At 41.2% G+C, this 143,489-nt stretch overlaps 3 protein-coding genes and 1 long non-coding RNA gene across 9 annotated transcripts in view; 2 read left to right on the top strand and 2 right to left on the bottom strand.

Annotated features, from left to right (window-relative positions):
• Positions 1-8,360, bottom strand: part of LOC125880983 (myosin phosphatase Rho interacting protein) — a 164,615-nt gene extending 156,255 nt beyond the window's left edge. For 2 of the 6 annotated variants that reach the window (XM_049563858.1, XM_049563857.1), the window contains exon 1: positions 7,379-8,360. In XM_049563858.1, coding sequence (XP_049419815.1) covers positions 7,379-7,501 — 123 coding nt within the window. In that variant the 5' untranslated portion in view covers positions 7,502-8,360. Of the gene's footprint in view, positions 1-633; positions 985-7,378 lie in introns of all 6 variants that reach the window. The other 4 variants (XM_049563859.1, XM_049563856.1, XM_049563861.1 and 1 more) reach the window with 4 other exon arrangements.
• Positions 8,361-11,045: 2,685 nt separating this feature from the next.
• Positions 11,046-11,956, bottom strand: LOC125881034 (uncharacterized). Its single transcript, XR_007448187.1, has 3 exons — positions 11,926-11,956; positions 11,771-11,831; positions 11,046-11,693 (listed from the first exon to the last, which is right to left on the bottom strand). It is a non-coding gene; the product is annotated as an uncharacterized LOC125881034 (long non-coding RNA).
• Positions 11,957-28,727: 16,771 nt separating this feature from the next.
• dhrs7cb (dehydrogenase/reductase (SDR family) member 7Cb) lies at positions 28,728-130,266 on the top strand. The gene is made up of 7 exons (XM_049563930.1): positions 28,728-28,900; positions 30,963-31,119; positions 36,623-36,735; positions 99,483-99,693; positions 99,812-99,904; positions 128,684-128,842; positions 128,989-130,266. The coding sequence occupies exons 2-7, from the start codon at positions 30,966-30,968 to the stop codon at positions 129,195-129,197; spliced, it is 939 nt and encodes a 312-aa protein (XP_049419887.1). The 5' UTR covers positions 28,728-28,900; positions 30,963-30,965; the 3' UTR covers positions 129,198-130,266.
• Positions 44,351-56,216, top strand: LOC125880996 (E3 SUMO-protein ligase ZBED1-like). The gene is made up of 3 exons (XM_049563893.1): positions 44,351-48,076; positions 49,181-49,803; positions 50,018-56,216. The coding sequence occupies exons 1-3, from the start codon at positions 47,074-47,076 to the stop codon at positions 50,396-50,398; spliced, it is 2,007 nt and encodes a 668-aa protein (XP_049419850.1). The 5' UTR covers positions 44,351-47,073; the 3' UTR covers positions 50,399-56,216.
• Positions 130,267-143,489: the final 13,223 nt, after the last annotated feature.

Genomic DNA, 143,489 nt, shown 5'->3' with positions numbered 1-143,489 from the left:
GCCGATTCACAATCAAACTCCGAGTACAGCCACACATTTTGACAGATAAACGCAGGTCTGATTGCTGCCTGTCGGCTAAGCGCTCGAGCTAGCGGCAGTTAGCTGCTCAGATCAGGCACCACAGATAGACATGTTGAAACTTTTGTGAATATGGACATGCTGCACAATGTTAGCTCTGTTAGACTCTCCACAATTTATCTGTTAATTTCACGTGAGACTAGCAGTGTGACTTTCTCTGCGCCGCAAAGCAAAAGCATTTCAAGCGTTTGCTTAGCCGGTTAGCCGAGACCTACAGCAAAAGGGAGAAATAGGTCCTCCGCAAAGCCGATTCACAATCAAACTCCGAGGGCAGCCACACATTTTGACAGATAAATGCAGATCTTACTTTCACCCCAGGTCTGACTGTTGCATGTCTGCTAATCGCTCAAGCTAGCAGCAGTAGCTGCTTAGCTAGGCGGCAATATGGACATGCTACACATCTTAGCTCCAGATACTCCAGAGGTCTACAGCTCAGCACTGGGTGTACAGCCTAACGTTAGCTCCTACAGCCATGTACTCCACACTTCAACACACGGTAGCAGCTTCCTTGTTTGGTTTTACACAACAAATTCACAACTCATAGAGCATACTTACAGGTTGAGATCCCGAATCTTCAGGTTTGTCCAACAAAGGGAAAATCCAGAAGTGAAGTGTTGCCAGTTTGTGAAGCAGTCCTCAGGAAAATACAGGGAACACAAATTCCAGGTTGTATTGTGGAGGAATTGTATCAAAAATAAACTCCAACCACGTCCTCTTTGTTCCTTTGTCCTTTGGCAGTCCAAACCAGGGCCATTTCTGGTCACAATGAAGAAAGCAGCATCTCCTAGACATGGCGTCTCCTCAGGTTCAAACTCTGCACTCTCTCTCTTCCGCCTCAGCTTGAAGTAGGTGTGTTTGGGGGTGCGGCTCAGGCGGGCACTGTGTGCCATGAACGCTATTAGGTAACTAGTCACAGAAGTAGAAGTGAGAACAGCTGGAAATTCAAAACGAGCTGTTTCAGCGCAGGTCACGTGATGTGTGTCTGTGGGGAGAGAGAGCTCCCTGTAGCCTGGACTTTTTTTTTTTTTAACTTAGCAGACCTTATAGAGGCAGAAAAATGCTATATAACACAATAATAAGAGGGAAAACCCCAAAAAGCATAATAGGTGTCCTTTAAAACTTACTGGTGGTCATGTGATCTGCAGGCAGTGACTCCTCAGTGGCAGAGAGAGGAGCAGAGGACAGGAGGACTGATACTAACTGATGTCTGTGTTCTTTATTCTTTCTAAAATTCACTCAATATTGTGATGTCAGGAAAAAACACTTGAATGAAAGCTCATAATAATAAGCTCTAAATCCAAAACAACGCCTGACAAAGCATTGTGAAATAGATGTGTCAAAACGTTAAACTAGCTCCAACATTTTAACATTAAAAGAAAAAGAAGAATGTCCAAATCCCAAAACTGAAACCCAATTACCTACCCAACGAATGAATATATTAATAGTCGATACTTGGGTTCAGCAACCATTCACCTGTCTGTCAGACAACCATTAAAAAGCTCCATTTTCAGAGGAGAAAAGGTTGGATAGTATGGAGCAAAGGCCAAAACTGAGAGAACATATTTGTGTTTTCATATTTGTCTTCATTAATGTGGACATGGTCATAGTTGTAACTGCAACTCAGAAGCACAGGTTCATCCTAGCAGGGGTGTCACTGACCAGGATGTAGGTGACAAAAACCACCACACCAAGGGAGGAGACCCATGTGAGTCATTCCATTATCACAACAATGATTGTCAACATGAGAGGCCCTTACAGAACCACTGTATTAGGCTGGGCCACAGTCATATGAGCAACAGTACATTTGTTATGAAGGGATAGTGTCTATTGCTGAGTGATGAAAGCAGATGAGCAAACTGAAAACAGACTGCAGTAGGGCTGTAGTCTCCTGGTCGACTAGTCTATTATTTGGTCGCTATGCTCTCATCCGACCAAATTCTCATTAGTCGAATAATCGCTGTGTTACTTTCATAAGGAGAAAAGTGCTACATCAATAGCTTTCCAGGATTAATCCATTATTTCCTGTGACAGGAGGACAGGCTAAGTTACCTGTGAAAATGGGGGTGTTGTTGACAGAAAGTTGGACTCGACCACCCTACGCTCAGCATCACGGTGACGCAGACCACCTGTCAGTTTCTGTGTACCAACACCAATCCCTCAGTGGAAACGAAGCTTGTATTTACTTGTACTTCACAGATAGAAACAATGAATTGTAAAGACAGTAAGGCCTCCACTAAAATAGCATTTTAAGTCGTGTGTGTGATTTATCCTTCAGGGATTTATACTTCAGGATTTATCCTGGCTTCATATAAGCAGAGAAAATCTCCGCTCGTTACTAGGCTAATTTATACAGTGTAAAATGCCATAGGCTGGTGCTAATAACGTTAGCATGTTGTATTTGCTCGGAAAACGTGTTTAGTATAAGACAGTTGTTTTGTCGGTGAATGTTGTGAGTTGTAATGGAGCCAAATTATGTACCGTTACCTTTGTTACATGTTGCTGTTGTCCCTGGTTTTATATGAGAAGAGGAAAAGATCGCTAGACGCTAGGCTAATTTATACAATGTAAAACGCCATAGACTTGTGCTATTAACGTTAGCATGTTTTATTGGTGGGGGAAATGTGTCCAGATAAAGACAAGTGCTTGTCTGTCAGTTCTGCGATTTATAGTAGGGATGCACCGAATATTCGGTAACCGAATATATTCGTCCGAATATTGCAAAAGACACACATTCGGTATTTGGTGGAATAAGTGAAAAGCAAGGCCGAATAATAGCGGCGTGTTTTGATAACGCAATCAAATAGCATGCAGTGACGGACGGAGTAAAATGTCGCCAGTGTGGTGATATTTTACTCAGTCCGTCACCGCACTGGCATTTGTGACTAAAAATAGTTTTGTGCAAGCAAAATAAATCATTCAGCACGCTGTGCGAGCACAGATTTCAACCAGCAGCAGAAACGAAAGGCGAATCCCGCCGGTTGTGGGTTGAACGGGGGTCACAGACACAGACAGGAATGTATTCCTGTCAAATACGGCGGCCATAGTACTCCGCAGTGCAAGATAACAGCTTACTGGCGACGGAGAAGTCCGGCTCCAATAATGTCTTGGCGTCTTCTTGGCGTCATGACTGGCCAAAAGTACTTGGACAGCTCAGCTGTGGCAGCACACAGGTATGTGACATGTCAGAGGAGAAACGAGCTGTTCACATTTCTCTCTTTGTGGCAGGTAATGGTCCACAAACCTCAGCGCATTTTAGGGACTGTTCTTTACTTATGAAGGGACTGTTCTTTACTTGTCAGAGGAGGAGGGTGGCTGGTTGATTTTTATTGTATTTATTTTATTTTGATCCTCCCTATGTCAATCACTTATTGATGCTGCTTTTGAAGTATGAATAAGTCAGTAAGTAATTTATTCCATTGAAGTATCATTGATGTATTATAGAAAAGTGAAATATCTTTTTATAAATGACAAAAGGCACATCTGCCTCATTTTCGCTGTGGTTTCGTGATACTACTCAGAACCATAATACTTTCACTGGTATCGTACCATGGGTCCCAATTTTGGTACCATGACAACACTAATCTGGAGGTGGTTCATCTGCAAAAACTTATGAAAAACTAAACAACGGTAATCGGTATTCGGCCAAGAGTTTAATTTTATTCGGCTTCAGCCACAAATTTTCATTTCGGAGCATCCCTAATTTATAGTGAAGCTAATTTGTGTACTTGTGTTTGAAATTGTCTCTATTGAGCCATATTTAATGTGTGTTTTGAATCAACTATATAAATTAAGTTTGATTTGAACTAAACTTTACAGCACTTAACACAGTCCTCCACCGCCGACTAGTGTTTTGGAGGTGTAACTGCAGAGTGACACAGACACCACCTCAGAAGTAAAAATAACGTGCAGATTTTTTTCCCCACGACTAATCGATTAGTTGAAGATTATGTGCGACTTTAGACGACCAAGATTTTCTTTGGTTGACTACATCCCTAGACTGCAGTCAGTTACTGCGCGGGAACATTTAGTTCATGTTAAAGCTATAGGCTTTGTAAAGGTTGACTCCACCTTTAATCCTTAAAACCAGCAGCAGCCGCTGGGAAACTCTACTCTAATTTCCCAACCCCACACTTCCTTTCTCTCCTTGTGTCTCCTGCCCTCTCTCCTTAAGGTCCATCACATCCCTGCCTGTACTCCTCAGTCTCCCACATAAATGTAAACTTTGGCCTGCCTGCATCCTTCATCACTGCCCTGCCTCCCACCACCTCTCCCAAATAGCACTACTACTTTTCTCCAACAGGGTGCGCCCGCCAAGCCTGATGAACACCGCAACTCTCTAGGGACAAACAATTCATGTGACCACGAGGAAACTTTGACAAGACACTTGGAACTCAAGGGGAAATAAAAACTCTTTTTGGACCAAGTTGACTGAAATAAAAGAATGCACTCGGGCTTCAGCAGCAGCCCCTCCCCCTGCCCACCTTTTATTCTTGCAGTGTTGAACAAAAGCCCGTTTTACACTGCCAGATCTTCTGCGAAGGTTGGGCCATTTTGCAGGCAAGCTGCAAGTGTTTAGACCCACAGAGCCAGATTGGCGAGTTGATCCAAGGTGCCCAATTTTCTGCCGCGTAGAGGTAAACATATTGGCGGAACCTTTTTGATTTAAAAAGGAACAAGGCACCCTTCCGCCACGGGAGGGGCTGTTGATGACCTGTGGGAGGAGCTGTTGATGGTGCCACACATACGACCGACTGGCGGTGGACTAACAGGAAACAGCTGATAGCAGGAATGAGCAGCTAGTAGCAAGAGAGAAACGCAAACCTGAAAGACACTGTAAAGATGAGCAACTGGGGAGACAAGGAATTGCGCGCCCTCCTTGCCCTCGCAAACAAAGAGGCCATTAACCGCCAAATGATGGGAATAGTGAAGGATGGGCCAAGTTATGAGAGAATCGCCGAGGGACTGACCAGTCGTGGCTTCCCTCGGAGCAAAGTGCAAGTATTATATGTATTGTACCTCATTGTTTACATCTGTTACACGCTGAGCTGCACATTTTGTTACTTGCTCACGCCCCCCATTGCCCCGAAAAAGGCACATTCTGTATGAAAAAATGGAGGCAGGCAGCATTTCGCTGCACTCCCCGATTTTGTTTTTATACTGCCAATGCTGAATGAAGACTGATTGGGCTTTCCTGCAAATTTGTACAATAAAAAGGGCTAAACAGATTGTTTAAAGACAATACTATCCTTCAGACATTCAGCTCTCTTTGTTTGCAAATTTGCATAACTTTTCCACATGGGCTACCTGTTTCAAAGATGCTTTCTGAGCTGCAGCTCCCTTTAACTTCTGAATGACTTGCATTTAATTTAGTGCTGAAAGTCACCCATTTATGGTGTTATCACAGCATTACACAGCTTGAGAGGAGTTTTCCTTTCACTGGGTTATTGAGTTTATCTCCCCTAAGACAGCCCATACCACTTTCTGAACAATGGGAACATTTTACAAAGCCTAAGCCTTACCTTGGGCCTACTGAACAAGGCTCAGAAGTTTAACACTGTTTATGTGGTGTTGAATAACACAGCTTTAGGCGAGTAAAGGCCTGGTGTGCAGCCCTAACTGGTTCAAGTACTGTCCAGACAGAGTTCTTACTAAACCTGCTTGAGCAACGGAGCTCCTCGCTGTGCAGCAAGCCTGTGCCCCCACACACTCAGTGAGTTGCAGAAGAAGAGGATGCTGACGTTGCTGTTTGGCTCTTAAGCCATGTTCAAGGGCCCATCTGGGCCTCATGTCTGGGATCAATTACAGGTTACAACAGAGACCGATGATCCAAGAGAGAAAAAACATGCTTATAATATGATCTCCACAGCTGAATGGAGCTTCACGTTATCTTTGGTCCACTCATCCTTGGTGTTCTTCAATCAGGTCCCCATTAGCTTCCAAATAGTGGTCACAAGTCTGCCTGGGTTACACACTGAAAACAAGCATACTGCCCATATATAACAGCCGAGGATTACACAATCAATCACAGAAATCCAGTCACTTTTGAACACTCTGGTTCAGTCAGATGGAAAGAGACCGACATAAGAAGGAAGTGAAGGAACCATAGATGTGTTGTGCTCTAGCCAAAATAATCTGCCAAACTTTCCCTACACCTGAGCTGTAATGGAACTGGTGCCTTTCATGTACCCCAAGAAAGGCTGCACCATATACAAGGCCTTTTTAAACAGGAATTGTGCAAATTTGCAGGAAAGCCCAATCAGTCTTTTTTCAGCATTGGCAGTATACAAAATCAGGGAGTGCGGCAAAATGCCGCTTACCTACTTTTGTTTATACAGAATGCACCTTTTTCGGGGCAATGGGAGGCGTGAGCAAGAAACAAAATGTGTAGCTCCGCATGTGACGCAAACAGTGTCATTCCTTCAGCGATTCTCTCATAAGTCGGCCCTTTCTTCACCGTTCCCGTCATCTGACAGTTAATGGCCTCTTTGTTTGCGAGGGCAAGGAGGGTGCGCAATTCCTTGTCTCCCCAGTTGCTCATCTTTACGGTGTCTGTCAGGTTTGCGTTTCCCTCTTGCTACTAGCTGCTGGCTAATTCCTGCTATCAGCTGTTTCCTGTTTATCCACCGCCAGTGGGTCGCACATGCAGCGTCATCAACAGCCCCTCCCGTTGCAGAAGGCCACCTCGGCCTGTTTAAACAAAAAGGATTCCGCCAATATGACTACCCTATGAAGCGGAAAATTAGGCACCTCGAATCAACTCGCCAATCCGGCTCTGTGTGTCTAAATGCTCGCAGCTTGCCGGCAAAACTGAACATTCGCGGAAAATCTGGCAGTGTAAAAGGGGCTACAGACGACTGTCTCATCAGTGAACACCCTGCTGGTCATTACAACTCAAGTTTGGTTCAGAGAGGTCCTGTCAACCGTTTAAATGTAAAACAGTAGATGTTGAAGCAAGCAGGGTTTTCAAGCTACAAGGACATAACTGACGGTCAACATTCTCATGAGCTTGACAGACTGGTCCCATTGTTCCAGCATGTTCCCATTTTTCACTTTCCAAGTTTGGCAGCAACAAAAGTTGGTGAAAACGTTTATCTTAATTGGCAGACAATGCAAGGAACTTTAAATTATTAAATGCAATGAGAAATCTAAATGTAATAGATTTAGATAGTATTGACAGGGTTGGAAATAAGCACCAGCCACCAGCCAAATGTTGGTAAAATATGCAAGTGGCTGCTATATTTGCTTCACTCACTAGTTATTAAAAAAACCGATGTTATTATTCGTAACATCAATTTCTCACCTGGGTCAAGTCCTGGTCCGTCAACAGATGCAACTCCCGTGGTTTGAAGCAGTTTTGACATTTACTTTTATTGAAGAAATTCGCCTGAAACTTCCTACAGGGGGTTTCCTTTGCGGCAGACATTATATTTCGCCTCTTTGTTAACTCCCTGGATTTATGTTCCTGGATTACTTAGATACTTTTTGCACGTCTCTTTTATCCCAATTTCGAAAAAGCTCCAGCACTGCACTGCATTTCCAAATAAAAGACCAGCCTGTAGTTCAATTGTTCGGGGACAAGGCTCAAATCAAACGCTTCTGTTGTCGGTTTAGTTGTATTCCGTGGCTGCTTCCCAATAAAAGATGACCTGCCATCAAGCCAGTCTTGTCATCGCTCAGTCAGTGACACATGCTTTTGGGTACATGGCCTGCAACCACAAAGCGCAGTCTCGAGAAAGGTGGCTAATATCCTGTTAGCTTGGCACTGGATTTCAAGATCAATAACGTGATGGCGAACGCCATAAAAACATTTGCAGTTATTGCCTTCAAGCTCCGAGGTGATATTGTCCATTAAGTAATAACAGACTCCCATGTGAAGGTCCCAAACCAACAGAAAGATTGAAGTCAATCAGCAGGCTACCTTTCCAGTCGCAGCAGTCATTCTATGCGAAGTTCATTCGGTGCTCCTTTGCTAGGCTATGGTTAGCCCGGTTAGCTAACTCGCATATAGGCTAGCTAATGAAAACCCCTGCCGTCAGTGGCCGGCGTCTTCAACTTGACTTTTAAAAAAGACACAGTCCGAATATCCAAACGGTTCCGATGTTTTTCTCCCGGGTCGAGATGCTGCATACAGGGGAAGCACCTCTTGGTCAGTCACAGGGGGCAGAACGGGTATATTGGATTTGGTTCCATGACAAGCCTAGTTAGCACCAAGAGGTTTATTTTCTTCTCTCCCAACGGAGCGAGGAGGGGGAGGAGAAAGGAGGGCACACACACAAGCTCCTGGAATTCTGTGGAGTCTCGCGATGACTGTCACTGTCGCCGCCCACAGAGAGAGCGCTGATATCGTGTGTTTCTCAAAGTCAATAGCCGTTTCTCAATACACAAGTCCAGCAGTTTTGACTTGTGGACTTGGCAAGTTCGGACTTGGCAAGTCCGCGCGAGAGTCCGGACTTCCCAAGAACGGGAGGACGGGAGTACACTCATTTCTGCTTTCGAAACAGCAGCGAACTTGATGATGTCACCACCTCCGCTCGCCTTGGCTGTTGTACTGTGTTGTATACATGCATTTAGAATAAAACAATATAAACACAGCCCAGCCTGCGTCTTTTCATAGACATTATAAGAAATTAATGTGTATGTTTTTAACGTTTCAACATATATAACTGCCATACAAAAACATATAAATAGCCAAAATAGTTTAATAAAATGTCTTATCCATCACTGCATTTGTCTCATCATTATGCTTTCTGTCTACATTTTTATGGAGACTTGACAGTTTACTTGGTACACCTAGAAAAAACAAAAGCAGTTTAATATTGTATTAAGTCTAACATTTTATTGAAGCGTTGAGTTGTAGATTGTGGTGCTGTTGAACTGTACTGGATTATACTGACAGCAGTTTCTCATTTAGTCTATCCTCACCAATATAAATGGGATCAAACAGGTCAGATGTTAAGAGGAAAATTTTATTCAGGCACACTTCAGACATCAGGTATACAATTCATATCAGATAATCAATATTTAAAATGCTGTTGAATAAATATTACATAAATACAATTAATCTTTAAATACAATAAATTAATTACAATAAATTTTTAAATTAAAATCATTATTGAATGGTAAAAACACATAAATAAGCAAAAGAATACATACAAAGAGCAATTACATTAACAATGTTACAACATTTAATAATATAATAATATATCTTATATACTGAGACTGAATATTGCCCATTAGACATTCCCCAAACGAATTACATTTCATACTTAACCACTCCAGAGATATCAGTGACGAATTTAAAAGGACTACCCGAGAGAGGCTGCTCTCGGTGGGGCAGCCTGAGCACTCATACACATATGTTTATTATCTATGAGCGCTGACACCGCTGTCATCGAGCGGACCTCACATTCAAGTGGGCTCTGTATTAATAGCCTACATCGACCACAGGTTTGAAGTTTAAACTACGCATGAAAACACTAAGTTCCATGACAACACAACAGTAACATATCGGTAATTATGGCTTACAATTGTGCGCCTTTCCCTCACTTGCCATTTCTGAAGATTGTTGCGAAGTGCATGGCTGTCTGAAGTCCACACAAGTCTGCTCCGATGCATCCCCGGTAAAAGGGGCATGGCGAGAACACATCTGGGCATTTGGACTGAACTTGGCTAGATGTGAACTTTGGCTGCGGTCGGAAAGTCCCTCCTATCGTGTATTCCTAATCACTATTCCTTGACCTCAGTGGGAAACGTCATGAGGTCAAGGAAAGATGAGTAGAGCCGTTTCTCAATATGCGTTCTTGAGCGGACTTGTGACATGTCATCAGTCACAGCCCAAGTACTGTTCCAATTCAAAGTTCACATCTAGCCAAGTGCAGTCCAAATGCCCGGATATGTTCTCGCCACGCCCCTTTTACCGGTATACCTGATGTCTGAAGTGTGGCTGAATAAAATTTTCCTCTTAACATCTGACCTGTTTGATCCATTTATATTGGTGAGGGCAGATTAAATGAGAAACTGCTGTAGGTATAATCCAGTACAGTTCAACAGCACCACAATCTACAACTCAACACTTCAGTAAAATGTTAGACTTAATAGGCCTACAATATTAAACTGCTTTTGTTTTTTCTAGGTGTACCAAGTAAACTGTCAAGTCTCCATAAAAATGTAGACAGAAAGCATAATGATTAGACAAATGTACTTAAGTACAGTAACTATTTACTCAAGTAGCTACTGTACTTAAGTACAAATTTGATGTACTTGTACTTTGGGTATTTCCATTTTGTGCTACTTTATACAAAGGGAAATACTGTACATTCTACTCAAGCTACATTTATTTGATAGCTATAGTTACTTTTAAGATACTTTGTTTTATGTGTTTTAAGTTTCATATTTACAAGTTGATGTGCGTTGTTATACACTGAACAAAAATAAATGCACACTTATTTTTGCTCCCATTTTTCATGAGCTGAACTCAAAGATCTAAAACATTTTCTATAAATAGACAAAAGACCATTTCCCTCAAATATTGTTCACAAATCTATCTAAATCTGTTAGTGAGCACTTCTCCTTTGCCGAGATAATCCATCCCACCTCACAGGTGTGGCATATCAAGATGCTGATTAGACAGCATGATTATTGCACAGGTGTGCCTTAGGCTGGCCACAACAAAAGGCCACTCTGAAACGTGCAGTTTTGCTTTATTGGGGGGGGGGGGGTCAGAAAACCAGTCAGTATCTCATGTGACCACCATTTGCCTCACGCAATGCAACACATCTCCTTCGCACAGAGTTGAACAGGTTGTTGATTGTGGTCTGTGGAATGTTTTACCCAGTTCTAAGCAATAAGGCAAACACAGGTTCAAGTACTACAAGACAGACATGGCTCAAAAGCAAATCAAGATTTATTAAGAATTGTATAAGCAAATAAAATACTATTAAACTGGAAGTGTCTGTAGAGGGAAAAGAAAGAATTAGTAATGGGCAATGAAGGCAAGTCAAAGTTATGGAAGGATGTATGAAAATTTATTACAATTTATTCTCTTAACAATAACTTTTGTTTAATTAATGAAAACACTTCTAGAGTAGATGATTAAAACTATCAAAACGGAGAGAGGGGAGTGAGTGGAAGCCAGCAAGGGGGAAGCAAACTACCAAAGGAAGTGTCCTAGGAGTGCACTTACCCACCACTCATGAACTCACAGCAAACACACGGCAAACAGGTGCAGACTATCGTGTCCCAGTGCCCTTATCACTACAACAGAAAGGTGCTGGGAACCACCCAGGGTGCCTAGCCTCCACCGCTAGCAAACAACCACTGCACTGTAAGGAAAAAAAGAAAATGTTACCCAAGAAACAGCTAAAACTGTATTAAACCAGTTGGTTCAGGCTAAAAAGGCAATTTTAATCATTTCAATAGAATGTCATAATTCAAAAGTAATGGCTGACTCAAAGTAAACTAAAGATGAGCAACCTGGAACAAAACCGAACCTAAAACCAAACCAAAGCTAACAAAACAGACAAAACACTCATTTAAAACAAAACAGCAGCTGATCGTGTCTGAGCAGGTACTACAATTACCCTGATGTCCTCCAGTCAGTTTGGAACAATTCACCACTACAAAAGAAGCAAATACAATGTTAACACATTTTGTGGTTTGTGGAAGTTAGACATTGTTTAAAAAGTTAACAAACCTCAAATCAATTTCAGTGGACACCAAGACGACCAGGCCATCCGTGCAAAACAGGCAGTAAACTATTTAACACAAACACAATGTAGCTTCTGTTAAAATAAAGGTCACTACTCAAAGTAAAACAGGCTAAAATGACCTCCAGGCCACATTACTCACCTCAGAGACATAACCATTTGGCAGCCGGCAGGCACAGACAAGGAGAAAGGCAGCCTTCATGCCACAGGTGTCTTAAATAGGCTCTGCCAATTTAGGGGCGTTAGGAAAGGGGAGGAGTTGACCTACTTTTTGGAGAGGCTGCAGTCTACAGCCTCTGACTCAGATTCTGTCTGCTACACTTGCAACATGGGGCCGTGCATTATCATGCTGCAACATGAGGTGATAGTCATGGATGAATGGCACAACAATGGGCCTCAGGATCTCATCACGGTATCTCTGTGCGTTCAAAATGCCATCAATAAAATGCACCTGTGTTCATTGTCCATAACATACGCCTGCCCATACCATAACCCCACCGCCACCATGGGCCACTCGATCCACAACGTTGACATTAGCAAACCACTCACCCACACGATGCCACACACGCTGTCTGCCATCTGCCCTGAACAGTGAAAACCGGGATTCATCCGTGAAGAGAACACCTCTCCAACGTGCTAGATGCCATCGAATGTGAGCATTTGCCCACTCAAGGCAGTTACGACGATGAACTGCAGTCAGGTCGAGACCCCGATGAGGACGACGAGCATGCAGATGAGCTTCCCTGAGACGGTTTCTGACAGTTTGTGCAGAAATTCTTTGGTTATGCAAACCGATTGTTGCAGCAGCTGTCTGGGTGGCTGGTCTCAGACGATCTTGGAGGTGAACATGCTGGATGTGGAGGTCCTGGGCTGGTGTGGTTACATGTGGTCTGCGGTTGTGAGGCCGGTTGGATGTACTGCCAAATTGTCTGGAATGCCTTTGGAGATGGCTTATGGTAGAGAAATGAACATTCAATTCACGGGCAACAGCTCTGGTGGACATTCCTGCAGTCAGCATGCCAATTGCACGCTCCCTCAAAACTTGCGACATCTGTGGCATTGTGCTGTGTGATAAAACTGAACATTTTAGAGTGGCCTTTTATTGTGGCCAGCCTAAGACACACCTGTACAATAATCATGCTATCTAATCAGCATTTTGATATGCCACACCTGTGAGGTGGGATGGATTATCTCGGCAAAGGAGAAGTGCTCACTGACACAGATTTAGACGCCGTTTACACGTTGCTGGCTATTTTCATAAACGGACATTTCACCGTCTCCATTTTCAAAAAGATCTTCGTTTACTCTTACCCGTGTATATATACACAAGAGCATGCCAAACCTGTAGGCAGCAGTGTAACGAGAAGCTCATGCCTTCCATGTATCCATTGTCACCACAGCAACATAGGTCGCACTTTTTACACAGGCGCAAGTTCCGGCGCATACTGTGACGTGGGCTGCCTATAACTCCGTTTATCTCCGTTTACCTCAGTTTACATGCAAACACGCAACCGGAGTTTTCCAAAATCTCCACTCTGGCTGGAGTTTTTAGAAAGACTCGTTTTCAGAGAAGAAATCTCCGTTTGCGTGTAAACGAAGGGCACAAACGAAGGAAGATGTCTCCGTTTATCAAAATCACCGTGTACATGTAAACGGCCTCCTAGAAAGATTTGTGAACAATATTGGAGGGAAATGGTCTTTTGTGTGTATAGAAAATATTTTAGAACTTTGAGTTCAGCTCATGAAAAATGGGAGCAAAAACAAAAGTGTTGCGTTTATATTTTTGTTCAGTGTACATTAGACTAGTACACCAGTGAAAGGTGTTAAAATTTAGTTCTACCATGACAACATTTAAATACTGCTTACATGTAGCCTACGTTGATCAATTAATAGGCTACTCAATACATATTCATGTATATGATGATAACAACACTTGAAATTGGGTCATTCTGCATAATGAGTACTTTTAACTTTTCATTCATTCATTTCATTCGTCTCATTATGTCTCATCCTCATCCTCCGCCTCATTTTCCGCTGTCTCTCTCGGATCTGCCTCCTCAGCTGGGCAGCCTCCTCCTCAACCTGCAGGTACAGAAATCCTGCTGCAATAACTGCACCAAGACGCCTTCTCAGATCCATGTCCGTTATCAATTTTTGATTTCCATCTCGCCAATGCTCAATAATAACCACCAACTCTCCACAAACTTCCCCCCGCACCTGACTTTTGATTATTATCAGAGGCCAGGTGCGGGAATTGGATAGGCTATAGATTAAATATGATCAAGCTGCGGGGAAAAGGTTTTATAAGACATTTTATTAAACTATTTTGGCTATTTATATGTTTTTGTATGGCAGTTAGCCTATATATGTTGAAACGTTAAAAACATATACACATTAATTTCTTACAATGGCTATGAAAAGACGCAGGGCTGGGCTGTGTTTACATTGTTTTATTCTAAATGCATGTATACAACACAGTACAACAGCCAAGGCGAGCGGAGGTGGTGACATCAAGTTTGCTGCTGTTCCAAAAGCAGAAATGAGTGTACTCCCGTCCTCCCGTTCTTGGGAAGTCCGGACTCTCGCACGGACTTGTCAAGTCAGAACTTGCCAAGTCCACAAGTCCGAACTGCTGAACTTGTGTATTGAGAAACGGCTTAGGAGAATTCATAAGGAGTTAGGAAAAGAGAACCGCAGACCTGACAGAATCTGACCGCACTTACGCTGGGCTACGTCATCATGCGACGGCAGATGTCAATGACGTAAGTCGACCGTGGTCAAACTACAGTTTACCGAAGATGGACTACAAAAAGCGCATCTCAGATACTCCGCCCCGTGCCTACTTACCATGTTGCTTCATGCAGGCTATATAAATGTGGACAGCACAGTGAAAAATATGACTTAATTACCAACGTCTGAATTGAATTAAAAAAGATAGATAGGCAGTCACAAAACTGAAATGCTGAAAATGGTTGCTCACATTCACCCTCCTGAATCGTGATTATTTATGACAAATGTTCGAGTGTATGCAAGAGAGGCAGATATGTTAGGCTTACAAATCTACTACTGTACATATCATTCTTAAGTTGCAAACATGTTGAATTAAAAACATCATCTAAATAAAAACGTTTCATATCCCTTTTTCTTGAAAGACAAACTTCTGTGTTAATATGCCAATCAATCATCATTTGTCATTTGCTTACAATAGTTTAAAAACGACCACAAAACTCAGTAAACACCTTGAAATGTTGACATGATTGTGCCTTGAAGTTATTATGGTTGATACAGACTGTGGATATGTAATGTGGCAGTTGATTCCCCAAAGATATCAGGCTACTGTCAGGCTATCAGGTACTTCAATGCACATCATGCAAGGGCCCGGGTTGTCAACGAGAGGGCCTTTGGAATGATGAAGGCAAAGTGGAGAAGCATCATCTTTAAGGCCCTGGAGGTGGATCACTATGGAGTTAGATTTGTCTCATTAATACCTGTAAATGCACAGAGAGTAATCTACAAATATTTCTTGATCTGCACACGTTTCATAATTATGTGTGTGAACAGATCGACAATCTGTGTGTAAATGTGTAATCTGTAAATATAAAACACATTCCACAAATACAAAAAATATCTGTGAATACATTAAATTAATTTGCAAATAAATGAAAAGCATTTGTGAATATCTTCCTAACATTTACAACTTTCGAACAGGCATTTGTGACCTCAGTTTTTATTTGTGAACTGAAAAAAACATTTGTGGATCTCAGTTCTATGCATGTGGATTTGCTTTTTACACACACGGATTTTTGAGACAAACTTTCCGCCAGTCCGAACAAAAATGCACTCGTATCAGTCAGCCATCTTCGGATAGCAAGTGATCACCCAGCTGATGATGTCATTTCCGCATGTGAAAGTATGAGCATGCAGTCTTTCTATGAGCCGTTTTTTTTAATAATAATCAGCGTTTAGTAACGTGCATTCATTGTTTTATGTTAATGTCATGCAGTGAGTATTAGTGTGTGTTTATTTGTTCTATGTAGGCTATCTGGCACACACTTTTGTATACATTTCTGTTTGAGTATGAAAGGCACGGTGGCTTGGCTGCTTCTTCAGTTGGCAGTTAACTCATCCTTTATATTATATATATATATATATATATAATATATATATATATATATATATATATATATATTATATTATACTAACCCTAACCCTAACCCATTTATTCTTTCGAGTAGGATTAAAGTCACAAAGTGCTTCACATCTTATTATTAGTGTACTCTTTATTTGATGACACAGTTTCTCTAGATGGCATTGCTCTGGCCTCTACCACTACCGTAAGAAACCTCGGAGTAACATTTGATCAAGATTTGTCTTTTAATTCTCATTTAAAACAAACCTCATGGACCGCATTTTTTCATCTGCATAATATTGCAAAAATTAGGCCTATCCTGACCCAAAAAGATGCAGAAAAATTGGTCCACGCTTTTGTTACCTCAAGGCTGGATTACTGTAACTCTCTATTATCAGGTAGCTCTAGTAAGTCCTTAAAAACTCTCCAGCTAATTCAGAATGCAGCAGCACGTGTACTAACAGGAACTAAGAAACATATATTTCTCCTGTTTTAGCTTCTCTGCACTGGCTCCCTGTAAAATCCACAATTGAATTTAAAATCCTACTGGTAACTTAGAAAGCTCTAAAAGGTCAAGCTCCGTCCTATCTTAGAGAGCTCATAGGGCCATATTATCCTACCAGAACACTGCGCTCTGAGAACGCAGGGTTACTCGTGGTCCCTAAAGTCTCCAAAAGTAGATCAGGAGCCAGAGCCTTCAGCTATCAGGCTCCTCTTCTGTGGAATCATCTTCCTGTTACGGTCGGGAGGCAGACACCGTCTCCACATTTAAGACTAGACTTAAGACTTTCCTCTTTGATAAATCTTATAGTTAGGGCTGGCTCAGGCTTGCCTTGTACCAGCCCCTAGTTAGGCTGACTTAGGCCTAGTCTGCCGGAGGACCCCCTATAATACACTGGGCACCTTCTCTCCTTCCCTCTCTCGTATCCTATCTTGCATCTTGCATCTTGCTTACTTGGCAATTCTGGATGTCACTAACTCGGCTTCTTCGCCGGAGCCTTTGTGCTCCACTGTCTCTCAGGTTAACTCATATTGCAGCGGTGCCTGGATAGCGTGACGTGTGTGGTTGTGCTGCTGCCATGGTCCTGCCAGATGCCTCCTGCTGCTGCTGTCATCATTAGTCATACTTCTACTGTTATTATACACATATGATTATTGTCACATATGTATACTGTCAGATATTAATGTATACTTGCAACATATTGTACCACAGTAGCCAGAACTATAATTATAATATTATTAACTTCATTGATGTTGTTATAAGCTACCATCTGTCCTGCGTCTCTCTCTCTCTTGCTCTCTCTCTCTCTTTCTGTCTCATTGTGTCATACGGATTAGTGTTAATTTATTATGCTGATCTGTTCTGTACGACAGAGCCCTAAGGACAGAGGGATGTCATATGCTGTAAAGCCCTGTGAGGCAAATTGTGATTTGTGATATTGGGCTTTATAAATAAAATTGATTGATTGATTGAATTGATTGATTGATTGACATTTACACACAGATCTGTTCACACACATAATTATGAAATGTGTGCAGATCAAGAAATATTTGTAGATCACCCTCTGTTTACAGGTATTAATGAGACAACTCTAACTCCATACATCACACCTTTGCCCCCAAGGTGGTCGCAGTGTGTGCTGTCCTCCACAATACCTGCATCACTGCTGGGGATGTCCTGGAGCCAGCTGAAGAGGAGGATCCTGTGCCACCACCACAGCCTGTGCAGGATGATGAGCATGGAGGCCAACACCTAAAAGACAGGCTGGCAGCGCAAGTGTCGGCCCCAGATCAGTGTCCCTCACAACTGCGTGAACATGACTACTCTATTTTGTGAATAGCCATTTGGCGTTTGTGTTTACATTTCTCATTTTGTGAAAAAAATGGCTTTTGTGTTTACATTTACATTTTTTTAATAAATGGCTTTTGTGTTTACATTTACATTTTGTTATCTGTCAATAATTTAATACATTGTCTTAACATTTTGGTTTGCACACTAACAGATAGGAACCTGCCTTTTTTCACACAGTGTTTGTCATATTATAGTCGATCTTTCTGTGATTTTATCAGGTACACCTGTGCAAACCAATACAACTCTGCCATAGTCTATTTTTTTCCTATATTTTCCATATTTTGATCACCAGCTTGAGGAGTATACATACATCGAACTCATATCCCCACATATCAAATTTCTTCACAGGGAATAAATCAAATAAAATAAAGTTGATATTAAGAGGATACAACATGAAAACTGAAGTCTCTCCAAATCAGTATACACTATGACCTAATTCATAGGTATTAAGATCATGCCGAGTATTTAAACCAGAATTTAACTCATCTATTCTTAAGCTTAGCTATACATTTTCAGTTCTGACATTGTCAGAAAGTGATAATTATACTTTGTTTACAACTGGGGTCACAGTGGGTGGTGGTGGTGTACTGGAGTGTGTGGGGGGGGGCAAAACATTAGGAACAGAGTGGGTAAAATATTTAACACAGCCTGTTTTAACACAACAGGACTCAACAGGCATGTCTTTCAGAGCTGCTAGGAACCTCTCATTTTGTTCATAGAGAGCCTGATCTTTTGCGTCATCTTTGAGGGCCTGCTCCCTGCAGGAAGGCCAATACACCCCCACTCCTCTTTGGCCTCTTGGTTGGTGGCTGGGAGCAGGTGGATGTGGATGGTGGTGGTGGAGACGCCTCCTCCTCCTCTTCACTGTCCGTCTCAGGGGGAAGGGAGGCTGGCAAGGCCTCTGTACAGACAGGGGATGAGGCTCCAGCAGCAGCCTGGCCATGGTGTGGCATTGAGCATGAGACAACAAGGGTGGGAGGCTGAATGGATGGCCTCCCCCCAAGTGCCTCATGCATGTCACTGAACCATGGCCAGGTAGCTGCTGTTGCCTTAACCCTGTCTGTGCCTGTGCCTGTGGGTGGGTTTTTCAGCTCCTGTTAACATGATTAACACAATGTTAGTGAAAGGGCAGTTGGGGCAGAACGTATAGTGACCAATAATGGAATAATCTAACTGTTACTGGCCATTAAAGCATTAAAGATTCCCTTATTAGCCCCACAACAGAGATGTCAAGGATGCTTACAGCCAGAGCCAAACCTCCCCTCAGCAACTCTGACCACAACGCAATCCATCTGCTACCAGCATATCGGTCAGTTTTTAAGTCCAGCACACCAGAAATCCGAACTGTAAAGGTGTGGTCCAACGACAAAACTGAGGAATTGAAAGGATGTTTCCTCTCTACGGACTGGGACATCTTTTTCAAGGATGCTGACATTGACAGTGCTACAGAATCCATAACTGCCTGTATCTCCTTTTGTGTCGACTCCACCATACCACAGAAGACTGTTAAGATATACCCAAACAATAAACCTTACATCACAAGAGGCATTAAGGAGTGTATTAACAGGAAAAAATCTGCCTTCAAACTAAGCAACACAGAAGGAGTCAGAACAGCTCAAAAAGACCTTAATCAACAAATGAGAGCAGCTAGGCTGCAGCATAAGGAGCGGGCAGAACAGGATCTGTCCATGCATAACTCTAAGAAATTGTGGGACTCAATCAGAGGAATGACAAACATGGAGGCAAAAAGGAAGCCTCTGTTTGCCCACAATGAAATTTTAAAGGCAAATGTACAGAACAATTTTTATGTGCGTTTTGAATCTGACAATATCAGGGACTGCTGTGTTGTTTTAGAAAATGTAACTTGTAATGTGAAGGACAGGATTTTTATAGATCCATATGCTGTAACCAAGGTTTTTAAAGCCATGCACTTGAAAAAAGCAACAGGGCCAGATAATATGTCCACCTTCCTTTTAAAGACATTTACAGAGGAACTGACTCCTGCATGGCACCAGCTGTTTCAGCTCTCCATCGATACACAGGCTGTACCTGAGATCTGGAAAAAATCCATTATAATTCCAGTCCTGAAAAAGGCATGTCCTCTGGAGGACAATGATTACAGGCCTGTCGCACTTACCTCTAATGTTTTTAAATCCTTGGAAAGGCTCATTTTAAATGCACTTTGTGCAGAGGTTGAGCCAGTGCTAGATAAATATCAGTTTGCATATACAAAAAAATGTAGTACTAGTGATGCCATATCAACTATAATGCACCTTACACTGAAGCACCTTGAAAAGCCAGGTGCATATGCCAGACTGCTCCTTATTGATTTTAGCTCCGCTTTTAATTCGATTCAGCCACACATTCTCCTCAGGAAACTTGCTCAGTTGAATGTAAACACCTTTTTAATCAGGTGGTATTACTCTTTCCTCACTAAGAGGCCACAGCAGGTTAAATTTAATTCCACTCTATCAGATACAGCAATAAGCAGCACTGGTGCCCCCCAGGGGTGTGTCATTTCACCATTCTTGTTTGTCCTGTATACAAATGACTGTGTTAGTTCTGAGCCAAATCAATATGTTGTGAAGTTTTCTGATGATACTGCCATTCTTAGTCTGCTCACTAAGACCTCCAACTTATCCATCCACAGAGATGCTGTTAATAGGTTTGTGGACTGGTGCGATGACCATAAATTACACATTAACACCTGTAAGACTGTGGAAATGCTGTTTGACCCAAAATCAACTGGTGATCAAAGCCCTGTGACCATAATAATGTTAATCAGGTGACTTCTTTCAAGTACCTAGGCACTCATATTGATAGTGACCTGAGCTGGCGGACACAGGTAGCCACTGTCAGTACCAGAATTCATCACCGCCTCCACTTTCTGCGTAGACTTCGGTTGTTCAGTGTCTGCAAAAACATAATGCTAATTTTCTACAGAGCAACAATAGAGTCCATTTTATGGTACGGTATCACCAGCTGGTTTGGGAACCTAAATGTCAAATCAAAAACTCGGTTTCTCAACCTGGTCAGAGTAGCGGGTAAGATTATGGGTCACCCCCCCCCTTAACCCTCAGGAACTGTTCAATCAGGCAGTCATCACTCAGGCAAAAAACATTCTATGTAACAGTTCTCATGTTTTGTTCAACGAATACTCACTAATGCACTCACGGAGAAGGTGCAGGGTTCCCTTATGTAAACACAACCGGTAGAAACATTCCTTTGTCCCGTTGTCAGTCAAGCTCATTAATGAGCAAATGTAAGGAGGTATTGTGTATTGTGTATTGTATACAGTGTATTAGCACTGTATTGTACTATTTTCCATGTATGATGTATTAGCACCTTAATGTGTACTATTTGTTGTGTATGGTGTATTAGCACCTTTATGTGTACTAGCACCTTGATGTTAACCAGCACTTTAATATGTACCAGCACTCTAATGTGTACCAGCACTTTCATTTCAACTAGTAGGCATGGCAAATTGCACAGCTCAGATGAGCAAATATATTTTTGCACATTGGTCCCTATCTGGTCACCAGTATGTTTTTAATGCTGAATGTTTCACTGTCTTTTACGTATTTTTGTCTGTATTTTTCTTGCTGTTTATGCAGCAGTACCCTGTCTCTAAACCAAATTTCTCCCAAGGGAGAAGTAAATGAAATAAAATAATAGAAATAAATGAACTTTGACTTTGACTTTGATGTCAGTTGTTGTGGCAGTAATGAACAATAAATGAATATGGAAACAGTGAGAAATAGTAAGAGGTAGAAATGTAAAGAATATGGGCTTACAATATAGCTAAGAAATGTGAACAAAATACTATACAAAATGTACAAGCAATGCAATTTATTGTGCAACATAATACCCACAGACACTGGCCCACCACAGTTCCCAGCCACCTGATTTGCTTTACCTTGTATTTTGTCTTTAAATTATCCCATTTTTTTGCCGCCTGCACAGGTGACACCTGCCCCTCCAACCCTATTTCTTTCACCACCTGCCTGTAGGTCAGGATTAGCTTAATTTGCCACCATTCATTAGGTTATATCAACATTTTGACCCACAAGTATGACTACTTACTCCCAGCCGGCTTTGGCTACATTCCTCCTCCCACTTAAGAGGTGCACAAGCTGGACACGTGCCCGTATAAGAGCAGAGATGTCAGCATCTGTGACTGAAGAAAAATTAATTAATGATATTGCTAAAAGCTGGCGATTCAACAACGCTGAAACAGTGACATGATTAATGCACACTGAGCATATCTTACACCACAATATTAACTTGAATTGGGTAATGGTACAACAATAGCGTGACGTTTATAGTTCGCATGGGTTTAACATATTGTTTGGAACATATAACGTTACGCATATTATCAAGTTATGGCATGAGATGGGCAAAGCTTCATGTAACGGTGACTTACATGGTGATCTCTGTGACTTTTCAGCCATGTTGAGCCAGTTGTTCATTTTCTTTCTTCTTCCTCTTCTCCTTCTTCTTTGGGTTTATTCGTCTGCCACCGTGAACGGTCGGTCGCTTTAAATATTGCTCCCGCAAAGCATTGTGGGATTAAATTATCTCCTTTCCTATCGCTTAGGAAGGTCCGATGTATCCTATGCTAAAGGAGAGCTGAAAGGAAGTATTGAACCTCCTTTCCTTAGTGTTTAGAGAATTCGAACAGCTCTTATCATGGCGGCCACTAAAATACTTCCAGGCCATTTCACTCAGCTAGGAACCTTCCTAAGCAAAAAAGACTTTCCGACCGCAGCCTTTGAATTGGAACAGTACTTGGGCTGTGACTGATGACGTGTCACAAGTCCGCACAAAAACGCATATTGAGAAACAGCTAAAAGATCTTTCCTTGGCAGGATGGAACTAAATGATTGTGTAAATGTTTTTGTGGTATTCTTTTCCTTATCTTTCTATATATTTTGGTCTGTGTTAAAAAACAACATTGCATAGATTAGTTTTAACGGCTAGTTCCAAGTTGAAGTCCAATGTGCTCCAGGCCCTAAGGATTTTTGATGTGTCATGTGAGTTTTTCTCTCCTTGTGACACACCAGAAAAGCAGCCTCTTTAACCTCTTGATTTACAAGTTAAGCGCTGTCTGTATGCATGTCATGAAGTGTGTGTTACATCCTCGGGAACAGTACAGTAGCTACTACATTTTTCTTAATATTGTTAATGAAAGGGGCATCGGTGGCTTAGTGGTAGAGCAGGCGCCCCATGTACAAGGCTGTTGCCGCAGCGGCCTGGGTTCGAATCCAGCCTGTGGCCCTTTGCTGCATGTCATCCCCCTTCTCTCTCTCCCCCCTTCACACTTACCTATCCTGTCCATTAAAGGCAAAATGCCCAAAAATATATTGTTAATGAAATAACATGACAACACAGTGCAGGATAACAGTTGTAATTGTGACAAATACAACAACATGGTCACATCAAAAAAGACAGTTGAACATTCTTTAACAGATTGCTCATAAGGTAAGACAAGCAACAGAATTGCTATTTATTATGAACATCATTAAAGACTTGCACCAAGACTACTGTATGTTTACTTGAGGAATGTGTTTGCACAAAAACACGTTTTGGCCTAAAACTTAATTGTCATTGAAGACAGCCAAATGTTACTTCATAAGTGACTTAACAAAAAAGCATTGTCAAATAGTTCAAAAACAAAACTAAAAAGAAGAAAAAATAAAAACATTTTTGCATAGACCTTGATAGACAGACAGATTCTTTACTCAAAAGTGCCAACTAACAATGGTCAAATGAACATGGTTGCCGTTCTTGATCTTCACTACTGTGATGCTATTATGTCATATGGTATTATTCTTAACAAATGACCTGGTAACAACAAGAAATGTGTCATTTTAATGTACCTGTTCAACTATTTCAATATTATGTAAGGTTTTACAAATGGACACATGGTCACTGACATCAGGAAAAGAAGATTTTCTATCAAAATTGTGTATGAATCATAAACACACACATACTCTCTTGATTGAGTTAGATTATGTCCATTACCCACACACTGGAGTTCAACACCTTGTTCATTTCATAGCTGAAGTCAGGGTAGCTATCATAATGGATTGACAGCTCCAGCACACAGCCACATGTATGGGCCACAGGTCTTTTCTGGAAACCTTGAATCTGGGTGAAGTTAACAATGATTTTCTTCCCCAAGAACAGATCTGAACCTGTGCAGAACCTGAGGAACAAACACAGATGCTGCATCTCAGAATTCCTCAAGTATGCAGTGAGGTACTTTTAAATTGTCCTGGTGGACATCCATTGCCTCTGGGAAGGTGAGGGACTTCAAAACCTTTCTCAGAGTTGGTTGCAGTGTTTCGTACACTGTGCTGAGATCCTGAAGATAGTGCCTGGCCATGCTGAGTATTTTTGCCCATTGCTCGATCACATAGGCTGGCTCTTGGACAAGCGTTTTGTGGGCAAGCTCTTCGAGGGTTTCATTGACATTGCTGGCTGTTGGTATCCTTCTGCCGCTGTGGTTATCAAGGATTTCAATCAATTCTTCCTGATCACCATGATTCAAATACTGCACGCTCAGATTCAGGCATGTATTTAAGGAAGTTCTCCACTAAATCACTCTTCACATATCCCAAAGTAGCTTGCTCTAGTATGACAGGTGCTATCTTCACAGGAAGATATTTCTCTCTCTCCCATCCAAAAGCAATTATTCAACCAACACTCTCCCACTGCTGCTGTCCAAAATCATGTCTTAGGAAAGGTACTTTAAAAGTATTTCCCACTGTGCACTGGTCGTAAAATTCAGTCCAGAATTCTGAGAGACAGTCTGTCACAACTCCACCATCATCATATGCCTTTTCAGGTTTTCCATCTGGCAGTACAAGCTGGATTTTAATGTCGGCCTCTTTAAGTCCATCATCACTGAAATGAGCAATGAGCTCTGGCAATACCTGTCCTCTGTGAACAACCAATATTTTCTTCACTCTCTCACTAGATGGCATGGCTTGTGGTGAAATAGGCAATGTATCATCCAAAATCTATGGTTCATTTTCAGAAAAGCTTCCTACAAAAACAATGTTGCGGCTCTCAAAAACATCCTCCCTGCCCTCCTCTGTGGCATACACTGCAAACTCAAAATTGTCATCTTGCATTACTTCCAACAAATAGCACTTCAGGGCTGACTGTTTCAAATGTAGCTGATGATGGGGGTAGCAACATTAACGAGTGAAGTGGAGGACTGAGCACTCTCCTCCTTTTCCAAAGATGAAGCCAAACCTGGGCTGTGACTGTGTGGTCTGTCATTGTTTTTGTTTTTTGTGTGGTCTGATAAAACCTGAGAAGAGGAAGTTTTGTGTCCTGGTACACTTGTCGAACTGTCATCACCTCATCAAGTGTAATCTCTTGATAATTTTTGATATCTAACTAAAAATCTGTTAAGGACCCCAGACTATTTCTCCCATTTGGAAAGAACAGGTCAGGTCAGCGTCCTGTATCACATCCCTTTTCTGACCATCCTTTGAAATTTCAAATTTTCTAGCTCCCCCTCCTCGCTTGGCTCTCACTTGCTTGAAAGCCTCTTTTTCATCATCATAGTGCATCCATCCTATTTCTATTTTTCTCATTGTCTTCACAGCATTTTTTTCTGACTTGGCTTGGACAATTTGTTTTTCAAGCGCTTGTACAGCTTTGATTTGCGAGTGTTGCACTGGCTGTTTTCCTTCCTCCACAAAATACAAACACTGCAAGGCGATCCCAATAAGATGACAAATAAGTCTTCAAGTCTTCATCTGTCATCAGCAATATGAAAATGCAATTGTTTAAAAAACATCGATCCTGATTAGATGACCTAATCATTAGGCTACTGATAACATTTAGGTATGCTGAGTTTCAGGAAACAGCAAGAAAGCCGATAGTCAGGAAATGACCATGAAAAGTGGGCCTACAGTTGTTTGAATGAAATATTGTGCTTTTACTTTACTTTACCTTACTTTACTTGTGCTTTTCTCTCACTCAGCGCTCCATCTATGCTGTGAATGATTCATTTAAAACTTTTATGTTTTATCTAAATCACGTTATTTCAAAAAATCTCATTATTCAGCAGTGGACACATTGGAAAGTGTTAATTATAAGGTTTCTGTCAATATTTTTTTCACGCTTGGATGATAAAAACTCATGGAGACATTAGTCCGAATAAATTACATACTAATCTAATGGTGCGTTCGTTTTGTACTCGGAGGTCGGAAATTCCCAGTTCCCAGTTGGAAGTTTAAACTCGAACGCACCCCGAGGTTGGGTTCTCGGAAACTTGGAGCAACCGCATCAACCCTGACTTATGAATTCAAGATGGCTGTTGGTCACATACATAGTGAGTAAACCATAGAGTAAACACTCTGCTGAAGTACTGTTTATAGCAATTTTATCTTATTTGTTTTACATTAGGTCAGCCTCATCTGCGGCTTTCATCAGTTGGAGTGCATGATGGTTTTGAAGCTGTCTATACTCCGAAAGTGCAAGGGAAACAAAGGCTTTCTTGTGGGTGTCCATGTTTTTTTCTGACTTGTCCATCGTCGTCAACTAGAACGCAAAAACTGTTGTCAACTTGGAGGTGACGTCATTCCCACTTCCGACTTCTGACCTCCGAGTACAAAACGAACGCAGCATAAATCCTGCCAAGCTCCACTGCCGCAGGTTTCATTGACAAGGCCCTGCCTTTACTTCCAGCAAATTGTTTACTGTGCAAAGCATTGTGGGGATTTTATACCCGTGGAGGATCCACACATGCATCCTTCGAAACTTGGAAGGATCCTTCACATTGGAACAGTCCTTCGGCGGGGATCGATGATGTGACGTCCTTCAAATTCGGCCGTTTGAGGATCCTTCCTTGACACTGAGAAACACCTATTGAGCTCGTAAGTTGCACGTTTCTGTTTCCGGTACATGGGACCTTAAAAATCGATTTCTCATAATGTATTTCAATGGATAGATGAAAATTATTTTCTGGTCCCGTTTGAATTGTGCCATGAATTTCACATATGTTGTTTGTGAATTTTTAATGTATTTTTTCGTGCAAAGAAGGCTACAATTTAGCGGGAAGAAGTCTGATACTGTTAGGTTTTGTGTGAGAGCGCTTTTTGGACTACAGCTCTTCGCTGCTCTGGACACGTATGATATATGTTACCACTTGCACTCGGAACATGGCTGTGTCTCTGGTACACTTCACCGCCTTCTTCCAAGGAGATGACAAAAGCCTTAAGTGTGGCAAAAACCACTACAAGTCTGGACATGTGGAAAGTTTCAGCTATGCCAGTGGGGAGATGGTCGGCGTTGTCCACGCCAGTAGACGAGAGCAGCGTTACAAGGTTTTGGTGAGTATAATGAGAAGTGGGGGGAAAGTGTGATGACGTGATGTCACATAGGCGACATGTAGTCTTTCTCATTACGTTGTTTCCACAGCCTTTAACTGAAAAATCATACAATAAACTGTCAAACTCTTAACATGAAAAAATATTATTTAGACCCACACAAAACATTTGTGTAATCCAAGGCATTTAATGACTGGGACCAGAAAATAATAATTTTCTCTCCATTGACTCTCATTCATATTTTCCGAGCCTAGAGGTCCGATGGGGGTCTACCGGAAGGGGCGTGATTTATGAGCTCTATTGAGCTTTTGTGAGGCTTGATTAGATAACCTCAGGAACTGTTCTTTACTTGTCAGAGGAGGGGAGTGGCTGGGGTGTGACTTCTGGTTTTTTGACCCTTCCCCAACCTAAAAATATTTTCACTTCAGCCACCCTGAGTGACTGGTGGAAAATACCTCCACCATAAATTTGTCATTATATTTTTAAAACTTACCCTTTGATATTTGAAAGTGAAAAGTTAAGGAAACTATTTAATTTTGGCCAGACTTTAAATGAGACATAAAATGAAGTAATTTTGATGAAATTTTACTATCTTCAAGCACAGATTTGGATATGTTTTTTTTGTACAATAGTCGCACAGCATATGTCCAAGGACATTATATAATATATATAATCTTTATATGATTATATTATTTTTGGCATTTTCTAACGAAAACATGTCTTCTGGGAGGTATGTTTAAAAAAAAAAAAAATCTGTGGTAAAATTAATGCAAAATGCTTGACTACAAATCAGTAGAAGGCTGCCTACGGTTCCTAAGTGCTGACAGGATGAGGAAACGGTCTTGGGGTGCCGTCTTCTTGGACGCTCACTTTGCGGCCTGTCTCTGACATCCCCTGTTATATGGAACTTGGCCTTCAGTTTGCAGATAGTACTAGGGCTCACTCCAAATAATGCTGCAACTTGGTTTTGCGGAACACCAGCTTGAAGTTGCCCTATCGGATGTTGCACGCCGATTCTTGGAGCAGACACCAACTGACCACTGACACAGGGCCCATGCTCACAGGTGCCAGAAGCTCAAAACAAGAGTCAATAGCAGAAAAAAAAAAAAAAGCTGTTTGGCATTGGCGGAGAAGATGCTCTCTCTACTCAGCTCTGCTGCTCATCCCACAAATGCATGTTCATTACAAATGTTGTACCATTTAAAAGGGATATAAACAGGCTTTCCAACGGTATTAGATATATTGCCAGAAAGCATTGTTACACCAAAGAAATAATCTACCAAACACAAATTTCCTCACTTTTTGTGCTTAGTTTAGTTAGTCACCCAAATAAAAGTCAAAGTAATCTTAAAGCTGTATGCTGACTTTGGAAAGTGCCTTGATCAAGTTATTATTTTTTATGAATGAAAGAGTCATTTATCAGTTGGAAAACCATACTAACTGAAACAGCAGTTCAAGGCAAACACTTACCCCTGACACAACTGAAACTTTGACTTGTAATCCATCCCTTCATCTTGGCGACAAGGGAGCATGATTCAGATACCACATGCAGTATGTGTGTATTAATGGCTGACTGAAGCAGAGGTTATTATAAGCAGCAGGTTCCAGTGGACAGCAGCAGGACAGACAGAAAGACAGACAGAGACAGACAGACAGAGAGACAGACAGAGGAGCAGGGCTGTGTGAATGGACAAGAGATAGAGAGGGAGAAGGGCCTCTGGTACCTGACTAAATCTGGAAAAAACAACAGCCAGACCTGCTGAAGGATTAGCTGCCTGTTCATGCTGTAAGTGAACCAATAATAACACAGGTTACAGGTGTGTTATCGCCATTTTGGCGGGGGGGAGGGGGCGGGTGTTGGATCGTTGCATGGTTGCTATATCTGTGCAGTCACAAGCTGACTAGCTGACTAACCCGCTGAGATCCAATCATGTAACCATATAAATATGGGGCTGAGCTGGGAAACAGGTCTCTAGGGTAATCAGAAATGCTAGTTTTAATGTGGATTAGGGCTATCTTAATGTGTTTGCCCAACTAATGCATGGCCATTTAGGTTATCCATTACTTCAGTTGCCCCTCTTAGGGTATCCTATGACAATATCCTGGTGGTGACATAGTGCAAGGGATTCTGTGGCAGCAGTATGGCCAGAATATTTTTAGCCGTTGTCCTCAAACTCCCTTTACATGGTAAGTGTCTTAGTAAGGCCACCAAAAATAGTTTCCTTAAGGGGCTTAAAACATTTAGAGCAGAAATCTAGAGTTTATAACAGTTAAAGCAATACATGGACACAGCATAGATCTGATATATTGGTCTACAAGTTGGCTATCTTTAGAGATAAAGAGTGCCCCAGGAATGAGTCTGCTGTTTGTTGTTTTTGCACATACAATCACTTGCACTAGATATGCTCTCTTTTATCCACTGCTCATTTTTATTTACTGCTCATTATTATCCACTTCTCATTATTATTATTATTATTATTATTATTTATCGCCGTTTCTTGTATTTTTGTACTTTATTTTGCATGCCTAGTTTTTAAGTTTAAATTTTGAAGTTTTTAATCTGTCTATTTCTCCTTGACTGCTGTAACACTGGAATTTCTCAATTGTGGGATCAATAAAGGTGTATCTTATCTTATGTTATTTTATCTTAAAACCCAGAAATGAGTTTGCATTTTAGCACTCCAGGTTCCCTCATCTCAAAGTCAATGTTTTTTTTAATGAGTTTAGATATCTATATATCTATACATACATATATCTATGTATAGATATACAGATATATATTTTTCATTCTTCATTTTTCTTTTTATTTTTTAAATATTTTTACTTTATTTATATATTTATTTTTACTCTATATTGGATATAATACTCCCATACCCTCTATTTTTCATCCAAACACACACACACACACACACACACACACACACACACACACGCTTTCATGTGTCTTAAAAAAGGCGGTTGCTAACAAGTGGCTAAATGAGACAACAGAACGTCATCACGCTGATCACAGCTGTAAAGCCATGTTGTGGTTGTTATAACCTTTGTTTAACGTTAGCTTTTTACCTCTGGTGATTGCATTTAGGCTTCACAAATCATAATAGAGGGGTTCATTTAAATTAAACTCATTGTTCCGAAATCATCATGATGCCCTGTGGTTAAGGTCTGGTTAGGTTTAGGCACAAAAACCACTTGGTTAGGGTCAGGAAAAGATCATGGTGTGGGTTAAAATGAAAAAGAAAGTGACAAACACATAAGCCGTGAGCCTGCTCCGCCTCAAGCCGGTCACGGCGCACCATACGCCCGCCGTGAGCTGTTCAGCACCGCGGACAGTCGGACTAATGGGATGTCTAACCAATGGGCTGTCGAACCAATGACATGGACCCCATGAAAACAACAGCTAAAAAATCATCCATTATTGGTTCCCATGACTGCATCAATACCAAACATAAAGGAGTAAAGACAGAGTAAAGTAGTAAAGACAAGAATTTAGCGAATGCATTCTAAGCTCTCAGATAAGTGAGATGTGCTCTGCATGTACTTTTTGTCATTGACACTGTGTTAGTTTACACCACAAATGAGCCATACGTTAGGAGACCTAAAACCTGATCCAAGCTGTACAGTCAGCACAGACTGCTGACTCCGCTAATGTAGTTCATTAGGTCTGCAGGTGTTTGACAGCCTTTATTGTGTGAATGATGTTGTGTGTATTTTATTGTAGTCTATCTTGTGATTGTTTCTGACCAATGTAAAATGTCTTTGAGTATCTTGAAAAGCACTCTATATATAAAATGTATAAAAATGTGTTATCAGCTGTTGCCTGCACTGATCCTGTGCCCTCTCCTCTACAGAGCATGGCCCTGCCCTCTGTGATGGTGTTGCCCCTGCTGATTATCGTAGCAGCGGGAGTGTACTACATCTACAATGAGGTCATGCAGTTCATGTCCAAGTCCTTGGTGCGGAACAAAGTGGTGGTGATCACTGATGCTGTGTCTGGGGTGGGAACTGGTAACCTTACTTTTATTACTATGGAAGTTTGGTTTTCACTCTGTCAGCAAGATATATCAAAGGTGAATTCCATGAAAATTCCTAAGACTTCCTTTCCTTTCCTAAGAGGAACAATTATTCTGATCGGTCATGGCTAGATGGTAATCTGGGTTTGCGAGACTCTCATGAGCCACTTCAAAATATTACTGTCTGGCTGTTTAAGGGTTAAAGCCCTAAACACATACAGCGAGCAGCAGCAGACCCACCATCCGACACCAGCACACCATGAGGACAGAAACAGAGGGCTCAGCTGAGACAAAGCACCTGCCACAGCAAGCAAACAGGCCATCTGCGGTCATTTTGACTTGACCAGTTGACGTCACTACAAGCCGATTGGCTGTTGAAACAGGTGACATATGCTTTACGTTCTCAAACCGGCCACCAACGATTTGACCAGCTGAGTTGTAGGTGACACCATCAGCCAACTTGAGTCAAGCTCAGACCAGCCAGTTCACATCGCTACAATGTTTCTCTGCAAGGTTCGAAAATGGTTTTGTCTTGTTGTGAATCTTTAATCTGAACTGGGCTTTAGAGTGTGATAACACTGTGGTTAAGGTGTGGTTACATTTAGGCACAAAAGACACTTGGTTAGGGTTGGGGAACAGTGAAGATTTGGGTTAAAATAATGATTTGAAACATGGAACATGAAATCTCGCAGGAGTTCATGTGAAATTAGGTTTACTTGTGCTTAATTGTGTGATTTGATGATTATGGTATTAAAGCCACAACCACGAACAGTAATGGAGACCACCTCAGTTTAAAATATGTTGCTTTGAACTGCATTGCATTTATAGCAAATAGTACACTGCCTGTTCCAGACATGTCTGTTTGAAACAGCCGACAGCTTATTCTGCAGTGTTGTTGCTTGTAGCTTTCTTGAGAGCTGCTCATACAAACAACTTCACTCTCGGCACTGTGCTACCTCGGGTCGTGAGCAATACACCTGGGCCCCAAACAGCTATAGATTTATCATGATGTTTAGATGTGAAAAATATTGAAATATGTTGCTATTCTGACTCATTTTACAGAGAAATGAGGCTAGGCTGCACAATATGTGAACAAAAAAAATTCATAATGTGAGTATTTTGACCTATTGTGATTTGAGTTTCAACTTTAGTTAGAATAATAATTTTCATTTTAACTGAAAAAAATATAAAAATTATGATTTTGGGATTTTTGCTGGGGTCTGTATCAAACAAGCATGTTCTCTTACATCTGAAATGTTATTTATAGGCTGGCATCTCTGTGGCACCACGATGATTTATTTATTGTTGTGACACTTTGCTCTCTCAAAAATTTTCAGCTCCTGTGATTGGGATATTGCACTTGGCGATATTGCAATTTTGATAATATTTCGACTAATTGTAATATATAATGTATGATATATATATATATATATATATATATATATATATATATATATATATCTATATATATATGTAAACACACACACAAACAATATAAATATATAAATATATATATATATATATATATATATATACAGTACAGGCCAAAAGTTTGGACACACCTTCTCATTCAATGCGTTTTCTTTATTTTCATGACTATTTACATTGTAGATTCTCACTGAAGGCATCAAAACTATGAATGAACACATGTGGAGTTATGTACTTAACAAAAAGGTGAAATAACTGAAAACATGTTTTATATTCTAGTTTCTTCAAAATAGCCACCCTTTGCTCTGATTACTGCTTTGCACACTCTTGGCATTCTCTCGATGAGCTTCAAGAGGTAGTCACCTGAAATGGTTTCCACTTCACAGGTGTGTTTATCAGGTTAATTAGTGGAATTTCTTGCTTTATCAATGGGGTTGGGACCATCAGTTGTGTTGTGCAGAAGTCAGGTTAATACACAGCCGACAGCCCTATTGGACAACTGTTAAAATTCATATTATGGCAAGAACCAATCAGCTAACTAAAGAAAACGAGTGGAAAATTGCAAAAACTTTAAATGTGTCCCCAAGTGGAGTCGCAAAACCATCAAGCGCTACAACGTAAACTGGCACGCATGAGGACTGACCCAGGAAAGGAAGACCAAGAGTCACCTCTGCTTCTGAGGATAAGTTCATCCGAGTCACCAGCCTCAGAAATCACAAGTTAACAGCAGTTCAGATCAGAGAGCAGATGAATGCCACACAGAGTTCTAGCAGCAGACCCATCTCTAGAACAACTGTTAAGAGGAGACTGCGCGAATCAGGCCTTCATGGTCAAATAGCTGCTAGGAAACCACTGCTAAGGAGAGGCAACAAGCAGAAGAGATTTGTTTGGGCCAAGAAACACAAGGAATGGACATTAGACCAGTGGAAATCTGTGCTTTGGTCTGATGAGTCCAAATTTGAGATCTTTGGTTCCAACCGCCGTGTCTTTGTGAGACGCAGAAAAGGTGAACGGATGGATTCCACATGCCTGGTTCCCACTGTGAAGCATGGAGGAGGAGGTGTGATGGTGTGTGGGTGTTTTGCTGGTGACACTGTTGGGGATTTATTCAAAATTGAAGGCACACTGAACCAGCATGGCTACCACAGCATCCTGCAGCGACATGCCATCCCATCCGGTTTGCGTTTAGTTGGACGATCATTTATTTTTCAACAGGACAATGACCCCAAACACACCTCCAGGCTGTGTAAGGGCTATTTGACCAAGAAGGAGAGTGATGGAGTGCTGCGGCAGATGACCTGGCCTCCACAGTCACCGGACCTGAACCCAATCCAGATGGTTTGGGGTGAGCTGGACCGCAGAGTGAAGGCAAAGGGGCCAACAAGTGCTAAACACCTCTGGGAACTCCTTCAAGACTGTTGGAAAACCATTTCAGGTGACTACCTCTTGAAGCTCATGGAGAGAATGCCAAGAGTGTGCAGAGCAGTAATCAGAGCAAAGGGTGGCTATTTTGAAGAAACTAGAATATAAAACATGTTTTCAGTTATTTCACCTTTTTTTGTTAAGTACATAACTCCACATGTGTTCATTCATAGTTTTGATGCCTTCAGTGAGAATCTACAATGTAAATAGTCATGAAAATAAAGAAAACGCATTGAATGAGAAGGTGTGTCCAAACTTTTGGCCTGTACTGTATATATACATACAATATACATACAATTTCTTTTAGTACTGTCACAGCCAAAATACTAAATAAATCCTAAAAAAGCCATTAAAAACTTAAAATTGATTGGTTCCATAAAACTACATAAGAAATTTTGAGTATTGGGTCATTTTGGTACCAGTGATGAAGGTCGTTCTTTTTATTAAAAGACACAATTTTTGTTGCCAAGCTTTGTGTCTACATAAAGCCAGCACATTTGAAAGTTCTTCAGACACAAAAATGGCTAAAACAAGGAACCTAATGCAGGAAACACGCCTGAAGATAAAGATTCTCAGCCAGGAAGGGTACAGCTGCCGCCAGATAGCCAGGAAGTGCAGATGCAGTCCTTCAGCAGTTGGATACACTCTGCAGAAATACAGACGAACCAACAGCTTGGAAGACAAACCAAGATCTGGGCGTCCAAGGGTTTCTTCAGCAAGAAATGACCGCATCCTGATCCGCATGTGCAAGCAAAACCGTCGAATGACATCACAGGAGCTTCAGCAGCAGTGGTCAAACCAAACTGGAGTCCAGTGTTCCACCCGCACTGTACGTGGCCGACTTTTAGATAATGGCTTAAGGTCCTACAAGGCTATCAAGAAGCCCCTGATCATTGAGTGTGTTTACAAGGTCTTTAGTATCCCGGTTTTGATTGGGTTTTTTAAGTATCCCGTTTTTGTGTTTGTGCATGTAAACACCATATCCCGAATTCAGAAACCGGGTTATGCCCTTTTCCCGGTTTCAAGAAACCCGGTTTTGCCACCTGGAGTACTCCGATAGAAGCCGGGATACTGGAGCATGTATACGCCTTATCTCGGTCTCTGACGGCTGCCCGCTGTGTGCGCAGGTGCCAGAGTGACGCACCAGATATACAAGCAACATGGCGGCAACGAGAGCTTCCCATTTTTGGAGCGACGAAAAGACTGAATTTTGCCTGAAAATGATGAAAGAACTCAACATAACTACATGTTTAGACGGCAGAAGACACAGAAATGCTGGCCTATTCAAGTCTGTTGTGGACAAGCTACGTGACGCTGGTTTTCCACCTCGCACCGTTGAACAATTTAGGTCCCGGTGGAAAATATTAATATTTATAATAATAATAATAATTAATAATTAAATATAATTAATAAATACATCACATTTCCCGCTCAATCTGTTGTAAACAAAAGACGTAAAAGACGTAACACACGCCTGCGCAGATAGGATGCTGTGATCAGAAAACGGGTTACTGGTATTTATCATGTATACAGGGATATGATTAACCGGGTTTCTCTGTGTTCCATGTAAACATCATATCCCGGATATGCCCAAAGCCAGGATAAGCCTCAAAACCGGGATACTAAAGACCTTGTAAACACAGTAAATGAGAGACAGAGGTTAGCCTGGCGTTGTTGGGCCCAGGCACACAAGAACTGGACAGCCAGGAATTGGAAGAAGATTTTGTGGTCAGATGAGTCCAGTTTCCAGCTTTATCTTCTTCCTACTAATGTGAGGGTACGCAGAAGGCCAGGCGAAGCATTATCTCCAGCATGTACAGTACCAACTGTCAAGCATGGTGGAGGCAGTATCATGGTTTGGGGATGCATGAGTGCTGCTGGTGTTGGTCATCTCACTGTCTGTGATGGCACATTGAACTCTACCAAGTATTGTACCATTCTCGAAACCCACATGCTCCCTTCTGCGCGTGTACTGTTCTGCTGAGGTAAAAACTGGATGTTTCAACAAGATAATGCCCCTTGTCACACATCCATGGCAAGTAGAACTTGGCTGCAGGAGCACAGTATCCAGGTCTTAGAGTGGCCAGCTCAATCCCCGGACATGAGCCCCATTGAAAATCTGTGGTGGATTATCAAAAGGTCTGTTTCAAAGCATAAACCAAAGAATTTAGAAGAATTAAAAGCAGTAATTTAAGAAGAATGGGACAAGATTACCCCTCAACAGTGTGAAAGGCTCGTTGGGAACATGCCAGCCAGGATTAGAGCTCTACTACGTGCCAGTGGCAGGACTACTAAATATTAATTTGATGATGTGATGGTTTATTTATTTTTTGTTCAGTTTTGAACACATTCTCTGTTATTTGTTGACTTTGACGCTTACTTGGCTCTGTTCAGGTAGGTTGTCAAAAGGAGTCACTGTGCTGACAAGACTTCAGGAAGTAACTGCTTCCGCCCAAGTAGTTTAACACATAACCCTACATAATGAGATATATTAATTTTTTCATTTCATATCTGCTGACAGAGCTAGGTGTGCTGTTCCCACTGTTTTCATTCTATATGTTGAGCAAAATGTCGAACTACTGAATGATAATAACTAATTAAATGAAGTGACAAAGTTACTTAACATTTTTTTTCTTTTTTCTGTTCAGAGTGTGCCAATCTCTTCCACAAGGGCGGCGCCAGACTGATCCTGTGTGGGACTAGCTGGGATAAGCTGGAGTCTCTGTATGACTCTCTGACAAATGACGCTGACCACAGAGAGGTGAGGTAATTAATTTAATAAAATGGCACGATGCTGGCAGTAATGTCAGTATGAAGCATCATAAACATTCAATTCAATTCAATTTTATTTATAAAGCCCAATATCACAAATCACAATTTGCCTCAGAGGGCTTTACAGCATACAACATCCCACTGTCCTTACCATGCCAGACTCTGAGTAAAGCCTTCCAAACTAAAACCATAAATCTCTTCTGTGGTGCGGAGTCATCTTTTTGGGAAACTTGCCAGCTAAGAAACAAAACTTTAGCTAAAGCTGCTTCAGTAAACACTACTATGTTATGTCTAATAGTATACACTGAAAACGTTGGCAGTACAGTGACAGTTAAGGAGCAAAGACAATGACACTTTACTTAAAAAATTTGTGTCCCTTATTGTAATTACCAGAGAACAAATTAAGAATGAACGATGAACTGCTCATCTAATCTTTTTTTTTTATTTATTTTTTTTCATTGTGTAATGTGGTGATAACAGAACAACAAGAGGACAAGTGGACAAGAGTGGAGAGACATAAATGGTCAAGAGTGATTATATAAAGTAAGACAAAGACATACAACAGAAATCCAGACCAAATAAAAAGGAAAACAAAACAAACAAGGAACAAACAGATGCTTAAACTGATGGGTACACAGGCAACGAGGCAAAAACAGAGATCCAGCAAAACTGTGTATACAGATAGATGTGTATACAGGAGATGGCTTCCATTCTGATCTTGGGACTTCCAGCTCATACTCTGTGCAGATGTTTTTGCACACTGTGCCAGTTAGTCTATTGATGATTGGTGTTTTTGTGCTGTCTTTCAGTCCAGCCTTTTCCAACCACTGGTAGGATTTCTTGATGTCGGCCACTTCTTCAATCTGTCAGTGGTACATGCTGTGCAGGGGCTTGTGCTTCCATGATGGTTCATCCTTCTCCTCTGCATTCTTGGGTTTTTGCTGTCTGAGATATTCACTTAGCAGCTCATCTTTGGGGGATTCCTGGATCTTGGACGTTTCGCTCCGGACAGTGGCTCTGACGCCCACCAGTCCTTGTCCCCCCTTGCTATTTTTTTTTTTTTTTCCACAACTTGTCTGCATTGGTCTTCATAGCTTAGCGCCACAAAAGGGTGTAAGCTTCTTGTGAAGACTGATGCACTGTTAATCTTGCAGTCAAGTATTTTATACCCATAATGCGTGGTTGTGACCGTCACCCACCCTCCCTGGAGACTAGCCTAACAGCCTTTATTGGAAAAACTTCCTAATATGAGTCAGAGAGGGCCGTGACACACCAAAGTGTGTCAAGGGGGAAGTAAGGAAACAAGCAAGGGGGAGGGGGCAGGTGCTTAAGTCCTGAGTTGTATAGTGACAGTGCATGCGGAGAAGAAGGAGGAAAAACAAACAAACAAATAAACAAACAAACAAAAAAAAACAGAGGAGAAACAGGCAGTGCAGCTGATGTATTGTGGCCTTGAGGTGGTTGTGCTCCATGCAGATTATCAAAAATAAACGTATACATGTCTACTATACTGTACTGAAAAACAAACGCAAAAGAGAAGTCTATACTGAACACCAAAAATGTGAGAGTCTTGGTGGAGTGGGAAAGCCCGATTGTAGAGACGAGCTGCCAGTGTGGAGTGGTAGGTTTGAGACGCAAGTGGGCCCCTTTGGAGTGATCCCATCGGTTCTTTGCGATGCGTCATGGAGCTGAAGTATCAAACATGCATGCGTGTATTTGAACCCTCCAGTTCCAGTTCAGCAGTATTGTCGATTTGGACCAGTTGATGGAGTAGTCCGAAAGTTTAGAAAAATTTGTTATGAGATTAAATACTTCATGTAAAGACGATTTCGGTTCTTGTAGATAAAGTAAAATGTCGTTGGCATATAAATTAATTTTGTGCTTTGAGTTGGCGGAATGGATACCTATGATCTTGCTGTTCTGACGGACTGCCATGGCCAGTGGTTCGATGAATATTGCAAACAGTAGAGGTGAGAGTGGGCACCCTTGTCTGGTTCCTCACTGCAAAATGAAGCTTTTAGATGTGATCCCGTTGGTGGTGACTGTGGCCTTAGGGGAATTATATAAGGCTGATACCCACTGGATAAATGACTCTCCAAAGCCAAATCCACTCAGGGTGGCAAATAGGAAGGACCAGTTGACCTTGTCGAAGGCTTTTTCTGCATCAAGTGACAGAATAATTGCTTTTGTATTAACGCGTTGTACTTCACTTATCAGATTAAGAACTCTTCTGACATTATTACTTGAGTGTCTGCCATTAATGAAGCCCGTTTGATCATTATGAATTATTGATGCAATTATTTTCTCCAGTCCAGAAGCAAGTGCCTTTGAGATAATTTTGATATCACTGTTGATTAGTGATAGAGGACGGTAGCTAGAAGGAAGTGTGGGGTCTTTGTCTGGCTTTAGTAATAATTTGATTGCTGCTGTATTCATGTGAGGTCTTATATCTCCGTTCTTTTTGATCTCTGTCACTGTCCTGATGAAAAGCGGTGCTAATATTGTCCAGAAATGTTTTATAAATTCGGCAGGAAAGCCGTCTGGACCTGGAGCCTTACCTGTTGGCATTTTCTCTAATGCACTAATAGTCAGGGGGGCGTCTAACATATTTCTGTGTTCCGTGGATAACTGAGGTAAATTTAGGTTATCGAGAAAAGCCTGAATATCTTCTGGGTTTGGATTGTTTACTGTTGAATATAAGTTATGGTAGAAAGAATAGAAAATCTGATTGATCTCCTGAGGAGATTGTGTGTAATTTCCGGACGGAGATTCAGAGATTTTTCTTTATTGCGTTGGAGCTGATTAGCCAAAAATTTTCCTGATTTGTTACTGTGTTCAAAATCATTATATCTTAGTTGCTGTATGATAAATTCAGTTTTCTTTGATAGAATATTGTCCAGTTGCGATTTTGTACACTGTAATTGGGTCCATACTTGATCACTTGGATTGTTTGCATATTCCTGTGTTAGTTGTTTAATTTTTTCCTCAATGTTTTTTTCTGCTTGCAATTCCTGTTTCTTCTTGTAGGAGGAGTATGATATAATTTTTCCTCTGATTACTGCCTTCCCAGTTTCCCATATTAAAGATGGAGATAAATTTGGAGAGTCATTGTCTTCAAGAAAGTTTGCCCACTCCCGTCTCACCATTTTGTCAAAGTCTGGGTCTTTAAGTAAAGAGATATTAAAGCACCATGTTGGGGCCGTTTATGGGTGGTTTCTATTTGCAGATTGAGTGATATTGGTGCATGGTCGCTGATAATGATCGGGTGTATTTTTGTGGTAATTTTTTGTGAAATGGAGTTATTTAAGAGAAAAAAGTCAATTCTTGAAAATGAGCGATGCACAGGAGAGAAGAAAGTATATTCCCTCTTCGATGGGTATTTGAGTCTCCAGCCATTGCCAAGCCCAAAATCATCCATATATTCCTGTATTACCTTAGCCGATTGTGATTGCTTTGTGTGTACTGAGTTACTAGATCGGTCTAATGAACCATTTAGGACTGTGTTAAAGTCTCCTCCAATTATAGTTGTCGAGCTGTCTGACAGGTTAGATAGTAGAGAGAAGATTGTGTGAAAGAAGCCTGGATCATCATTATTAGGGCATACAGATTAACGATATAATTTGTTAAAGATTGTTGCCTGAATAATGATGTAGCGCCTTCTGGGTCTGTTACCGTGCTGTTTAAAGTAAATGGTAGTCTCTTGTGAACCATGATAGAGACACCTCTTTGTCTGTTGTTATAGCAGGATGAAAAAATTTGGTTAAAATTTGGATCTTTAAGAGATTTTTCTTCTGACTTTAGCAAGTGGGTTTCTTGTAGGAGAAAAATATCTGTTTTCAATTTTGTGACAAAGTCCATCACTTTAATTTTCTTCGCCTGTGAGCGGATGCCATGTACGTTCCAGGAAACCAAGTTTAGGTGTGACATTGACAAAGTGGTGGATAGAGAAGGAAAGGGAGAATACTGGGTGGAGTATGTGAAGTGTGCATTCACACCCTGTGAGATTTTTTTTCTTCCTTTTTTTCCCTTTTCACTAAGTCAGTGTTGTGTTCATTATATATACATATATATCCACATGTACATACATATACATCTGCATATAGACATACATACATATATACCAGCGCCGCATGATTAATTGCATTGCAATCGCAGGAATGCTTAATTATCTGTTGCAGGAGAAATGTGTCAGAGTATCATTTTGAATGAAATATACATACATATATTTATTTATTTATTTCAAGAATAGTGCAGCCCCAATATATATATACATATATGCATACACACATCTTTTGGTCTTTTTTTCTTTTTTTTATTAAGCTAATTAATTAAGCTATGGTTCTACTTTGTTTTGTGGTTTTAGGGGCACTTATCTCACTTAGAAGAGCCATGGGGTGGTGGTAGAGTGGCGGAACAGCTGCCCATCTATGTATAATTTGTCGACCACAAGAGAGGTCCTATTTCCCCTCTGCCTGTGCTCTTTTAAAATGGGATATAACACTTTCCGCCTCTCGTTGATTTCCCTGGGGAACTGATCGTTCATACCAAACGAAGTGCCTTTTAGCTCTCATCCTTTACTCTTAACGAGCATTTTCTGCTGATAATGTTCGAATTTGGCGATAATCAGACGAGGACACTGACCTCCGTCGGGATCTTGAGGGCCGTCACCATGAACTTTTTTACTTGGACTTCTGGGTTGTCTGGTGTGCTCTCCGGGATGCCAGAAATGATTAAATTGTCTCTCATGCTTCTGGACTGCACGTCGAGGACAGTTTCCTTCAGGAGTTTATTTTCCTTTTTGAGGAGATCTACATCTGAAGTGACCGCCGCTAAGGTGGAGCGGAGTTCAGCGTTGTTTTGCTGCAGGTCACTAATCTGCTGGTAAGTGAACTCCAAGCTTACCTTCAGGTCTTTTATCTCCTGGTGAAGCATACCGAGCACTTCTAGCTTCTTGTTGATGGATTCCAAGACGCTAAATTCGGAGGATAATAAGTCTTGTGTATCGGTGGCTGAGTCGGTCTTCTTCCTCTTATTGGGGTTGTCGGCAGGACCCTCCATGATGCACTCGTAGTAGTAGTGATCGACTCTGGCTGATGGTGCAGGCTGGAGTTGTCACCCGTTAGATAATTATATTTGTTTGGCTAGTTTGTTGATATCTAATCTAGCAGCTAGGCGCCGCCATGTTGAATCTCAAAATCTCACAGTGGTCTCGCGGTCTCACGCTGCCATCCGGTCTCTCTCTTCGTTTCTGTGCTCTTTTGTGTGCCTTTTTGTGTGCTTTCTTGTAGTCCATCAAGGCGGTGCCCAGGTTGGTCTGACTGGTCCTGCAGGTTTGGTTGACTGCACTATCGACCAGTAGCTGGTGCTTGGCTCCCCTGGTATTACTACCATTTCCTTTCTGGGCCTTGTTCATGTATTGGGCCACGTGCCTATTCATCTTGGCTGCTGTAATGCCTGACAGGGGCTTCCATATTGTACAGAGGCAGGTTATTGGCTGTTAGCTGGATGGGGCCGTGCCTGTCTGGGGATACCATGATCAGGACTGTCTGTCCTTGGGTCAGCCACTCTGGATGGGTCCCATCCATCAGCAGCTGGTTCATATGTTCATGGAGTCCAGTTAATTTATTCAGCCAGTGGGTGTGGCTCACATCAGGGCCCAGAGCTGTCCAGCTCTTCATACCTGATACTCTCTCTTGGATGTCTGCTGTTGTAATGGTAACTGGGTCTTGTTTTGGGAGACTGCTGCGGTCTGCTCTTAGATCCACTAGCCACTTAGCATCTGTGTTATATGATGCCTCCTTCTCCCATATGCTCTTCCAATATTGTTCAGTTTCAGCCCTGGGTGGATTTATTTATTCTCCTGGCTTCTTCTTCTCATGTGTATCTCACTATCTCTTTAATCTTTTTACTCCTGCAATTTGATATTCTTTATTTTATTCCTGTATATTTTTTGTAAATGTTTTAAATTGTAGTACTACTCATTTTGTATAGTACAGGCCAAAAGTTTGGACACACCTTCTCATTCAATGCGTTTTCTTTATTTTCATGACTATTTACATTGTAGATTCTCACTGAAGGCATCAAAACTATGAATGAACACATGTGGAGTTATGTACTTAACAAAAAAAGGTGAAATAACTGAAAACATGTTTTATATTCTAGTTTCTTCAAAATAGCCACCCTTTGCTCTGATTACTGCTTTGCACACTCTTGGCATTCTCTCGATGAGATTCAAGAGGTAGTCACCTGAAATGGTTTCCACTTCACAGGTGTGCCTTATCAGGGTTAATTAGTGGAATTTCTTGCTTTATCAATGGGGTTGGGACCATCAGTTGTGTTGTGCAGAAGTCAGGTTAATACACAGCCGACAGCCCTATTGGACAACTGTTAAAATTCATATTATGGCAAGAACCAATCAGCTAACTAAAGAAAAATGAGTGGCCATCATTACTTTAAGAAATGAAGGTCAGTCAGTCCAGAAAATTGCAAAAACTTTAAATGTGTCCCCAAGTGGAGTCGCAAAAACCATCAAGCGCTACAGCGAAACTGGCACACATGAGGACCGACCCAGGAAAGGAAGACCAAGAGTCACCTCTGCTTCTGAGGATAAGTTCATCCGAGTCACCAGCCTCAGAAATCGCAAGTTAACAGCAGCTCAGATCAGAGACCAGATGAATGCCACACAGAGTTCTAGCAGCAGACCCATCTAGAACAACTGTTAAGAGGAGACGCGCGAATCAGGCCTTCATGGTCAAATAGCTGCTAGGAAACCACTGCTAAGGAGAGGCAACAAGCAGAAGAGATTTGTTTGGGCCAAGAAACACAAGGAATGGACATTAGACCAGTGGAAATCTGTGCTTTGGTCTGATGAGTCCAAATTTGAGATCTTTGGTTCCAACCGCCGTGTCTTTGTGAGACGCAGAAAAGGTGAACGGATGGATTCCACATGCCTGGTTCCCACTGTGAAGCATGGAGGAGGAGGTGTGATGGTGTGGGGGTGTTTTGCTGGTGACACTGTTGGGGATTTATTCAAAATTGAAGCCACACTGAACCAGCATGGCTACCTCAGCATCCTGCAGCGACATGCCATCCCATCCGGTTTGCGTTTAGTTGGACGATCATTTATTCTTCAACAGGACAATGACCCCAAACACACCTCCAGGCTGTGTAAGGGCTATTTGACCAAGAAGGAGAGTGATGGAGTGCTGCGGCAGATGACCTGGCCTCCACAGTCACCGGACCTGAACCCAATCCAGATGGTTTGGGGTGAGCTGGACCGCAGAGTGAAGGCAAAGGGGCCAACAAGTGCTAAACACCTCTGGGAACTCCTTCAAGACTGTTGGAAAACCATTTCAGGTGACTACCTCTTGAAGCTCATGGAGAGAATGCAAAGAGTGTGCAAAGCAGTAATCAGAGCAAAGGGTGGCTATTTTGAAGAAACTAGAATATAAAACATGTTTTCAGTTATTTCACCTTTTTTTGTTAAGTACATAACTCCACATGTGTTCATTCATAGTTTTGATGCCTTCAGTGAGAATCTACAATGTAAATAGTCATGAAAATGAAGAAAACGCATTGAATGAGAAGGTGTGTCCAAACTTTTGGCCTGTACTGTATATTCTATATTCTAATGTCCACATACTGTTTGATTGCTTGCTGCTGTAACGTAGGAGTCCTGTGTCCTCTTCCGTCTCCTGTCTCCCCTCTCGACCTGTCCTTAGGCGGGTAGCCTGCGCTGTAAGCATTTGCTTGGCAGTCTCCAATGCCACTGGTATAGACAGTATGTTATACTTCCTAGGTATTCCTTTCTTCCCCACACCTTTCTGTAGCTCTGAGAGTTGACTAACCTCTCTGTGTCGACTTGATCTTGGCCTCCAGCCTCCTCCATGGAGGGTAGTGCTCTTTGTGGCTCATGGTGTTGATCTTGTTGTAACGAGTATGACTGAACCCAAATGTGGCACTCCAAAAGTCAGTGGCAGTTGGTAATGACCTTCAATTAAACACAGGCAAAGAAGGCACTGTGCAGACACAGCCACAGGCAGATAGAGACCAGAGACGCTGAGGCAGAACTCGTGGACAGGAGGGGACAGAAGGCTGGTGAGTTCATTGGGAAACAGACAATGTAGGCCAGTCAGAGGCAGGCAGGGTCAGTAACAGGAGATCAGGCAGGTAAGAAGTGTTGAGAAGTCTTGCATGTGGGTGAAGAACAATCTGGCAAGGAGAGTCTGTAAAGCAGCAGTCTTCATAGTAACAGGAGGTAATGATCCACAGGAGAGAGCAGTTGGCCTGACGAGGTGGGTGTGGCACACAGGCAGAAGCGGGAGATGTGTGGGCAGATCATAAGCTGGCAGGTAGGTGTGGTGGCAAGGCGTGGTCAATAGAAGATTTCTGAGTGAGCTGAGAGGATGGTATGTATTGCAGGTGAAAAGTGGCTACTGTGACAGTATCTCCCCGTCAAGGGACAGCTGCAGACGGCCAAAAAAAGTCAATAACAAGGTCGGGCGGGTGTTGAGGTTTTGTTTTAACAGCTATTTGATCATTATGTGTGTGGATGAATATATGCATGTGTATGTGTGTGTACATGATCTTATCAAATTGAGTTAAAAGGTAATCAAGAACACCAAAATCTAAGTGTAATTACTGTGTGTTGAGTTGTAGTATCAATATATAATCAATATATTACCACTGTGTCATCAGTACATTACTACTGCATCATCAATATGTTATCACTGTGTGAATTTAAAAGAAAAAGCCAAGCAAGATCCAAATATAATAGTAGAATGAAGCCCCCATAGTAAAAGCAAGCCAGGAGAAGGAGGGAGCAGCTCCAAGCAGAGAGAGACTAGGCGACTTGGCAGGCTAATAGACACCATAGTACATGCACGGCCTGGGAAATACACACACCCCAAGGCCAGTCCAAGCACCAGCAACATACACACCAACTGAGACCGGGATATACATGAAGGGAAGACGGGAATAGAAGATATATAAGATAAGGGAAGACGAAAACTGCTGAGGTCGACACTTTTGAGAAAAACAAACATCAGTACCCATCAGTTCTTCGTCTGGACCACCAACTCAAATGGGTTTATTTGGATTTCATCTCTGAACAAAGAATAAACCTCCTTGCACTGGACTTCTGATCAGCCTCCTGGTCGTTCTTCAGAGTGCTCTGAACTTTCTTTGGTCTTATTGGAAGCAATTTTTACTGAATATAGATCCACACCACAGACTATTTTAGACTGTTAGTCGAAAAAGGAGAGGAGGAAGGCGTGTCCGTAGGCAGAGAGAGAAGAGGAAAGGCAAGAGTCTGGAACTGAGTTTTTGAATGTTGGAACTATGACAGGGAAAGGTAGAGAGTTGGCTGACCTGATGCAGAGAAGGAAGGTGGATATACTGTGTGTTCAGGAGACCAGGTGGAAAGGTAGCAAAGCTAGAAGCTTAGGAGCAGGGTTCAAGCTGTTTTATCATGGTGTGGATGGGAAGAGAAATGGAGTAGGAGTTATCCTGATGGAGAGGTTTGTTAGGAATGTTCTGGAGGTGAAAAGAGTGTCAAATAGGGTGATGAGTCTGAAGCTAGAAATTGAAGGTGCGATGTTCAATGTTGTTAGTGGTTATGCCCCACAGGTAGGATGTGAGTTAGAAAAGAAGGAGAAATAATGGAGTGAGTTAGATGAAGTGATGCAGAATATCCCTAGAGGTGAGAGAGTAGTGACTGATGCAGGCTTCAATGGACATGTCGTGTTTATGAAGCATTATACATCTCATGCTATAACTTGTTCATATATATTTTTTCAACTTTCAACATTATGTTAAACTTAGATGTGAACTATGAATGTTTCGCTACTAATGGTGTACCCTCCGTCCACAGCTTTGTTTAACTTGTTTTATAACAGGATAAACAAATTTACAATGCATCATTTTAATTTTCCGATTTTCGTGTGTATGAGAAAAAATGGAAATCGACATGCTTTTCCCATTTTCGTCTTCAAATGGCTAATTGATATAGAAATTAAACCAAAACCAGAAACCTACTTGTTTTTCGCCTTTATTGTATCTATATTATCTGCCCCTACTGCATCTCAAAACATTGGTATCAGCTATGCATATGGCCTAGATAGATAGATAGATAGATAGATTCAAGACTATTATCTAGACCTGCTCTATGTGTAAAGTGCCCTGAGATGACTTTTGTTGTGATTTGGCACTATATAAATAAAACTGAATTAGGGCTGAACGATATATCGTTATCGTATCTACATCGAGATATGAACATGCAAGATATTAATATCCCAAAAGGAGACGATATTGGCGATATAATTTCCCCATGAGTTTCCCCAGCTCAACTTGCATGACAGTACAGCTCAGCCAATCAATTCTTGCTTGCCTTGGATCGACAGCGAAGCCAGCCAATCACAAACATCCCCTTGAGCGAGGGAGACGTGCTGCTGCTAGCAACTTGCTAGTACACACACACAGCGGAAAATTCAAAATGGAAGCGGAAGATGAGGTCGGTGCAGCTTTGGTGGCTAAAAATAAGACAACCTCCATTATTTGGAGGTATTTCGGTTTCAGGAAGGATGATGTGGAACAGAGCGTGGTGTTGTGTCGGTCGTGCTTCGCGAAAGTCGCGACGAAGCAAGGCAGCACGACGAACATGTATCACCTGAAACAACACCACCGGGTACTATATGAAGAGTGCCTTGCGATGAAAGACACGGCGGGGACATCTGGGGCCTGTGTCAAGCCCAAGCAAGGTCGGATTGCCGATGCATTTAGTAGCAAAATGCCATACGAATCGGCGTCCAGCAGGCACAAAGACATTACAAAAGCTATAACGTACCATATTGTTAAAGACATGATTCCCGTCTATTCAGTCACCAAAGATGGCTTCCAGAAAATGGTTCGGACTCTTGACAAACGCTACAAAATACCGTCTCGAACCTATTTTAATCAAGAGGCCATTCCCCAACTCTATAATGAGTGCAAGATGAATGTTGTTTCTGAGCTCCGTGAAATGGATTATTTTGCCACAACGACGGACCTGTGGTCCAGTAGAACAACTGAACTGTACATGAGTTTAACTGTCCATTTCATCACAAAGAACTTTGAGCTCAAAACCCGATGCTTGCAGACTTCCTTCTTCCCTGCGGAGCATACTGGAGACAACATAGTGCATGAGATGAGAGATGTGTTAGCGGACTGGGGTTTGCAGGAGGACCAGCAGGTTTGCGTGACCACTGACAACGCATCAAACATGATAAAGGCGCTGAAAGAGAACAGCTGGACACGGCTACAGTGCTTTGGGCACAGGTTACACCTGGCTATAGGTACGTTTTTCTATGTTTATTTTTAATAGATTTGTTTAGAACAGATTTTGAATACAATATACTACCTCAAATGGTGACAGAAAATATGCAAGTTTGGTTTTGGTCAGGGAGTGCACACACTTGAAGAAAAATGCCTTATTGTTATAGTCAATTATATCCTGGCAAAGTTGATTGATTGTATTGTTGTTGCATTGTTAGTGTTTTAATAGACCACTTGCATATTGTGTGGATAATTCATGGTATAGAATAGATGGACTCACCTGAGGAGGGAGAGAGACAGGGGAGGGTGTGTGAGTGTGAGACGGGGGGGTGAGTGTGAGTGTGAGAGAGAGAGAGAGAGAGGGAGAGGGAGAGAGAGAAAGAGGGGAGGGTGGGTGTGAGAGAGAGGGAGAGAGACAGAGGGGGGTGGGTGGGTGTGAGAGAGAGGGAGAGAGACAGAGGGGGGTGTGTGAGTGTGAGAGAGAGAGAGGGAGAGAGATAGAGAGAGAGAGAGGGGAGGGTGTGTGTGAGTGTGAGAGAAAGAGGGAGAGAGATAGAGGGGGGTGGGTGAGTGTGTGAGAGAGAGAGGAAGAGAGAGAGAGAGAGGGGAGGGTGGGTGTGAGTGTGAGAGAGACAGAGGGGGGTGGGTGAGTGTGTGTGTGTGTGAGAGAGAGAGGGGAGGGTGTGTGTGAGTGTGAGAGAGAGAGGGAGAGAGATAGAGAGAGAGAGAGAGGGGAGGGTGTGTGTGAGTGTGAGAGAGAGAGAGGGAGAGAGATAGAGAGGGGAGGGAGAGAGAGGGGAGGGTGTGTGTGAGAGAGAGAGGGAAAGAGGGGGGTGTATGTGTGAGTGTGAGAGATAACTATAACTAATTTACTGTAAATATTGTTTTCCTTTATTGTTATTATTATTTTGAATTCCAAACGCTTGCTTTGGCAATATGTACAGTGTTACCTCATGCCAATAAAGCCAATTGAATTGAATTGAATTGAATTGAATTGAATTGAATTGAGAGAGAGAGAGGGAGAGGGAGAGAGAGAGAGAGAGAGAGAGAGAGATGAAACAGTATGTGGTTATTTAGTTATGTTGTAATATATTTAGGTTTTATTTTGTACATATTTTCTCCAGAAAATGCGGTGAAAGGTGACAACCGGATCAGCCATGCAACAGGTGTCTGCAAAAAGTTAGTGTGCCACTTCTCACACAGTTGGAAGAAGAGGGTAACACTGGAGCAAGCCCAGAAGCGCCTCAACCTTCCAGTCCATGGTCTCATAACTGAGTGCCAAACTCGATGGGGGTCCAAGCTGCTCATGATTGACAGGATCCTGGAGCAGCAGAAAGCACTGGCAGAGGTCCTCTCAGATGACAGAAACACACGGCACCTAATTCTAGGGTATCAAGACCTGGATGTACTGGAATCGGTCAGCAAGGCATTGGGACCACTGCTTGAGTTCACTGACGCTCTGTCAGGGGAAGATTATGTAAGTGTCTCACACCTCAAGCCAGTACTGAGCCTTTTCAACACAACCCTCTTGACACCAAAGGAGGATGACACTGACTTGACGAAGTCCTTAAAAAAGAAAATGTTGGAGTACATGAACAGCAAGTATGAAGATAGAGACACACAAGAGCTCCTGGATGCGGCATCCTTCTTAGACCCAAGATACAAGACACAGTATATCAGTGAAAACAGTGTCCTCCCCATCATCAAAGCCAGACTGGTGTCAGAGATGATGACGATGGAACTCAAGGTAAATATAGTGATTAGAATGGATTAAATAGAAAACTGTTCATTCTATTTAATTGTATTATCTTAGATTTCAGTAAATGTTTAAGTTTACACTGAGCTGAACATTGTGGTCTTCATACAGTGACAATCATTTTTATATTATGATGTTGTATTATAATATTTCAACATAAAACTAATGACATTTCTTTCTCCTCTTGTTGTCTATTTTATTCTAGAATGCTCCTGAGTGCATCAGAGAAGAAGTTCCACCCCCACCCACCAAAAAGACAAAGAAGTCGTTGGCAAGCTTCTTTAAAAGCTCCACTGCCAGTGCCACAGCAGCAGTTGATCCCACTGCTGCCATAGATGCTGAGTTGAACAGTTATCTACTGTCTTCCACACTTGACAATGAAGAGGACCCCCTTCTGTGGTGGAAAACCCACAAAATCAACTTTCCCCGGCTCAGCAACATGGCAAGAAAATATTTGTGCGTGCCGGCCACCAGCTCTCCCTCAGAGAGACTCTTTAGTACAGGGGGCAATATTGTAAGTTGTGAGAGGTCCTGTCTGAAACCAGAAATGGTTAATAAGCTTGTGTTCCTTGCAAAGAATCTGTAGAAGTCGTGCACACAAATGTTAATGCATTCATGCATTCATACAATACGAGACACAGACACATACCTACCTCTATTTTGTAATATGAGAATGGCAAGATTGTTTACATTGTCCATATGATATGTTGGACTGTTTACACTAATGTTTTGTTTTTGTTCATTTTTTACATTTTGTAATGCAGCAGCCTTAGGCAGTTAAATATTTTAAGTAACTGCATTTTCCGCATACATTTGTTATGTTCTTTTGTGAAGACTGTAAGCAGTTGCACTATTGTTACACTTTAAACATTGTTGAAGCTTTGACAGAGCAGAGTTGCAGCATAATATATTTCATGTTTTATTTTAGTGAAAGCTAAGATAGTGATTGGTCTGATTTATGATCAATAACATATTTTATTTGTTGAAGAATACTTCTAACTTGCATTGTTAGATGTTATATGAATTTTCAAAGCAGAGCTGCACCAAAATGTTAATTGTACTTATTGGTGCCTATATTATGCCATGGATGGGTGGCGTGTAGATTCTTGACTCCTACACATGCTGCAGCAACGTTCTTGGATCCCTTTTAAAACAATGAGAAGGAGTAGAAAACATCAGTTTTATCCAGTACAAATAAGTGTTGCCTTTTTGATTCAAACACTCACTTAATAACAGCTAAATCCAATATCCACTCAGTAGCAACATTTATTAGGTGCACTTACTTAAAACTAAGACAATCTCTTACGATAGTCCTTAAATAAATCCTGCCTTCATGAAGGTTATGACGTTCAGATTTTGTTGAAGCTGTCAATTCAACTTTTTGGTCATTTTGAGGCTGTAGTTTGGGGTGCTGTTGGATTGCATTTTGTTTTACTGGGCAAACCCAAGTATGTTTTGTAATGCCGCAGCCTAAGACAGTAATCTGATTGGTGTGTTCTGATGAGTAAAATATTTTAAGTAACTGCATTTTCTGCATACATTTATGTTGTTTTGTGAAGACTGTAAGCAGTTGCACTATTTTTACACTTTAAACATTGTTCAAGCATTGACAGAGCAGCAGAGTTGCAGCATAATATATTTGATGTTTTATTTTTTATTTTAGTGAAAGCTAAAATGTGATTGGTCTGTTATGATCAATAAAATATTTTATTTGTTGAAGAATGCTTCTAACTTGCATTGTTAAATGTTAAATATGAATTTTCAAAGCAGAGCTGCACCAAAATGTTTACTTTTATTTATTGGTGCCTTTATATTATGTTATGCCTTTATAATATGTAACATATTTTATGGATTTATTGATGATGTTTGGTATTATTATGCCGTTTTTAAAAAAAAGAATGCTTCGTTTTCACGGAACCCATAGTCATATCGTATCGTATCGATATCGAGATATCCGGCATAAATATCGAGATATGAAATTTCGTCCATATCGTTCAGCCCTGAATTGAATCTAAAAAAATAGATAGATAATCAATGAAATAACGTTGCTGTGCCTCGTGCGTAAATGCGCATATACTTGGCGTATCTGGAGATTTAAATAATCAATGAAGTTACTGCTTCCCACTTTTTATTCCCCTGTACAGTGTTTCCCTGAAGAGCTACAGTGGAAGGATCATAACAAAAAATACAAAAGACTGTAACGTTAAAAGATATCTGCCTGAGGTTATTAAATACCTGCAGCGAGCACCGCACCCTACCCCCCACCCCGCAGCAGAAACAATAAGCGTGTTTCCCCATAAAGAGAGACGCTGTGCGCATTTATGCACGAGGCACAGCAGCGCCCTTTTATTATTAAGATTATTATTATTTATTATTTATCTGTCTATCTATGCAGTAGGGGCACATAATATTGATTTAACAATAAAGGCCAAACTCAAGTTAATTACTGGTTGTGGTCTCATTTCTACTCCAATTGCCCATTTGAATAAGAAAATGGAAAAAGCACATGGATTTCCATTATTTCTTTTACACGGAAAAACAAAATAATGTATTTAATATTTGTTTATCCTGTTATAAAACAAACAAGCTGAACACAGCTGTGGATGGAGGGGACACGCACCGTAACATATGCTCAGTTTGCATCAGTCATTTATTCATTTGAGCGTTGTTGTATTGCCAGCCTTTAGTAATATCATTAATTCATTTTGCTATTTGGGATTTCGTTTCAGTAGCCTATATTCCTTTTTAAAATTCAATTCTGACCTTAGTAATTAAACAATATCTTTCACCGTGTTGTCCACGTTTATATATCCTGCATGAAACAACACGTACGTTCTCATCGTATGCATTTTGTAGTTCATCTTCAGAACATTGTAGTTTCACCACAGCAGATCCACGTCAATAACATCCTTCTCAGCCAATCACAGCGCAATAAATTGTTGTTCTTTCTTTGCTTTTATGGCGTGTTGCAACCATTGCTCATTAGGTGAATACTGCCATCTACTGTACCGGAGTATGTAGACGATAAATGGACTGCCTTCCGTTTACACTATACTCCTATTGTTTCCACTATACTCTCACTCACACATGCATAAATTCTTCTCTTACACAGCCTACATATATTTCAACATACATACATTTTCCTTTTACATACATATATTACTTACAGTATTAAATGTATACATGATTGCATGTGCATGAGAGCAAAGTGTATGAATGTGTGCATAAAATATATGAATATGAGAGAAAAATGTATCAATGTGTGTGTTCAAATATATAAATATGAGAATGAAAATATATGAATGTGTGAGTCAAAATGTATAAATGTGTGAGTAAAAATATATGAATGTGTGATATGTATAAATATGAGAGTGAAAATATATGTATGTGTGAATGAAAATGTATAAATATGAGAGTGAAAATGTATGTGTGTAAGGAGAATGTATGTGTGTGAGAGGGTGAGAATGAAATATGTCTTGTATGGCCCCTCATACAGAGTTGCGGCAGCTACAGAGGGATAAAGTTGATGAGCCATACAATGAAGCTATGAGAAAGAGTAGTGGAAGCAAAAGTGAGCATCTGTGAGCAGCAGTATGGTTTCATGCCAAGAAAAAGTACTACAGATTAGGGCTGCACGATATTGCAATATATATTGCGATATTAAAAAAATACAAGAATTTTCAACAGATGCCTTGAATAGCTCTATTTGGAAAGAATTAGGTTGACTCACCATGACACCATTGTATTCATATAATATCCTTCTATTAATCCAGGCTAAGGTCAATGATCTGACATGTCATACTTGAATTCTCCCCTTACAATTATATTAAGTTGCTTTTTGCTTTTCTGAAGCAAAACAAAAGTTTACACGTTCTAAAAAAACAGAAATCACATGTCCTGCGATGTGACTATTGCACATGCGCCCATCGCGATGGTGATGTTTAAACAATATATCGTGCAGCCCTACTACAGATGCAGTATTTGCTTTGAGGATGTTGATGGAGAAATACAGAGAAGGTTAGAGGGAACTGCATTGTGTCTTTGTAGATCTAGAGAAAGCATATGACAGGATGCTGAGAGAGGAGCTGTATGAGGAAGTCTGGAGTGGCAGAGAAGTGCAGGACATGTATGAGAGCTGTCAGGAGTTTAAGGTAGAAGTGAGACTGCATCAATGATCAGCTCTGAGCCCCTTCTTGTTTGCTATGGTGATGGACAGGTTGACAGATGATGATAGACAGGAATCTCCATGGACTATGATGTTTGCAGATGACATTGATCTGTAATGAGAGCAGAGATCAGGTGGAGGAAAATCTAGAGAGGTGGGGGTATGCCCTGGAAAGGAGAGGAATGAAGGTTAGTTGTAGCAAGACAGAATACATGTGTGTGAATGAGAAGGACCTAAGTGGAACGGTGAGGTTACAGAGAGTAGAAATGAAGAAGGTGGAGGATTTTAAGTTGTCCAGAGCAACGGAGAGTGTGGAAAAGAGGTGAAGAAACGTGTGCAAGCTGGTTGGAACGGGTGGAGAAAAGTGTCAGGTTTGATGTGTGATAGAAGAGTACCAGCAAGATTAAAAGGAAAGGTGTACAAGACGATGGTGAGACCAGCGATGTTGTTTAGTTTAGAGACAGTGGCACTGAGGGAAAGACAGGAGGCAGAACTGGAGGGAGCAGAGATGAAGATGTTGAGGTTCTCTTTGGGAGTGACGAGGATGGATAGGATCAAGAATGAGTACATCAGAGGGACAGCTAATATTAGATGTTTTGGAGATAAAGTCAGAGAGGCCAGAGTGAGATGGTTTGGACATGTTCAGAGGAGGGATAGTGAATATATCGGTAGAAGGATGTTGAGGTTGGAACTGCCAGGCAAGAGGCCTAGAGGAAGACCCAAGAAGAGATTTATGGATGTAGTGAAAGAAGACATGAAGTTAGTTGGTGTGAAAGAAGAGGATGCAGAGGATAGGGTTAGATGGAGGCAGAAGATTCGCTGTGGTGACCCCTAAAGGGAACAGCCGAAAGAAGAAGTAAGACCACAGACTATCTTTTGGTTCGAAGGCAACAAATTAATCCACAACAGAGGTCTGGGGGAGGGCTAGAATTCCTGGGATACATTTCCAAGTCCATGTCAAGAGTTAGATGGGCGGCGCGGATCTGGAGGAGGGAATCTCGCTCAAATGTTGGTCTGGGAACTGAACAACAGTGGAGCAGGGGACCTCTGGCAGATGGCCCTGGGGGCTGGACAGGGGCGGAGCAGAGAACCTTGGGTAGACAGCCTGAGGGCAGGAGAGCAGAGCCACCCAGGAAGATGACCAGAATGCTGGAGCAATCTGGAGGGTGACCAGGATGCAGAGCAGATGGGCGGAACAGATCTTGGTGGTACCTGGGAGGCCGACTAGTGGGCTGAGCAGACAGGTGGAGCAGAGCTGGAGGGCGGCCAGCAGGCTGACCAGACAGGTGAAGCAGATCTGGAGGACGGGCAAGAGGCCAACCAGCTGGACAGAGCACCTCTGAGGGCTGACCAGGAAGCTGACCAGATGGGTGGAGCAGATCTAGAGGGTGGCCAGGAGGTTGACCAGACGGTTGGAACAGATCTGGAGGGTGGTCAAGGGGTTGACCAGACGGACAGAGCAGATCTGGAGGGCAGCCAGGTTGAACAGATGAGTGGAACAGATCTAGAGGGTGGCTCAGGGGTCAACCAGAGGGACAGAGCAGATCTGGAAGGCGACTAGCAGGTTGGCCAGACAAGCTAAGCAGATCTGGAGGACAGTCAGAGGGATGACCCAATGGCCAGAGCAGATCTGGAGGGTAGCCGGGAGGATGAACGGAGGGCAGAGCACTTCTGAAGGCTGATCGGGAGGCCAACCAGTTGGGTGGAGAACCTCTGAAGGCCGACATGAAGGCAGACCACCTGAGAACTGAGCACCTCTGGAGGTCGACCAGGTGGACTGAGCACCTCTGGAGGTCGATCGGAAGGCAGACCAGGTGGGTGGAGGACTTCTGGATGCCGACCAGACAGAAAATGGTTTACAGTAGATAGGACCTCATTGGCACTCGGAGATTGGACCCTTGGTGATGGGACCCCACTGCCATTCAGAGACAGGACCTCACTGGCACTCGACAGGAATTTGCCGGGACTTGGCTTAGGGACTTGAGGTCAGGGGCAGGCATCTGATGGCCTGACTGCTGGTCGGACCCACAGAACATGGAGCAGGAAGCTGACCACAGTGAGACTGAAGTGGAGACTGGCATCAGCACAGCAAGGCAGGAGTTCAGAAAAATCAGGGAACTGGTAAATTGCAGCAGCTGGGTAGGGATAAGAGCTTGAGGCTGCTGCAGCTTCCTTAAGTCCCTGTCCCTGCTGGGCTAAAATAAAAAAATAGATGTTTTTTTTAGTCACATAGCTGACCTACGCACATCACAAAATGCAGAAACAGTATTTAAAAAAAAAGAGTTATCAATGCTATCGATGCACAGAAACAGAACAAGTGGCAATAACAGTAATCAATAACACACTCTATCTTTAATATGCACAGCAAACTAAACAGTTAGACAACATACAGACAGCTTTCGTTTTAGCTTGCTTTTAACAATTCACTATTAGCCAGAGTGACACCAAGATTGAAAAGTGGTTGATGATATGCCACGCATGCTCTAGTGGCACATGCTGATCCCTCAGCAGCATAAACCATTCCCTGAAGAAGTATGCTGCTTGTGTTCCACCAGCAAACAGCAGGTGCTGTTCATGGGGTGGTTCTGTCATACCAATTACTATCATTGTCATGTGATATAATCTGTGGTATAACCTTTTTGTAGTGCCTTACCACTCCTGATCCAGTGGCATATGCTGTTTTCTAGCAACCTATCACTCTTGATCCAGTGTCTTGCACCATTTTGTAGTGACTTACCTCTCCTGATTCAGTTTCTTACGCTGAGTGAACAGTTTATGTCACTTGATCAGCAGCGATATGTTGGTACAAAACTGGATCAATGTAAACTAGGGTGACCAGACGTCCCAAAAAATTCGGGACAGTCCCGAAATCCAAGCAGTTGTCCTGAATCCCAAATCCTGCCCTATTTGTCCCAAAAATTACACTAGAGCAGAGTCTGAAGTAGTTATTGCCTGATAAAACATTAAAAACTGATCATGGTGGTTGAGTTGTCCCGCAGCTCCCGCCGGCTGCACATTGGCTGCACATTGGCTGCAGCAGTTACATGAATTATGGGCGTTGTAGTTTTTATATTGTGTACAGCAGTGGCGCGAATTGATAATCAAATAATTTTCATTCGTTCGTTGTTGACAACATGGAGTCTGGTGACACAGGACCTGATGAAAAGGCAGCTAAAAAGTGCAAACGTCTCTGCAGGTACCGGGAGAGTGGTGAGGGAAATACCCCCGGCTTACTGCCGCCTTACGAGATACAAACAAAGTGTTTTGCAAAGTTTGTCAGAAGAATTTGGCATTTCGCATGGAGGGGAGTTGGATGTCAGGCTACATACTAGCAGCAAACAACATATCAGTAACAGCACAACTGTACAGAGCAACACGTTGGTCTCATCCTTCTTTAAACGGGAGGTTGACTCCATGTACAATAAAATAGCTGCTGCTGAACTGACCTCCGTGTTTCACTGTGTGACCCACCAGCAGTCATACAGATCGCTTGACTATGCTATGAAGTTAACACCAAAACTGTACACTGATTCCACTATAGCTAAACACATCAGCTGTGGCCACACAAAATCAGAAACACTTCTCACAAATATCCTGGCACCCCTCGCATCTGACTTCACCCAGAGCCTTGAGTCAGAAGACATGTACTTTTCCATTGCAACTGATGCCTCTAATAAAGGCAATGTGAAAACATTCTCCCTCTGTGTAAGATTCTGGACCCCCGAGCAAGGCACCCAAAACAGGGTTCTGGATTTCTTTGAACAGGCAGCTGAGGACTCAGATGCTGTCACACACATCTTACTGCTGAAGTTAAAGGAACACAAACTCAGCATCCATAACGTCTCGGCCTTCTCGGCTGACAATGCAGCTGTGAATTATGGCAGAAAACACTCTGTTTACCAAAATCTGAAACAACACAACGGCAAGATCCTGCCTGCAAACTGCCCAGCTCACATAATCCACAATGCAGTAAAACGTGCCAGCAATACACTGAAAACAGATGTGGAGACTATAGTGATTAAAACATTCAGTCACTTCAGCTGTTCTGCCAAGAGAGTGGCCAACCTCAAAGAAATGTGTGAATTTGTTGCGCCACGTCCTGACACATTAATTGAGCTTGCTCCCTGCAATTAACAGACTTGTCAACACCTGGCCAGCTGTGCGCAGCTACTTCTTGTCGCTGGGACACGAGGAGTGTCCCCATGTCATCTGGGATGCGCTCGGTAACGAGCATGGTGAAGGAGAAGACTGCAGCGAGCTGGAGGCCACTCTCTTCTTCTTGCAAAACACTCTGAAGATTTTTTTCTGATGCTGTGCTGAGCCTTGAGAGTGACAGCTTCACCTCAGTTGAAGTGTATGCGCTGATGAACGGCCCCCAAACCAAACTCCAGCAGCGCAAAAAAGATGTTTTTTTTGGAGCAAAAGTTGACCGTGTCTTCGCCTCCTCTGCTGCTTTTAGTGTCAACAGGCTCCAGAGAGACTTCATCAGCTTCTATGATACTGCGGAGCAATCCAATGTTTCAACCTCAAGAAAAAACAAGAAATCAGCTACCGGGAAGTGACCGCAGCTGTATCCGCCCTTCAGATGGAAGAGGATCTCGACATGGATGAGCTCTACAATGAGAGCTGTGTCCTGAAAGACGTCTCGCATCACCTGGAGACACAGTCACCCTGTAGGTGAGCTTTTGGCCCAAGCGCGAAAGAGCAGGTCTGCGTTCCCCCAGTATGCCAAACTGCTGTCCTTGGTCCTGAGCATCCCCGTGAGCAACGCTTACTCGTAGCCGGTGTTTTCCATCATGAAAGGTGCCTGGACTGCAGTGAGAAACCGATGCTCATTTAACCTGGTCCGCTGTGAAATCAAAGTGAAGATGAATTTACAGATGAGCTGTCCAGACTTCCACAAATTAATCCTGGGAAAGACAAGAGTGCTGGCAGCAGTGAAATCCTCTGCCAAATATGCCAGCGACAGGCCTCCACAATCCAGTCTTCCTAGGAGGTAGCTGAAGTGAATATACACTTTTGTTACTGTTATCCTCAGAGTTGGGTAAGGGTTACTTTAAAAGTAATCAAAGTACTTTACTGCGTTACTTTTTTTTTAAAGTAACCAGTTACTTTACTGCGTTACTCCCTGAGTAAAGTAACTCAAGTACTAAAGTACTTCCAACGTCACTCCCTGAGAAAAGTAACTCAAGCACTTTTAAAGTACTTTTGAGTATTTTACATTTCCTATTGGGCAATGGATCACAGGGCGCTAAGCCTACATTTCTTTGTCTCCAAAATTAAAGTTATGGACCATTTGCCCTTCACTGAGATCCAATTTCCCATCACAGCCATCACTTTGACCAGTAGAAACACAGAACAATCTGCTGCCATAGACAATTGTATGACAACAACACCCCAACCTTTTTAATATTTCCTCTAGGGATGTTACCACATGGTAAAAGGGGGAAATGATGGTGTGAAACAGCAGAGGAACTTTATCAACCTGGTGAATACTGTCATTAGCATCAAGCTAGCAAACGATATTACATCCCGGTTGGACATAAAGTAATAACATTAACAAATATTGGTGAGGCTTTTACTCACAACTGCAGAGGCTACCAGCTTCATTTGAAACAGACTACATTATAGACGGTCCATTATTTATTAATCTCTCTGTGTTTTTTATATTTTTACTTTTTATCCGCTCCCGTTGTCTTTATAAAGTTAACACATTTCGCCGTCATTTCAAACTCAACACTTAATTATTAAAATCCCCTTATAACCTCGGATGAGAGAATCCCTCCATTTTCTAAATAGGCTTTTATTGTGAAACATTTAGGAACTTGTTGTGGAGGATACAGTGGCTTGAATGTTTGCGTACGGTGCTTCAAATGGAGCTCCTGCCGTCTGCTGGCGTTTTTTGGTGACTACAACAACATTTCGGCTGGCACATGAACAGACACAGTGACTCAAATAATAGTAAAAGTAATAAAAATAGGACAAGAATAACCCAATGACATCACACACATCGTGAAAGACGACCGGGGATAATTGGTGAGTACCATCATGTAGTGTGTCACGTCTGTCGGCCAAGTCATGGCACGATTTTATGACTCCACAAGTGTGTAATGTGACATAGTGACTTACAGAATGGACAGAAAAGTCGTGTAGTGTGTACCAGGCATAATGCAAGTCCTGAGTCTGACCTGTCTGTCAGCGAGTTCTCCTCCACCTTTTTTAAGACTCCACTGTAGACAACAGCAGCATTTCTTCTCCACGTAGCAAGCCACAAGCTTCATGACTTCTTTCAGACTGATAGGTTTAACGTTATCACCGTTATTAGAACCAAAAGACAGTCGTTGCTGTTTCGGAGCTGAAGGAACAGCGTTCTGAAAGTAACAAAAGTAACTGATGGCTTGTTTGAAAATTTACTCAAGTATTTGATTACTCAAACAGCAAACTAACGCGTTAGGTTACTCATTGCTGCAAAAAGTAATAAAAGTACTCTGACACGTTACTTTGTAACTGCATCTAACTACACCCCTTTTGTCCCATTTTGTGTTTTATAGAAAAGATGAAGAGAGCGCAGGTTTCAGCCCAGAGGACAGGGAAAGCGCAGGCAGCCATGAGAAGCAGCCACGTGATTTGCACGTTGCAGTGCAGCCTCTTGTTCTTACTGTTCAAAACTGTTCAAAACTGTTCTACCAACTTGCTCTACAAACTGATACGCCATGAAATTGGCTGACAGCATGAAGTGCTGAGCTACCTCGCGCACCAAACTTTCCCGTTTATGCCATACAACTCTGTCTGATCGGTGTTTAAATCAGCAACTCTCAAACTGGATTTACTTGTCGATGAACCCATTGAGGATCTAGAAGCCTTTATCGACGAGTTATTCTACGGTATGTCCAACACGAAACCCAATCCCAAACGCACCAGGTCGGAGATGGGTTCAAGCAATATTGAGGATACAACTCTTCAGGACATTCAAAAGTCCTTAACATCCATTAAGGATCAATTGCAGAAGCCTTTCTCTTCTTTCCCTGTTCATCAGACTCCTTCCTTCTCTCTTGATCAAGGTGGACACAGTACTTGGACCTGGCTGATGCCACAGAAGTCAAGAGCTCTTTCGTGAGGGGAATTTTGGTCACCCCGCCGTGTTGAGTGACATAATCACACACAAGCCTGTGCGTAACAACAGTGTCCCCCTGCATGTTACACGTTTCAGCTTTCTTGTTTACAGAAAAACCTCTCTCCACAGTGGCCTGTCCATGGGACAGAATGAGCAGTTTCTGGCAAAAAGTCCAAAGTTCTGGATAGGGCCTTCTCAGGAAACCACACAAGAAGGTGTCTAGCCTCTCTTGCATGGGTTGGAAGGAGGGGAACTCCTCACTTCTGCTCTCAAGGGACAGGAAGGCCTCAAATTGTTGGAGAATGATATCACCTATAACAAATCAGATACAAGAAAAAGGGACAAGAAAAAGGGAGTAGATAAATCATTACATTATATCAACAACCTGTAATGGTTATAATGGTGAAGAAAGTCACTGTTCTAAATTTGGTTATTATGGTGTACAATGTCAAAGCCTATTCCAATACAGCACGTGAGCAAATGCACACAGAACAGGTGCAGGACCATGTGGAGAGAACATGACAAAAATAAGAGATCCAGTAGAGAGAAGAAAAAAATCGCACAGCAAATTATAGGTCAACTGAAAATAGAGAAACTTGCAGAAATAGTACTACAATTGATTATGTAAATTTATGTCTATGATTGGCCTGTTACTAATAAATTACTTGTCAATTTAAAAGTGTAGCAAAAAAGTCTGGCTGTAACACACAGACTGTTTACTGTTCACTATGCTAGTGCCGACCTCTTACTTTTGTTCAAAACCAGAGCTATTCCTACCAGCAGAAACACCTCCTGTCAGCTGTTTGTCTTGCAGAAATGACTGAACAAGACATTTCATCTGCCTCTTGCACCTGTCTGGGTCTCTGAAAATGGCAGAGGGGTCCAGACACGCCATGTGCCTAACTGTTGGATATTTCAGGGGGCTCTTCTCCTGCACTTTACTGACGATGTTTGACAGTCCCTGCATGCAGTCCATTCTAAAATGAAGGACTCTGAACTGTTGCTGCTCTGAAAAGGGGAATAAGCTGTAAATAGTATTTATAATAAAATGATATATGCTACTTGCATCCTGACTACAATTTATAAAATTAACTTTCTAAATGATCACACTACCTTGAGGGCTGACTCAGCAACCAAGCCGATGTCGATGTGCTTTGGCTGGTGCCAGTTTTTCTTATCAGCTACATCTAGTTTGGTTAGCTGCAGTGTGCTGATGTCTTGCAGGACCTCTCGCTTGATAAAGCGCCTGAGTAGACCTAGTCAAAAGAGAATCTCAAAAGTAGTCCTCTGTATCCACATTTACCATAATGCATCATTATCAAAATTCTAATGCATGAACAAAAATTGACAAATGTATCTGTATCTATTCTTCAATAACACAGTGAACACATCAATTAGCTAGGTCTTATCTGTAGTGACAAGAATGTTGTGATGATCATGTGGTGTGCTTTCCATATAAATCATTACCTTGATCAGTTCAGCCAAGTCTTTGCTGAAGAAAGGCATCACTGGCTCGTCTGTTTGATACTTCTTCAAAAAGGGATTGAATGTCCTGGCAACAGTCATGTAGAATTCTAACTTGGCCAAGATGAGTGGATCTTTCAGGGCTGCTTCGATAGTGTCAAAGGATGCTGTGCCAGGGTTCGGGAGTTTCTTTCTTCTCACTGCATCCATATACTCCTGAAGTGATGGCCAGACTTCAATAGCCCTCTCTACCACAGGCAAGTTCTCTATCCACTGATGACCACAAAACGGTAAGGGGAAGATGGTGGATTTTGTGACAGCGCTGTAATCTTCCCTCCTTGCTGGTACGTTGTGGAACAGTGTGTGCATGGCTCTCAAAAGTTTGTCCAGCTGCCACATGGTGAATCCACTTTTAAAAGCATTATGCAATGTGTGCAGTCCACAGCTGCCCACGGAAACAAGCTGAGCACCTCCATTCAGTTCTGCATACTCTTGTTGGAAAAGTTCCAAAAATTTGAAATTCACATTGGGCCCATCCATGGAGATGGACACTACACACACCTGAGGTTAAGTTGGTCCACGCACTCCTGAGATGAAAATAAATAAATACATTAAATCCAACCATTGCAATTTTATAGTTCAAGTTATTGTCTGAGTCTTATTCTGTTACTTCTGGTATTATAATCTAGTATGTGCTGATGGTAAGAAAAAAAATCATGAAAAAAATATAATAATAAAAATTATGCAATGCTATGTTACTTAGTACTTCTGGTATTATAATCTAGTATGTGCTGATGATAAGAAAAAAAATCATGACAAAAAAATAAATAAATAAATAAAAATTATCAATCAATCAATCAATCAATTTTATTTATAAAGCCCAATATCACAAATCACAATTTGCCTCACAGGGCTTTACAGCATACGACATCCCTCTGTCCTTAAGACCCTCACAGCGGATAAGGAAAAACTCCCCAAAAAAACCCCTTTAACGGGGGAAAAAAAACGGTAGAAACCTCAGGAAGAGCAACTGAGGAGGGATCCCTCTTCCAGGACGGACAGACGTGCAATAGATGTCGTACAGAACAGATCAACATGATAAATTAACAGTAATCCATATGACACAGAGAGAGAGAGAGAGAGAGAGAGAGAGAGAGAGAGAGAGAGAGAGGCAGGTAATGACAGTATCTTACAACAACATTAATGGAAGTAATAATATTATAGTTATAGTTCTGGTTACTGCGGTACAATATGTTGAAAGTATGTATTAATACCTGGCAGTATACATGTGTGACAATAATCATATGTGTATAATAACAGAAGAAGTATGACTAATGACTAATGATGGCAGCAGCAGCAGGAGGCATCTGGCGGGACCACGGCAGCAGCACAACCACACACGTCACGCTGTCCAGGCACCGCTGTGATATGAGTTAATCTGAGAGACAGTGGAGCACAAAGGCTCCGAAGAAGCCGAGTTAGTGACATCCAGAATGGCCGGGTTAGCTAGATGCAGTAATAGGATACGAGAGAGAGAGAGAGAGAGATACGGGGCCCGGTGTATTATATATGTGTCATCCGGCAGAATAGGCCTAAGTCAGACTCACTAAGGGCTTGTACAGGACAAGCCGGAGCCAGCCCTAACTATAAGCTTTATCAAAGAGGAAAGTCTTAAGTCTAGTCTTAAATGTGGACGGTGTCTGCCTCCCGGACCGTAACAGGAAGATGATTCCACAGGAGAGGAGCCTGATAGCTAAAGGCTCTGGCTCCTGATCTACTTTTGGAGACTTTAGGGACCACGAGTAACCCTGCGTTCTCAGAGCGCAGTGTTCTGGTGGGATAATATGGCACTATGAGCTCTCTAAGATATGATGGAGCTTGACCATTTAGAGCTTTATAAGTTAACAGTAGGATTTTAAATTCAATTCTGGATTTTACAGGAGCCAGTGCAGAGAAGCTAAAACAGGAGAGATATGATCGCGTTTCTTAGTTCCTGTTAGTACACGTGCTGCTGCATTCTGAATTAGCTGGAGAGTTTTTAAGGACTTACTAGAGCTACCTGATAATAGAGAGTTACAATAATCCAGCCTTGAGGTAACAAAAGCGTGGACCAATTTTTCTGCATCTTTTCGGGTCAGGATAGGCCTAATTTTCGCAATATTACGCAGATGAAAAAATGCAGTCCGTGAGGTTTGCTTTAAATGAGAATTAAAAGACAAATCTTGATCAAATGTTACTCCGAGGTTTCTTACGGTAGTGGCAGGGGCCAGAGCAATGCCATCTAGAGAAACTATGTCATCAGATAAAGAGTCTCTGAGTTGTTTGGGGCCAAGAACAATAACTTCAGTTTTGTCTGAATTTAACATCAGGAAATTGGTGCTCATCCAAGTTTTTATGTCTTTAAGGCAATTATGGAGTTTAGTTAATTGATTGCTTTCTTCTGGCTTCATTGATAAATACAACTGAGTATCATCCGCATAACAATGGAAATTTATAGAGTGATTTCTAATGATGTTACCTAACGGAAGCATATATAGAGTAAACAGGATTGGTCCGAGCACAGAACCTTGCGGAACTCCAAAACAAACTTTAGTACGTAAGGATGGTTCATTGCGACGTCAACAAATTGAAAACGATCAGATAAATAAGATTTAAACCAGCTTAGTGCTGAACCTTTTAAGCCAATTAAGTGATCCAGTCTCTGCAGCAGAATTTGATGGTCAATTGTGTCAAACGCCGCACTAAGATCTAATAAAACAAGTACAGAGACGAGTCCTTTGTCTGAAGCAATCAGAAGGTCATTTGTAATTTTAACTAGAGCTGTCTCAGTGCTATGATGCACTCTAAATCCTGACTGAAATTCCTCAAATAAATTATTATCCTGGAGAAAATCACACAGCTGGTCTGCGACTACTTTCTCAAGGATCTTTGATAGTAGGCTATAGTTGGCTAACACCTCTGGATCCAGGGTGGGCTTTTTTAGTAGAGGTTTAATTACAGCTACCTTAAAAGACTGTGGTACATAGCCTGTTAATAAGGATATATTGATCATATCTAATATATGAGTGTTAACTATAGGTAAGACCTCCTTAAGTAGCCTAGTTGGGATGGGGTCTAAGAGACACGTTGATGATTTGGATGAAGAAATCACTGCAGTCAATTCTTGAAGAGAAATTGGGGAGAAGCAATCTAAATATATATTAGATTTTACAGCTGTGTTTGAGGTTAGATAGGTACTATCTGAGGGCAGGAGGTCATGAATTTTGCCTCTAATAGTTAGAATTTTGTCATTAAAAAAGCTCATAAAATCATTACTGCTAAGGGCTAAGGGAATACAAGGCTCAATAGAGCTCTGACTCTCAGTCAGCCTGGCTACAGTGCTGAAAAGAAACCTGGGGTTGTTCTTATTGTCTTCTATTAGAGCTGAGTAATAGTTTGCTCTGGCATTGCGGAGGCCCCTCTTATAAGTTTTGAGACTGTCTGTCCAGATTAAACGAGATTCTTCCAGTTTGGTTAATCGCCAATTCCTTTCAAATTATGCAATGCTATGTTACTTACCTTGACATGTTTCAGTAAGTTCTGAGCTGTCGCATGCCCCATAAACTGGGACCCCAGGTACCTTGACTGGACCCGCTCGCCTTCCCAAAAACGCACGTGCAAGTCCAACTGCTTGGTCTTGTTTGTTTGATTCAGGCTTTCGTCGAACATCAGCGCGAACGGGCCCTTAACTTTGGAGATGAGGTCTCTCTTGATGTAATCGGCTAATCCAAATCGCGCTACGTACGCCGTCTTGTCTTTTCCACACTTACAAGTTTTCGCAATCTCGGAATCCGGGAACATAGTCTGGAACAGCTCATCAATGTTCTCATTACCAGTATATGACTGGTGCTTAGTTACCGTATGAAAAGTCCATAGCACCTCCGCTTTTAGTGTGGGTGTAGACCCAAACACTGTCCGGAGGTCGACTGGAGTTGCAGCAGACTGGGTCGCGCTGGTCCTCGATGCTCCAGCTCCTGATGTGGAACAATACTGGCTGATTGACAGCGTTTGCTGCTGGAATTTTATGACCGCTTTATGTTTTTTTGATTTGCAATGGGATTGCAGTGCCTTGATGCCCAATGTTCCAAGTTTTAAAGTTTTCTTGCAGAAAGTGTAGTGTGCTTCATATATTTTTCCATCCACCGGCTTCAACCATGTATTAAATTGTTCGTTCTGAAGCCACAAATCGTTGAACTTGCACTTACCCATCTATGCAAGTAATTCGGCTTTGCTGTGGGCTTTTGTTAGTAAGTTTTCTCTGCTGCTATGCTAAGCTGTCTGTCACAACACACCGCTGCGCGCGCACAGCACTTTAGCTGGTGGTGTTCGATAAATTCTGACCGGGCAGCACAGGTACCCTACTTCAGTTCCGCTTTATAGTTACGTTATAGCGTCATCAAAAATCGAAACATTTAAAAGCGAGACTGAAGTTTATGCATGTTTTAAATAAAAGTAACGTCAATAGATTTTTAAGACCTTTCAAAATCGTATTTAAGACCTTTTATGAGATTTTATGAGAATTTTAGACATTTTAAGGCCTTAAATTCAAATTTGCTGCTACAGTGGTCAGTTGGTGTCTGCTCCAAGAATTGGCATGCAATGATTGACTGATCTGGATGGGCCCGTGCGATAGGGCAACATCAAGCTGGTGTTCCGCAAAACCAAGTTGCGGCATTATTTGGAGTGAGCCCTAGTACCATCTACAAACTGAAGGCCCAGTTCCATTTAATGGGGGATGTCAGAGACAGGGAGCGAAGTGGGCGTCCCAAGAAGGCGGCACCCCAAGAAGACCTTTTCCTCATCCTGTAAGCACTTATGAACTGTAGGCAGTCTTCTACAGATTTGCAGTCAAGGTTGACAGGACGATATGGCAAATGGCTCTCTGCCCAGACCAGGAACAGACTGCATGCAGCCAATCTCCAGTCTCATAGAGCTGCCAGGAGGCCTGCCATGACTGCCCTTCACCATCAGGCCTGTTTGCGCTGGTCTCTGCAAAACGTGCACTGGAACCTGAACATGTGGAGGAACGTTATGTTCAGCAATGAGTCCAGATTCTGCCTACGGCAGTTGGATCGTAGGGTCAAAGTGTGGAGAAGACACGGAGAACGCTTTGCTGATTGCCGCCACCAAAAGATGTTATTCTATCAGTGCAGCAGTGTGATGGTGTGGGGCAGCATCTGCCTCACTGGAAAAACAAAGCTCGTCATCACTGGAGGCAATCTCAATGCAGACAGATATCGAGATGAAATTCTGCAACCAGTGGCAATCCCATATCTCCACAGTCTGGGGCCTAACGCTATCCTCCAAAATGACAATGCTCGCCCCACAGAGAGGGGTTTATCAGAGACTGCTGCCAGAATTTGGGAGTAGAGAGGATGGAATGGCATGCCAGCATTCCTGACCTCAACCCTTTTGAACACTTGTGGGATCAGCTTGCACATGCTGTTCGTGGCAGAGTGACCAACACAACCACATTGGCTGACTTGTGACAAATGCTGGTTGAAGAATGGGATGCCATCCCACAGCAGGCTGTTGTGGCTGTGTATGGCACTTCCACAGGCTACTGAGGCTCCTGTTTGTTAAATGAATAAATCAGACTTCAATCATCCAATCCACCAAACAACACCAAACAAGACTCAACGGCAACAAAAAGCTGTTTGGCATTGGCAGAGAAGATTTGAAATTTTTCATGGGTGCAACCCACATACTCAGCTCTGCTGCTCATCCCACAAAGATATGTTCCCTTACAAATGTGTCACCATTTAAAAGGGAAATAAACAGGCTCTCCAACGTTATAAGATTTTTTGCCAAGAAGCATTGTTACAACAAAGAAATTCTCTACCAAACACAAGTTCCTTACTTTTTGTGCTTAGTTCAGATATGCAACCTAGGCTAATTGTTGTCCCTTTACAAAGGGTGGTTATGTGGTGCACTCCTGTATATGAGTACATGTATACAATAACTAAAAAAAGCCTTTGCCGCAGGAAAATGTGTGAATGCTGAAGGCTGAAATAAATGTAAAAGCATTATTGAAAATGCAGAACTATAAAATGAATTGCCTGAAAGATCAAACAATCTGGCAGAAATGGAGCCTAAACTGCATTACCTAAAGAAGCTATGAGCTGAAATACATTTCTAGAAAAGCTAGAAACTAAACTGTATTACTGTCAGAGGAGAGTGTTGAAATTAAGAACGTAAAAAGTACAAAAAACGCAAGCATAAAGTCCTTTGAGAAGGTAACTGACATTTGAATGGTCTCTGTTGCTGAAGTAGTATAGTTATAATCTCTCACCTGTGAAGACCCTGCATGATCATCCTTGCTGGCCTCTGGTCCACTTTCTCCTCCCTGACCCTGCTCTTTCTATTGTAGCAATAAAGATTAAAAAGCTAGCAAATGATTTAATATAGGTAACAATAACATCAGTATTCTTGTTAACTAGCTTAACTTGATATATTTACATCTATTAATTAGTCATCATTTAGCTAACATTATCTACATGCAACAGCATTACTCAACTTACGTGGTTTGTTTGGAAGAAACTGTGCAAGGTTTCTTGCTGGCTGGTTTGCTGACCATAGTTAACACACAGGAGCACTGCCCAGCAGCACACGTCTCGTCTGAGTGATTGTTTCAGATCACAACACAACAGCGTAGTCGGCTGACTGTGAGACTAGAGCTGTCCAATCAAAGTGCAAATATGGATTGCGCACCAATCAGAAAGTAGTTTTCCATAGAAACATTTGGCTGCACTCCATTTCATTCAACCAGTACGCCGGTCAGGTGGAATCTTCCCCCTTTCCTCTCTGAAGTCTGGCTGCAACTTCAACTTCGCCCACCCGGCACGCTGGCTGTTTGAAATTAATTTAAAATACTCAGCTGCCAGCCTTTTTTGCAGCGTTTATCGCTGGCGTGAGAATTGGTTGGGCAGAGTGAGACTGAGATGGAAGGTGAATGCGTGTCACACGCCAGATGCATGAGAGTTGGCAACCCTGCGCTAGCCTACATTGTTAACACCACAGACTACCCCAAAGACACACACACACACACACACACACAGAAGCTAACACAACAACACAAGTACACAACTCTATCTGCCGGCATGGTGTAATTAAGATAGATATAATGCGATGTGTCTTGGCTGTGTGGCAAAGTTGTGTGCCCCATACTTATGGGTTAACCCCATGACATTTCCCCCTCCCTCTGGAGACAACACACGTTCTGGAGAGGTAGTTAGCCGTGCAATGTCCCTCCCTTTCCTGTAGAGGACATCAAAGTCAAAGGGCTGCATGGTGAGGAACCATCTTGTTATTCTGGAGTTGGTGTCCCTCATCTTCTGCAGCCATGACAACGCCCGGTGGTCTGTTTACAAGATGAATTTTCTTCCCAGCAGGTAGTAGCAAAGAGAGTCCAAGGCTCACTTGATGGCAAGGCATTCCTTCTCCACAACTGAATACCTGACTTCATGCTTGTTGGGCTTCCTGCTGATGTACAACATAGGCTGGAGACTACCTGGAACCTCCTGCAATAGGGCAGCTCCAATATCCAGCTCAGATGCATCTGTCTACAGAATGAATGGCTGTTGGAAGTCAGGGCTCTTCAGTACTGGCTCCTTGCACAGCACACTCTTCAGGGCCTGAAAAGACTCCTCACACTCCCCTGTCCACTGAACCTTGTTGGGCTGGTTCTCTCTTGTCAGGCTGATAAGAGAGACTGAGAGGGTAGAGAAACCTGGGACAAAATGCCGATACCAATCCACCAGGCCCAAAAATGACTAGACCTGTGACTTGATCCTTGGTCTTTCAGCCAACATGATGGCATCCACTTTGCCAACTTGGTGATGGATCACTCCCTTACCCAGCACATATCCAAGGTATTTGGACTCCTGCTTGGCCAGCTCACACTCATCTGGGGGATGGTGAGGCCTGCTTCCTTAATTCTCCTCAGCACTTCCATCAGATGGGACAGATGATCCTCCCAGCTGGAGCTGTAAACCACCACATCGTCCAAGTAGGCCACGGCATAGGATTCTGTGCCCCTCAGCAGCCTGTCCATCATCTTCTGAAAAGTTGCTGGGGCCCCATGCAGGCCAAACAGGAGCGCCATGAACTGAAAGTGGCCAAAAGGGCTTCGGAATGCAGTCACCTCCTTGCTCTCCTCTGTGAGGGGGATCTGCCAGTACCCCATACATAAGTCCAGGGTACTGATGAAGTTGGCACTGCCCAGTCTCTCCACCAGGTCATCAATAGCTAGATTTAATGTGTCTTGACTGTGTGAGAAAGCTGTGTGCCCCATACTTATCAGGAATGGGTTAACCCCATGACGCAGATACTTGTTTAAAACTTATGTGATGTTTGTAGATAAACATATGGAGAGTAGTAGGATTTCAATATAGAAATATATAGAAATATATATGAGTCTGGGGACACTGCTTTCTAAAGTGTGTTTAACACACTGGAGATAATGGCCGGCAACAAAACAGCGCCTCCTGCATTTTTTAAAAGGACATGCCTTCCCGGAAATGGAAACAAACACACAGAGAGCTTGAAAATGGATACCAAGAGATTTAACTCCGTTTAATCAAACATGTGCTCAGTCCACAAGATTATGGAAATGAAGGACTTACAGTGACTTTGTTTAAAACTTTTAACGCAGTCGGACTATGTTTACGAGCACGAGAGTTCAGCGAGCCACCGAAGGACTGCCCTGTGGATTTACTATTGGTTCTGCAACGTAGGGAGTTTTTTTAAACTCTGAAATTGTAGCTGCCCATCTAAACACAAAATCAGGGAGAAAGACATCAGTCTTTAGTTAAGCAAAGCATCTAAAGACGGACTTGTGAGTCTAGGTTAGCACTGTCGGTTTTGGGTTTGAACCTGCAGGCCTGCTGGGGCCCTTTTGTGTGGAGTATTTTTTCTGCTTGTTAGTGTGGGTTTTTTCCGGCCTCGTCCCACAGTCCAAACACATGCAGGTTAGGTTAACTGGTGACTGCCCAAAAGTGTGAATGTGAGCTACTTTCAATATAGTACCATTCAGAACCAAAAGTAACACCTACAGACATATACCTAGACCCTAGATTGGTTTAGCGTTTCAACTGCAGACAGTACTCTGAAATGTGGGTGGGGTTGTTGTCCGCACACCTCTGTGCTGTATTTCCTCTTCGCCAGTGACAGATGATCATCTGCACTTCATTTATCATCATAACGGGGATGCATGCTGATATTTTCAGAACAAAATAAAACAGGTTGGAGTGAGAGTCCCTCTCGATGGGATATTCAAAAATAGCGGGTTTGCGCTTTTAGTCCTTCTCAGGTAAGGGCAGGGGTTAATCCACAATTTTCCACAATAGAAATGGATAAAAATGTGTACTGAACTGTAGCGGACTGCTTGGTGGAAATGGGGCTTTGTGATTTTTTGGGCTGTTAGCAACTCAAACCAGAGACTGTTATATTAGTTTTTTATTTTTATTTTTATTTTTAATGCATAGCATAAAATGTATTTTGATTCAACAAAAGTTTAAACATGAATTCAAATGAAATCTTATTAAACTAACGGCAATAATGCAGTTAAATTATTGATTAATGAAAAAACAATGAAAAAAACAAATCACAAATTATGGATTAAACTATGGATTAAACACAACTCACAAATTAGTCAAAATAGATCAAATGAATCCACAACACTCAAAATGTACCTACTTACAGAAAAATAATTCAAACTACACAAAACACAGAGATTTGCTGCCCTACTGACCAGCAGGCCTTGCCATAATGAAGAAAGGCCTCGCACAACAGAACAAAATAAATGGCCCACTAAATGAATATATTAAAGGTGCAACAAAATCAACTAATTGTGGGAAAAACAGTGGTTGGCTCCTCTATTTAGGTGTTGGTTTCAACTAACACAGACAAAAGCATATCAATATAACAGAAAAAAATGTGACAAACATTTTAATACATAATGTTCAAACAAATGATATGTAAAACAAGAAGAAAGTCGTTCCTCTCAGTCAGAGGCTTTGCAGATGATTGGACTCTAAATTTACAAAGAACTGAGTTAACTTTTGAATAAAATAAATAAAATCTGTTTAATTAGAAATTGTATTGATTGGCATACCTTACTTCTTGGGTGGTACGCTTCGGCAACCACAGATTTTATGTCAAACAGACCAACCCTAGTCAGACATTTTTACCCATTATTTTAAAAGATTTTTTAAAAGAATCTATTTCTCCATGAACTAACAACTATTTTCTCTCTTATCAATGGTGGTTTAAAATGTGTTTTATCAAATAAAAGCCTACCAGATCAAGCAGCAAACAATGCAGGCCTCAGCTCTCCTCTTAGGTGTGTCTATGAATGCAGGCAGAAAGGCCCAGGTTCTTCTTCTTCTTTGGGGTTTAACGGCAGCTTGCATCCTTAGCGTTGCATTACCGCCATCTTCTGGAGTTATGTGACTCCTATATTATCCAGTGTCTCATATCTTCCATATCTGTCCAGTTCTTTTTAGAAAGCATATCAAAAACTTTCTGCCTTGCCCAGTCTCACCACATGTCAGTATGTCCTTTAATCTTGCTCCTGTGAGTCCTTCTCTCCTCATGTCCTCCAGCATTTCTTTCCGTTTCTCTCTTTATTTGTTGCAGTTGGTAATCACATGTTCCACTGTTTCTGGTGTCTGACAACAGTCAAATCCATTTACATGTTTCCTGATAATGTGAAGCGTCCCATTCAAGTTACTATGTCCAATTCTCAGCCTTGTCATCATTGTCTCCTCTCTCCTGTTTCCTCCCCTGCTTCTCCCAGCGCCCACTTTCTTCTGTAGTGCATATAGATGTCTCCCTCTCACCTCCTGCTCCCAGTGCTGCTGCCATTTTTCATTTGTTTTCTTCCATACTATGCTCTTTCCTTCCAATTTTGATAACTTGATCATGATATCTATATTTTCTTTTTTAACTGCTTGCTTGGCTACAAGATCAACTTTCTCATTACCCACAATACCCATATGTGCTGGAACCCAAATAAATTTAACTACTATACCTTGTCTTATTATTCTTGAATGCATTTCCAATATTTCATACAATATATCTTGTCGATTTGTGGAAGTACCTTGCTTTAAACTCCACAAAGCAGATGCTGAGTCACTACATATAAGCACGTGGTTTGGTCTGGCTTGCTCTATCCACTCTAGCGCCATCACAATAGCAAACAGTTCAACTGTATACACACTTAAATAATTTGACATTCTTTTACCCATTTCCACTCTTCTACTAGGAACTGCAACAGCAGCCACAGTGCTGCCTGTTGATGGATTTTTTGAACCATCTGTAAATACATGAACATAACTAATATAACTACTTTCTGTATATCTATAAAATTCATGTACACCATCTACATTTTTATTTCTTGCTTTAACCTGAAGCAGCTCTAAATCCACTGTCAGTCCCTCTAATATCCACACAGGGGTTGTAGGCCACAACTCCATTTCATACACCCCCAGGTCTCTTGCTGTTTCATCTCCTGTCCATCCAAAACTTAAATTCATTTTTCTCACACACTGACTTTTCTGTGGGAATGCTAAAACAGCATTTGGACAAAAAGGCTTAATATATTAAAAAGATTAAATGGTAGAAAAAATGTTGAGTACAAGCATAAATACAATCAATGCTCTTAACAAGCTGAACATTTTGATATTTGAATGCTTTCTGTAGCTGAAAGTATGCAGACGTAGTAGTCAACTAAAAAATGTACGGAAGTAAGAAGTCAAAATAGTAAAGATTTGGACCTAAATAGTGTGAAAGCTGAGTCAGCCAGGTCACCTCTTTACACACTCATCTTGTTTTTGTCTTTTTTTAATTCAGTAAGTAAGGTAAGGTATATAAGAACTTCTGTTCCGTGGCAGCTGAGCTTCATTTGGGAAACTCTGATGATTGCTGTGTCATCATATTCCCTCCTCTAAACAATAATCAAATCAAATCGTCAAATGACTGTCAATCCCTTGCTGTGAGGCAACAATACAAACCACTACACCACCATGCCACCATTATTATTATTATTACTACTACTACATCTAGCTATTTCCTTTCTTTTCCTTCTCTTGCTTCTCTTAAAATGTTTTTTGTCTTTTTTCCTGTAATCCGTCACACCAGACTGACTGTTCAGTGCACAGCTCACAGCTCGCCTCGTATCTGAGAAAAAGAAACTGGGAATATTAATGCATTATATTAGGCCATTCTGGGTCCCCCTCCAGCACTGATGCCTTACACACAGTGTGTGATATGCGTGCCTGTAGGGGTGGCACTAAGTGGGGTGATCAGAAAGATTGGCGTTTATATATTTTAGTTTAGTTTAGTTGCATTTTTGTTCTTTCTTCCTCTTGTGTGTAGAATATGACATAATATTTCCTCTAAGAACTGCTTTAGTGAGGTACAGAACTGCCACCTACTTTGAGGGGAGTAAATACTTGAAAGAAGCCAATATAGATTATATAGACAATATAGACAATCTAGAGAGAAACATGAGGCCCCTTTATACTCAGTCCCTCATTAGTCCTATGCCCCCCTCAGTACATCAGACTCATCAGCTGGTGGTTCCATCTTGTTACTTCAGATTGAACTTTGAAGTCTACAGATGGAAGTAAGGGAATTGCATATTACTACATTGCACATCATTCTTCAGTCTTAGAGTGTACATTAACATTAACTTCTTTCATGTCTCTATTGGTTATAAATAAGTGAGATGTTAAACCTATGTGCCTCGACAACAGGCATCATGTATGATTATTCTCCTCAATTCAGCTTCAGGCAGCTATCGCTAGTGTTAATATAAACAAAAATGTCACTGGGAGAATTGATCTAAAATTTGACCATTACACTGTTGGTGTTTCCCTTGTAAATATAATAAAATATAGTACATCAGTAGAGACATGGGATAGTGTAAAGACTATCACTTTATTTAATGTATCCCATGGAAAAACCAGTAAATCTTAAAAGTGGGAATAATAAATAGAAGGCTTAATGTCATCCCTATATCATTAAATTGAATGAAAAAACAACAGGCTATATAAGGCATATGCAAACACAGGGGACTGCAGTGTTTATCTACACTATATATTATTTAGGGATGCATGATATTTTTCCCCTAGTTCCTTGTGGGTTCCATTTCAGGGCTTGTCAAGTGATATTTGTGGCAGGTTTTCTGAGGGTGTATCCAGTCCAACTGCATTACTTACTTATTTTCTCCATCAGATGTTAAGTATTCTTCTGGGCAGTGCCGGTCCTGGACATCTGGACCCTAGGCAGGATAAGTTTTGGGGGCCCTACTTTGCTATAAACAGACAGTTAAGGATACACAAAACCAGATACCATATGCAAGTATAAACCTTATACATTAAATCTTTACCTGTATCAACATGATGGGCCATAGTTTACTGCTAACTGAGCACACTCACTGAAACACTTAAAGCTAACTGACTGCACTTGCCTTTTTTACCTTTACTATTTGTCTGAATGCTGCTTAGTGTTGAAAATTTTAAAATGACATTAACTCTGCTTGACCACTAGACAACTCCAAACCTAAAGTATTATATAAAATATCTAATGCCCATCTAACTGAAGAAAAAGAAAAGCAACAAAAGATTACTGTAAGATTTTACATTTATTCTCTAAATTATAATTCGTAACAAGCCATGTAAGGGGGAAAACAACCTAAATGCTAAAAAGAATCCTTAAAATAAAACTTCAAACCCTAAACTATTCTAACCAGTAACAAATAAATAGGACTAATGTACTTATCCAAAACAAAATGAACAAGGTAAAAACTGCAATAAATAATAAGAAAAAAAAAAGACCATTTAACATTAATATACATTTTTTCTATTTTGGAGTATATTACTTCATATGGGTATCTTAATCATTATAGCTAAATATCATAAATGAGTTCAAATTGTTGAAAACAAAGACATTTTCAATTTCCTGTTGGAAATGTAGTTTATGTACCATGAACATCTGTTGAGGTTTCTCTGTGGATGAACCAGGAGTTGGAGTATTGTCATCTCCAGCTGCTGTGTGAGAATACAAATAGAACATGCATAACATGCAGAGTAAATGAAACATAAGTAATTATACCAGGTGACATCCATGAACAAGAAGACAACACAGTGAACTGTAATTTTAATACATTTTCACTTACCAGTGCTTTCATCCTCTCTGGTTCCACCACCACCAAAATATTTGAGTATTCTCCTTCTGAAAAAGTGATATATTAATTACTTTATTTATTTCAATAACAATTACTGTAAACAGAAAATAATGCTAAAAGAAAATGTATGTAGGAGTAACTAATATTATTTACCAATACAGCTTTAGTTTTGTATGATTTTTTAACCCTTGATAGTGTTCATATTCTGACTTTCACAGTATGAAGCAGATAGTTTTTGAGCCTTTATTATTAGACACTATCAAGAAATATGAACCACAGTTATTTTGTGCATCCCAACCAACGCTACTTTTAATTTTTTCCATGAATTATATTTAAAGTGAAGGATGTAACAACCTTGCTGAGTGAGAGGTTTCACAATATTCATTTGAAACTCTACACTGTGTGAGTGCATTAGTCAAACAACAAAACAACAAGCTTGTCTGTAAATTTCAAACAGACACTACAAAAACACATATTGCACATACTAACCTAATAACCCATTCTGGTAGTGATACATGTTGCTTTACTTGACTTTACCTTGATCTTGTTTGTCTGCCTCTTCGACCTTTTTTTTTGCCCTCCTGAGGGATGTGCCCGCTTCGACATCTTCCTAGACGGTACTCTAGGCACTCTACATGCTCCGTTCAGTGAACGGCACCTCCCCCCTGGTCCGTAGGGTCCCCGTCCTGCACAGGTTGACCATTATGTATGTTGACCATTGATGCTGACTCAGTAGTCATCGTTGCCAGTTTTTTGGATCAAACAAACATGAAGATCCTCACATGCCGCCCTATGAATAAATAGGCTACAGTTCATTGTAAATAACAGGGTTGCCAGGTCTACGCAGAGGTGTGACAGGCAGTCAATTCAGTTTACTATGCATCCATCTGGGGGCCCCCTAGTGGCCGTGGGGTCCTAAGCAGCCACTTAATTCCCTTGTAGCAGGAATGTCCAAGCTATTTTTGATGAGGGCCGCATACAGAAAAATATACGAGGGGCTGGGCCACTAGAGGTGAGGTATACAGCCTCACCTCTCGTGTATTAAAGTTAGAAAAATCAATCAAAAGTTGGTCAAATATGCTATATTGTTGAATATGCAAAAAAAAAAAAAGAAAAAGAAAAATTAATTTATTAATATATTTATATTTATTAATAAATAAATAAATAAATAAATAAATAATAAATGTATTTATAAAGCGCTTTTAATCAAAGTGCTGTACAGGTGAATTAAAACAAATACAAGTACAAATAGAGACAACGTGAAACAGTTTAAAAAATAAACACACAAACAACAATGATAAAACACAACACACACCTAAAACAGGACATGACAGGAGGAGCAAACCACTCATAACTCAAACGCAACAGTAAACAAGTGGGTCTTTAACTTTGCTTTAAAAACCTCAATCGAGCAGGCCTGTCTGATGTCAAGAGGAAGACTATTCCACAGAGTCGGTGCACGGAAAGAAAAAGCATGCTCACCAACCGTCTTCTTTTTGACTTTAGGGACAAGCAGATGGCCGTTCCCCTTGGAGTGCAGAGACCGTGTAGGCACATAAATATCCACAAGTTCTGTTAAATATACAGGTGCCAGACCGTTTACAGCTTTATATGTTAGTAACAGCACCTTAAAGTCCGCTCTAACCTGAACAGGGAGCCAGTGAAGAGAGGCCAGCACTGGAGTAATATGATCATACCTAGATGATCCAGTTAAAATACGAGCTGCCGCATTCTGAACCAGCTGCAGACCTTGAAAACTCTTCTGGGCAACCCTGATAAAAGAATACTACAAAAATCCAACCTGCATGTCAGAAATGCATGAATAAGAGTCTCAGCATCTTTTACTGAAAGGACTGATCTGATCTTTGCAATTTATCTGAGGTGAAAGAAGGCCACTCGTGTCACCTCTTTTACACACAAATCAAATGAAAGGGTCTGATCAAAAAGCACACCAAGGTTCTTTACCTTGTCCTTGCAATGAATGACACAGTCATCAAGAGATAGGGTGAAATGATCGAACTGGTGACTAAATTTTGACGGTCCAATAGCTGTCATCTTAGTCTTAGCTGAGTTAAGCAGAATGTTTGTTGAGGACCTCACAGCAGCCAAACAGGTTGTAAGTTTATCAGAAACAGACCCATTTCCTGCAATGACTGGCATATATAATTGCAAATCATCAGCATAGCAATGAAAAACAATCCCGAAAAAGTGCATGATCTGACCTTGTGGTGCCAGGTACACTGAAAACAACAGTGGACCCAGGACAGAGCCCTGTGGGACCCCGTGCTTAACAGAACAAGAGTCAGATAACACGTTGTTATAAAGAACACGTTGAGATCTCTCTGACAGGTAAGATCTCAACCAATTAAGCACCTGACCCGAGATGCCAAAATAATTCTTGAGCCTGTACAAAAGTATACAGTGGTCCACAGTATCAAATGCGGCTCTAAGGTCCAACAACAGTAGAACAGATGTTGAGTCTGAATCTAACGCCAATAATAAGTCATTCACCACTTTTGTAAGTGCTGTTTCTGTAGAATGGTTAGCACAGAAAGCAGACTGTAGTGGCTCAAATAAATCATTCAATGATAGAAATTTTAAAAGTTTCTTTCTCAAAGATTTTTGATAAAAAAGCTAAATTTGAGACAGGTCTATAATTGGCAAGAGAGTTTACATCCAGATTTGGTTTCTTCAATAAGGGTTTAACCACAGCAGACTTAAAACAAGCTGGAAAAACTCCAGTGGACAGAGAGAGGTTAAGGATAACTAAAACATAAGATCCTAATGTTGACCAAAGCTCCTTAATAACCCATGCTGGTAGCAGGTCCAGAGAGCAGGCGGTACTTCTTGCAGCCTAACAACCTTAGTTAGAGCAGCCAGAGAAGTAGACTCAAACTCAGAGAAACCTTGTCCTGCAAAAGTGGGCAAAGTGGCAACACAGTCTGATCCCCCAGCCAGTGACTAGGGTATTCTCGATCTAATATCCTCTACTCTATCATTAAAATAAAATCCTATGCAGAGAGGTCAGTGCTTATGACTGGCTGCTGATCCTGTGTTAGTCTAGCAGCAGTGTCAAATAAATGCCTTGGGTTGTGCTTATTATTTGTAATCAAAATAGAATAATAGGCAGCCTTCGCCACAGACATCTCAGACTGGTAAGTGGTCAGACTTTCGTGCCATGCTTGATAATGAACTTCCAGCTTAAAGTGACGCCACTGGCGTTCATGTTTTCTACAGCTCTTTCTGAGAAGTAATAATTCGTCATTTAGCCAGGGTATAGGATTTTTCTGAGGACCCTTCCAAGTCTTTGCTGGAGCAACTGAATCCAATAGTACCCGGAGTGCATTCTTAAGATTTTCAGTAAGACATTCGACTGAAAGAGACTGACTAAAAACTAAGTTGACCACATCTGGCAATCCCAAGTTAAAATCATTTAATGCTCTGGGGCCAATGTAACGGGATGACCTCAGAATTGAGGATGTTCTCCCAGGGACAAAAAGGTTAGGGATAAAAATATCAAATAATATCAACGAGTGATCCAACATTGGCAGAACACAAATTTCATTAATTGACACCACCCCACATATGCACATACATTTTAATGAGTTACTCCAGTGAGCATCAGCTGCGCTGGGTATTTATATCGACAATCCAGCTGCGGTGGCTGATCTGACGCAACTCATGACAAAAATCCGGAAAACTGTCACTTGACCACGGAGCGATTGAATCTGCCTCACAGTAAGGAAAGCTGCGATCAGCTGACTTTGCGCAGTGTGTGCGCTGTGCACAACGATGTGTGTTAAGAAGAAACACGCATAGACAAGAAAGTCAGTGTCACTTCTGTAGTAGTGACAGACGTGATGTCACAAATTATTGATATCTGTCGCACGTGCGTACCTGCATACCAGTTATGTGCACCCCTGCTTATTAACACATGAATACTGTGTAATATATTTTTAACTCACCTAAAATGGGAACGGCATTGCACTCAGTGGGAGGAGCTGCGCTCTGGACTGAAGGATGGCTGGCAGGTCGGGAGTAAACTTGGTTGTGATGCAAAGGACATCACGGAGATGGCTGTCGGTCATTTTGGTTCTCAGTCTGCTTTTTTTCAGCGTAACAGAGAAAATGTTTGTTCACATATGTAAGTTGAGCCGAACAGAATCGCCACTTTTGTGTGGCGTCTCATCAGAGGCAACTTTTCCTTTTCCAAGCTCCGGTAGAGGTCGCGGAGGGAGATATGCTGATGTTGATTGTTCAGAGGTGGAGGAGCTTGCTTGTTCAACAGTAGCTCCCCCTAGTGTTAAAACTAAGAAGTACAATACAGTCACGCACAAGTTTCAAGTGTGGGCCATATTCGATTATATTTCTAGAATTTTCTGCGGGCCAATTAAAAATGGACTGTGGGCCGCAGTTCGTCTGGCCTGACTCTGGCTTAGGGAGGGCCGGCTCTGCTCCTGAGACAGGTGTTCATGAAAGTTTGCAGCCTGTTTGTTGTGTGTTTTGTTGTTCTCCATGTCTCCGATTCATACAGCAACACCTGCTTGACATTGGAATTTAAAATGTGTATTTTGGTGTTGATTGATATGTTTTGAGTTCCTGATCTTCCTGAGCATGTTAAACACCACCCTAGCCTCACTGATTCTGCTGTTTTATGTCAGCCTCTGTCCCTCTGCTGGTGTCCACAACACTAGTACAAGTATGTGAACTCCTTCATCTCCTCTAGGGCCTTGTTGTGTCGCTGGTTTTGGAATGATTCTACATGCCCTCTGTCGTTGCTGTATCGGGTGTGAGACAATTTTTGATGCAGCTTGTTAGAATCCGTCTGTCTTTTCCTGCATTTGTATGTGTGTGAAAGGAGAGCTGTGTCGTCTGTGAAGTCAGCGTCATCCAGCTGCTCCCACATTGTCCACTGGATCCCATATCTCTTCCCCACTGTTGTTTCCCTCAAGATCCAGTCTATTGCCAGGAGGAACAGGAATGGTGTGAGTTTGTGATCTAGGTGGGAATTCCGTAGTGGTCCATTAGGCACCATAGTGTTCTCCTGTCGAAGCTGTGAAACGTTTTCTCAAAGTCTCAAAGTTGGTGTAAAGGGATGTGTTTCAGTCAATAGTCTTTTAAATTCAATCCACGTGTTTAGCTAGATATAGATTTAAAAGATGGACAAAGGTATTGATATAATATTTGCCTTACTCTATGTCAGTTCAATCAATCAATTTTATTTATAAAGCCCAATATCACAAATCACAGTTTGCCTCACAGGGCTTTACAGCATACGACATCCCTCTGTCCTTAGGACCCTCAGAGCGGATAAGGAAAACTCCCCAAATAAAACCCCTTTAACGGGGGAAAAAAACGGTAGAAACCTCAGGAAGAGCAACTGAGGAGGGATCCCTCTTCCAGGACGGACAGACGTGCAATAGATGTCGTACAGAACAGATCAACATGATAAATTAATTCGTATGACACAATGAGACAGAAAGAGAGAGAGAGAGACAGAGAGAGATGCAGGACAGACGGTAATGACAGTAGCTTACAGTAACATTAATGAAAGTAATAATATTATAATTCTGGCTGTTGTGGTACAATATGTTGAAAGTATATATTAATATCTGATAGTGTACATATGTGACAATAATCATATGTGTATAAACAGTAGAGGTATGACTAATGATAACAGCAGCAGCAGGAGACATCTGGCGGGACCACGGCAGCAGCACAACCACACACGTCACACCATCCAGGCACCGCTGCAATATAAGTTAACCTGAGAGACAGTGGAGCACAAAGGCTCCGGAGAAGAAGCCGAGTTAGTGACATGCAGTATGGCCGAGTTAGCAAGATGCAGTAACAGGACACGAGAGAGAGAGAGAGAAGGAGAAACGGTTCCTGGTGTATTATAGGATGTCCCTCGGCAGACTAGGCCTAAGTCAGCCTAACTAGGGGCTGGTACAAGCCAAGCCTGAGCCAGCCCTAACTATAAGCTTTATGAAAGAGGAAAGTCTTAAGTCTAGTCTTAAATATGGAGATGGTGTCTGCCTCCCGGACCGCAACAGGAAGATGATTCCACAGGAGAGGAGCCTGATAGCTGAAGGCTCTGGCCCCTGATCTACTTTTGGTAACTTTAGGGACCACGAGTAACCCTGCATTCTCAGTGCGCAGTGTTCTAGTGGGATAATATGGCACTATGAGCTCTCTAAGATTTGACGGAGCTTGACCATTTAGAGCTTTATAAGTTAGGAGTAGGATTTTAAATTCAGTTCTGGATTTTACAGGGAGCCAGTGCAGAGAAGCTAAAACAGGAGAAATATGATCTTGTTTCTTTGTTCCTGTTAGTACACGTGCTGCTGCATTCTGAATTAGCTGGAGAGTTTTTAAGGACTTACTAGAGCTACCTGATAATAGAGAGTTACAGTAATCCAGCCTTGAGGTAACAAAAGCGTGGACCAATTTTTCTGCATCTTTTTGGGTCAGGATAGGCCTAATTTTCGCAATATTACGCAGATGAAAAAATGCAGTCCATGAGGTTTGTTTTAAATGAGAATTAAAAGACAGATCTTGATCAAATACTACTCCGAGGTTTCTTACAGTAGTGCTAGAGGCCAGAGCAATGCCACCTAGAGAAACTATGTCATCAGATCAAGAGTCTCTGAGTTGTTTGGGGCTAAGAACAATAACTTCAGTTTTGTCTGAATTTAACATAAGGAAATTGGTGCTCATCCAGGTTTTTATGTCTTTAAGGCAATTATGAAGTTTAGTTAATTGATTACTTTCTTCTGGCTTCATCGATAAATACAACTGTGTATCATCCACATAACAGTGGAAATTTACAGAGTGATTTCTAATGATGTTACCTAAAGGAAGCATATATAGAGTAAATAGGATTGGTCCGAGCACAGAACCTTGCGGAACTCCAAAACAAACTTTAGTACGTTAGGATGATTCATTATGAACGTGAACAAACTGAAAATGATCAGATAAAGAAGATTTAAACCAGCTTAGTGCAGAACCTTTTAGGCCAATTAAGTGTTCCAGTCTCTGTAGCAGAATTTGATGGTCAATAGTGTCAAACACTGCACTAATATCTAATAAAACAAGTACAGAGATGAGTCCTTTGTCTGAGGCAATCAGAAGATAATTTATAATTTTAACTAGTGTTGTGTCATTGCTATGGTGCACTCTAAGTCCTGACTGAAATTCCTCAAATAAATTATTATCATGGAGAAAATCACACAGCTGGTCTGCAACTACTTTCTCAAGGATCTTTGAAAGAAAGGGAAGATTAGATATTGGTCTATAGTTGGCTAACGCCAGGGCCACACTGCCCGTGGAAGTGCAGCGCACCGAAATTCTCGCGCGCGCCGGAGCACCTCCGTTCACATCAGATGCGCATTTCTCCACGCCGTCGACAAGCGATTCTGCTCCCAGCTCTTGTTTTTCACTGCCTGGCTTGTCAGATTCGCTTGCGGCTCGCGCAGAAAATAGACCAGACGCCGAACTGATCGCTGCAAATCGTGAGCCTGCCGCGGAGCTTCCCGGCGCAGCGCGGTCAGTGTGGACGACACAGTCTGTTAACATGGGCGCCGAAAGGAAACTGCCTTCTCTTCTCGGCGCTTCAAGGCTATTTGCGGCACTTCCACGGGTGGTGTGGCCCTAGCATAACACCTCTGGATCCAGGGTGGACCTTTTTAGGAGAGGTTTAATTACAGCTACCTTAAAAGACTGTGGTACATAGCCTGTTAATAAGGATATATTGATCATGTCTAATATATGAGTGTTAACTAAAAGTAAGACTTTCTTAAGTAGCCTAGTTGGGACGCGGTCTAAGAGACACGTTGGTGATTTAGATGAAGAAATCGCTGTGGTCAGTTCTTGAAGAGAAATTGGGGAGAAGCAATTTAAATATATATTAGGTCTTACAGCTGTGTTTAAGGTTAGATAGGTACTATCTGAGGACAGGAGGTCATGAATTTTGCCTCTAATAGTTAGAATTTTGTCATTAAAAAAGCTCATAAAATCATTACTGCTAAGGGCTAAAGGAATACAAGGCTCAATAGAGCTGTGACTCTCAGTCAGCCTGGCTACAACGGGGTTGTTCTTGTTTTCTTCTATTAATGCTGAGTAATAGTTTGCTCTGGCATTGCGGAGGCCCCTCTTATACGTTTTGAGACTGTCTGCCCAGACTAAACAAGATTCTTCCAGTTTGGTTAACCGCCAATTCCTTTAAAATTTTCGCGATATTTGTTTTAACTTACGGGTTTGAGAGTTATACCAAGGAGCGAACTTTCTTTGCTTTGTTAACTTCTTTTGAAGAGGAGCTACAGAGTCGAGTGTTGTTCGCAGTGAGCCTATGGCGCTATCGACAAGATGATCAATTCGAGAGAGTCAGTAAGGAAGTCAGTAAGGGAAACCTCTGTTACTGAACGACATGGTATTATATTTAACAACGGAGGGATCATTTCCTTAAATTTTGCTAGCATAGTAACTGCTGCTGAGTGGTGTGTAATCGAGTAAAAAGAAATCAAAAGTTATTAAATAATGATCTGATAGCGAGGGATTCTGTGGATAGACTGTTTAGTTATCAATTTCAATTCCATACGTCAGAACTAGGTCGAGGGTGTGGTTAAAACAGTGAGTGGGTTCAGATTCAGATTCAGATTCAGAATACTTTATTAATCCCCGGGGGGAAATTGTTTTTGTTCCAATGCTCCGTGCAAAGTAGAAATAGAAATACAGTATGAAAGGAAACGAGATTAAGATGAAGATATAAATAAGATACTAAAATAGCCAATGAAATAAATAAAATAAATATTAAAGTAGACATTAAAATAAAATAAAATAAAATATTAAAGTAGACATTAGAATAAAATAGAATAAGATAAAATATTAAAGTAGACATTAACATAAAATAAAATATTAAAGTAGACAATAAAGTGAAATAAATAATAAAAATAGTAAAGTAGACAATCTGAAATATATACAATATACAATGAAAAGGTTGTAGCGTTATAAATGAAATAAGAATGAGTAATTATATTGTGTGTTTTGTTTTATAAATAGCCAAATGAGTCCGATAATCAAAGGGAGGAGTTGTATAGTTTAATGGCCACAGGTAAGAATGACTTCCTGTGGCGCTCAGTGGTGCATTTAGGAGCAATCAGTCTCTGGCTGAAGGTGCTCCTCAGTTCGACCAGAGCGTTGTGGAGAGGGTGAGAGCCATGCTGAAGTATCGCCCGCACCTTTGACAGCATCCTCCTGTCTGACACTGCTGTCAAAGGGTCCAGCTGCACCCCCACAACGTCACTGGCCTTTCTGATCAGCTTGTTGAGTCTGTTGGCATCGGCTACTCTCAGTCTGCTGCCCCAGCACACCACAGCAAACAGAATAGCACTGGCCACCACAGACTCATAAAACATCCTCAGCATAGTCCGGCAGATGTTAAAGGAGCGGAGCCTCCTCAGAAAATAGAGGCGGCTCTGTCCCTTCTTGTAAAGGACTTCAGTGTTCTTAGTCCAGTCCAGATTATTGTCTATGAACACACCCAGGTACTTGTAGTGTTCTACAATGTCCACGTTATGCCCCAGGATGGAAACTGGGGTCACTGGTGTCCTCGTTCTCCTCAGATCCACCACCAGCTCTTTTGTCTTTGTTGTGTTGAGCTGCAGGTGGTTCAGCTCACACCATGAGACAAAGTTATTCACCACAGCCCTGTATTCAGCCTCCTCACCCTTGCTGATACATCCAACTATAGCAGAGTCATCAGAAAACTTCTGAAGATGACAAGACTCTGTCTGGTAGCTGAAGTCCGTGGTGTAAAGGGTGAAGAGGAAAGGAGATAGGACAGTACCTTGTGGAGCCCCGGTATTGCTGACCACTGTGTCTGACACACAGTGCCGTAAGCGCACGTACTGTGGTCGGCCAGTGAGGTAATCCACAATCCAGGACACAAGGGGGGGATTCACCAGCATCGCCGTCAGCTTGTCACCCAGTAGAGCAGGCCTGATGGAAAGCACTGTAGAAGTCAAAGAACGTGACCCTGACAGTGCTCCTGGCTTGTCCAGGTGAGATGCGGTTCAGCAGGTAAATGAGGGCATCCTCAACTCCAATCCGGGGCTGGTAGGCGAACTGGAGGGGATCCAGGTGCAGCCTGACCATAGGCCTGAGCTGCTCAAGGACGAGTCTCTCCAGGGTCTTCATGATATGTGACGTCAGTGCCACCGGTCGGTAGTCCGAGAGACCGCTGGGCTGCGGCGTCTTTGGCACTGGAACGAGGCAGGACGTCTTCCATATCACAGGGACCCTCTGGAGGCTCAGGCTCATTTTGAAGACACGATGAAGCACTCCACTGAGTTGTTCAGTGCAGGCTCTGAGAACCTGTGGGCTGACACCATCAGGGCCTGCAGCCTTACCAGCGGGGAGTTTGCTCAGCTGTCTCCTAACATGTAGAGGTGTAAAGAATGCAGGTTGAGGAGGGGGAGAGTTGAAGTCCAATGTGAGAGGAGGGCAGGTAGCATGGGAGCCAAAGGAGGTGTGAGGAGTGGGGGATGGGTGTGAGGGGCTCACCAAGTTGGATGAGGTGCTATCAGGAGGAGGAGGAGGGGGGGGTCAGAAGTGGTGGTGGCTGGAGACAGTCAGCAGGAGAGCCAACAGGGGCCGGGGCTGCAGTGTCAAACCTATTGAAGAACAGATTTAACTCACTGGCCCTAGCCACACTACCATCAGCTCCACTGCTAGTTGGTCTGTAACCGGTGATGGTCCTCAAACCACTCCAGACCTCGCTCATGTTATTCTGCTGGAGTTTCCTCTCCAGCTTCCTCCTGTAGCCGTCCTTCGCCTCATTGATCTTTGCACTCAGCTCCCTCTGAATGTCCCTCAGCTCCTCCCTGTTGCCACCTCTGAAAGCCCTTTTCTTCAGGTTGAGTATGGCTTTGATGTCCTTTGTTACCCAAGGCTTGTTATTTGGGTAACACCGCCATCCTTGCTGGGACAATGCCGTCCACACAGAAATTAATGTAGTCTGTAATGCACTCAGTAAGCGCATCAATGTCCTCTCCATGTGGCTCACAGAGTACATTCCAGTCAGTCACCTCAAAACAGCCCTGCAGTGTCTCATAGCAGTCCTCTGACCATGTCCTCACTGTCTTTGTGGTCACAGGCAGCCTCTTCACTAGAGGCACATAGCAGGGGGTGAGAAGCACCAAGTTGTGATCTGATCTACCCAGCGGGGGAAGGGACGTGGAGGTGTATCGTCCTTTACATTAGCATACAGCAGGTCCAGGCTCTTCTCCTCTCTGGTTTTACAGGTCACATACTGGGTAAATTTCGGGAGTGTCTTTTTAATAGAGACATGGTTGAAGTCACCGAGATTATAATGAGAGCACTCGGTGTGCAGTCTGTAGTCCGGCTATTGTAGAGTGGATGACGTCACATGCCGACGTCCGGGTTAGCGGACGGGGATATAAGCAGCCACTACAATAGCATGTGAGAATTCACGGGGTAAATAGTAAGGACGGAGGGCCACAGCTAACAGTTCAATATCCGGGCTGCAGATGCGGTCTTTGACTGTGATGTGACCAGGATTGCACCACCTGTTGTTCACATAAACAGCAAGCCCACCTCCTTTACGCTTACCGCTCTTAGTGCAGTCCCTGTCAGCCCGGACAGTGTGGAAACCCACGGTGGAAACATTGTGGTCAGGAACATCCGTGTGTAGCCATGACTCCGAGAAAATCATCAGGCTACACTCCCGGTATTCCTGATGACTCCCGGTTAGCGCTGTAATCTCGTCCATCTTATTCCCCAGTGATCTCACGTTGATGATAGATGGGAGACACGGCTTGAATGTCTTCCTCTCCATAAGTCTCCGGTGTTTCGCTCCTTTCCGCCGCCGTAGCGATCTTTTCCCTCTGCAACCCCGGTGTGTTTTCCTCCAAAGTTCAGCAGGGATATCCTCCCTCACCGTAGCCAAGCCGGCCGGCTTCAGCTCCATCAGCTGATCCCTGGAGTAAACAATGCGGTGTTGCTGAGCGACGGTCGAGTGGCAGAGTAAAAGGAGCGATTCCACCACAAGCAAAGCAACAAAAACTCTCCACACAAGCATGATTAGAGAGGACGTAGCTTAATAAATAACTAAAGTAAAAACAGAACAAGTAAGATAAAGAAGAGAGGAAAAAAGTAGAAAAACAAAGTTAAAGTAAGCAGGAGCGGCTGGAACAGGCTGCATACACCGTGGCGCATGCGCATGCGTACTTCATGTACACCCTGACTGAAGCCAATGGAGTCTAATAATGAGATAAACGCGATAGCCAGGGAGTCATTATCAACGTCGACAGGAATGTTAAAATCGCCTACAATAATAACTTTATCTGATTTAAGAACTAAACTGGATAGAAACTCTGAGAATTCAGATACAAATTCAGAATACGGGCCAGGAGCACGGTACACTATAACAAATAGAAGTGGCTGTGAGGTTTTCCAGGTTGGATGTAAAAGACTAAGAACAAGACTTTCAAATGAATTATAATCTAGTTCATCTAACTAGCAACGCGCCATGACTGCACCTGACCACGCTTCATTTTTAGACCAACACACCCAGAGAAGCGCAAGTTCATGTGCTAGTTAGACGACGAGGGCGCTGGGCATGAAAATGACAACTGCGCCTGCACTCTGACTTCTGATTGGTTAGAATGGCCTTTCAGTTAGAAGTTACATCGCCACCTACTGCTTTGGCATGTGTATCATATTTTTTTATCACACCACTTGTGTGGACAAATTTGTTTTGGAAACCAGAGCCCAAAAGACTTAGGTTCCAGAATAAATTTTCGCCACAGCTCCCACACTGAATTCCCCGTGAACTACAGAACTCCCATGTTGCTTTGCAAACGTACTGGGCTGATGAGTAGAATTTAAGAAACAGGCTTAATAACAGGCTTAATGACATGACACACTCTTGTACAGTAGGTGGCGGTATGCACCTTTAAATTGTTTGCAATCCGCAAACAATTGCAATTGCAATTTGCAATCTATTTTGCAAGCTGTCGTTCCGATTGAGACTGGCCAATAGAGACGTGTCTTACAGCTTTCAGTTTAGGCCACGCCCACCAGGTTCAACTTTTTACTCGCAAAACTTTAGGATTTGCAAACAAAACTTTTGCATTTGCATTTTTTAATCAATCATTTTTTACTTCCAATAAAACATTTTTTGACTGCAATATTGATACTTTTGCTCTCAAATCTTTTTTTTGATTGCAAAACCTACTCTGTTTGATTGAATAATAAAAGAAACAAATGTAGCTCCATACAAAAGTAGTGTTACAAAATTCATCTCCATTTTAACTCAAAACATTCACTGACAAAACAAATGTCATACTAAACTAATGTTATTAGCACAAGTTCATGGCATTTTACATTGTATAAATTAGCCTAGCGAGATTTCCTCTACTCATATGAAGCCAGGATAAATCACATCCAAGACTTCAAATGCTATTTTGTGGGGGCTTTATTGTTTTCACAATTTATTGTTTCTTATCTGTGAAATTAAAGTGAATAAAAGCTCCCTTTCCACTGAGGGAAATGGTTTTCAGCTTACAAAAATAGACAGGAGGTCTGCATCACTGCAAGGTGTAGTCACATTGCTGGGGAGGTGCATGTCAGGTTATGGCATCAATTTGATGCAGAAGTATAAATCCTGCTTAAGTTGTCATTGTCTTCTGTTTTGGGGAGGGTCCAAACATCAACCAAATGAACTAATTTTGCAGTAAAATATTTTTATACAACCATTTCAAAAACATGACATCGTAAAATTATTATAAATTCATGGCTGTGATTTCATTTACCTCAGGTAGCAATAGGCCTATTGTGGCTTTTAGAGGCCTTAGTTCCCCTTACTACTGGTGGGTTTACAATGTTAAAAATAGCGGGTTCTGTCCTTGTTTTTATCATAGTCCTCTGCTCTGTCACCAGCTCTCAACATCACCGCTTCCTGCCTTTGTCAGCACAATAGCAGGATATCCTTTCTGACAACACACTGTGTGGACTGAGGTTGGAGGTTGGGTTCTGTTGTGACAATGCCACTGGGGAGAAAGCCTAGGACTCTTTATGTGTTCTTTTGTAACATGGGTGAACAATGGAAATTACCCAAGGGAAGACAGGTGTAATAATTTATGTATTTTTATTATATATATATATATATATATATATATATATTTAAATATATATCATATTTATTTATTAAGACATTGCTAGAAATGCTAAAAGCTAAACTGTGATACTGTCAGAGCTGGATGTAAGATGATATCTGTAAAGGGCTGAAAGAAAAAAGTGCTTTATATGATTTTCCATTGTAAGAAATTATGTAAAAAGCAGAATATTTTCCAAAAAAGAGGAAAATTGGCAGAGTCATAGCAGAGATGTGCTTAAAGAGTGGAACGATTGAACATTTTGGTTCTGCAGCTGAAAGTATGCATGTGTGTGTAAGACATAGGTAGTTTTAAACCTGACACATCTGAGATTTGAATTTGTTAATAATTAAAACAATAGAGACAGAAGTCACAAAAAGAGCCCAGAAGTGATACATCAATCACAACCAGGCAGGAACTGATGGAGATCTAATCAGGTAATCAGAATCACCTGTGTCTCTGTCTGAAAGCGATGAGTCATGGTTGGCCATTCCTGGTTATGACACAGAGATGTACTACTTGAAAACAAACAATCATCCAAAGTCAAAAACTGTAAGTTTTATTGTTGAAATTTCACTTTGAGCATCATAGGACTTAGCTAAAGATGTAGACATGTCATTTCTATAAAGTAAAATATAACTTAGAAATCACAATTTTAAAAGTTTGGCTTTTTGCGTAGAACTTGAGTTGAAATAACATTACAGCAAATGGGACAGGGAAGGGATCACTTGTTGCTTTAAGGCAGAGAATTAACAAATTCCTAAATTTAATGGGCACATCATCTTAAACAAGACGAAACAGGCTGCTCTCACTCAAAAGTCATCACATTGTGGTGCTTGGACAGTGACTTCTGGCATCAGACACTGACTAAGAAAGCTATTCTTTCATGTTGGCATGATATGCAACTGGTCACTGTTATTGTTTATCGGCACCCGGCAGCGTCAGGGAGAAATGCAGTGGAACAACAGCATAAGTTAAGGGGGTGGAAATCTGAGTAGGGTGGTGGACAACAACCACCCACTTTCACCCTGGAATCTGGTGTTCACTTCCTGTAAGATTGTCAAAACTCTCTACACTCGACCCTGTAGCATCTCTTAAAAAGAAGTTAAAGGGGAACTAATGTTTTTTTCAACATGGGCCCTATTTTCCGATCTACTTTTGTCTAAATGAGTGATAGGATGTTCAGTATTTCTCCAGTACGAAGCTAGGGCTGATCTGCCTACAGCCTGTGATCGTGCGCTATATTAAATAATAGGGCACTCAGACAGCATCAAACAATGTCAAATACGTCCACTAAAAGTGCATTTTTGTCACACAGATAGGCTCGGATTGTTAGTATAATTATCCGACAACATAACGGGAAGGAGAAATGAACGTCTGTGTTTACCTTTAGCTGGATTCGGACATGTTCCTCTGCCTGTTGCTGCTCCCTCTCTCTCCTCGTGCACTCTTCAATTTCAGTGAGCTCTGCGTCCGTGTATGTCGTACTCTGTGTTCAAATAAATACAGGCGGTCATCAAATTCAAATGGCTCATCCAGATCCAGTTGGTCAAAATCGGGTTCGGACCTGTTTGTTGTGGCAAGTAAAAACACTCACTCAGAGTGAAAGTCTGGCTCTGAAATCTCACATCTCGCAAGATTCTTCTTCTTCTTCTTCTTCTTCTTTGGTGTTTTACGGCAGTTGGTCTCACGAGATTTGAGTTGTTGCAGGAAGTTACCACTGGAGTGACCTTACAAACGCTAGGAGTTACTCTGTTTGGAGTAGTCATGGCTGAATTTTTACCCGATTTGACCAACTGTAAGATCACTCCAGAAATGTCAAATATTGAACATCCTATCACTCATTTACACAAATGTAGATCGAAATTAGGGCCCAGGTTGAAAAAAACATTAGTTCCCCTTTAACAAAGCAAAGAAAGTTTGCTCCTTGGTACAACTCTCAAACCCGTAAGTTAAAACAAATACTGCAAAAATTTGAAAGGAATTGGTGATTAACCAAACGGGAAGAACCTAGTTTAGTCTGGGCAGACAGTCTCAAAACGTATAAGAGGGACCTCTGCAATGCCAGAGCAAACTATTACTCAGCATTAATAGAAGAAAATAAGAACAACCTCAGTTTTCTTTTCAGCACTGTAGCTAGGCTGACTGAGAGTCACAGCTCTATTGAGCCTTGTATTCCTTTAGCCCTTAGCAGTAATGATTTTATGAGCATTTTTAATGACAACATTTTAACTATTAAAATTTTTAAAATTCATGACCTCTTGTCCTCAGATAGTACCTATCTGCCCCCAAACACAGCTGTAAGACCTAATATATATTTAATTAATATATTAATATAACAATTAATAATCTCTTTGACCCCATCCCAACTAGGCTACTTAAGGAAGTCTTACCTTTAGTTAACACTCACTTAGCCTATTAGACATGATCAATATATCTTTATTAACAGGCTATGTACCACAGTCCTTAGAGGTAGCTGTAATTAAACCTGAAAAAAGCCCACCCTGGATCCAGAGGTGTTAGCCAACTATAGACAAATATCTAATCTTCCCTTTCTTTCAAAGATCCTTGAGAAAGTAGTCAGTAGTAAAGTGTGTGATTTTCTCCATGATAATAATTTATTTGAGGAATTTCAGTCAGGACTTAGAGTGCACCATAGCAATGAGACAACACTAGTTAAAATTACAAATTATCTTCTGATTGCCTCAGACAAAGGACTCATCTCTGTACTTGTTTTATTAGATCTTAGTGCAGCATTTGACACAATTGACCATCAAATTCTGCTACAGAGACTGGAACACTTAATTGGCCTGAAGGTTCTGCACTAAGCTGGTTTAAATCTTCTTTATCTGATCGTTTTCAGTTTGTTCGTGTTCATAATGAATCATCCTAATGTACTAAAGTTTGTTTTGGAGTTCCGCAAGGTTCTGTGCTCGGACCAATCCTATTTACTCTATATATGCTTCCTTTAGGTAACATCATTAGAAATCACTCTGTAAATTTCCACTGTTATGTGGATGATACACAGTTGTATTTATCGATGAAGCCAGAAGAAAGTAATCATGATGAATCATTTCTAAATACTAAAGTTTGTTTCGGAGTTCCACAAGGTTCTGTGCTCGGACCAATCCTATTCACTCTATACATGCTTCCCTTAGGTAACATCATAAGAAATCACTCTGAAAACAAGATGTAGAATGTCCTGAAAAAAACAAGATATAGCATGTGTATGACTTACTGCCTCAAGCGAGGGAGTTCAAGTCGGTGCGGCTTCTGCAGTGATGCGGGCACTGTGCCGGTCCGTCGTAGTGAAGAGGGAGCTGAGCCAGAAAGCAAAGCTTTAAATTTACTGGCCCATCTACGTCCCAACCCTCACCTATGGTCATGAACTCTGGGTAGTGACCGAAAGAAAGAGATCGCGGATACAAGTGGTGGAAATGAGTTTCCTCCGTGGGGTGGCAGGGCTCAGCCTTAGAGATAGGGTGAGGAGCTCGGACATCCTGAGGGAACTCGGAGTAGAGCTGCTACTCCTTCGCGTCGAAAGGGGTCAGTTGAGGTGGCTCAAGCATCTGATCAGGATGCCTCCTGGGCGCCTCCCGCTGGAGGTGTTCCGGGCATGTCCCACTGGTAGGAGAACAGGCTGGAGGGGTTACATATCTGGTCTTGCCTGGGAACGCCTTGGGGTCCCCCAGGAGGACCTGGAAAGTGTTGCTGGGGAGAGGGATGTCTGGGGTGCTTTGCTTGGCCTGCTGCCCCCGCGACCCGGCCCCGGATAAAGGATGAAAATGGATGGATGGATGGATGGATGTAGCCTTTATAATGACTGTGATATGAGCTTAAAAGTAAAGGTATTAAAGATACCCCAAAAAGGCCTAGGGCCCAAAGGGTTAAAGACATAAAAACCTGGATGAGCTCCAATTTCCTTTTGTTAAATTCAGACAAAACTGAAGTTATCGTTCTTGGCCCCAAACAACTCAGAGACTCTTTATCTGATGACATACGTAGTTTCTCTGGATGGCATTGCTCTGGCCTCAAGCACTACTGTAAGAGACCTTGGAGTAATATTTGACCAAGATTTGTCTTTAACTCCCATTTAAAACAAACTTCACGGACTGCGATTTTTCATCTGTGTAATATTGTGAAAATTAGGCCTATCCTGACCCAAAAGATGCAGAAAAATTGGTTTTGTTACCTCTAGGCTGGATTACTGTAATTCCCTATTATCAGGTAGCTCTAATAAGTCTTTAAAAAACTCTCCAGCTAATTCAGAACGCAGCGGCACGTGTACTGACTAAGAGGCGAGAACAAATTCCCCTGTTTTAGCTTCTCTGCATTGGCTCCCTGTAAAATCCAGAATTGAATTTAAAATTCTACTCCTAACTTATAAAGCTCTAAATGGTCAGGCACCGTCATATCTTAGAGAGCTCATAGTGCCATATTATCCCACCAGAACACTGCGCACTGAGAATGCAGGGTTACTCGTGGTCCCTAAAGTTACCAAAAGTAGATCAGGAGCCAGAGCCTTCAGCTATCAGGCTCCTCTCATGTGGAATCATCTTCCTGTTGTGATCCGGGAGGCAGACACCGTCTCCACATTTAAGACTAGACTAAAGACTTTCCTCTTTGATAAAGCTTATAGTTAGGGCTGGCTCAGGCTTGCCTTGTACCTAGTTAGGTTGATTTAGGCCTAGTCTGCCGGGGGACCTCCTATAATACACCGGGCACTTTCTCTCCTTCTCTCTCTCTCTCTCTTTCCCTTTTGCTAACACTCATGTCCTATTACTGCATCTTGCTTACTCGGTCCCTAACTCTGCTTCTTCTCCAGAGCCTTTGTGCTCCACTGTCTCGCAGGTTAACTTATATCGCAGCGGTGCCTGGATAGTGTGATGTGTACTGTACATGTATACTATCATATATTAATATATACTTTCAACGTATTGTACCACAATAGCCGTAATTATTCATTCATCTTCTAACCGCTTCATCCTCTTGAGGGTCGCGGGGGGGGGCTGGAGCCTATCCCAACTGACATCGGGCAAGAGGCAGGGTACACCCTGGACAGGTCGCCAGACTATCACAGGGCTGACACATAGAGACAAACAACTATTCACGCTCACATTCACACCTACAGACAATTTAGAGTTATCAATTAACCTAGTCCCCAATCTGCATGTCTTTGGACTGTGGGAGGAAGCCGGAGTGCCCGGAGAGAACCCACGCTGACACGGGGAGAACATGCAAACTCCGCACAGAAGGGCTCCGACGCCCGGGATCGAACCGGCAACCCTCTTGTTGTGAGGCGAGAGTGCTAACCACCACACCACCGTGCCGCCCTGCCGTAATTATTATTATATTACTTTCATTAATGTTGTTGTTGTGAGCTACTGTCATTACTGTCTGTCCTGCATCTCTCTCTGTCTCTTTTTCTGTCTTATTCTGTCATACGGATTACTGTTAATTTATTCTGTTGATCTGTTCTGTACGACATCTATTGCACGTCTCTTCTGGAAGAGGGATCCCTCCTCAGTTGCTCTTCCTGAAGTTTCTACCATTTTTTTTCCCCCATTAGAGGGTTTTTTTTGGGGAGTTTTCCTTATCCGCTCTGAGGGTCCTAAGGACAGAGAGATGTCGTATGCTGTAAAGCCCTGTGAGGCAAACTGTGATTTGTGATATTGGGCTTTATAAATAAAATTGATTGATTGAACTGACATAGAGTAAGGCAAATATTATATCAATACCTTTGTCCATCTTTTAAATCTATATCTAGCTAAACACAGGTGAATTGAATTTAAAAGACTATTGACTGAAACACATCCCTTTACACCAACTTTGAGACTTTGAGAAAGCGTTTCAAAGCTTAGACAGGAGAACACTATGGTGCCCCTCCTAAAGGGTTTTTTTTGGGGGAGTTTTTCCTTATCTGCTGCGAGGGTCCAAAGGACAGAGGGATGTTGTATGCTGTAAAGCCCTGTGAGGCAAACTGTTATTTGTGATATTGGGCTTTATAAATAAAATTGATTGATTGACTGATTGATAAAGCCAAGCCCTGTTTTTTTTTAACCCAGCTATGTGCTTTTGTTGCCTAAACCCAACCATGTGTGTGTGCTGGCTACATGCAACCACATGCATTTTTTGTTGAAGGAAAACAAAAACACATCAATTCACAGTATTGTACCAATTTAGTGTGTTTATTGTGAAAGAGACAATGCATGTAATAGGCTGAAATTGACACGCCATCCCAGAACGTTAACAACCTATGCAACCAGGGAACCTTGCATTTCATATCTCCATGTGGAAAGTGCATGACCAAATGTTGATATGTGATGACGTCGGAGTGAGAATGTATTTGACAAAAATATCTGCATTTTGATGTATAAATTGTATATGAAGAGTGAACATTGTGGGTGCTACAGGAGATTATGTCAGAAATTTCTGTAAAAGCAGAGAGGCAGAAGGGAGTCACCTAATCTGAGCAGCATGATACACACCCATTACACACCCATCAAAGGTCAGAAAACAGCATAAAAATTAAAAAGCTTAACATTTTTGAAATATTAATAGATTTTGTACATAAGCGTATGTTGAATTAGTAGACCGAAAAAGTACAGAAGATGGAAATAGATCAGTAAAGCTTTGAATAACAATAGCATGAATGCTCAATTCATGGGTGCAGATCCCGGGGGGGACGGGGGGGACATGTCCCCCCCAAATTCTGAAAAACACAAATTGTCCCCCCCAATTCTAAATAGCTTAAAAGATTGAAATTGAACAAATGTATACAGTAGTCCTATATACTGGGAGAAAGGGAAGCTGATGAGGAGAAATGGGAATCCGTGAGAGGCAAGAGATGAGAATGTGAGTGGACATAACATGCCTGAGACCCTGAAACCAGAAGTAGCATTAACTAACAGCGAAGCAGTGAAAAGGAAAAAATCACAACTGATTGTGTCCCCCCCAAACTTGTCATCAGATCTGCACCCATGGCTCAATTAGCATTCACACTAACTGTAATAAAATAAAAAGGATACAAGTCAAAACACAACAACCCAAAATATAATTGTAAAAAACAATTTCACAAATACATCCACAGAGACTGTGGCCATAACAGGCTACAGCTTCTATACGCAGGACAGAGCAGATGTGTCTGTACTGAAGAAGTACATAAATATAATCTAATTAACAAACATATGAACTCATGGACATTGATATTTTAGCTGTTGATGACAAAAATAAAATCCATTTCTAGTTACTGATATTATAATGGTAATAATAAATCAGACTTATATATTGCTTTTCAGAGTCTTTCAAGACACTTTACATAGAGTAGCATAAAAAACAGTTAATTGTTTATTAAATAAAATAAAATGAAATGAAATAAAAGACTAACCGGAGCTGTGGAGGAGCCAGAGATGCATCTGACTGAGAAGCAGAGGACACTATCAGCAGACAGCTTGTCACTCAAAATGGCCCTTCCTTAAATATGCTTAACTTTTGGCCTTAATACAATGCACATGGGTGAGTTACAACAAAAAATTCTCTCTCTGTACAGTTGTCATAAATGTTGAAAGTAGCTACAGAGAACAAAACTGTTTTTTCTACCAGGCTGTGAACATGTTTATTTCTGTTGTGAAATTGGACATTTTAACATGGGGGTCAACGACGATTGACTGGCCTCTGGAGCTGGCCTCAAGTGGACATGCAGAGGAACTGCAGTTTTTGGCACTTCTGCACTGGCTTCATTTCTCAGCCTCAGAGGTTGTCGCTTGGGACAAAAGCATATATGTTTATATTCACAATAACCACTGCCTCACTTTGTGGCTGATTAATCATGTACGACAGGCTTTTATTGAAATATTAAGCAGCTACTGAGATGTTATTTCATGTGCTTGTTAAAAAGGTAAAATTGTCATGACCCAAGTCCTGCTTAGTCCTAGATGTAATGTTCATTGTCAGTTTGCACTTTACTACATTAAGGGATATATTTAATGCTGGAAGAAGTTAATCCGGGAAATCCAAACAGGTTTAATTCCACACAGATAATAATAATATTGTATATCCACACAACAAACCAAGAGATTCTGCACAAAGTCAAGGCAATTTAGGCAATGAAATAATCAAGAATATGAAATAATTATTTTTGTTTTGTTGTTGTTCAAGAGGTAGTTTGATATTTTTTTGGGAAATAATGATCAGAGCTAGATGAGATGATCAGTACCACTCTTTTGTTTGTATGTTAAAGATGTAGCTAGCCAGCAAGAGGGCAGCTTGACTAGATGGTACCTCTTGCATTTGGGAGGTTGATGCATTCCTCAAAAGCACCCTGGTAGCATAAACATCAGTGGCGAGACAGGCGGCAACCTGGCATCTCCTCATCCACCAATTTACACTCTGTAGTTGGTCCATACAGGGACTTGAACCCTCTGGCTCTTAAGCCTTGTCCCAACAGACTCCACTACTGCAACCCAGTATGAACATGAACATATTAGCGTACTGAAGTAATACAATCCTGTGTCTCCCTAGACCTTTGCCCCGAAGCTGGTGATCCTGGACTTCAGCGATTTGGATAGCATGGAGGATGTCGTGGCTGAGGTAGTGGAGTGTTACAGATGTGTGGATGTGTTGATCTGCAACAGCAGCATGAAGCTGAAAGCCCCGGTGCAGAGTGTCTCCCTGGAACTGGACAGAAACATCATGGACATTAACTACTTTGGCCCCAGCACTTTGGTCAAAGGTGGGCTGGACATTGCTGAGAAAATCATCACCAAATAGGCTACCACTACTATTTCTATGATATTGGTTTTTAGTGATTTTTTTCATCTGAATGCTAATACGTTCACATAATGTGGCAGGTGTTCTTCCAACAATGATGTCAAGAAGATTGGGACACATTGTTTTGGTCAACAGCATCCAGGGAAGACTGGCTATCCCATTCAGAAGTTCATGTGAGTTGCCCCTAAAAGTCTCTATGAGCTTTTCTCAACCATTTTAAAGGGTTCCCTCACCAAAATCCCTAAAAAGATATTAATGCACTTTCCCCTTATGGTAACATTAGACATAGATACAATTGCCAAAAACTGTAGTCAAGTATATAGAAATAAAATTCTACCAACTTACTGAGATAAATACATGTGTATTTCAGGGGTGAGTATTAAGTATGGAGCTTTTTTCCTATCTTTATTCAAGTGGTATATCAATTTGAAAGCATTATTTATTGATTTCTTGTTCAGATTTTGGAATATTGTCCCTCAGAACCCTGCCCGCGCACTCAAATAGCCTCTGCTTGTGCTTAGATTTACTCTGTTACTGCTCAAACTGTGTGCTCGCACTCAGACACAATGTTGCTCGCACAGATTTCCTGCTCCAGCTTCAGCTCTTCTCCTTGCCCTCAAGCTGCTTCTGTGCGCTCTGGAATTTCTGCTCTCAGATTTGGATTTTTTTGTGTAACAACCCTGTCAAAATTCCCCAACCAACAGAAGGCCAGGTTTATTGTTGACCAATGAAATGATCCCTGCCTCCTTGCGGGCATGCTTGCCTTAGTTTTAGAGCGTCCCGTCTGGGCAGGTACTCTTTAGCTAGGTTCACTCCACTCCAGGGCTTTATGAAATGTTCTTCCCTTGCTTTCTTTATGACTTTTGGAACAAAGGGACGGTTAATTTACATGTGCGCCCGTATTTTTACTAAAATATACATATACACACACATATATATATATGTATATATATACTGTATATATATATATATATATATATATATATATATGTGCACACATTGGAAACTGCTTATAGTGATCACTTCCGTCTAGAGGGCTGCATTGGGATTGGGTCCCACCCAACCCAAACCTTGCGGGAGTGGACGGTTAACAAATGATGTGGAAAAGAAGCTCAAACAAGGTCTGAAGGCGCACTGAGCCCTCTACTTCCCAGCACTCTCAAAGCTGGCGCGTTTCATCTTCAGTATTCCCGCACCCAGTGCGCCTTCAGAGCGGGCCTTTAGTGTCTGTGGGCGCATCTTGGAAGAGAGACGGACGGGATTGGGACCGCAGTCGGTCAGCAACATTCTCTTCCTCCACAGCAATATTATGGCCAAGTGATTCATTTGTTAAATTAGTTTGTTTCATTTGTTAACTTTGTTTATTTTATGTTATTTATTAGTGTTATTTGAGCCACTCACAGCCTACTCTCGTTGCTATTTGTTAATTACATAAAGAGGTGTGATGATGCCGGTGTTATTGAGCATAGGCCTTTTCTCATCTCATAAATGTTTCTTATTCAGGTCTCTCTTAGAAAAGAGACCTTAACCTCAATCACTGTGTGATTATATAAAGGTAGAAAAATGAATAAAAGACAGAGGAGGAGAATAGAATATGAAACAGCCTTTATTTAATTAAAAACTAAATGAAAACAACGAAATAGGAGAGCTATTCCTGACCAGTGCGTCAAAAGACATGCAGGCCAGGGAAATGAAACAAACAACCCCATGAATCTCTTTATTAATAGCCTATTAACAGTCCCGCGCAGGGCTCTACTTTCATCCATAAGCGGATAATTATTATAACTGATTGTTTTTCTTTTTCTGAATTTCTCATGCAGGTTACCATCTAATTGACATTATGTATATTTGTTACATGAATATTCTTCTCATTCAGCGGCTTTCTTGCTAACACTGCTTGCTCTCCTCATCCATTCTCTAGCTCGCTCGACCAGTGTTTCTCTCTCTCTCTCTCTCTCTCTCTCTCTCTCTCTCTCAATAAAAAACGTAGTCTCACTGATACTTATGACAAACTGCTCCACGTTGACTCGTGTTTACGCCACATGCCCCCTCTCTTCCTCTACGCCCCCTCACCGCAATGAAGACCTGACTACCGCCCGCAACAGGCCACTACCTACACTGCAGAAACACTGCACTACCTCATCTTCTTCCATGTCCGCTCACTCTAATATTGTATACCTGTCACTATTCATAATGCCATTCATGTTAGAATTACCACCAGGGTAAATCAGGTTTCTAATAAGAATAAGAGTAACCACCCTATCCCTGTGCTCATTACCAGCTTTTTATCAGAATTTTCTTATGCCATCTCCTCTGTTGTTCTTAGTTATGATCATATTTTATTGGCTGGTGATTTCAACATTCATGTTGACCATCCTGACAACCGTTTTACATCAGAATTTTTATCAACTTGTGAATCTTTTAATCTAAGACAGCATGTATCATCTCCTACACATGAACAGGGCCACATTCTTGATTTACCGTAGTTTTTACCTTGGGTTTAGACATGAACTCCCTGCTCCTTAGGGACTCTATTTCAGACAACAAAATGGTTATGTTTGATATAAACTGCATTTCTGCAAGTCTTTGCCCTAAGCAAACAGTATACACTCATGTTTTAAATAACAACTCAGCTGCAGACTTTGCTGCTATCTTAAGTGCTCAGGATTGTCTTTTTCAGTGTAATAATGTAAATGACATGGTTAATCACTTTAATACCATGTGCCTGAGAACTCTGGACCAAATAGCCCCTATGAAACCGAGGTCATGTCGTCCCTCCAACCCTAGGCCCTGGATAAATGATAATATTAGAAAACTAAAAAGAGAATGTAGAAGAGCAGAACATAAATGGAGAAAACAAAACTTCAAGTTCATTGACTCCATATGAAGGAGTTATTAGTTATTAGTTTCATTTAACTCACTGGTAAAAAATGAGAGACTCTCTTATTTTTCCAACCTAGTTGCCGCCAAAAAACAAAACCTGAGGTTTCTCTTCAGCACCATAAACAGTCTAATAAGCCCCACCCCAGCTATTGTCTGTGCCACCTCTGCAGAGGACTGTGAAAAGTTCCTGAAATATTTTGTTTGAATCATGCATTATTAAGGTAAATTTAAATTCTATTTTTCTAAAAAGAGTCGATGAACTCGAAATAATAACTGTTGTTAATAAATTAAAAAAAAATAATAATCCACTGATTATAATGATATTGACATGAATTTAGTAAAATATATTATCCATAGCATAGTAAATCCACTAACTTATATCTTCAATTAATCACTTCAAACAGGCATATTTCCAGATCAAATGAAAATCGCAAAGGTCATTCCCATCTGGAGACAGGCACTCCTTTTCAAATCATTGACCAATATTCTTATTACCACAGTTCTCAAAAATTTTAGAAAAACTTTCTGTTGACAGACTCTATCACTTCCTTGAAAAGCACAACATACTCAGTGAGCATCAATATGGCTTTAGATCAAACCAATCCACTACGATGGCAGTCATAGATCTCATAGAACAAATATCCACAGCAATAGACAATAAAGAATATACAGTTGGCATTTTCATTGACCTAAAAAAAAGCATTCGACACAATTTACCATAGACTTTTAATGAACAAGTTAGAAAAATATGGAATAAGAGGGATAGCACATAAATGGATCAATAACTACCTTGGAAATAGACATCAATATGTTCAAATTCACAAAAACAAGCCTGACCTGCTGCAGGTTGTATGTGGGCTTCCACAAGGATCGGTACTAGGTCCAAAATAATTCATATTGTACATAAATGATATTTGTAATATGTCCAAATTGTTAAATTTTGTCCTGTTTGCAGACGATACTAACTTCTTTTGTTCTGGTAAAAACCTTGAATGGCTGCTGGATACAGTGGAAATGGAATTAGATATTTTGAAACGTTGGTTCAGCGTCAATAAATTGTCAGTGAATGTAAATAAAACCAAATATGTAATCTTTGGAAATCGTAAAGTCAATAAGAAGGTTCAAATCATGATAGATAAAATTGAAATAGAAAGAGTTTACAAGAATAAATTTTTGGGAGTTGTCATTGACCATAAATGATGTTGGAAACCACATGTTGATTATATTAAAAAGAAAATATCAAAGTCTATCGCTATCTTGTATAAATCAAAAGAAATTCTTAATACAAATTCATTACAAACATTGTATCATTCCTTCATACTACCATACATTACTTACTGTGTGGAGGTTTGGGGGAAATCATACAAAACAATCACTAATCCAATTCTTTTGCTTCAGAAAAGAGCGATCAGCGATGTTTCTGTATGCCACAGAGTTGCCTTTTATAAAATCCGTCTGTAGGCGTACGATTGGGCTTCTTTGTGCTTGAGTTGTGGGAGAGCTGCAGCGCTACAGAGCAGAGCCCAGCATCAGCATTGATGACTGTCCCCTGCAGTGGCGGTCTGCTCATGCAGGAGCCTATGAAAAGCTGTCTGCCCTAGCATGCAAGTATCTGACCTCCCCGGCAACCTCCGTGTAATTTTCGGGAGAATCAGGGCAGGATTCAGGATTCAGGACAACTGCTTGGATTTCAGGAATGTGCCGAAAAATTCGAGACAGTCCCGAAATCCAAGCAGTTGTCCTGAATCCTGAATCCTGCTCTGATTGTCCCAAAAATTACACTAGAGCAGAGTCTGGGGTAGTTATTGCCCGATAAAACCAAGCCCCAACCTCCGGGGGAGACAAGTGAGGCCAATGCGGAAGTGCCAAAAACTGCAGTTCACTGACTGTCCACTTGAGGCTGGCTCCAGAAGTGAGTCAATCCCCATAGACCCCCATGTTAAAATGCCCAACTTTAGAGCAGAAATAAACATGTTTACAGCCTGGTACAAAAAATGGATTTGGTCTCTATAGTTAATTTCCCCTTTCATGACAACTGTGGGGGCGTGAATTTTTTTCTAACTCTTCTGTTTAAATGTTATTAAGGTTTGAAATTGCGCATAATTAAGGGGGTGGTCACTTTGACTGACAGATGGCACCATCATGGGTTGCTAACTAGCATGCTAACTAGCTGCTGGCTCCGCTGTGCGGAGCTGAGCTCAGAGTCGGCCGTCTGCTTGGCGTCATCTCAGCCAATTTGTGCCCATGTTCAAGGCATTGAACCTGTCCTCTCAGCCGTGTTTGTGCCGTTTGGATATATTTTCAGGCAAATATTGGAGTAATATGGCTTGCTGTTCGATTAATTATACCAATAGCTTCCAAGAAGTCTGAGCTCCTGGTTTTTCGGTAAGTGCAATTCGAAAATTCTAGTATTGTTTTATTAGTTTATATGTTAGCACTAATTAGCGGTCACCACCTAGCTTGTCAGCAGCATGTATCGGTGTCTGTGGTCACCACCTAGCTTGTCAGCTTATTATTATATAATTAAGCCTTTATTTAGGACATGTAAAATCACGTTGATACCGGAGGTCTTATTTTCAAGTGCGACCTGTATCACAGCTGCAACATTCACATCAAGTTACAGGGCCACAGACAATACGATATAACACAAGCTGAGCTCGTTAACTAGCTAACCAGCTAGCTAACGGTTAGCCTTCGAGCAAGACGCCAGTCCGGGGATGCATCGAAATAAGAACCTAACAGAGAAGTGTTAGGATTTAGGCATTTAGGGAGAGAATATTTTGAACAAAAGGCTGAGGCTTTGTGAGGTTTGAAAATAAAGGTCCACCACGTTAGTTAGCTAACGTGATGCAATGTTACTGTCATATGAGCAGTGTAACGTTAACATAACATTAAGGCTATACTTGTGTTTGCAACTTAAATGAAAAAGTGGCGAACTGTGTGAAATTACAATAAGGTGTGTAACGTAATTAAAAAAAAAAACATTGACATTTGACTGTCACATAAATATTAAGAAGATTAGTGTATGATATAGGCCTGTAGCTACACAACAATAGATAATGGACAGACAGAATATGAGGACTGTGATGGCCACCACCTTTTTGTTTTGCTAAAATAAACGATTATGATCTGTTGAACACTGAAGTAAGTTAAGTTGTATTGTTTGCATGTAAAGGAGTCTGTGAAGTAGGTAACCTAACACATATATTACTTTTAATATCTATTTGTCTGTGTAAAGTTTTTCTCTAGGTGACCCAGACAGACTGGACCAGTGGACACTCAACACGAGGAGACAGAACTGGACTCCAAACAAGATTTCCCATCTGTGCAGTGAACACTTGGAGAGTCAAAACTGCAGTACTGACTCCAGGATAAAGACACATTTTTTTCATACAGTACCTCACAAAGAGTGAAGAAACTTATTAATTTAAAATGATGAATTATTGACCATGATACATTTAAATGCATTACATAAATTACTAATTGTCATACTTTACTAAGTACTCGATTAGGGCACAGCGTGCTCCGTACTATTACTGATAAGGTGAAATTACTGACACACCAGTGCAGTTTAGTGTTCCCCTGATGCAAAAGGTCAAATGAAGATTTTATCAATCAAGGAACATGACATGTATTTACCAACTTTAACATTTTAGTGCCTTTATGCAAAGACCCTTTATCAAAGTGAGAATTTGCTACTACCTTTTTCCCCACACACAGTCTGTGAAGAACCAATGGAAAGAATATTCTCATAATGAGACAGCTGAACATACGTAGCATGATTCCACAGTGGCAGTGAGCTTTGATAACAGTTCAAGTTTCCTTTTGATAGCAACAATTATTTTAATGTGGATGAAGTGCATACTATACATTCATACAGATTTCATATCATTGTCTTGATAGTACAATTAAATTTAAAATCACATTCAAATATAAAGTCGAATATCTACAGAACTTTAACACAAAACTATTTTATGAATGACCGCCACTTACTCAGCAATAAGATCATTTTGGTGGTGAGTGGGCTTTCAACCAAGACAGGCTGTAGTCAATTTTTTCTACCTGTGTTTTTAACCTGTCACTGTTCTCTCATGTAGGACACTTGAGGAAAGTTACAACGCCTCGGCCAATGTGATATTTACTCCACAGTAAAGAGGTTGTTTCACAAGAAATTAAGGTTTTGCAAATTATGACACTGGGTCCTAATTCATAGGTTTTATAATTGCTGTTATAAATCTTTTCATTTATTTCATATGTACTTTTTGTAACCTTTTAATATGGATGTTTTCATGAATGCAAGTGTTAACTTAATTTTGTTAAACTGTTTTTGTAGTGGTTAGAATTTTTGTGATATAAAGTGGATCAGACAAAATTTACTTTAGAGTAAGTAATAGTTATTAATGGCATTGTGACGGCCTGCCCCTCTGTCTGCTCACTGGCTTTCTCACTTCCTGGGTGGAAGTTATGGGCGGGTCGTCAGGCCAATTTGCCTCACCTGTGTGTGTATGTGAACCAGGGTATTTAAGGGCTGTCTAAGCTGGCATTCTCCCTCTTGCTGCTTCCAGACTTGGGCTTGGTTCTGGGTTTCCACCTGCCATGGGGAATTAAGTATTGTTTCCTCCTGCATTCAACACTTTCACACAGCACACTCCACTCACCCATACACTGCATACATGACTGACACTTAACAAAAAAACCCCACTCTTACTTTTAGTTTATTATGATCTAATTTCAACTTAAATGATTTCATAGTTATTTACTTTCAACTTAAATGATTTACTAATAAATTACATTTTGATTTGGTACTTCATGTGTGGACTCCTTTTTTGCCAGTAACTGGCCCGGTTTGTGACAAAATGGGGGCTCGTCCGTTGTTAAAGTTAATTTGGTAAACAACTGAAAGTTTACTTAGTTTTGTAAGGGTTAATTTGTTAGAATTTGGTTGGTCTGAGTATTGTTTTTGATGCTGGCATATGGTTTGTGTTCCGGTTAGGAATTGTAGTTTGGCCTTAATGAGTTATTTAGTTTCAAAATGTTCATTGACTTATTTGTGGTACCTGATGAAGCCAGTTAGATAGTTGCCAGTGCTGGGAGTTCCACATGTGATTCTTGTCTTCTGATTTCAGTTTTGAAGGAGGATTTGGTTGGTGGAGTTTGGAAGTAGTAGAGCATTTGTCCTTTGTCCTTGAGTTTTGCTTTAACTTAAATGTTTGTAATGTTTTGGTTGTAATAAATAAGATAAGAGTTGGAACTTTGTGGTTTTTTTTTTTTTTTTTTTTTTTTTTTTTTGGTTTGTTTGTGACAGTCATTTAACATTGCAAGGAACCATGAATCCCCTGTTAAGCTAAGAAGGCTGGTTTCCATTAGGGGGGCTGGTCTTGGGGAATTTTAGTGTGGCTGCAAAAGTGAGTAGAGCAGTTGTCTCTAGGGCACATCCATGGTGCAAGAAAGGGTCGCTGGTAACAGTTGCTTTTTCTTCCCAGTGGGCTATAGTGCATAAATACCCCCCATCAGTAGCGGCACGAAGACTAGGGAGGGAGTTAAGGTGGTTAGGGGGTTGCTAATGTGTTAGTCAGGGCTGGGGAGGTTCCATTTTGGTATGGCTGTCCCAGACTTTGTTAGTGGTTCCAGCGCTCCACAGGATTGATTTGTTTTTGTGTTTTGTTTTTTTTTCATTCTTCTTCCTTTTTGGCAGCTTGTGTAGACGGTGTAGCATGGCATCTATAGTGGATGAGTTTGTTGACTCGCCGTCAGTAGCACTATTAGATCAGTGTACGAAGGACCAGTTACTGCTAATTGCTGAGAAATATGAGCTTGAGATAGTAGACAGAAAATTAAAGGAGTCTGTTAAGGTCAGGGCGAAAGCAAGTTTGTTGGAAAGGGGAATTCTTAAACCTGGTGTGGGGATTCAGTCACCTGTTTCTGCAGCTACTGTTTTGAGTTTTGAGCAGCAAAAAGAACTTTTGTTGTTAAAGCAAAAGCATGAATTGCAGTTACAAGTAGAACTAAAAAAATGAAAAATGAAACAACAAAGCCAGATGTGTTTCCTCTTCCCTGCATGGAATATTGTATAGATCAGGTGGGGTCTGCCACTTATGTGAGTAAATCTGAATCTCTCCTAAAAGGTTATTGGCAGGTCCCCCTGTCTAAGCGTGCACAGGAAATTTGCGCGTTTATTACACCTTCTGGTCTGTACAAGTATACTGTTATGCCATTTGGCCTGCGCAACGCGCCTGCAACATTCCAGTGCCTCATGAACCAGGTTGTGGCAGGGCTGGACGGCTGTGCGGTGTACCTTGATGACGTGGTCATATACAGTAATACATGGTCTGAACACATTCAGCGCATTCATGTATTGTTTGACAGATTGGTCTGGGCAGGGTTGACTGTTAATTTGGCAAAGTGTGAATTTGCAAAGGCTACAGTCACCTATTTGGGTAAGGTAGTCGGTCAAGGCCAAGTACAGTTGCAGTCAAAATTTTTCAACCCCCATTGCATATTAGGCTTATTGGCAAAATGTACAATTTTTCAGCTGTTTGCAATAAACAAAGTAGACAAGAACAGTTGAAATAGTTTAATAAAACTAATATTACCATGGTTTTTTATCCAAATTCAACACAAAATGCTACTTTTAACCACTACTGCAGTCTCAAAATTATTCAACCCCCTGTTTCAAGCACACCTGGTGCAACTAATCAAGGGCTTCATTAGTTCAGGTGTGCTTGAGATAGAACACATAAATACCTGGACTGGCTAGGGGTTTGTTGAGAGTGACGTTTGATTGCATGTTAGAAATATGGCTCAGTCAAAAGAATTGTCCAGAAAGTTCAGAGAAGAAATCATTGCCTTGCACAAACAAGGAAAAGGACACAAAAAGATAGCAAAAGCTCTGAATGTTCCTAGAGATACCGTTGGAAGCATAGTTCGCAAGTTCAAAGTTAAAGGAACAGTGGCTACACTATGGACGTGGCAGAAAGAGGAAACTGTCAGCAGCTGCCAGCAGATTCCTGAGAAGGCAAGTGGTCAAAAATCCTTGAGTGACCGCAAAACACATGCGGCAAGACTTGGTGGCAGCAGGCACTGAGGTTTCAGTTTGCACAATAAGGTGCATACTAAACGCTGAAGGGCTCCATGCCGGGACTCCAAGATGTACACCACTACTGACCCAAAAGCACAAGAAAAGTTGGCTCCAATATGATCAAAACCATATAAATAAGCCACAGAAGTTTTGGAATTCTGTTCTGTGGAGCGATGAAACAAAACTGGAACTCTTCGGGCCTATGGAACAGCGGGATGTCTGGAGGAAGAAGAATGAAGCATATGCTGAAAAGAACACCCTGCCTACAGTGAAGCATGGTGGTGGCTCAGTGATGCCCTGGGGCTGCTTTGCTGCCTCTGGCACTGGAAACCTGCAGCGTGCGGAGGGCACGATGGATTCAGCCAAGTATCAGGAAATCTTAGGTGAAAACGTCATGCCGTCTGTGAGGAAGCTGAAGCTTGGGCGTCGTTGGATCTTCCAACAGCATAATGATCCAAAGCATACCTCAAAGTCCACCAAGGCTTGGTTTCAGAAGAAGAAATGGAAGATGCTAGAGTGGCCGTTACAGTCGCCTGACTTCAACCCCATAGAAAATCTCTGGTGGGATTTGAAGAAGGCGGTTGCAAAACGCACACCCAAGAATATGGAGGCCATTGCCCATGAGGAATGGGCTGAGATTCCTCAGGAACGCTGTCTGAAGCTGGTGTCTGGCTATGCATCACTTTTGCAGCAGGTCATAACAGCAAAAGGGTGCTCTACTAAGTACTGAAGATGCTTGTCATGAAGGGGTTGAATAATTTTGAGACTGCAGTAGTCATTAAAAGTAGCATTTTGTGTTGAATTTGGATCAAAACCCCTGTAATATTGGTTTCATTGAACTACTTAAACAGTTCTTGTGTAATCTGTTTATTGCAAACAGCTGAGAAATTGTATATTTTGCCAGTAGGCCTAATATGCAATGGGGGTTGAATAATTTTGATTGCAACTGTACGTATGTTGCAGGATAAGGTGTGATTGTCTATTCTGCTGTTTAACAGTTCTGCCTTCTCACTACTCTCTTAATTTGCTCCTAGGATCCAGGTTGCTGAGAGTGGCTGACGGGTGTAGAGTTAGAGGAGTGGAAAGATAATGTGGTGGGACCCCATTCTTTAGGAGGGGGGTGTGATGGCCTGCCCCTCTGTCTGCTCACTGGCTTTCTCACTTCCTGGGTGGAAGTTGTGGGCAGGTCGTCAGGCCAATTTGCCTCACCTGTGTGTGTATGTGAACCAGGGTATTTAAGGGCTGTCTAAGCTGGCATTCTCCCTCTTGCTGCTTCCAGACTTGGGCTTGGTTCTGGGTTTCCACCTGCCATGGGGAATTAAGTATTGTTTCCTCCTGCATTCAACACTTTCACACAGCACACTCCACTCACCCATACACTGCATACATGACTGACACTTAACAAAAAAACCCCACTCTTACTTTTAGTTTATTATGATCTAATTTCAACTTAAATGATTTTACTAATAAATTACATTTTGATTTGGTACTTCATGTGTGGACTCCCTTTTTTGCCAGTAACTGGCCCGGTTTGTGACAGCATCTTAATGTTTTCATTTATGTCTTAACATTTACCCAAGTTTGCATTTATCTTAGCAGAATGCAAAAAAAATGAAAAGCTGATGTTATGTGCTGGTTTTGTTTGAGCATTTCTTTAAGACAAATGCAGAAAATTCACTGAGAAACGATTCTCCTTTTGTGAAAAACAAGGAAATATCTGCACACTGAATAGTTTTAAATCCCGTAGGAGGTATTATTTATTTGTGACGTTGTGACATATCAAGGTTCTGTGGGTATTGCTCGGTATTGAGGCTTATATAGTGAGGCTAAAAAAAGGTAACACATAATTGGCTGATTATCTTTCTGTTTGCCTCGCTATAAAAACGTCACAATACCTTTGCCTGAGGAAGACCCTCTCAGAGTTGGCGACATAGCAAACAAGTGATACCTCCTTGGGGGCTTCAAAACTATTGTGTCCAGCTAATTCTTTGTTTTTCACTTTGAGCCCTTTTATCCAGTCTCATTCTTCTGTGTTAAAACTAGACTTCTAACAGAGCAGCAAGCAAAGGTTACTCTCCAAAATCTTCTCAGGCTCTACTGCTGGGTGTAAGGTGCTTAGTTATCTTCAACAAAGTTAAAATAATCAGGCCCACACAGAAATGGACTGCTTAATTTTTTGTCAGTGACAATGTTAAACATTAATGCTTAATGTTTTATCTGAAGTGTATGCTTTGTTTGTCCTTTCAATTGACAGTCAGATTTGACTGTGAAATACAACATTCAGTCAGTAACAAAGACAAAAGGAGTGCAAATATAAATAGAATTTATTGAAATTTTAAACAAGTTATAGATGAATATCAAAAACTCAACATTGACCATGACAGTCTGGGCTATGTTCAGGCCTAACAAAATGTGTCCTAAAGGCCAAATTCAAAAGCAGTGACACTGCCAACAATAAGCAGTTCAGTGCGTTTGGAGGTGGTCTTTAAGATAATTAACTAATTTACTTAAAAACATATAATTTCTCCTAGGTGTGGGATGAATGTATCTGATGTGAGGGTGCTCAATTATGGCACCATTTAAACTATGAACAAATGTAGCCATAACACTGTAAACACATTTCCTGGCCTTATCAATCTTTGCTGGATTGCCACCAGCCTCCCACCTGCACCTTTGGGCCAATGAAGAAAATATTATCTTAATGCCAGGATGCTGGGGATGAAGCTGGTGCAGGTCCTCCTTCATCATGCTGACCAGCTTGACACTGCTGACCTTCCCCATGTCGTTGCCACCACAGTGGATGATGAGGACATCTGGTGCTGCTCTTCCTCGCAGGGAGTGGGAAAAGAAGGAGAGAAGGCCTCCCCACTGCAGTCCACCCCAGCCAAACCAGCAGACACAGACGCCCAGCATGCTGAGGGTGCTTCCCAAGGTCTCTGCAGCTCTCTGGACATCACGCCGGACATAGCTGTCACCAATGCTCCAAACTGTGCATATGAAAGTAAAATGAGTGTAATAAATAATTAGCGTTATATAAAAACATTGAAGGTTTTTTTTTTTTAAGATAACAGCTGAATCATTGTTTCAAGGTTTGTTGTATAACGTTAGTTTCCGCTAAACTCAACTTACCTCAAGTTTCGTGAGGGAGCTGCAGTGGAGCTGGCACCAAGCGGGAGCAGCCAACACCACAGGGCTAGCCAAAGTAGCGTAGCTTGTTAGCCTTGTAGCTTGTTAGCCTTAGCTAACTTAGCAGCGCAGAGCGAGGTTGGCGTGTTTAAACAACCAGGCTTCCTTCGGCCCGCCTCTTTGCCCATTTTTGATTGTCCGGGAGTTGGGCGGAGTCAGGCACTGCCAAGATGGCGCCGTCCAGAGCCGAGTATTTTGAGCTTCAGTCCCGCTCCTCAGAAATGGATGGGTGACGTCACAGTGACTACATCCATTATTTTATACAGTATAAAATATTAAAAACTGATCATGGTGGTTGAGTTGTCATGCAGCTCCCACTGGCTGCACATTGGCTGCAGCAGTTCCTACATGAATTATGGGTGTTGTAGTTTGAAGAAGAGAAATTGCAGCCGCAAAGACAGGGAAAGCGCAGGCAGCCACGTGAAGGAGTGATTTGCATGTTGCAGTGCAGCCTCTTGTTCTAGCCTCTTGTTCTAACTGTTCAAAACTGTTCTATAAACTGATACAGCTGTAACGAATGTACCAGGTGTCTTTTATTTTGTTAGCTTTTATTTTTTATTAAGTTTAAAGGACAAGTGCACTTACATTGATCACTTCCATGAAATAAAACGAGAAATTGGAAAAGAGGAAAATAATTTAGAAAATTGTTAAAATAAAATTAGGGAACTGATCACAGATGTATTGTTTCTGTGTGTTTTTACATCTATTGTTGCGTTAATCTGCAGCTATGCTTTTAATGAAGCTGACATGTCATGACAGTCAAGCACCCCCCTGGTGGTCGAGACTGAAGGTTGCAGCACTCTTTATTGGGACTAATCTCAAAAACAATAGAATGTGGAGGAAGAAGAGCGTGTTGTTTGTTTGGTCGGAGGGTGGTACAGCGGATTGTTGGCATAAACCGATTTGTGACTGGGTCTGGATTAGATTTAGGTCATGGATAGTGATGATATGGATGAGGAAAATTTTCCAAAAGAAGCTTGGCAGTTGTGTAGTAGTAATCAAAGTTCTGGGCAAGGAAGAGGTAGAGGGAGCGGACTTAGTGCTCAGTGTTTAGGTGCTGGTAGTGCTAGGGAGGAAAAAAGAAAAGACCGTGAGGATGAATGGGGAGAGAGAGGTAGAGACGTGAGAAGGAGAGTTGTCCACGATCCTGATTCTGACTTAAAGGTGATCATTAAGTTTAAGGAAAGCAATGATATTAGGGCTGTGGAACTGGTGGCTTTAACAGCCGGATTAAAGAAGGCTTGTCGGGAGATTGAAATGGCGAAAGTGGCAGAAGTGGAAGATGGAAATTTACTAGAAAGTAACTAGAAAGTCATGAGAGTGCAAACTATCTGTAAAAAAGAAGTAGCGGAGGTTAGAGTGTTTGGTGAGCGTGGCGTAAGAGGAGTTATTTCAGGAGTGGCTCTTGGCGAAAATTTGGAGGATATGAAGAAAAACATTAAAGGAGGAACGGTGGTGGGTATTAAAAGGCTGATGGCTAAGCGGGATGGAGTTAGAGTTGAGAGTACATCACTGCTCCTGGAATTTAAAGAGCAACGATTGCCTGAGAGAGTAAAGATAGGCTTTGTGAGCTTTAATGTGCGTGAGTATGTTCCTCCTCCAATCAGATGTTTTAGGTGTCAGCGGTATGGGCAAGTAGCTGCCATTTGCAAAGGTAATCAGAGGTGTGGAAAGTGTGGGGGAAACCATGAGTATGGCCATTGCAGGGATGATGAGGTGAGGAAGTGCTGTAACTGGCGGGGATCATACAGCTGCCTATGGGGGTTGTCCAGCTAGGAAAAAGGCTGTTGCAGTGCAGCAGGTGAGAGTAGCTAAAAACCTTTCTTATGCTGAAGCTGTGAAAGAAGTTGAGAAAGAGAACAAGGAGGAAAATATAAGCCAGAATAATCTGCAGAGTGAAACCATGATTAATTCTGAGCGTTTGGTGCTGTTTATAGCCTATGTGATAAATTGTACTGAACAGGCTAAAAACAGGACAGAGAAAATCAGAATCATAGTGAAGGCTGCTGCAAGATTCTTAAATCTGAGTAGTTTATCTTGGGAAAAGATAAATGCTAATCTTAACAGGATAGGTGAGGCCCCTGAGACAACCTCTCTATCACCATTGAGAAGTCAACCTTACTGATATTGCAATGGAACACTAGAAGTCTTATTACAAATGGACAGGAATTTAAAGGTTTTATTCAAGATCTAAGTGATAAGGCTGATGTGATCTGTGTTCAGGAATCCTGCTAAAGAGTTCATTGTATTTTGTGATAAAGGGATATTCTAGTATCAGGAGAGATAGGGTGGAGGGTAATGGTGGAGGGTGTGTAACTTTTGTAAAGCGGGGATTACAGTTTAGAGAGCTAAAGAAAGGGGATGATCTGGAATAAATATGTGTTGAGGTATGGACTAAAGAAGGGAGTTTGAGTGTTGTTAATTTTTATAATCCATGTAAACAGATTGAGTCAGGACATAGCTCACTCTGGGGGGATAAAAATGATATAAATGGCAGTGTAATTGAAGAATAAGTATGTTTGAATGATGGTACTTACAAAAGAATAGATGTTGCAAGCGGTAGTGAGTCTGCCATAGATCTCACAATTGTATCTCAAGCTTTAGCGGGCAGATGTAATTGGGAGGTGTTAAATGAGAGCACTCTGGGTAGTGATCACTACCCGGTGGTGGTTCAGTTTGAGATTGAGCTAGTAAGAGACCAGGTGGTAAGGAATGGGAGATGGATTTTGAGGAAAGCAAACTGGGAATCCTTTACAGGCTTCAGTGAGATGGGGCTGGTGGGTATTGGGGATAATGCCTGTGTTGACTCCACGTCCTATGCAGTTACTAATAGCATAATTAGTGCTGCTGAGTTAACTATTCCTAAGTCCACACCTGGTAGTTGAGGAAGAATGGTCCCATGGTGGTCTGAGGCATGTAGTGGGGCTGTCAGAGACCAGAATAAGGCTTTTAGATCCTTAAAGCAGACTTTAAATTTTAGAAGTTTAATTAGATATAAGCAGTGTCAAGCTGTGGTTAGGCGCACAGTAAAGAATGCAAAAAGGGAACATTGGAAAACGTTTTGTGAGTCAATTGAAAGAACAACTCCAATTCAGAGAGTATGGGGCATGATTAAGAAGATGAGAGGAAATGATAGGAAATTTGAGTACCCAGTAATGATGGTGGAGCAAAGGCCTATTACAAATAGTAAAGACAAGGCTGAAGCTGTAGCTAAGGCATTGGTAAAGGTGCATAGTTCAGAAAATCTAACTCACGAGGAAAGAATAGGAAGAGAAATGACAATAGGAAAATACAGAGATGTTATAATTGAGGAGGTAGGAGATGGGGAAGTTTTAAATACCCTGTTTACTTTGAATGAGCTTAATAGTGCATTAAAGAAGGTTGGAAAGTCTACTCCAGGGAGGGATATGATTTGTTATGCAATGTTAGACAATTTGACTGATAAAGGGAAGGACGTAGTATTGAGGTTATTCAGTAAGGTATGGTCAGAGGGAGTCATCCCAACCACATGGAAACAATCGGTTATTATTCCCATTAGGAAACCTGGGAAAGACGCAAAGAACCCTAGCAACTACAGACCTACAGCGTTAACGCCCTAAATGGGCAAGGTTATGGAAAGAATGGTAAATGACAGATTGGTTTACTGGTTGGAAACAAGAAGATTGCTACACAGTTACCAGAGTGGTTTTAGGAAGGGAAGGGGGACTATGGATCCTGTGGTTGCCCTTGAGCATTCAATAAGAAAAGCCCAGGTTAATAAAGAGTCTGTTTTAACCATATTCTTTGATGTTGAAAAAGCTTATGACATGGTGTGGAGAGAGGGCCTTCTTATTAAACTGAGGCAGATGGGTATTAATGGAAGAATGTTTCAGTGGGTCAGTGACTTTTTATCTGGTAGGAAGATTACAGTTAAAATTAATGAAGCATATAGTAATGAATATATAGTTGAGAATGGCACTCCACAAGGTAGCATTATCAGTCCAGTGCTATTCTTGATTATGATTAATGATGTTTTTAAAAATTTAGACAGATCCATTAATGGAGCATTATTTGCAGATGATGGTGCTATGTGGAAGAGAAGCAGGAATGTTAACTTTGTTGTCAGTAAGATGCAGCAGGCAGTGAATGATGTTCAAAAGTGGGCCCTTGAGTGGGGATTCAGAATTTCTATAGATAAGACGAAAACAGTGTTCTTTACTAGGAGGACTATTCCCCAAGAGTTAAAGTTGAAAATATCAGGTGCAGATCTGGAAAGAGTTGAGTGCTTTAAATATTTAGGTCTTTGGTTTGACAAGTGGTTAACCTGGTCTGTGCATATTCAGAAGATGATTGAAAAATGTAAAAAGTGTTAAATGTGATGCCATGCTTGTGTGGGGTGGATTGGGGTGCAAATAGGCCAGGTATGAGAACTATTTATATTAGTCTCTGTTTGACTATGGGTGTGTGGCCTACAGGTCTGCAGCTAAGTCACTGTTAATGAAATTGGATTTAATCCAATATAAAGCACTGAGGTTATGTTGTGGAGCTATGAAGACTACCCCTGTCAGTGCAATCCAGGTTGAAATGGGTGAAATGCCTCTTCATATCAGGAGGGATCAGTTAACTCTGGTTTATAGGGCTAACCTGAGAGGGCATAAGGAAGACCATATTAGTCAATCCTCCTTACTTCAATGTCAAGAAAGGGATAAGGCCCAAGTTAGAAGCTTTGGGTAGGTTACTGCTCAGAGAGCAGGTGAAATGGGCCTCCAGGTGCTGAATGTGTGTCCTACAGTGTCCTTTCCAGCAGTTCCACTGTGGTTACTGAGAAGCCCTGTTATTGATTTAGATCTTTTAGAATTAAAAAGGTGTGAGGAAATCAACAGCCTTATAATAGAGAGTCATATTAGAGACATGTATGGGGATAAAGTTGTGGCATTTACAGATGCATCAAAATCAGAAGATGGGAAAGTTGGAGCTGCATTTGTAATTCCTAGTCTTAAGGTCTGTAAAAGAGAAAGACTGAATAATGATCTTGCTGTTTATACTGCAGAGTTAGTAGCTATCCTCATTGCTCTAGTCTGGTTTGAGAGTAACAGGCCTAGGTATGGGGTACTAATTGCTTCAGATTCTGCATCTGCACTGATGAGTATCCAAAACACTACATCTCAATCCAGACAGGACGTTGTCTTAGATATTGTACAGAAGATTAGTAGGCTATTAAACTCTGGTATAAATGTTAGTCTCCTATGGGTGCCTGCTCACTTAGGAGTCAGAGGTAATGAGCAAGCTGATAAGAATGCTAAGAAAGCATGTGGATCTCCTGAGGTTACCATGGATATAAGCTTTAGTAAGGCTGAAATTAAGACTATTGTCAAGGCCAGGTCTAGGAGGAAATGGCAAAGTAACTGGAATAATGCTATCACTGGGAGGAAGTGTCCAAAGGTATGTTGGTGATGCTAGACCAACAACTAGATCAACTCAAGAGGAAGACATTATCTCTAGGATGAGATTTGGGCACACTGGTTTAGGCAGTACTTTACTTATTTTAAAGAAACATGCTGATGGTAAATGTAGTGTATGTAGTACTGCTGAGACTGTAGAGCATGTTATTGAATACTGCTCCAAATTTGACCAGGAGAGACAGCAACTCATTCAGGAGCTGGAGTCAGAAAGTGTGCCTTTAAACATAAAGGCTATCCTCCAGAAAAATTCAGGCGAGGTTTGCTTAGGTTTTTGTTTTATTACTTGAGTAGAACTGATCTGATCAGAAGAATTTAGATTTTTTTTTTCCTCGTGAATATTAATTTATCCAGACCCACGCTCCATTTCGGTAGGTGGCGGTAATGCTTCCATGCATTGTTTGCCAACTGCCATAAAACTAGAAAAAGAAGAGGAAGAAAAAGAAGAAGAAGAAGAAGAATAGAATGTAATGGCGAGGTGTACTGCATCTGTGTTCAAGTGTGTTATTGTTGAAAACAATAAATATGACTTTATAAAACCACTTTTTGTAACATATATCAATCTTTTGATCATCTGCCACAATAATGTAATGAATTTAAAGGGGAAGTTCCGTTTTTTACAACCTGGACCTTATTCCTGGCATTAAATACGGTTGTTTACTCACCCAGATAAGTTTGGTGTCATTTGGAGTCCTTCGGAAGATATTTAGATCCGCGAGAGCCGCGTACATCCATGTAGTTGGAGTGATTGGGTCAGCGACATTGAGGCTCTAAATAACACATTATCTGCCGCGAAACTCGTTCATTTCATCAATATGTTTTTATGAATCACTAGAGTTGCTTGTCATCATCATCATCCGGGTCATTTATACTCATAGATATATATACATAGATGCCGCACCCTGGCTTGTGGGATGCGTCAATACCGCCACCATCTTGCCTAGGTGCTCTGACCGGTTCAGACCCATGTCAGACTCAACAAAAATGCCACATTTTTCCTCTGCATTTGGGTGTACGAACTAAAGAAGTGTTAAAACCAAGCAGAAGGGAATAACATTCCACAGGTAAGAAGTTGTTTTACAATATTTTACTGTTACGAACATGTTTAATGAGATATATATCTCAAAAAGTGACCCTTCTTTTAAGCTAATCAAGTAAAGTAACTGTCCTGATCTGGTCCTAATGCCAAATTAAGTTAACACTATGTCACACAACTTAAAGAAAAAAGGTTAACATTTAACGTTATATAATATTACTTATAAAATTATGATGCTTTGTCAAACAGCTATGTCGGTGTAGGCCTATGTGTTATTCCAAATTGTCAGCTATCTGTTTCATGGCACCAACGTGACATAACGCAGTATAATGTTAGTAGTTAACTTGTGGCCTGAATTGTAACTACAAATTATGTGGAACTGTGTTTGACACACTTATTTTGTGTGTAGTTTCCCAAAAAACACAGATAGGAGACGGGCATGCGTAGCAGCAGTGAGGAGAAAGGACTTTGTCCCGAGTGACTCCTCAGTCATCTGCAGCTGTCACTTCAGACCTGAGGACTTCGACAGGACTGGGCAGACTCCTAAAAATAATACTAGCTACTGTACACTGTATTTTTTGTAAATATGACCTAATAATGTAAACAGTTCTGTGTCCAGGCTCCCATGAGCACTGTGGTGTTATACATATGAGATTAAAGCAAAATTTTGTGTAAACATGCAGCTCTAAGTCATTTATTTTAACAAAAACAACATTTGTTAATCAGAATCTACACTGCAGCTCGGCACAACCCTGCTAATACACAATTTTTTGCACATTGCGTGAAATGTGAATAAACATTTATAGTCAAAATTAATAATTAAATGACATCATGGTGGGCATTGTACATCTAGTAAGAAAAAAGAATATTTATTACATGGGGAAAGTTTAGTTTAAATGTGTTGTAGATCTATTACTGTTACTTTATCTACTTAAGATCAAATATTTTGGTATGAAAAGCTGCATTTTTTATTTAACCAAGTATCCTGTATCATAACTACATGTCTGACAATTGTAACAAACCAAACCGCATGAAAATCAGTTGAGAACTCAGCGAGTAATGATGATTTTATTCATAAATATTCTCCTGCCTCAATAGACATACATGCATTAGGCAGCGCGGCTGGGCAAGATGGCGGCCGCGTTGACGTATCGCTCCAATGAGGAGCACCATTGAATGCGGCATCTAAGTATATATATCTATGATTTATACTGACCTACTAACCTCTGACCTGGATGATGTCATCACGCCACCGCACACCCGGCAAGGCTCTGTTTACGCTCTGTTTAGGCTGAAACATGGCTGAATATTTGTCAGATTTTGAGGTTGTGGACGACGACTTTGAATATGATGGACGTCCTTACCGTTTTGAGCCAGAGTATACGGATGAGGAGCTCTTTTAAAGGAGGATGCGGAGACAGAGAGAGGAACAGCTGGCCAGAGAACAACAAACCGCTGCACGTCCGAGCTAACCGATGCTAACTGGTGGTGTTCTTGTGACAATGTTCCTCTATGCCAACAGAGGAGGAATGCCTTGGTTGCTCTGAGTGGGATTTGTGGCCAGGAGATAGACATCTGGATGTCTCCAGAAATGACTGTCTCACAACAGAGGATTTCACTTCTATGATCAACCGGGCTGTTGCAGAGACTTTTTTTCGTGTCCCGAAAGTAAACTGGAAGACCCAGTCAAAGCCTGCAGGACCGAACGGGCAACTTTCGATTGAGTAAGTAGCCTACACACATGCATAAGTTGTTTATTTTCATTGAATTTGTTTGCTTGATAAGTAAATAACGATGAGAATTTACATTTCTTTAGTTTCTTCTCATCGCTTGTGTAGAAGGGCCCGCACACTGCACAAAAAGCAGAGGCACTTCTTATGCAAAACGTGAATTTATTATTACATAGTGCTCAGTGACAAAAAGTGAGAAACAGAAAGGTGAACGCTTCGGTGGTAAAGAGGATTGTCTTTACGAATTGCCTCTGACATCGTCAGGTATTAATACATACTTTCAACATATTGTACCGCAGTAACCAGAACTATAACTATAATATTATTACTTTCATTAATGTTGTTGTAAGATACTGTCATTACCTGCATCTCTCTCTCTCTCTCTCTCTGTGTCATATGGATTACTGTTAATTTATCATGTTGATCTGTTCTGTACGACATCTATTGCACGTCTGTCCGTCCTGGAAGAGGGATCCCTCCTCAGTTGCTCTTCCTGAGGTTTCTACCGTTTTTTTTCCTCGTTAAAGGGTTTTTTTTGGGGAGTTTTTCCTTATCCGCTGTGAGGGTCTTAAGGACAGAGGGATGTCGTATGCTGTAAAGCCCTGTGAGGCAAATTGTGATTTGTGATATTGGGCTTTATAAATAAAATTGATTGATTGATTGATCGTCCAGGTCAGAGGTTAGTAGGTCTGTATAAATGACCCAGATGATGACGATGACAAGCAACTCTAGTGATTCACAAAAACATATTGGTGAAATGAACGAGTTTCACGGCAGATAATGTGTTATTTAGAGCCTCATTGTCGCTGCCCCGATTACTCCCACTATATGGATGTACGCGGCTCTCGCGGATCTAAATATCTTCCGAAGGACTCCAAATGACACCAAACTTATCTGGATGAGTAAACAACCATATTTAATGCCAGGAATAAGGTCCAGGTTGTAAAAAACGGAACTTCCCCTTTAAATGAAAATAGGCTACCTCAAGTTGAGGGCTTTCTCAGCAATTTTGAGATGAGATTAAAAAAGATATTAATTAGATCAGTTAATTACAGATCATAATTAATTAATCTCTCCATTTTTTTAATCTCTTCACAGCACTAAGTATAGGCCTATTTAATGTTTTCTTTTTTGGCTCTACTGGGGTCCGTTTCACAAAGCAGGTTCAACAAACTAATCTAAGTAGTCTAATCCTGAACTCTGAGTTGATCTACTCTGAGATAGGAAACTCTGAGTTTCAATCAGTTTAATCAACTCGGAGTAGTTTCACCTGGAGTTAAGCGTGTGCACAACAACTATAAAAAGCCAGCATCAATGGAGCCCTGATTCGACGAGTCACCATGGCAACGGGGACGGGGAGAGCTGCGTTTTTCACCCCACTAAAATTAGAAATCTTAATGCGCTCATAGTGTGAGTTTGCACACGTTTTCAAAAAGAAGTGCAACACCGCTGCAGCTGCAAAAGAGAGGGAGGCGGCGTGGCAGAATGCATAAGTTTAAATGTAGTCCTTTGCAATCGCAATAATATTACAGGGGAAAACTGCTTGAATGGTAGCCTATTAATTTATTTCATTTAGGTGCAATCCCGCGGGGGAGAAGCGCACTTGGCAGCAGTTTAGGATGAAATATAAAAATATTGTTCAAACAGGTAAGACCTCTGCATAATCTCATGGGGGTACCTCATTTTGATCATGTTTTACATTGTAAAGTAAATATTAAGTGGCTGTTTGACAGTGCAGTTGTTTTATCCCCAACATAATGCTGTTTTCACACACATAAATGTCTTCTCATCTATATCATGTTCTGTTAAATAATTAAGCCTATTTAAACTAACACAGACTTCTACTCAGCCAACAAAAAGAAGGCAGATGCCCGTAAAACGAGCACACTTTTCTGACCGCCCTGCATACAGTTGCCTTACTCAAGTGCTCAGCGTCTCCGACATTGTACAAAAACTTCCATTTGCAAAGAAACACAGCGCATTTTTATACAGTCTATGAGCGCAACACACAATATCTGCTGGGATGTGAGAGCATGACTACGATTGGTAATGTTGCAAATGTAAGGACGGATTAGGTTGTGTATGTAGATGATGGACTGTGACGTGAAACGGTACCGCTCAAAAAGATAATTGTGTGGAAATGCTCCCAACGAATATTTAATTCTCTGCGCAGTCTTCATCCACGGGATCATTATCAAAAGGACATGCCATGTTAGTGAAAAAACCTGGTCCCGACCAGGTTAGGTTCATAGAGTCTGTTACTACCGTAACTGACCGAGAGCTTAAGTTACGTCACTCTCTGAAACAGGCAGGAGTTACCCCTCTTTCTCTGCTTTGAGTTATCTCCTTTTTGAAACGGAGAACTCAGAGTTTCCCTCATTTCAGGGTTAACAGACTCTGAGTTTTCACTAAACCTGCTTTGTGAAATGGACCCCTGCTCTGTATACAATTATGTCGGAGCTGACAGAAACTGATTATAAAAGGGTAGGCGTAATAAGCTAAGCTTCAGCCTACACCTTTTCGGTCTTGTTTTGTTTGTTTGTTTGTTTGTATTTTGGTGTAATGCTATATTAGCATTGACTTTAGGTTTATTTGTTGTTTTCTTTTCTTCTCTGTTGTATTTGAGTCCATATTTTGAAAATGACCAAAATAAACTAAACAAAACAGGAAAAAAAAAAAAGAAAAAACATCAAAACGTCAATTATTCCTGCTGGCTCACCTCCACCTTCATCAGAGCCCTCACTTGCCACTTCACTGCTAGATGAATTTACTCCCATTACTCATAGGGATCTGGTTGGGATTGTGGCCAACACTAACCTCACCTCCTGTAAGTCTGATAATTTTCCCTCCAGGTTTTTCAAATAGGTTTTGGAGTCATTGCCCCCTGTCTTCTCAGTATTGTAAATGAGTCTTTTCTATCTGGCTTGGTCCCAGACAACTTTAAGCAGGCTTGTATTCAGCCTTTCCTCAAGAAACCTGGTCTTGATCCAAAAAAAAAAAAAAAAAAAAAAAAATCACTTCCCCATAACAGTCATCCCATTTCCAAATTACCTCCGATCTCAAAAATTGTTGAAAAAGCGGTCGCTAAGCAGCTTTTAGAAAACATGGAGGGAAACAATATATTTGACAAATTCCAGTCTGGTTTTAGAAAGAATCATAGCACGGAAACAGCCCTACTCAGAATAACAAATGGCATCCTGATTAGTGCGGATTCTGGAAACTTTACCATTCTCAGCGTTCGTTACGGTGGATCACAAAATTGTTCTCAACAGACTCAGAAACTGGGTTGGCATAGACGGGACTGCGCTTAACTGGTTTCCATCCTACCTATCAGACAGGGTATTCAAAGTAACTGTGGACAACTTTAGCTCTTCAACAGCTCCCGTGTCATGTGGGGTCCCGCAGGGCTCAGTCCTTTGCCCGATACTGTTCAGTTTGTTGTTGCCCCTTGGACATATTGTTTACCATTTCACCCCTGTGTCATACCATTGTTACGCTGATGATTCCCAGTTGTATGTGTCACTTAACCCGGAAAATCATAGCAATTTGGACTCTCTATACTGCTGCCTCACTGCCATTAAGGACTGGATGGCTTCCAACACAATACAGATAAGACTGAAGTACTGGTTATCGGTCCTGATCATATTTCTAACAGCATTGCCCCTCACCTTGGACCACTAACAATTAACACAAAACAGTCAGCTTGAAACTTGGGAGTTGTTTTTGACCATCAACTCAACTTCAATCAGCACATTAATAAACCTTGTTCAGTCCTGCTACATACAAATAAGAAATATTGCCAAAGTCAAACCAATGCTCCCCAGAAACATAGTTGAACAGCCCATCCACGCCCTCGTTTTCTCCCGTCTGGACTATTGTAATTCATTATTCACTTGCATAAATGATACAGCAGTTGCCCGGTTACAGTTAATACAGAATGCAGCAGCAAGACTACTCACAAACACTCGTCGTAGGGAACACATCACTCCAATCCTTGCAGAATTACATTGGCTCCCCATCCGTTTCAGAATCCAGTTTAAAATTCTTTTAGTCACCTATAAATCTCTTCATGGTCTTGCTCCACTTTATATTTCAGAGCTCCTAACCCCCTGTTCTGCACCCTCAGATCGGAGAATCAACTGCTGTTAAAGGTTCCATGGTCCAGGCTCAAAACAAAGGGAGATCGTGCTTTTACTGTTTTAGCCCCAACACTGTGGAACAAGGTCCCCCTCAGTATCAAGTCAGCTGAGTCAGTGCCCCATTTTAAAAAAAAAAACTTTTAAAAACTCTCCTATACAGACTGGCATTTGTGTAATTAATTTGTGTAATTAACTTTTAATTGTCTTTCGCATATTTTAATGTTGTTTCTCTTACAATGTTTTATCATTGGATCAGTTTTACTGTATGATGTTTTTTTTGTATTTTGTGAAGCACCCTGTAACCCTGGTTTTGAAAGGTGCTATAGAAATAAAGTTTATTATTATTATTATTATTATTATTAACTGCCAAAAACAAACCAACAAGATGCAGCAGCGAAACTGTTTGAAACAGCTGTTCTGTATTTTGAAACAGTCAGTAACATTCAGTAAATATTTCATGTTTCATTACTTTATATTCATGTAACAAATATACAAATGTCAATTAGATGGTAATCTGCATGTGAAATTCAGAAAAACAAATAAAAAATCGGTTATGTATATTCTATGCGGCTATTATAGTAAAAAATGCGGGCGCACGTGTGTTAAATTAACAGTCCCTTTATTCCAAAAGTTGTAAAGAAAGCAATGGAAGAACATTTAATAAAGCCCTGGAGGGCAGGAGTGGATGAACCCGGTTAAAGAGTACCCGTCCAGACGGTATGCTCTAAAACTAAAGCTAGCGCGCCCGCAAGGAGGCAGGGATCATATTATTGGTCAACAATAAACCTGGCGTTCTATTGGTTAGGAGATTTTGCAAGGGTTGTTACACAGAAAAATCCAAGCGCACGGCAGAGATCTGAGAGCAGAAATTCCACAAACTCACAGAAGCAGCTTGAGCGCGAGGAGAAGACCTGAAGCTGGAGCAGGAAATCTGTGCAAGCGACATTGTATCTGAGTACAAACATACAGTTTGAGCAGAAACAGAGTATATCTAAGCACAAGCAGAGGCTATTTGAGTGCGAGGGCAGGATTTTGAGGGACAATATTCCAAAATCTGAATGTGAAATCAATAAATAATGCTCTCAAATTGATATACCACTCTCTTGAATAAAGGAAAAAAGCTTCATAATTAAGGAGTAAGGAAGAGAGGGGTAGAGAGGAAGAGATGGAGAGAGAGTGGAAGATTATTCATATCTTAGTTGTATATGCTATCCTTATCTATTCGATGAGCCAACCTGCTCATCATAACAAGTGCTGTTTTTCATTATTTTGCACTGGCCTGCACGAAAGTAACTTGTACTTTGAGTAATTTTATAACCAGGTACTTTTTTTACTTTTACTTCAGGTACTCATTTTTATGGGAGTAATTGGACTTTTACTTGACTATAGATTTTTAGTACTCTACCTACCATTGGTGTTTTCACAGATGTCTGTGACAGGGTGTGGAATGAGTCACACCTCTTCTGTGTTGATAGAAATAATAATAATGATGCATTAATGATAAAGTGCATGAAAATGAGATTACAATAAGTTTACAAAAATAACAAAAAAATGCGTATAGAGGTAAAAACAGAACAAAAGGAAATAAAACACAAAAGTTACAAATCCCAAAAGTACTTATAAAACATTAAAAAGGAAAGTTTTCCTCTAAAAATATGTTTTAAGCAATGATTTAAAAAATGGGTAATGTGCTAGCCTCATCTCCTCATGCAGAGAATTCCAGAGCCTTGGGGTCTCAATGGCAAAAGCCCGGTCACCTTTAGTTACCAGCCTTGATCTTGGGATGACTAGTGAGGGTAGGTTTGAGAATCTAAGGTAACGACTTGGAGAACAGGTAGTCAGAAGCTCAGCTATATAATTGGGGGCTAAACCATGTTGAGCTTTAAAAGTTATTCAAAGAATTTTAAAATCAGTTCTGAAGTTAACCAACAGCCAATGGAGGGAGGCCAGAATTGGGGTGATATGTTATACCTACAATCTTTCCCTGTTAAAAATACGAGCTGCAGCATTCTGTACTAGTTGAAGCTGAGCTACTACAGATTTACTGAGGCACGTAAACAGTGCATTGTAGTAGTAAAGGTGTGAGAATACAAAAGCATGAATTAGCCTTTCTAGGTCAGGAAAAACACAGCTGATTTAAGTTAGGTTATATTTCTTAGGTGGAAGTAGCAGGATTTAATGAGATTATTGACATGTGGTTCAAAGTTAAATTGAGATTCAAAAGTGATGCCTGCATTTTTCGTTGTAGATTTTATATTAGTTGCCAGAGCAATAAACAGTTTAATATGCTTGCTGGGTGATTAAGATCAAAGATTATTACTTCTGAAAATTACAAGTCATCCATTTCTTAATAGCAGTAATGCCTGGTTCACACTACACAATATTAGCCCAATTATAGTCCAACGCAGCAATGTACGGTGCGGCATGGATCGTGAATGACAAAGGGTGTCGAATACGATAATCTATAATTTCTTCTCGTGGAGTGTGTCACAGTAGATGACAACTGACGCCACATCTGGGACGCCTCATGATGTTTCAACAGAGAGTCTAACATGTTTGATTTTCTTTTTGTCAATCACACTTTCTCCCGTCACAGCAGTCACTTTGAACAATAGAAACACAGAGTGATCTGCTGCCGTAGACAACTGTGCAGCAACAACACCCCAGCCTTAACTGCCATTAGCAAGAAGCTAGCAAACAATGTTATTTATTTATAATGGAGACGGAAATAAAGTAAGAAAATAAAAAAATGGTGGCTTTTACTTACCACAGCTGCAGAGGCTACCAGCTTCATTTGAAATAGACTACATCATAAACGGGCCGTTATTTACTATTCCCTCTATGTTTTTATATTTTTACTTTTTATCCACTCCTGGTTGCCTTGATAAAGGTAATGCATCGCACCGTCATTTCAAACTCAACAATTCCTCTATCTGTTTCAAATTAAAAGCCCCTTATAACTTCAGTTGAGAGAAGCCCCTTCACTTTCTAAATAGGCTTTTATTGTGAAACATTTGCAGGAACTTGTTGTGGAGGATTCAGTGACTTGCATGTTTGCGTACGGTAGACTTCAAATGTAGCTCCTGCCATCCGCTGGCGCTTTTCTACAAAAACATTTCGGCTCGCACATGAACAGACACAGTGACTGAAATAATAGCAATAATAATAAAAATAGGACATGAATAACCCGATGATGTCACACACATCATGACAGACGACCAGGGATGATTGGTGTGGACCATCGTGTAGTCTGGCATGTCTATTGGCCAAGTCACGGCACGATTTTATTACTCCACAATTGCGTAATGTGACATAGTGACTGTCAGAGTGGACAGAAATGTCATGTAGTGTGAACCAGGCATTAAGCACTCCATTAAAGTGCTCAGACAGCTAACATTATCTGGCTTCTGTTAACATCTGTGTCTGTGTGTGTTTATGTGTGTGTGTATTGGCAACTATCAGATGCTGCATCTAAGCATGCAGCACAAGCCTTCTTCGACTGCCTGCGGACTGAAGTGGAGGAGTATGGGATAATTATAAGCACCATCAGTCATACCTTCATCAACACCTCTGAGGAGCCTGTGGAGGAGCAGGCCCCTGAACCGAACGCCCTGGCTGCATGTGAGTAAAAGAACCAGAGACCTAAAGGTAACGACATATAAAAAATAATTCCAAATGGTGTTTCAGTTTATGGAAAATGGATAGGAAGTGTGAAGCCTATTTTTTGTAGTACAGAGACAAATCTCAATGTATCTGTTCTTCCACAGTTATCTCCAGCCAGTTGACCCATGGTGTGCACCCATCAGTCCTGGCCAATGAAATTATTCAAACGGTAAACAGGAGGAGGAGGGAGGTTGTGCTGGCCCACCCTATCCCCAGGGTGGCCCTCTACCTCCGCTCTCTCTTCCCCTCCTTCCTCTTTGCTGTGCTGGCTGCTGGAGTGAAGGACTCAGTCCTGGCTGAGCCAATGCAGTAGGAGAAAATCTGAAATGGAATCACAAAGAGATGTAAAATGAAGAAAGATTTTTTTTTGGAAATGGCAGATATATATAATGTATGTGTATGTGTTCCTTAAGCAAGGCTTAAATGGCAGGAGTTTTGGGCCGAATTATCTCTGAATCAGCGCTCCCAAAACTCGAAAGAGAACTCTGGTCTGGGACCTTGGTTGGTACTGATGTTAGGCCCAGATGATCTGGTAATGTTAGATGTTAACAGATCCAGTCTTAAACCTCCTGAACTACTCACAGACTCATTGCGGCTGCCTCAATAATTTCAAACTTGTTCGATATTTAGCATTTAAAATCTGGATGATTACCATTACGATTATATTAATACGGAGGGCTGACAGTGTTGCCAAGCAATGGTAAACATTCTAGCCCTTGAGGCTAACGTTAACCAGCATAGTACAATTAACAGATATAAAAATGACAGTTACAATCTCTCGCAGAGGAACAGACAACCTGTGTTGACTGTAGTTCCTTAGACATTTTCTCATCCACACTCGTTTAGCCTTCTGCTTTTGTTTTTTTCTCACTGCAAAGCATTGTTAACATTACAGCAAGCTGTTACTACACATCAGTCTCTGTTTGGTTGACATTCGCTCCCTCTGGCATGATAATCTCAATAATACCCTGTAGTGTGTGATGCAGCATTATTTTCAAATCTCGTAGTGTGTGCATGTTTAAGATTAGAGAGATGACCATCTGTGAAGTTTCTCCTTATTTGAAGGCTTCAGGTTTATCATGTGGCAATTAGTTTGTGGTAATTTAATTAAAGTTATAAACCATAAGATTTTACACTTACATTTTGTAATGATCTCTCCATATAGTTTTCATTATTGGTGGCAGAATCCACCATCCCCTTTAAATTGCCTTCACATGCACAAGGCATTCACATGAAACAATGCATGTATGTGATTCAGTGGTACTTTTTGTACTTTTATCTCCTTTATATTAGCCCCACTGTTTACTTTATGCCCCTCCTACCACTGTGTCAGTGCAAACAGCAAGTCAAATACATGTAATAAATATTCATCTTGAATTTTATCACGTGGGTATTGTAAGTTTTTCAGTTGATTTACAGATTGATATAATGCACTATAGAAAAAACAGTACATGCAGAGTACTCATTGTTAGTATTTGCAGATGGAAAAGGCTTAATAGGCTATTTGCAGTGGTGGAATGAAACTGAGTTTATTTACTCAAGTACTACTTAAGTACAGTTTTGAGTTATTTTATTTCAGTATTTTCATTTTATGCTACTCTAGGGAAGCAAAAAAGGCCAAAAGTTTTTTGAATGTTGTAAGCAACTGTAAAATTTAGTACCAATTATATTATGTCAGAATCTTCTATTTCTCCAGTCACCTATCTGGATTTATGTGATGAGAATTCCTCTCTCAGAAGATAATCTAAATTCAGACATTATATACAAGTGTCCAATATTTAAAAACTGCTACTCAAGTTGTTCAGAGTACATCCGTAACTTTCATGGTAAGACACCTAAATTTAATGACAAATTCAAATATTCTGGCTGATGAACAGTCAGACCTGAAAATAATCGTTTAGACGTCTTTATCACATGATCCAAAAAAGATAAGTTCATCTGAGTGACAAAGAAATCGGAACACATACATTATTTGACTGAGAGAGTACAATGCGAAACTAACCACTGGAAACCATTTAAAAGTAAAGGATCTCTAGGGGTTCAAGCCTGAAGAGGTGAAACCCTATAGTTTTTGTACTGTTTTATTATTATTATCATCAGGGTCTGGGCAGGCAGTCTTGCCAGGACCCTCTTGTTTTCCTGCTCATTCTTTCTTCTTCTTCTTCTTCCTCCGAGGAAATCCTACTTCCCATGCGCGAAAAATCACCAAACTTTGCACAAAGGTCCAGTCCTATGCCAGATTTACTCAGCTGCAAACACAAGTCAATAGTCCTGATGGTGGTGCTACAGCAAGCGTCTAAAGTTGCAACTTTCACCAAAATGCAGCCCCAATACTGACAAAACTTTTGTACATTTAAACCTATTGCAAATTATGAAGTCCATCACTCTGTTTTTTTCAAAAACTGTAAAACTTCTTAAACCTATCTCCTCACACAATTTTTGCTCAGTTGACACCGAACTTGCTACAGAGCATCTTCAGACTGTCCTCCACTAATTGTATTCACAGATTTTTCAAAAATTGAACCTACAGTGCATCAAGATGTTTGACTGTAAATAGTACTGTAAACATACACTTGCAAATTCTTGCTAAATAAGTTTTCAATGTTCATGAAAAAAATTACAAAATTTTGGAGTCATTGTAAAGGATGTTGATTATCCTTAATTTTATATCAAAAACTAAATTTTTGACAGCATTTTGAATTTTGCTCTCATGTGAACAACTGGAGTCAATGCAAGAATGGCAATTTCAAACATCAGTTTTTCACTTATGGAGTAAATCAGTCATCGTTAAAAAAAACACCCCAAATTAACAACATCTCCATGCTGTCTAGATGAAACATAACTGAATTTATGACAGCAGTTTGAAATCTGCCTTGACAACTGCTGTCATCCTGGTGGCTGGCTTGGTCAATTTGTGAAGTCACAGATGAGTTGTCACTTGTTATTTAGCGCAGTAAATAGAAGATGCTCCTTGGTGTCAGAGGTTGTGAGTTCAAGCCTCAGCTAATGCAAATTATACATTGTAATGTCAACTTTCTTGGTGTCTTCCTCTTGTTGCTCAGAATTGCCTAAATTTGCGTAACACTCTCGCGGATCAGTGTACGAGCACAGTGACAAGGCTGGCCGCCTGGCCCACCAGCTAAAAGCTAAACAAGCCGCTAACCAAATTGCTCAGATTCAGGAGGAAACAGGATCCTTAACTTCAGACCCAGATCAACTAAATCTAGCTTTCAAATCATTTTATTCACAATTATACAAATCAGAATCCCCCAACGACGAAACCCAACTGACGACCTTTTTAGATGAACTAATAATGCCTAAAATCTCACCTAATGACAGTATGATGCTTGATACAGCTTTAACACTTGCAGAAATTAGGGAGGTGATACACTCGATGAACAGTGGGAGGTCCCCAGGCCCAGATGGGTATACGGTGGAGTTTTTTAAACGCTTTTCAGATCAACTGGCCCCATTATTGCTCGAAATGTTTAATTATTCATACCAACACGGCTCCCTGCCGAACACTCTTATGCAAGCCTCTATTTCCCTCATTCATAAAAAAAGCAAGGACCCACTTAGCTGTGCGTCGTACCGCCCTATTTCGATTCTTCCCGCTGACGTGAAGATACTTGCTAAAATCTTAGCACGTCGTTTGGAACCTGTCTTGCCTCTGATCATCTCTCAGGATCAGACAGGGTTCATAAGAGGGAGGCACTCATTTTCTAATGTCAGAAGACTTCTCGGCGTCATTCACACCCCATCCTCACCTACAGATCCGGAGGTTGTTATATCACTTGATGCCGAGAAGGCGTTCGACAGGGTGGAGTGACCTTACCTGTTCTCCACCCTGGAACGGTTTGGTCTTAGTGCCCACTTTATCTCCTGGATCAAATTATTGTATACCTCCCCCCAGGCTTCAGTATGCACAAACACACAGCATTCTGACCCATTTCCTCTTTTCTGTGGCACACACCAGGGTTGCCCGCTTTCCCCCTTGTTGTTTGTGCTCGCGATTGAACCACTCTCAGCCGCTCTAAAATCTGATCGCAGAATAAAAGGAATCATGTGTCATGAACTTTGGCACAGAAAAGGCAGGGCTCAAATGCACGACTCAGACCGGTTTCACACAGTAAAACAGGATTTATTCCAGGCAGCGGTAAATACACAAGGAAGCAGTACAAACCAGGCAGAGGTATCCAAGACGTGAGGCAAAAAGGCAAGGTCAAAAAACAGACAAGGATCAAACACACTATGACTATGACTATGACTGAGAGAAACGCTGGAACGTGAGCAGAGAGCGTCGACAAACTGGCAACGAGACAAGACACACGAGGGAATATATGCAGGGCTGATGGGGAGTGATTAGACACAGGTGTGGGAGACACAATCAGGGATCAGGTGCACACAGACAGGGAGGGGGCAGGGCAGACAGGAACCTGGAACAGAGACAGCGGTGAGTGATCACAAAATAAAACAGGAAGACAAGACATGAAACATGAGGGAGAAAATAAAATACTTAACAAACAGTGGAACATGACATCATGAGGCAGGGGTTTGAACATTGCGATTCGTTGTACGCTGATGATCTCCTCCTATATTTGAGAGACCCCCTAACAAGCATTCCTCCTATCCTTTCACTTTTAAGCTCGTTTGGCATTTTCTCTGGATACAAATTGAACATTTCCAAAAGTGAATTTTTCCCAATTAACCAACTGGCTTTGGACTTGCAGCTCTCATCAATACCATTCAGGACCGCTAGTGCGGGAATTAAATATCTAGGTGTAATAGTAACACAATCCATGCGTACACTGCAAGAAAAAAATTTCTCCGCTCTGACAACAGCGGTTAAATCGGATCTCCAGAGGTGGAGCTGCCTACAACTCTCTGTGGCGGGCAGGATTCAAACGATAAAAATGAATGTTTTGCCGAGATATCTCTATCTTTTTCAGTGTCTGCCCATCTTCCTCCCTAGATCCTTCTTCAGATCTATAGAGAGTATAATTTCATCCTTTCTTTGGGCTGGTAAGTGGGCAAGGGCAAATAAGACCTTACTTGAGAGGAAAAGATCAGTGGGTGGGCTTGGATTACCTAATCTCCTTGGTTACTACTGGGCAGCTAACGTACAAATTTTTTTACTCTGGTTCATCTCACCCCAGCTAAGCTGGTGTCAGACTGAAGCAAGCTCCTGTTCCTCCTCACTCCAAGCTTTAATATGTAGTACTTTGCCTCTTTCCCCCTCAAATTTTGCTTCTAACGCAATAGTAATCAATACAATAAAGATATGGACACAAATTAGACGTTAGTTTGGATGGCTCACTTTCCCTCAAGCCTCACCTATCTGTAATAACCATTTATTTGCACCTGCGAAAATTGATGCACGTTTCACCACTTTACTGAATAAGGGTCTTTGCTGCCTGGGCCATCTGTACATAGATGGGCTTTTTGCCAGTTTTGAACAGTTATGCTCGGCATTTAATTTACAAAGCTCAGATTTTTTTCGATACTGCTTCGTGATTTTGCTAGAACCTACTCACCCCTGTTCCCTCAAGCCCCACCCCTCAGTGGCATAGATTTAGTACTTGAGGCAAAAACCTTGCGGAAAGGCCATATCTCGTATTTCTATGACCTTCTGACTCCAACTAAGGAATCAGTGATAAACAAAATCAAAACTGACTGGGAAAATGAGTTGCTTTCTGGGAAAAGGCTTTAAGTGCTGTCAACTCATTGTCTAGTTGTGCCAGACTTTCTCTTATTCAATTTAAAGTAATGTTCAGGCTTCATTATGGTAAAGAAAAACTTTTCAAACTCTACCCAGGCAGTACTAGTGAAACATGTAGCAGATGTTCCCAGATCCCGTGCAATCTGATGCACATGTTTTGGTCATGCTCCAAACTGTCTAGTTACTGGCAATCTTTTTTCAAATCCATCTCTGACATATTAGGTTTAAATATTAAACCGTCCCCACATATAGCTGTCTTTGGCATAGCTCCTGATGGTACCACAGCCACCCAAGATCATGTCATTGCCTTCGCCTCCTTAATTGCTCGCAGGAAGATTCTTCTGCTGTGGAAATCCCCCCAGCCACCATCTTTTAAAGCCTAGCTACATGATATGTTATTTTTGCTTAAACTGGAAAAAATTAAGTTTGGACTTAGAGGCTGTTCTGAAAGGTTTTATTCACACTGGAGGCCGCTACTCAACTCCCTTCAAGTGAAGTGTCCCCATAGTGGACTGCTTTCGTCCTGCCTGACTGCAGATCACTGGATAAGCCCTCTGCATTTAATTTAGCAGTAGGAGAAATAATAATGTTGCACTAGATCTACTGGCATCGGTCCCCCCAGGTCTGTCAGCTTTAATAACATGACTGAGATGTGAGCAGCTATCAAGACTTTAACATTTAAACAGCAAGTTGGTGGTCCATGGTATCATTTCACAGCTGAATTTATTTATTTTACCTTTTTGGTTTTTTTTTACTTTTGTTGATGGCTGGATATTATTTACACAATTACTCCACCTATTGTATGTTAGTGAATTCTGGTGTGTTTTAATATTTTTATATCAATGGCACTGATTATTCTCATAATCGCTATGTAGTGAGGTCGGTGGGTGGGTTGGGAGGGAGTTTATTAAAGGGATAGGGTTTGGGGACTATGTGCTTTTGCTGTATTGGAGGAAAAAAAAAACTGGATACTGATTGCATTAATGTTGATGTACATTCTTGTCTGGATTCAATAAAAATATTTATGAAAAAAATAAAAAAGATTTCCACTTAAAAAAAAAAAAATAAAATCTAAATTTCCAGACATTTCACATTCCAAATTACAAAAAATCATAATAAATCATAGGTATGTCCAACAGAGCTGAAATGTTTTCAGCACATCCACTGAATGGTGATAGAAGCTTGCCACACTGCAAGCCATAGTCAATTCAGAAGTCCATCACGCTATATTTTTATTAATATGCAAAATGAATCAATTGAGTAATTACCTATAGCTCCAAAAGTAATGCAATCAAATCCAAATGCAATCAAAATTGACACAGACATTCTTTGGATACTAGATATCACATGTAATAAATCATGTTCAGTTTAATGGTTAGTTCACAGTGATATTCAATATCTTGTTGAAATTTGTATGTTTGCATGCACAGTATTTTCCAATTCATCTAATTTTTAACCAAATGTCACCGAAATATTTACAATATACCCGAAATTAACATAATGATGTGATATTTTTTTCAGAATTTTATCACTAGCACTTCAACTGTCATTGATATCTTATTGCATTTTGAAGATATTGACCAATGAACTTTAGAGAGGGCATAGCTCAGAACATAACTCCACAACCTTTGGGCCAATCATCACAAAACTTGCAAGCAGTTTCTTAACAGGTAGTAGGAACCTATCCTGAGTGCTTTATTTAAAGTGACTGCTAGGGAGCACCACAAATGCAAAAAATGTGAATGGGATAACACAAGTCAGATTATATATCAGAAATTTATTGTCCAATCATTAACCTAGCAGGGTTTGTTAAATAATAATGAACCACCTGTGCTTAATTATTTTGAAATTGGTGTATAAGGGGTGCCATAAACCAATGAGGGTTCATTCAAACATCACCAAACTTGTTGGACTTTTTTTTGTGAAATATATTTACTGACTTTTATTCTTTTTTATAAACAACATCGAACAGCTCAGCATAACACTGGTCTGCACAACCATCATGAAAAAAAGATGAAACATCTAGTTATGAATTCAAAACAACAGTACAATCCATACATGCAGTGTGTATAAATTAATCCAGCAAAATGCATGCAAGTCTTGAGGACACAGTAATGTTTGAGAAAGGAGTCCATATGTCCATGAAATGTCCCTTTGTAGAGTGAAGCAAACAGGTCAGGTATTCCAGAGGAAAACACTCCATGATTATCTTGACCCAGTTTGCCATAGAAGGTGGTTTTTCACTAATCTATGACAAAAAGTGGTTCTTCCTTGCAACGTATGCAAGAATGTCATATAATCTGCTAGAGCAATCAACAATAGCATCTTGACACAGGTGACCAAGGAGTAAAGAGACAGGATTCATACACAAAGCAACACCAAAAATTTTCCCATATCCTGTAGAATGTCTACCTTACATGCTTGAATTTTAGGACAAACCGAGATACAATGTGTATAAGTTCTTAATGAGATTTTACATTTTTAACACAGAAGTGAAACTTGGGAGAGATCTGCAAGCAGTGCAGGATTTTATGATAAAGAACTCATCTCTGTACTTGTTTTATTAGATCTTAGTGCGGCGTTTGACACTACTGACCATCAAATTCTACTGCAGAGACTGGAACACTTAATTGGCCCAAAAGGTTCTGCACTAAGCTGGTTTAAATCTTATTTATCTGATTGTTTTCGGTTTGTTCATGTTCATAGTGAATCATCCTTACGTACTAAAGTTTGTTTTGGAGTTCCGCAAGTTTCTGTGCTCGGACCAATCCTATTTATTCTATATATGCTTTCTTTAGGTAACATCATTAGAAATCACTCTGTAAATTTCCATTGTTATGTGGATGATACACAGTTATATTTATCTATGAAGCCAGAAGAAAGTAATCAATTAACTAAACTTCATAATTGCCTTAAAGACATAAAAACCTGGATGAGCACCAATTTCCTGATGTTAAATTCAGACAAAACTGAAGTTATTGTTCTTGGCCCCAAACAACTCAGAGACTCTTTATCTAATGACAAAGTTTCCCTAGGTGGCATTGCTCTGGCCTCTAGCACTACCGTAAGAAACCTCGGAGTAACATTTGATCAAGATTTGTCTTTTAATTCTCATTTGAAACAAACCTTACGGACTGCATTTTTTCATCTGCGTAATATTGTGACAATTAGGCCTATCCTGACCCGAAAAGATGCAGAAAAATTGGTCCACGCTTTTGTTACCTCTAGGCTGGATTACTGTAACTCTCTATCATCAGGTAGCTCTAGTAGTCCTTAAAAACTCTCCAGCTAATTCAGAATGCAGCAGCACGTGTACTAACAGGAACAAGATCATATTTTTCCTGTTTTAGCTTCTCTGCACAGGCTCCCTGTAAAATCCAGAATTGAATTTAAAATTCTACTGTTAACTCATAAAGCTCTAAATGGTCAAGCTCCATCATATCTTAGAGAGCTCATAGTGCCATATTATCCCACCAGAACACTGCGCTCTGAGAACGCAGGGTTACTCGTGGTCCCTAAAGTCTCCAAAAGTAGATCAGGAGCCAGAGCCTTCAGCTATCAGGCTCCTCTCCTGTGGAATCATCTTCCTGTTACGGTCCGGAAGGCAGACACTGTCTCCACATTTAAGACTAGACTTAAGACTTTCCTCTTTGATAAAGCTTATAGTTAGGGCTGGCTCAGGCTTGGCTTGTACCAGCCCCTAGTTAGGCTGACTTAGGCCTAGTCTGCTGGAGGACCCCCTATAATTCACCAAGCACCTTCTCTCTCTCTCTCTCTCTCTCTCTCTCTCTCGTATCCTATTACTGCATCTTGCTAACTCGGCCATTCTGGATGTCACTAACTTGGCTTCTTCTCCGGAGCCTCTGTGCTCCACTGTCTCTCAGGTTAACTTATATTGCAGCGGTGCCTGAATAGTGTGACGTGTGTGGTTGTGCTGCTGCCGTGGTCCTGCCAGATGCCTCCTGCTGCTGCTGTCATCATTATTCATACTTCTACTGTTATTATACACATATGATTATTGTCACATATGTATACTGTCAGACATTAATATATACTTTCAACATATTGTACCACAGTAGCCAGAATTATAATTATAATATTATTACTTTCATTAATGTTGTTGTAAGCTACTGTCATTACCGTCTGTCCTGCATCTCTCTCTGTCTCTGTCTCTCTCTCTTTCTGTCTCATTGTGTCATACATATTACTGTTAATTTATTATGCTAATCTGTTCTGTATGACATCTATGGCACGTCTGTCCGTCCTGGAAGAGGGATCCCTCCTCAGTTGCTCTTCCTGAGGTTTCTACCGTTTTTTCCCCCCGTTAAAAGTTTTTTTTGGGGGGGGGAGTTTTTCCTTATCCACTGTGAGGGTCCAAAGGACAGAGGAATGTTGTATGCTGTTTAGCCCTGTGAGGCAAATTGTGATTTGTGATATTGGGCTTTATAAATAAAATTGACTGATTGATTGAAGTAGAACGGGAGCCAGAGCCTTCAGCAATCAGGCTCCTCTTCTGTGGAATCGTCCTCCTGTTTCAGTCCGGGAGGCAGACACCGTCTCCACGTTTAAGACTAGACTTAAGGCTTTCCTTTTTGATAAAGCTTATAGTTAGGGCTGGCCCAGGCTGGCGTTGGAACAGCCCCTAGTTAGGCTGACATAGGCCTATTCTCATATGCGTAGGATTGGGTAGGGACGGTAGGGACACGTCCCTACCAATATTCAGCCCCTTCTGTATTGTGCCTACCAATATAAACACTGGCTGTCGGCGTCCGCTCAATATGGTACACAAAGGGTTAACAATAGTTGGTGTCTACCATACGTCCCGCCTCTAACCTTGTATTGCTCATCGATTGGCTCTACCGTTATTTTGGTAAAGTGCAATTGGTCCTCCCCAGCGCCGCTCTTTCCACTGATTTTGTGGGTGCACGTCACCGTACAGCTCACGGCAGTTCGTGAGGGAACGACACATACATGCGCATCACCGTTTGCGCTCCACAGCAGAGCGCTGAGTGTGAACGATGAATCTGTTGGTTCAGTAAATAAGCTAAAAAAATCGTATTTTCTGCCAACACCTGTTGATGTTGGGCTAACTGAATGGCGTTCCTTGGCAACTCTTTGCTAGATAATGAGATGCTAACGAGCTAATACTAGCTGAGCTAAGTTTGGCAACTATTAGTTCAATATAATATGCCAGAGAACATGAAATTCCACTTCACATGCTCCATCAGTAATCATAGATGTCATGTAGTGATAACACAGTTCAAATTAATGTTTGTAGTAAGATGACATGATAGAAACAATCTGAATAAATAAAGTGTAAACACTATAAATAATAGCTCCTTCAGTGACAGTCTTCAGCATCAATGGTGTGTGAAGGAGAGACTTAGGAGAATAGAGATGCACTGCTCCCAGTAAAAACACCAAACCTGAGTCATATTTATGTAATGGATATTGGGTGTAAGTGCAACATTTTGCACACAGTTGTATTATAATGATTTTGGAGCATTTACGTTTTTGTTGATTTATTTTATTTATGTTTAACATGATGAAGCTGACAAACTTGTGTTGACATTATGGCTGTTCTTTAGCCTATATATATTCAGATGTTGTTTAATGAATTACACAATTGTAAAACATACAGTATGTTTTCCTCAGGCTACAACAATCAAAATCTATGACTGTTGCATCTCAAATTGTCCCACTGTTCACCAGTCTTGCATCAATATATTTTTTGTCAAATGACAAGTAGTAGAGAGACTGGAGGAGATGGAGGAGGAGAGGCAGGAAGAGAGACAGAAGGAGATAGAGGAGAGACAGGAGCCTCACAGGTGAGATTAAATCATGAGGGATATATGTTGATAGTGAGATTCAGCATTGTGCCTAGGGGTAAGTAAAAATATTGATTCATGCATAATATATGTTTTTACCCGATATCAATATCAGTTGGGATCACTATTACCAACCCAACTGCAGACCGCAGACTCGTACTGAAGTTAAGCCCCTTTGGAGTATACTGTTATTGTTATTATTATAGTTTACCCTGGGAAGCATATATGGACAGATGTGGTGAAGTTATCAGTGTATATTCATGTAACTGATAACATTAAAGAATACATTAACCAAGACATTCTTGTATTTAGTGTAGATATCTAAATATGCATTATAAAGCAGTGATCAGTTTCACATGACGTGAAATTGCATTAAAAAATCATCAACGTACAGGTCGCCGCCATGGAGCACTTTTACGTCCATACCAGGGCTGTCGCGACCGGAAAGGCAAACTAGGCAATTGCCTAGGGCCCCGAGCTGGAAGGGGGCCCCCAGAGACGGCTGACATTGGTCCGTATCAATGACAATATGATGGAACCCCTATAGACACTCAAAAATGACAACACGTTGGAATCCTCCCTAATGGGGCCCCCTACTAGCTGCTGCTTGTGAGTGGATAAGTACAGTGACCAGACGGGACTGCACAGCATTTCTGTCTCTTTTCACGCGTCACACAAATTGAGACCATGTCCCGCATGATTGGTTGCCACCCGCGCTAGCATTGTTGGAGTACCATAGTACTACGGTGCCTCAGGTACCACTATTGTGGGATAAGTTCAAAGTCCAATCGCAAGAGGGTGATTGTGTTGCGCATGGACACTCACCCTCTTGCGCAAGCAAAACAAATCATTCAGCATGCTATGCAAGTACAGATTTCAACCAGCAGCAGAAACGAAAGGCGAATCCTGCCAGTTGTGGGTTGAACGGGGGTCACAGACGCTGTATTCCTGTCAAATATGCCGCAAGATAAGGCTTACCGGCGATGGGGAAGTCCGGCTCCAGTGTCCAGTAATTTCCTCTTTGTTGATTTCATGACTGCCCAGAAATACCTGAACAGCCAAGCCATGGCGGCACACAGGTGTGATGTGTCAGAGGAGAAACCAGCCGTTCACATTACTCTTTGTGGCAGGTAACGGTCCACAAACATCACCGCGCTTTAGGGACTGTTCTTTACTTATGAAGGGACTGTTCTTTCCTTGTCAGGGGAGGAGGGTGGCTGGTTGATTTTTATTTTATTTATTTATTTATTTTATTTTGATCCCCCCCATATTAATCACTTATTGATGCTGTTTTTGAAGTATGAATAAGTCAATAAGTAATTTATTCCATTGAAATATCATTTATGTATTATAGAAAAATGATTTATCTTTTTATAAATGACAAAAGGCACATCTGCCTAATTTTTGTTGTGGTATCGTGATACTACTCAGAACCATGATACTTTCACTGGTATCATACTTTCACTGGTATCTGGGGGGGGGGGGGGGGCCTGGCCGTGAAACTGCCTGATGCCGCCTACTACTGCTGTTCCTATTAGTCATACTGAAGCAGTAACTGCTCTATTGATGATATTGTGGCATTAATATGAAAAGTGGTTTTTCTGATCACAAAATCTCCGATTTGTAAGTATCTAAAGTGGCATCTGGGGAGATCATATTTTATTTAGATTTGTTCAAATGATAACAGGGATGTCCCCTTAAATAAATCACACATTTTATTTACTCCCTGGGATGTCCAAGTTTTATATCCAGTGTCAATCATGCCTGGTTTAAAGTCCGGGTTGCCTTGAATTGGAATCAGTAGGAAGGTTAAGTTTGACCTCCCCTCAAATTTTCGTATAAGAAACTATGCCTTTAAGGTATTGGAAATTATGGGGCTGTTGTTACATAGATTCCCAGCCAGTCTCAAATTTTTACAAGTAGGGGGCCCAACAAGGAGCAAGAGATCTGTGATGATGTGAGGTCTAACCAAACAGAAGTAGGATCTTCCTTAACCTGTTCTACTATAAATCTCAACTGAGATGCCAACTGCTATCTTTTAATTTTGGGAACATCTAAGCCTCCTTTGAACTAGGAAGCTGCAATGTTGACATTTAAAGCCTGGGTTTTCTCTTGTTCCAAATAAAGTCACTCAACCAGCTGTTAAATAGCTTCAATACTTTGTTTGATAATTGCAAAGGAATCATCTGCAAGGGGTATAATAACCTGGGCAGCACATTCATTTTGATGGCAGAGATTCTGCCTAGTAGTGACAGAGGAAGTGGGCTCCATCTTTGTAGGTATTTTTTATAGTATCTAGGAGGGGAGTAAAATTGGCCTTAAATATCTGATGAAACATTGGAGTAATCTGAATACCCAGATACACAAATCCTGACATGGACCACTGGAATGGGAATGGGACTAAAGAATTAGTTCTATCTCTAAGGGTTCCCATTGGCATTGCGAGAGACTTTGAGAAATTGATTTTGTAACCAGAGAAAGCATTCGAACAGATGAATAATTTCAATGAGATGTGGAAAAGAGTTTTGAGGCTCCATGATGAACAACAAAACGTCATTGGCGTGAAGCGAGATTTTATGCTAGGTTTCACCTACACTTACTCTCCTTATACAGTAGTTGAATCCTGCCTGATAGCCTGAGCTAAAGGCTCCACTGCAAGGGCAAAAAGGGTGGGGCTAAGAGGGCAGCCTTGACGCATTGAGTGGTGGAGTTGCAAGCTGTTTGATCTTTAACCATTTGTGATGATTGAGACTAAGGGTTTGTTATATATAGTTTAATCTATTTTATAAGATTTTCACCCAAAATAAATGTACAGTGCTCAGCATAAATGAGCACACCCCAACAGATTCATCAGAAAACCTTTAGTTTCCTTTCAGATCAACATTTTCTATGGGATACTACACTACAAAATACTCCCACAAATGTGGGCCATTGATTGCAAACAAGATTTGTTAAAAGGTAATTTTCTGAACAAATTCATTCAAGACCATGTTGCAAAAATGCACACAACCCAATGAAAGTCTTAGGAGCAAGGCTAAAGTTTAGACTGCAAAATGCT

The sequence above is a fragment of the Epinephelus fuscoguttatus genome, linkage group LG20, assembly GCF_011397635.1.
Source record: "Epinephelus fuscoguttatus linkage group LG20, E.fuscoguttatus.final_Chr_v1".
Lineage (NCBI taxonomy): Eukaryota > Metazoa > Chordata > Actinopteri > Perciformes > Serranidae > Epinephelus > Epinephelus fuscoguttatus.
This window is presented reverse-complemented; position numbering and strand designations above follow the sequence as displayed.

Excerpts from the sequence above, each read along its gene's own strand:
- LOC125880996 (XM_049563893.1), top strand. The coding sequence starts at position 47,074 with ATGAGTTTCCCCAGCTCAACTTGCATGACAGTACAGCTCAGCCAATCA. Across the intron at positions 48,077-49,180 it reads CAGGTTACACCTGGCTATAG|AAAATGCGGTGAAAGGTGAC; the intron begins GTACGTTTTTCT and ends TATTTTCTCCAG. Across the intron at positions 49,804-50,017 it reads TGATGACGATGGAACTCAAG|AATGCTCCTGAGTGCATCAG; the intron begins GTAAATATAGTG and ends ATTTTATTCTAG.
- dhrs7cb (XM_049563930.1), top strand. The coding sequence starts at position 30,966 with ATGGCCCTGCCCTCTGTGATGGTGTTGCCCCTGCTGATTATCGTAGCA. Across the intron at positions 36,736-99,482 it reads ATGACGCTGACCACAGAGAG|ACCTTTGCCCCGAAGCTGGT; the intron begins GTGAGGTAATTA and ends GTGTCTCCCTAG. Across the intron at positions 99,694-99,811 it reads CCCCAGCACTTTGGTCAAAG|GTGTTCTTCCAACAATGATG; the intron begins GTGGGCTGGACA and ends ATAATGTGGCAG.